This window comes from Leopardus geoffroyi, chromosome D2 (assembly GCF_018350155.1).
Source record: "Leopardus geoffroyi isolate Oge1 chromosome D2, O.geoffroyi_Oge1_pat1.0, whole genome shotgun sequence".
NCBI lineage: Eukaryota > Metazoa > Chordata > Mammalia > Carnivora > Felidae > Leopardus > Leopardus geoffroyi.
This window is the reverse complement of record NC_059334.1, coordinates 31,780,098-31,900,245: the sequence shown is the minus strand read 5'-3', so window position 1 is coordinate 31,900,245 and position 120,148 is coordinate 31,780,098. Positions and strand designations below refer to the sequence as shown.

The following is a 120,148-nucleotide window of genomic DNA, read 5'->3' as shown; positions in this document are numbered from 1 at the left end:
CTGGCCCACTTGGAGGTCATGAACTTCCAGGCGTCGGGCCTGTGGGGAGACTCTTTCACTAGGACGGACGCCTACCTGAAGGTCTTCTTTGGAGGCCAGGAGCTGAGAGTGAGCACCGTGTGGAACGATAACAACCCCAAGTGGATGACGCGGCTGGACTTCGGGGACGTGATCCTGTCCACGGGGGGGCCCCTGAGGGTGCAGGTCTGGGACCAAGACCACGGCTGGGACGATGACCTCCTCGGCACCTGTGACCAGAACCCACAGTCTGGCTTGCACGAGGTGAGGTGTGGCCTGTCCCACGGTCACCTGAGATTCTCCTACCATGCCAAGTGCTTGCCTCACCTGAAGGGGGCCACCTGCCTGGAGTATGCCCCCCACGGTCTCCTGGGGGAGCTTCCCGGAAACCGGAGTGGGCCGGTGTGGTGAGAAGAGCCAGACTTGAGAGGACACGTGGGCCTGGCCTGAAGGGGTTCTCACAGAGGGAGCCAGAACCGATGCTCATATACCCATTAGATGGAAAACTGAGGCTTACTTCCCCCCCTCCCCCCGCTGCCCCCCCAGGGAAGTGGCTGAATTCACAGGCCGGCCCTGAGACTGCTGTCCAAACCGCCTTAGCCTCCTGATCTTCTCGAGCCCTGGAAATGAGCCGGGACCAGGCCACCGCTTAGGCCAGGAGCTGGCTAGGAGACTCTTCCTCCCAGGCTACATGGTATCATTGCACGGCTTCCTTTCGCAGCCCTTGCTGGCGGCCGAGTCCTTCATCGAGTCGGGTCTGACCCTGCCCGCCCCACCTGCTCTCCTTGGTCTGTCGTCTTTACATACCAAGCTTTGCCCTTCCGGCAAATCAAGGGCCGTCTGGACCTGCCTCATGCATGCACAGCCTGACAGAGGACTAAGAAACATGACGTTGACGTTGACCACGACGGTGACGGTTGTGGCAGAGGGGAGGATGGGGCCCGAACGTGGTCCTGGAGACCAACTTCCACATCAGCAATCCTCTAGGACAGGCGGCTCGCCCTGGGGCAGGTTTCCACTTTGGTTGGAAATGGGGGGGGGACCCCAAAGAGTTTGCTTCCCTCACAACTCTTAATTCAAGAAACAGCAGCACAAGCTCAGTGATCAGAGGCAACAGACACTCAGGTCCCGGCCGGGAGGTATCAGGAAATGGCGAGGACCAGGTGGAGCTGAAGAGCAAATGCTTTATCTAGAGGGGGCCGGAGGCTGTGTGCCCTCCAAGCATCCCTGTGCACGAACGTGAGTCCGGGGCTGGCAGGTCCTCCAGTTTCTGAAAGCAACCAGAAACCCCAAGTTCACTTCTTTGATTGTTGGCAATGCATGTCCCTTAAAAATAAACCCAGGGGCGCCTGCGTGGCTCAGTCAGTTGAGCGTCCGACTTCGGCTCAGGTCATGATCTCGCGGTCCGTGAGTTCGAGCCCCGCGTCGGGCTCTGTGCCGACAGCTCGGAGCCTGGAGCCTGCTTCGGGTTCTGTGTCTCCCTCTCTCTCTGCTCCTCCCCCCGCTCATGCTCTGTCTCTCTCTCTCTCTCTGTCTCCTTCAAAAATAAAGAAGCAATAAAAATAAAAATAAACCTACAGGGCCAAACATGGCCCAAGCCAAAGAGAACGTGTGTGCGGGCCATGATTGACCCAGAGCCGTCGGTTTGAAAACTGTAATTTCAACAGAACCCATTTGAAAGGCGGAGGGCTCTCTCTCGCCTGTCGCACAGTTCGAGGGGAGAAGGCGGTGGTTCCAACAAGGTGGTGGCCGAGGCTTCCTGGCCTTGGCGTCCGTTAAGCCCCAGAGTCTCCGGTTGCACCGTCGAATGAAGTGGTCTTTGTTTCGGGCGCCTGGGACACAGGCCTTATAGAACACGGGCCCTCGGGGGTGGGTGGCAAGATCCCTGCCTCCCAGAATTAGCAGGATTTGGCTGTGCGGGGCGGCTGTCAGAGGGGCTCAGATTTGCTGGCACGGCCTCCTGACTCTCTTTGAAACTCCCTACAAATGAAGCCCTTTGAGGTTTGGGTGGACCTGTACTCTCAAAAGCTCAGCAGTGATATCACTCTCACCCTGGATCCCCGAGTAGGGCAGGAGGGGCTGGCTGGCTCTGAAAGCCTGGTGGAAGCCAACATTTTTACACCTTTTTCCGTTCACAGCCACACACACAAACAAGAGCACCAGAAAAATCTTGAAACGTCATGCTGGCTGCTGCACTAATTGAAAATAAACACGGGTGTGGGCCGTACCCCTTGGGGAGAGCCGGGGCAGGGCAGGCCCGGCCCAGGGGACAGCCCCAACCAAAGAGGGGAGACTTGTTTACGTGCCCACATAATTACTGACCTCCAGCAATCCCTCTGTTCCCTGGGCCTGGGTTTCCCCAAAAGGACACTTTTCATTTGACTCCCATCTTAGGATGCTTTGGCAGGGGGCCACGAGCCTTTCTAGAAGGTCAGTGCCACATAAAGGGTACTGAGAGGTTATCTTGCTAACCCTCCTGGTTTTGCACATAGGGAAGCTGAGACCCAGAGGGAGGGACGGAACCATGGTTACGGAAGTTCCTGGCAGAGCCGGGGCTCTGAGTCCCGGGCACGCATAACTTTGGAGAGACTGGTGAAAAGGTGTGGGAGGACCAAGGACGAGGAACGGCCCGATGTTGTTGAGGGGCAGCTCTGGTACCCTCAGCCCTAATTCAAGACCCAGTATGACATTGTTCACTTCTACCCCCACGCAGACAATGGGAGACTGTCACACCTGAGGCCACTTGTTCGTTCCGGAGATTCTGTGCCGTACCAGATAGCTTCCATTTGTCCTTCTGAGGTTCTGTCCCCACGCCGTCACCCTGCTCTGGCCCGGGACGCCATTCTGTCTGCACGTCTGTCAGTGGGCAGGAGATGCGGGCACGGAGAGTGCGTTTGTTCCCCTCCCCCGTGAGGTGGCCATGGGCTAGCCGGGTCACTCCTCCTCCCCAGGAGGCCTCTGCCTGTCCCCCTCTTTCCGGGCTCCAGCAACCGCACCCTCTCTCATCCTTCAGACCCCCACTGGACTAATCCTGAGTTGTCACACTAGGCTTGTGCTTCTCCACAGCTCCTCACACCTTTGTAAACGGGCCCTTTATGAACAGACCTTCCGGAAATTATTATAATTTGAATTTGCCATCGGCTTCTGCTATGGTCTAAATGTTTGTGTCCCCTCAAAGTTCGTATGCTGAAATCATAGTCCCTGAGGTGATTGTATGGGTGGGGGGGGGGGTGGCTTTGGGAGGGAACATGAGTGGAAATAGAGCCCCTACCAAAGAGGCCCCAAGATCCCAGGCCCTTCTACTGTCTGAGGGCACATGAGAACGTACTCTCTACAAACAGAAAACGGGCCCAACCGAATCCGCCAGCACCTTGAGCTGAGACTTCCAGACTCCGGAACTGTGAGACGTAGATTTCTCCTGTTTGTAAGCCACCCGGTCTGTGGGATTTGATCGCCGAGAAGAGAAGCGAGCCACTCCCACTCCCTGCGGCTGAAAATGCCTGATGCTTGCTTCCCCATCGTCCTCTGCAGCTAGGAAAGGACACATGACGGGACTTGTGGGATGCACCCGCCCCCCGTGTGGGGTCCTGGCAGAAGCAGAAGTGAGCCTAGGATTTGCAACCAGTAGGGGAGGGGAGGGCGGCCCACATTCAGCAAGTGGCCAATGAACCTCAGGGTCATCCCAGCTCGGGGTGGAGGGAGGTGGACATCAGGACACCATCTCCCATCGGTCATTGGTTAGAGCTAAATTCCTTTTCTGCTAATTTCACCCAGACCCAGCATCTCTTTTTGGCCAATAAAAACCCTGGTTGATGACACGGCATCCTGTCTTCTCCCCTGGCTACTCCAACCCCCCCATCCCCTTTCCCAGCCTCCCGCCCGCCCCATTCTGCTGGCCCAGCCTTAGAAGCACTGCTCAATTGTCCCCAGCACCTCCCTCCCCCTTCCCAAGGGCATGGAGCACCGAAGGGCTGGGACCGTCCACAGGCCCCATCGTTTCACGGATGGTTATAGACAGGGTTACGGAGCACCATCTGGAAATCGGGTCCCGTCCACCAGCCACGCACAGCGTCTGGCCTCTTCTGGCCTGTCTGATGGGGGAGACAGATGTGGACATGAAGGACGGTAGGGGGAGCAGGCTGGCATCCAGCTGGGGGGGCGGGGCTCGGCTGCAATGCCTTTCTCTCATGCCCCCTCTTAGGCCCCGGTGATCTCTCCTAAGACCGGAGGCTGGTGCTGAGCACGGCCCAGTTTTTGCTTGTTTTTTTTTTTTTTTTTTTTTCAATGATTCCTTTACAGCACTTCATCTCCCTGCAGACACCTGCGTGGTCCCTGAGGTGTGGCCCTGCTGCCCTGGAGGCTGAGTCAGGGTCTGGCGTGTGTGAGCCCACGGGGACCTGCTGGAGAACAGGCAGTGGGGGGGGGGGGGGGAGGGTGGCGGGAGGGCCCTGGGCAAGGTGCAGGGCCCTTGCAGTTCTGAGAGGCTGCACATCCTCTCCCCAGTGTTGATCCCGCCACGTCTGCCACCAAGACCGGGCATTTCCTCACACTGACCTTTGTCCCCTGGTGCTCATCACCACAGCTTCTCCGGGACAGCAACATCTCCCGGACGTGTCTTCCTGCAGCCTCTTCACTGATCGCTGGGCTCCTGTCCGCTCCTCGGGGCCAACCCCCCCCCACCACCCACAGCCGCCCTGGAGCGGGCATCTAGCCCACGTTCCCGTGGCCCATGGCTCTGCCGGAGGGCCTGTGTGGGGCCCACTGCACCTGCCCCCTGGAGAAGCCAGAGGTGCTCGGGGTCCGTGTCCAAGCACCACCCGTCCCAGAACAGCCTTCACCCAACGGCCGATGGGAAGCAGGTGGCGTATAAATGGTCCAGCTCCCTCGCGGCTGGTCGGGGGGACATGTTCTACGCCGACTCCCAGGGTTCCCCAGCAGGGTTAAGCTGCCATGGCCACAGCGGCGACTTGCCTCACCACCTACGCTTTCTCGGCTGGCCTCCTTCCCGGTCTCAATTCCTCCTTCTCCTACTGGGTATTTTCTGGAATCGCCTCTCCATATAAACTACCTGCCTGGGAATCCCTGTCTCAAGGTGTGCCTCTGGAGAAACCAGCTGAGACACACATCTGATTACATCATCGCTTTGCTTAAAACTCTTCTTGGGGGACCTGGGTGGCTCAATCGGTTGAGCGTCCATCCAGCTCTTGGGCTCGGCTCAGGTCATGATCTCACAGGTCTGTGAGTTCAAGCCCCACGTCGGGCTTTGTGCTGATGGTGCAGAGCCTGCTTGGGATTCTGTCTCCCTCTCTCTCTGTCCCTCCCCTGCTCTCGCTGTCTCCCTCTCACTCAAAAATAAATAAATAAACTTAAAAAAAATCTAAAAAGAAAATATCTTTAAAACTCTTCACTCGCTCTTTGTGAGGCCCAGACTCACTAACAAGTCCCACATGCTGACCTCGCTCTCAACTCTGCCCTCGCCCTGTATCACTGAGCTTACTGCTTCCTCTGCTGGCCATGCTCTCTCTAGCCCTTCCCACATGCTGCCTCCTCTTTCTGGAACTCGTCTCTACCTTAGGTCCTTCTCAGCCTTCAGGGCTCAGTTTCAAAGGTAGTTTCTGGTACATCTGGAGGGCTCAGTCGGTTAAGCATACAACTTTGGCTCAGGTCAGGATCTCACGGTTCATGAGTCTGAGCCCGCCATTGAGCTCCACAGTGATGGTGCAGAGCCTGCTGGGATATTCCCTCTCTTTCTCTGTCTCTTTCTGCCTCTTCCATGCTTTCTTTCTCAAAAATAAATTAACTAAAAAAAAAAAAAAAAAAGGTAGTTTCCTCCAGGAAGCCTTCCCTGGCTTCCAGGTCTAGGTCACGGCCCACTGTAAGGGCAACGGCCATTTCTATCTTAGTCACAGTTGTTAAAATTTTTTTTTTTCAACGTTTTATTTTATTTTTGGGACAGAGAGAGACAGAGCATGAACGGGGGAGGGGCAGAGAGAGAGGGAGACACAGAATCGGAAACAGGCTCCAGGCTCTGAGCCATCAGCCCGGAGCCCGACGCGGGGCTCGAACTCCCGGATCGCGAGATCGCGACCTGGCTGAAGTCCGACGCTTAACCGACGGCGCCACCCAGGCGCCCCTATCTTAGTCACAGTTGAATCAACCCGTCCAGCACCTGGCATAAGTTTGATGCCTGGAAAATACTGGATGGATGATCAGCGGCATAAATGAACGAATAAGCAAATGAAACCCGCCAGTCTTCCGGCCTGTGCTTGAACTCTCCCAGAGGCAGGAGGCTCATCACCTCTAGAGGTAGCTGCTCTACACTGTGAGCCCTCGCATCACACATGTATCGCCTCCAGTCCTAGTAGCGGATCAGGGTTTCTGGGTGTCTAAAGCCTCTGTCCGCGGCTCGGTCGGGCAGAAGGACCAACCCCTAGTCTGGTTCCAGTGCCGGCAGTGGCTGCCCTTACCCTTCCCTCTGTGAGGCTGCCACGAAAGGACCACACACCGCCCGGTGGCCCAGCCGCCCCCTCTCTGATAGTGACAACACAAACGAGAGCCTGGAAGTAAGTTGATGGGTAGCCCTTCCCTGTACGCACCCAGGCCTCTCACTTCTCAGCGGCCCCAGGGACACCTGAGCCGGCTCTGGCCGGGCAGTTTTTTCTCCGGGCACAGCTGGTGCCCACTCAGCCGAGGCAGGTTGTGACCCCAGAAGGGCAGGCCCGCCCCTTTAACCTGCTCATGGGATCCCTCTCCACGTCCCCCCTGCCACCATGCTGCCTGATGAGGCCTTTTCCAGCCGAGGTTGCCACAGCCACACACAGGCAGGGGCCAGACTGGGCACCTGCCTGGCTTGGCACCGTCCGGGATTGGGACAGTGGGCCTGGTGAGCTAAGAGTCTCACGGGGTGGGTGGGATTAGCGTCACACACAAAGAGAGATCAACCCCCATTACGGACAGGACCCCCGAGAGCAGCCAAGCCAGGCCACAAAATGAAATGATCTCAGCCACGCATTGACCCCAGGCTAGCCAGAAACCTGTCACATGAACCTTGAATTTGAGCCGAGCCTGAGCGCCAACCTCAATCCCTTCTCTGTAGTACACCGTGATCACACAAACCGCCCCCCTCCAGATCCCGGGGCCCCCGGCTGTAAAACAGGGGCCAGAACACTGGTTTCTGCACCACTTTCCAGATTGGAAGGAGGCGGGGCGGGGGGGCGCTGGCCCCGGCCCTCGGTGGGCATGGCCGGGTGGGCCCAACACCCCGAATGCCCCTGGGCACACCCCTTGAGCACCACCTTCCCCATGCTTGGAAGAAGCCCTGCCTGGCTTGCCTTCCTCTTTCCAGAGACCCAGCCGGCCAGCCCCAGAACGGCTGCTGTTATTTTGCGGGCTGCACTGGAATCTGTTTACTGCGGGGCTCCCACTGCACATCTGGGCTCACAGTTAATCTGCACAACAGCTGGTTCCCGGCTTCCTCTTAAAAGGGCAGTGACGTCAGCTCGCTGGCAGGACACCGGCTTTGCCCCTGGGAAGCCCAAACTCCCCGTGGGACTCAACCATCCCGCAACGACGCTGACCTCCCCCCTCTCCTCCCCGAGATCATCTTTGTCCCCCTTTCGTCCCGTCCACATTCGCAGGAATCAGCACCTCCAGGACTGGGGACCTTTGCCCAAGGTCCTGCCACTCACTGGCAGAGAAGGTGACCCAGCAGGGGCATCGTGGCCATCCACGCCTATGCTTCTCCCACAGCAATGGGGGGGGGGGACTTCGTGTGATTTTGTTTTGTAGAGCCATCTTCCAGGATGGGGTAACTGAGACCTCCCTGCCTTTCCTTGCCTCTTCGCTTCCATTCTTTTTCCCTCACCAACACCACAAATGAAACGCTAATAACTAACGTTCTTGAGCACTTACTGTGGGGTTTTAAGGAGCAGACACATATTAGTGATTTAATCTGTCCAGCAACCCGTGAGGTTCATGCTCTGTCTCTCTCTGTCCCAAAAATAAATAAACGTTAAAAAAAATTTTTTTTAATGTCATAAAATCTATATAGCATCGTATTCATCACTTTTTCTTAATGTTTATTTTTGAGAGAGAGAGCATGAATGGGAAAGAGGCAGAAAGAGAGGGGGCACAGGGAATCCGAAGCAGCCTCCGGTGCTCAGAGCAGAGAGCCCGATGACAGGGCTCGAACCCACGAACCATGAAATCGTGACCTGAGCCAAAGCTGAACGCTCAACCAACTGAGCCACCCAGGCTCCCCATGGTACCTGTCACTTTAGCCATTTGTAAGTGCACCGTTCGGTGGCGTTAACCCGCAACACCCGCGTTAACCTTACACCCACAACGTCGTGTGAGCCTCCCCTCGACTTATGCTTGGACCTTTTTCATCATCTCCAACAGAAACTCTGTACCCATCAAACCATAACTCCCCCTCCTCCAGCCTCCTGTAACGCCTACCCTATCCCGTGTCTCCAATCTGCCTACTTTAGGAACCTCACACGAATGGGATCGTACTATGTCTGTCTTCTGTGTCTGGCTTCTGTCGCTAAGCAGAATGTTCCCAAGACCCGTCCACCTTAGAGCACGTGTCAGGACTTCATTCCTTTTATGGCCGGATAATATTCCATAGTACGTATGCATCACGTTGTTCATCCAGTCTTCTGTCCCTGGGCACTTGGGTCGTTTCCACTATGGCGAATAACGCTGCTACGAACATCGACATCGGGGCGCAAGTATCTGTTTTGAGTCCCTGCTTTCGCTACTTTTGATACATGCCGAGGAGCAGAAATGCCGGGTCACGTGGTTGTTCCACGTTTAACTTTTTGACAACCCACCAGGCTGTTTCCATAGCCTGCCACTAGCCCCCTTGGCTAGCCTCTGCCTTGACCTTGCTGTGTTCAAACCAGAACTCGAACACAGATCCAGCTCGGCTGGCCAGCCCCAGGGAGGCCATCCTTACACTCATGGCAGGGCCATGGCAACCCCAAGCATTCCCAGGTGCCAAGAGCCCAGCCCTGCCCGCCACTCCGCCTTCCCCCTGCAGAGCGCTGGGCCCCGCCCAGCAGGGGCAGGGGCACAAAGCTGAACGGGCGGGCACCTGTTCCCGGGCTGTGGGATTCTCTTGCCTAGCATGCCAAGTCTTTCTGTCTTATCCTAACAGGTTCCAGAGCCCTATCACAGGCGGGGGGCATATCGCAGGTGCTCAATAAACACTGGTGAGTGAATGAATGAATGTTGATGTCTATTTCTGCCCCTAAAGGACTATGAGCCAGGGGCAGGCGAGGGAGCAAGGCTCCTGACAAAGCAGGCAAGGAATGCTGAGGCTGGGCTGTGGGGAGCTGTGAGTTCCTCCATCGTCACCTTCTGGAGCTCCCCCTGGAGACAGGCCCCCCGCCCCACTGCCCCACGGAGGCATGGGGAGCCAATGTATTTGGAGAAAGGGACTTCCCGCCAGAGCCAGCCAAGGTGCCTCTGGCCTCAGGCATAGGTGCGTAAGAGGCACCAGCTCATAATAAACGTCAAGGTGAGGATGGAATTCCGGGGGGGGGGGGTGTTTTTGCCTTTATCTGCCATTTCTTAGGTGCCTGCTATGGGACAGGCCCTCCCAAGAGCCCCACTTCACAGATGAGGAAACCGCGGCTAAGGAAGGTGTCATGACTTGTCCAGTGTTCCTCGTTGCCCAGTGCCGGGAAAGGTGGGATCCGAACCAGGGACTGTGCTGCCAATGGTCCAGAGTACATGTCCTGCTCCTGCCCCCAGCGCCCCCTCCCAGTCCGTCTTCCCTCGGCATCGACCCCTCGGCTACCGCAGACCCGAAGCGGTGCCCACCGCCCTAAATTTCTCCTTTCCTTCCAGCCAGAGCAGAGGGCTCATCGGGGGTTCCCCTCTCCCTCCGGCTCCTCACTCCCTCTGCCCTGGTCCACCTGGCAATGCTAGGTTCTCAGCCTACCCTGGCCGCCCCCTCTGCTCTCCTTGGCATTTGGGAATGATTCCCACAGGCTGCGTATGGCTCTCCGGGGGCTAGAACGAGGGGCATACGTGGTTCCCCTCCCTGGGGCACTCACCGAGCCATACCCTCAGCTCCCTTGGCCGTCCTCGGGAGCAGAAGAGGGTAAGGAAGGCTGGATTGGGAGTTCTAGGGAGGCTGAAGGAAAAGCAGGGAGCGTGCATGGGCCGAGCCTCTCTCTGAGTGGGGCATCGTCCTGGGCATGCTGACCCCACTCTCTTCCTTCCCACAGGCTGTCCCTCCCCCTCCCAGGAGACTCCCTGCCTCGCCAGAGGCAGCTCAAGGGAGGGGGTCTGGGGGACAGGACTCCAGCCCGGCAAGAGCCCCCCCCCCCTTCCCACCCCTGACAGAGCAAGCTGGGCAGAGGAGAAGCAGAAAAGCCTGTGTTTAACTGGAGCCGGCAGTCTAAACATCAACATCTGTTCGTGATTTCAAAAACAAAACAAAACTACGGTCTGCAGAACCAGTTCCCAGGGCAGATGAGATGGCAGGGAATTCCATCACTTTGTTAAGAACCCAAACTGCTTTCAAGTCCTTTGGAAACCATTTAAACTGTACAGATGTGCTTATGAAGCAAACTGTGCAAATTAGCTTATAAACTAGGAGTGAGTCCTGTGACTCTTGTCTGGTACTCAAAGCAGGTGCTGCAGGGGCCCCAGCCAGGTCATACAGTAGCTTATTCTCGACTATCATTGTAGCATATCTGAAAATAATATTAGGGATTTCCTTGCGAAGGCTCAGTGATATAGACATTCCGGTCCTTTCTTCCCTAATTATGTCTCCCTCGACTATTTCTAAAACGTATTTGTTTATTGTCTTTGTCATATCAACAAAACTGGGCAAAAGGGCCCTTCTTCGTACCATGGGGGTTGAACAGCATTCCCGAAGCCCTCCCAGAACAGACGCGTGGGTGGGCTGCTACGTCCTTCCTTGCTAAGTGACCTTGAGCGACCAGCTTCTCCTCCAAGTGCCCGGTTACCCTGACACGCTAGCAGCTAAATCAGCGTTTCAGATCACATGCGTGCTTCCGTGGGACCTAATGCGGGAGCACCTGCAGACACACTGGGTGCAGCAGCATCGCAAAGGGGTCCCGCTCAGGCGCCGATGCCTGTCCTGCCTTCGATTGTGCAGACAGTTGGGGAATCCTGCCAGAGCTCAGAGAGGGCATCAAGGGTCAGGGGAGCATTATCTCCATTTAGAAAACGGGAAACTGAGGTTGGAACGGTTGAAGCCATTTGTCAGGCACGTATCGGCTGCCCAACAGTACCTGTTGGCTCAGGAATCACTCCTGGAGACATAAGGACCCAGGTCCACAGCTCACTGCTCTCAGGAGACCCACTCCTGGTGGGGGAGCCAACTTTCCTTCTCAGCGAACCTTCCCTGGAAAAATCTCTGTATGAAGCCAGGTCCTCCTGCCTGTCCTCAGCCAAGGAGAGAAGGGGCCTGGGGAGGGGGCGGAGAGAACACCAGCCAGTGCACTGACGCTGACCTGCTGGCATCCAAGGCGGGAGGGACGAGGGCCTGTCTGGAATGCAGTAGCCTAGTGCGGGAGGGAGGGAGGGACGCAGGCAACCAGGAGGGAGTGGGGTACATGGCCCCCACATATGCGCTCTCGTGGCCTCCACGGCCCCCCGCCCCCACCAGGGTCTCCCTTCCAAAGGGGTTGGGGACAGCAAGTTGTTCCAGCCGCTCAGGGCCTCTCCCAAAACCCTTGAGGGAAAATTGAGCCCAACGGACAAGCACGTGACCTCCCTTTGTGAAACTCATAAACACACCCGTGTTCATCCCCACCTGGAAAGCCCAGGAAACACCACCCGGGAACCCCACAGGGCACATGCCCCGCCAGCTCCAGCAGATGCCTTTCGGGAGAACTGTCTGCAGCTTCCAGGACACAGGCTCTAAGCAGCTGCCTCTCTGTGCAGAAGGTGCAGAGGGAGCTTTCCAAAGGCACAGCCATACTGCCACTTTCCGTCAAGGACAAAAGAGCACAACAAGGGACCAGGAGGACAGTGTGTTACAGCCCCTTTACCTACTTCAAGGCCTGTCACTACCCCCCTCCCAAGAATCTGTCCTTGATTTGGTTGGGGAGGTGGTTAAAATGTCCTTTTATGATATGAGAGTGTTGTGATAGTGGTTAGTTTCTTCTTAATGGGCTTACTTTGCAGAATTTTACATCCTCCTATTCTTTTGAGAATTCTATATGCCTCTGAGGTAAGAAAAAAAGTTGGGGAACCACTGGAGAGAACACAAAATGGAGCCCCCCCCCCACTTTTTGGGTTTCACCGTTTTTGTGTTTGAGAGCCTGATGTCACCTCTGGATCCTCTCCCAAGAAAACGGTATAAACACACTTTTACACGCAGCTTCAAGCCTCTGAAGCCCTGGAACTCTCCGTGAAGAAAGCAGGAAGGCTCCTTAAGCGAGGGTCTGGATAGGCACCCACAGACTCAGGGAGGTTCTTAGGAAAGGCAGTTTCTTTGGGTCTCCAGGCTCTGGGTTAGTGATTGGCATCAATCTAAATGCTCTGGTGGATCTAGAAAGGAAGGGGAAAGAAAGAGCACCGGGCAGGGAGTCGGTGTGCTGACTCTGCCCTTGACCCCCTGCATCACCTTGGCCGAGGGATTGCCCTTCAAGTCTCAGATCTCCCAACTGCTCAGTGAAGAGGTCAGCTGAGGGGAAGTGCAAGGTCCCTCAGGGACCATATTCCAGAAGCGAAGGAGTTTCTAGTAGGGAGTTCCAATAGCAAGAAAATATGCTTGGGCAGTCCTTGGGCTGTCCTGGAGCTACCGGAGGGGGGACGTCCACGCGGGGCTTGGAAGAAAGCTGTGCTGGTTATTTTCTGTTCCTCTCTCCCCCCCACTCCCCATCTCTGGAGGCTGACCCCATAGACCATGTTGCTGGGACCTTTGCCAGTCAAAGGGACGCACTGACAGGTGAGCAGATGGGAGAAGAGAGAAGCTGGGCCTTTACCCCACCCCCACCGTCCCTGTGCTCAGTGGAGTTACTCTAGCTGTGGTTGCTCCCCCCCACAACTCAGCTCCTGTTGGATGGTCCCCAGGGCCCCCTGAGGATGTCTGTAGCAGGTTCGGGTGTTGCTGCGCTGCCCCTCGCCCCACTCAGGTCCAGGGCCGGTTACCACCTGCCCCCGCGTCGTTCCTGGGTGCCTCCCCACTCCTAGCTGGTCCCCTTAACCCTGCCCACATCCCTGTGTATGGTCCTTGCATTCAATCCTCATCACAATCCAAGCTAAGGCCGCCATTCATTCTGCGCCCGGGCCCTAAATGCCACAGCGTCAGGCACATGGTATATACTATTTGTAATTCAATATTAAAATTGAAGATACGCCCCGATTTCCCTTTATCCAAAGTCCTTAAATATCATAAAAAGTGTATCTCTTGGAAAATTCTATGCCAGCGCTAGGGTAAGAAGAGGTCAGAAATTTCTACGCATCCCTGAAAGACAGAAGGCCGATGGGATGGGATGGGATGGGATGGGATGGGATGGGATGGGGAGATGGCAGCCAGAACCTGGGCAAGATACAAAGTGCCTAAATCTGACTGCACCATAACGTACAGCTTCCCTGTGACAAAGTACCCTCTAGAATGGCTACAAGCCCCAGGGAGCCTGGGTGGCTCTGCGGGTTGAGCCTCCGACTCTTGATTTTGGCTCAGGTCATGATCCCAGGGTGGTGGGATCGAGCCCCACGTCGGGCTGTGTGCTGAGTGTGGAGCCTGCTTAAGATACTCTCTCTCCCCTCTGCCCTCTCCCCCACTCACATTCTCTCTCTCTCTCTCAAATAAAAAGTACTAAACATAAAAGAGGTAGAAAGCTAGATTTTTAAAAATTTCAAAAATAAATAATGGCAAGCCCAGACCGACTGGGTAAAAGAATTTGTTGTATATCTATCTACCCATCTATATCTATCCAGGAATTAAACAGATTATACTAAACATTTATGCGTATTTTTTCATATTAATTTAAGAAAGACAACCTAGTACGAAAATAAACACATAAGAGAATAAACCCAAAGGGCCGATAAACATGTGAAAAGATGTTCCATCTCACTAGTAATTGAAAAAGTCGTTTTAAGATAAAAATAAGACTGTTTTTTTTCCTTATCCAATTGGCAAAAGTTAAAAAAGGTCGGTGACCTCAAATGTCAGAGTGGAAAGGGGGAAGCGGGTGCCGTCATGAGCCGTTGGGTGTTTACTTCAGCCCAGAAGATGGCCTCATTTAGTTCAAAGACAGAATGACAGTTACTTTGAGATAGCGTAGACATGCTGTCACCTAGGCCTCGTGCATGGGTGACGTGAGCAGAGGGTAGGAAAAGGAAAGAATAAGCTAAGGGGGGTACGAGATGACACTTAAAAGGCCCATGTCTTAGAGAAAATCTGTCACCATGACTCACAGGAAATAAGCCTTCTTGTGGGTGTTGAGGGGAACCTCTTGAAAGTACGTGGGGGTTTGAACAGCATAAAGTCCGAGAACCACAAGACCTTAAGGGAGGGCTTTCAAAGAAATCATTCTGTCCCCCTCAACCCCTCCACCACCCAACCGAAGAGAGCTAGGGCACCCTTCCAGAAGGATTCCAATCACTGACAATGTCAAAGGGGATGCCAGTACCAAAGAGGATTCTGGTATTGCTGGCTCCAACACCCACCTGTGAAATAAGCAAGGGCCTGGAATCAGATGCCCTCCGGCCTCCGTATCCCGATCCATAAAATGCGGGTCATACCACCACCTCGTGGTATTGTTGGAGCGCTGAATGGGATGATGACCGTCAACAAAGCCAACTACAATGCCTGACAGAGTAAGTACTCTCCTACGGGACAGAATAAAATGAGCAAAGGTTATTGATCTGAGGACGGACTGGCTGCAGTGTAGACGGAGGCCACAGCAGAATGGAGAGGACGTTCCCTCTAAGGGAACGTGTGCGTCTGATGATATTTGAAAGCTAGAAATAATGCAGCATATATGGGAAATGAAGGGTCACCATCTTTACAAATCAAGAAGAAAGAGACCAACGCCACAAAGGAAGAGTCAGCGAGAGACACGGACCATTCGGAAAAGACAACGGAAGTGTCCAACATCCATGAACGACAGTTCAAGCGTACTATCAATTTAAAAGGAACATAAAATTAAACCAGAATGAGATGCTGTATTTTGAGCTACCAAACTGGCGAGAACTTTTAAAAAACGCAACGGGAAATGCTGACGAGAGCAGGAACAGCAGGCTCGTCACCTGCTCCTTGGGAATGCAGGTAGGACATTTCCAGGGGACACACTGGAGGGGGCGTATCCAAAAACTTTGAAATGGGCAGCCCTCTTATTTAGAAAATAACCAGAAGTTTGCACCGCCCTATGCAGATTGAGGGGTACCACCTTCTTTCTCCTCCACCCCTCTACCCTCAAAGACTGAGCCATGATTTCCCGGCCCCCATCAACAGGACCCGTGGCTCCTCACGTGAGACGGGAGAGCAGTACAGAGACAGACAATGGAGTCGGGCTGGAAATGGAACAGATGAAGTTGGAGACAGGCAGTCATTTTTCCAGAGCCAAGAGAAAGCTGACCGTCACCAGAAAGAGGGGACAAAGCAGTTGCTCTCGCGGGGCGGGGCGGGGGGCGCCAAGACAAAAGTGAGGGTGCGTCATCAGGTCCTCAGAGTGACAGACGCCAAGAAGGGATGAGATGTAGGAGAGATTTATTGGGGAACTCCCTGTGAAGGATGAAGGGGGAGGGGAAGAAGGCAGGGAGGGCCTTCGGACCACAATGCGGGTCTGACAGTTGTGAAAGGAGAGCGGGAAGGAAGGGCCCCACGAGGCCGTGTGGCCTGAGACGCTCTTGGGCCGAGCACTGGGAAGAGCCCTGGGAAGGCTGCCAGTTGGAGAAGCACCACAATGGGCAGAAGGTGCCCAGCTCTAGAGGCCCCTGGAGCTTCCTGACCCAACCCTGCTTGGTCCCGGGCCACCCAAAGGCAGGGAAACTTTCTGGAAGCCGGGTGGTCTGCCCTAATCCAAGTGAGCAAACGTAACGAAACACTGGCCACTAGCTCAGCCAGGGATCCCCCACGGCTGGCCTCATCCAGGACACCCTCACGTCAGCCCTTCCCAAGGCCTCTCCCTGGCCTGTACCCACCACCCCTCCCACCAGGCTGCCCCGCACCCGCTCTGGTCATTTAGACGTCAGCATGGCTTTCCCAGAGAACAGCTGCATGGGACACCGAGGAGTGCCTTTGTCCCCTCGTCCCGGCTCCTCTAGGAGGGAAGGAGACCCAGACGAAGAGCTGGAGGCTGCCGCCGGCCCCTGACTCCCTGGCATTACCTGCCTCCTGGCTCCAGCGTCCCTGACTTTTAAGGAGCCTCCTGTGTCCACATCACTTCTTTGGTGGCATCTCAGCCGGGCTCCTTTGTTCCGGGTCTCGCACCCTACATTAACTTTGATCTCACCCTCCAAATAAGCATTTTAATCCCATTCACAGTTGAGGAAATGGAGACTCAGAGACACAAGGTGGTCCACAATCCAACTGCCAGGGTATGGATGCCCAAACCGCTCCTGCTGCCTGAGCAGAGAAAGGGGTGTGTCTCATGGTATTCGGGGGCCAAAGAGGTGGGGAATACCACAGCCAGGGACAGTGCAGCCAGGAGAAAGGCCCAACCAGCATGGGCCGCTCTAGGGACACGGGTGTCTTCCAGAGCCAGAGGGTGGGAGAGGGAGTGGGGGCTGGGGGAACAAAGATACTGCTCGAATTTTCACAACTAGCAGCTGATCATGCTTTACCTAGGTGAGTAAAAAATGAACCGCCTTGGGGCGCCTGGGTGGCTCAGTCGGTTAAGCGTCGGACTCTCGACCTCAGCTCAGGTCATCACCTCACGGTTTGTGAGATCGAGCCCCACGTCGGGCTCTGTGCTGACAACACAAAGCCTGCTTGGGACTCACTCTCTTCCTGTCTCTCTGCCCCTCCCTCGCTCGTGCTCTTTCCCTCTCTCTCAAAAATACACATTAAAAAAAAAAAAAAAAGGCAAACAGCCTTTTGTGAGGTAAAACCAACATAAAGCTACGACAGTGCTGATTCTGCAGAAGCAGCTGGGGGTCCCCTACTGGACACGGCAGGGAAGACCTGTCGGCAACTTCTGGGCGGGCACTCCATTTTTCCAGTTCATCCTAAACTGGTTCTTGGGATGAGGAGGGAAACCAAAGGCCCTCTGGGGGCCCCTCTTGCACAGAATATGGCCCATTCCTAGTGTCTGCTCAAGGCCGGGAGGGTAAACAGGGTCAGGAGGAGCTCAGATCACTGGTGCCGTGGGGTCCTGGGATGAGGTGGCTTGACTCGAGGCAGAGTATGCCCCCAGGCTGCACGACCTCGGTTGTTTCGTCATTCTAGAAGCTCTGTCAGAAGAGAGCGGTGGAAGTCCGGGCCCCGGGCTGAATTCTGACCTTGTACTCCACCTCACAGCTCCTGTCTACCAGCACCCCGTACCACACCCGTTCTCGCCATACCCAGTGCACATGACTCGTTCACTCTCTTCCCTGAAATGCCACAGGCTCCGGAAGGCGGGCTGTCCCTGTCCACCCACCAGTTCGTACCTGTCGAATCGCCGCCCACGGCCCACTTTCAGGTATCTCCAAATTACACACCCACCCTTATGTACGGAAGCCCGCGTGTGCTCATCGGCCCCCACAGGTACACCCCCAAGCCAGGCAGGGTCCCACCTAAGGCCGTCTGGTCTGGGCACAGGGACAAACCGGTGTGGCAGGCCCCCCGAAAGCCCCGGAAGCCTTTGGGAAAGAACACAGTGCAAGGGTGCGGGAGCCAGGCCCTCAGGGGGCAGTGGGAGGACAGGGTACCCGGGGGGACACTCCCGTGAACACCATCCACTCCTGCGTATCCCCCCACCCAGACCCTTGTACCCCAGGCAAAGAAGCGCCCCTCCCCACCAGGCACGCGCGTGCACACACACACACACACACACACACACACACACTGGTGTGCATGTCTCCACACTCACGTTCAGAAGCCACATGGGGCATCCTTGGACTCTGCTGTGCGGGCAGGTAACCCCAGGAGGCCTTCCCTCCCAGAGTGGGAAGATCACCTACCCCAGCACATGGGGCTCTGGGTTCCATCCTGACCACCCCCCGGCTGACCTCAGAACTAGAACCCAGAGGTCTTTCATTCCCCTAACCCTGGGAGAGCGTGGGGAGAAAGCCTGGGGTCTGCTCTCTGCCTCACTCTCCTCACTGCCTCTTCACACACTAATCCATGCAATTGTGTCTGAGCATTTGGGGGCCTGAAGGGGCCAAGGAAAGCCTGCGGGGGTGAGAGGAGGGAGTAGAGGCTGAGGTCCACCCTCCATCATAACCCTTGAGATTCCATGTTGCTCCATGTCTCTGAACACAACAGTCCTTCACATCTCAGTATGAATTAGCCTATTATGCTGCTGGACAGCCCTGGGCATCCTGAGTGAGACGGTAACGCATGAAGGATGTGAAGGAAGGAGAGGGATGTCAGGAAAAACTTACCTTCTCCAAGAATTGGGAGCACTAAGGGCTGGTGCTTTCAACTCACCTTGCCCACCCACCACAGCTGTATCACGTCTGTAACATCTGCCCCACACTACGGACATCAGCAGGCGGGGCACATTTCACATTTAGCCATTTTTTTAATGCTCAAAAGCTCTGTACAAAAAAAAAGTCACAAATGAGTCCTCACAACACCCCTGTGAGGTAGGTAGGTAGGCAAGTATTATTCTCCCATTTTACAAACGGGGAAACTGAGGCAGAGAGGCGCAGTGACCGGCCAGTGGTCCCAGCACAGCTGAAAGTCAGGGCCAACCGTGAAAACACAAAGGATCCCTCTCGGTTCAGCCTGAGCTCTGACCCCTCCTCTAGACCTTGTCTGCAAAGAAATCAAAACTCTCCAATATATGCAAAAATCAACAAACCCGACAGATCTGAAAAGGGAGGGCACGGACATACAGTAGTTTCGCAGATTTCAGCCAAGACGGCCCAATTCCTTCCAATGCTAGGGAGATGGGAACAGAGACACATCCGCCTGTTTTTCCACAGAAGCGCACGCACCCAACCAGGGAGGGCCGCGTAGTCAGCCTTCGGGCCGCCCAGCCCCTGGGCTTCAGCGGAGAGCGGTCCCCAGAGGAAGAGCCAGACTCAACTCCACAGGGCCGCGCCCTCCCGCCCCTCCCAGCGGCCTTCCCACTGTCGGGACAGGGCTGCTCCCGAGGCCTCCTGCTCACCAGCCCCTTCTGTTCCCTCTGGAGGGAAGCTTGGTGGGGGGGGGCGGTCCTCAGCTCGGATGGCCTGCAACCCAGGTGAGCCCTCACACCCTCCTTAGCCCTCTTCACCATTCCCTCAGGGTCACCCAGCAGTCCTCGGGGCTCCTGCTGCAGCAGATGGGGACTGGAGCCATCTAGGCCGCCAGGGCAGGGAAGAAGCACAGAAGGACCCACTGCTGGCAGCTTGGCTTCCTCAGCCCTTCCCGCCCTGGCGCCCGGGAAACGGAGCAGGCCTCTTCCCGGGGCCGCATCCACCTTCTAGAAGCTCTTTCCTCCCGAATGGACCCCTCCCTTCCAGCTCCTTGGAGACCCTCACAGTCCTGCCATCCCCAGGAGAGGGACAAGGGGAAGGAAGGAGAAGGGGCACGAGAGGCCAGGGAACTGGGTGAGGCTGCCATTAAAGTGACCAGTCCACCAAGAGCCCTGTCCGCTCCCCGGGGAGCCAGGGGCCCCAGGGCAGTGCTCAGGCAGCAAAAGGGGAGAAGCCGAGCAGGAGGGCAGCAAGAGAAAGCAAGAGAAGGAACCGGACTCTGCACCTGAGGCTGTGAGGACCGCTCGGACACGGGAGAGGAAAGCGCATGCGTGCAAGTGGAGCGTGGCTTCGTTTGGTGGCTACTGGGGGACTGAGCTCCTTGGAAGCCATCTTCGGTCTGCAAGGCACACGCCGGGCCCGTGCGCCTGTGGTTTACAAGTATACCTGTGCACTAATTGTCCTATCAAAACCTCTTCTTAAAAAAGGGTCCCAACCCCACTCCAGTCTCTGCGGGAAGCTGGGGAATGGGTTCCTCAGGACGGCTCCCAGTGAGGAGCACCTGCAGCGCCCCTGTGGGAGGGGGCACACAGGGGCGGGGGAGCACCTCCTACAGGAAGTCTCCAGCAGCGGCGGGCTCAAGGCCGTGGCTCCGCTCCTGCCACCGGCAGCGCAGCCCGGAGAAGGGCTGGTCCTGCACGCTCTCCAGCTCGGGGAAGCCCAGCTGATTGAGGATCTCATAGACTCCGGCCTTTGATGCCACCTGGGGAAGACAGCAGAGATGGGGGCGGAGTTCCCAGGGAGACGGGTCACCCCGCCCCCCCTTCCCCCCACTTCCCCCCCCCCCCCCCCCGCCACATCACCACACTTTCCTCCCTGCGCTGGGCTCCAAAACACACAGGTGAGCCTGGGGCCCAGCGCTGCCTTCCCCAAGCTCAGCGACCCGAGCAAGTTTGTGTTTTGACCGCCAATGGCCGCTCTGAGTTTCAGTTCCCTTATGACGGGGACAACAGGCTCCACCTCCCAGGACCATGATGGAAGGCTACAGAGCACAGAGAGCACCCAGCAGATAGTAAGGAAATGGACAGCCGCGCAGGAAGCCAAGTGCCCCTGTGCCTGTGCCGCCCTGATGTTCCCACTGAGATGCTCAGGGGCACAGAAGGCAGCGGGGAGACAGGAGCCAGCGACAGCCCTGTGGCTGTGTGTTCGGGCTGTGAACCAGGCAGGTCCACCGCAGGCCTCAGTGCAGGAGGGTGGGCTGGGGGCTCCCTGTACATTCCCCATGCAGCCCTGGGCCCAGCAGCCCAGGGCCCGGCACTAGACTCAACCCACTCAACAACCAGCCCCCTTCTCTCTCCACCATCCTTGGAGATGGGGAGGATTCAGGCTCCACTCAGACCAACGGTCCCCAGGCAACCCTCCACCCGCCACTCTCCACTCATCCCCACGATGGAGGGACTGAGGTCCCCAGAGGCTGGAGCCCACACTCTGGACTGGACCAATTCTCTCCTTCTTTGATATGCCCCCAACATGAGCCACCTAGGTTCAGCTGGGGAGGGGATCAAGTTCCTGCCCAGCCCCTGGTTCCCCCAACTTCTACTCTCCAAGCACAGCCCAAGCAGAGGTGTCTGAAGTCCCCCACTACCTCCATCCATCCCACCCAGGGGTCCAAAGAGGAAGCCAAGCCCAGTCCTGCTCAGGAGGATGGCCCTGACGTGGACTTGGTGTGATCCACCCCCCATCAGGGCTCCTGACTCAACACGCATCTGCCCAAGGACCACCCTGAAGGCTTGCCTTCAGCCCAACTACCCAGCAGCCAGCAGCCACTGCCATGGTCCCTCTGCCTCTGTTCCCGCAGCTCTGACCTCACCCGCGCTCCTACCTAAGCCCCCGTGCCCTTCTTACACCCACTCTGGCGGGGTCACCAGCTCCCACTCTCCCGCCCGCCTGCCCCAGGGGAGCTAACTCCAGCCTCGAGTCCAGATTAGAACCGTCAGGACAGGCCGGCAAGGTCAGGAGAGACCGGCGTCCGGGCGGAGGGGTAATTACAGGCTGCTCTGCCCAGCGGGGGGGAGGAGGCCTCTCTCCTGACCTAGAGGTGCCAAGGCAGCAGCTCTGCCCCCAAAACCAGCCAAGCCGGAGGAAGAACTAGAAGAATCGGGAGGCCAAGCAGAGAGAGGGACGGCGGAGATGGAACGAGAGGGCAGTGTCTCAGGCCAGACACGGTGGGCTTTGCAGCAAACCGACTGGCCCTAGTGCTGACTGTGAACGCGGTACTTACTCTGTGCTCAGTCTCCTCCTCTGTACAATGGGAGAGTAAGAGTGGCCACGTAAGGCAGCCCCGCTTACCCAGGGCCCAGAAGGTGGCACCGGGTATGTCTCACGGACTCCCCCCCACCACCACCACAACGTCCTGAGGTGGCACGGACAGTAACAAGATGCATCTTACTGCTGAGGACTGCTGGTTAGAGGGCTCAGCTTGTCCGAGGTCACAGCTGGAAGGTGGCAGGGGCCACGCCACCATCTTGCCCCTCGCAGGGCACAGGTGAGGGGTGAACGCAACAATGGGCGTGGAGCACCGGGGAACGTCAGCCTCGGGGACGCACCGAGGGCCCCCACACGCCTGCTCGCCCTCCTCCTCCCCCTCCTCCTCCTCCGGCACTCACTCATCCAGCTTCTCCCGACTGCCCGCCAAGTACGGGTGCCTGAGGGGTGGCCTCAGCCCCACGCCCACCCCCCGCGTCTCACCTCCCGCATCCAGGCGCTGAAGGGCCTCTGCCAGGAGTCGGCCTTCTCCAGGTGGAGGTAGGCGTTGAGGAGCACCAGGTAAACGTAGCGCTCCAGGTACTGTAGGCTCCGAAGCTGCAGCCTCCGGGCCTCCGGCTCCGATTTGGCCGCTTTGGCCTGGAAGACGGCACGGGGTGGGAGTCAGACACACCACACGCTCACACCCCGACTGCCCTCGGCACCAGCACCAGGACAGGAGGAAGGGGTTCAGACAGCAAGGCCAAGGGCACCGCCCCGGTTACAGGAGAGGCCAACAGATGGCAAGGCTAAGCCGTCAGGGCTCCGACTGCGGATGCAGCACGGCCTCACCCACCCCCCACACCTCCACACCCCCGCGGCCCAGGCTCCGTGGCCTCCAGCTGCTCACGGGCAGGTAAGTGTATCGCTGTCTGGGAGGGGGACCCCCCTTTTGGCCTCTGACCCCAACCGGTCCGTCACTGACTTCCTCGCCCATTCCTCAAGTGGCTCAGGATCAGGGGCAGAGGGGAGTCAATATAGCCCTCGGCCCTGGCCCGACCCTCTGCAAGGCTGGGACAGATCCCAGAAAGGCCACCAGGGCTGGGGACCAACAAGAGACCCAGTGGCTGAGGGGAGAAAGAGCTGTGTGTGCACTGGGAGGAGGGACATCAATCTGTTTAACGAGCCACCTTGGGCAGCTTCTAGGAGAACAGCACCAGGTGACATGCTGGGGAGAGAAAGGACAGCCACATGGTTAAAGATAGGCTTCCCAGAGAGCGTGGGATTTGGCTGGGCTGCGTGGGTGGAGAGAGCGAGCAGCCTGTGGGGCGGTGCAGAGGTGAGGCCGGTGCCCGGCAGGTGGGGACTGGAAGGGGCTGGCCTGGCTGGAACGAGGGTGTGAGGGGACAGGAAGGGGAGCTGGACTGGCAGCCAAGTGTGGAAGCCTACCCTCTACTCCAGCCCCGTTCCCACCCTGGCATGCGGATGCCTAGGGCCCCAGCCCAGACCGATCAGATGGGAGCCTGCGGGCCTACACATCAGGGTTCCAAGAAGCTCCCCGGGTGATTCTCTGTGGCCAGGGTATAGCACCATGGCTTTAGCATGGGGGGAGCCACTGAAGGTTTGGGGGTAGGAGTGACCTATTAACAGAAGACTCACAGGAGGCTAATGCTTAGGAGGAAGGGGACTTAAATGGGGTCCTCTTGAGGCTTTCTTGGCATGGGCATCGGTGGGCACCCCAAGACATACAGAGTCAGCTCCCCCGCTAGACAGTGTCCCTGCCACCAGGTCTGAGTTGTTCCTCTGACCTGCCACAGACATGCAGCCCAGCCTGGAGGCTGAGCCCCGGAGAGGTAACACGGCACCTCATCTCACCCCCGCCCCTTCTCACCCCACACCCTCCAGGCCCCCACCCAGGGCCCAGAGCAGCTCTCTGTGCTCCAGGAAGAAGATGTAGTTCAGAGGCTGTTCCCTCGGGTGCCAGAAACATCTGCGGGAGGGGGCACAGCCAGTCCAGGGCCTCAGGGAACCAGGAAGGGCGGCCTCCCAACAGCCGGGCCGTGGCTGAAAGCCTTCTCGCGGGGACACAGCTCAGCCCACTGTGTCTCCTCCGGGCCGCCGCAGGAAGGCCCCAGACATGACATGACCTACAGCCCCAAGAACCAGGAGCTGGAAGGGGACCGTTTGCAGGGCCTGAGCTCCCCTACCCCTCATCTCTGCCTCAGGTAACAGCCTTCCCGGGATGGAGCAAGTAGTTACGGAAACTTGCACAGCCAACCCACCCACACCATCCAGAGGGAGCTCTGGGTCCCCAGGGTTGGGGCAGGAGTGGAGGGTGGGCAGTGGATGGGGCCCCAGAGCAGGGAGGGCCCACGACCACTGCTCTGACTCCCTGGGAGACATGATGGGGCTCTGGTCCCAGTTCTGCCATTTCACCTGTCAGCCCCCATGATTCTGGAGGTGGGATTGCTCCAGCACGTAAGGTGCACCTGTAAACCATGAAGAGCCACGGTGATCTATGGAGCAGGAGACAGCGTTACAACAGGAAGAGGAAAGCGTGCGTAGGCCCTGCCTGCAGTGACGCTCACAGTCTGGGTGTGTCACAGGCAGAGGACAACTGCAGAGCACCCAGAGCAACCGGGTCAGGGGACCAAGGCAGGGCAGGGGGCTGGACCAGGACGGGCATCAAAAAAGGTGCCCGGGTGGCTCAGTCGGTTAGGGTCCAACTTTAGCTCAGGTCATTATCTCAGTTTATGAGTTTGAGCCTCGCGTCAGGCTCACTGCTGACATCTCAAGAGTCTGGAGCCTGCTTCAGATCGTCTGTCCCACTCTCTCTCTCCACCCCCCCCCCCCCACTCACTCTCTGTCCCTCTAAAAATAAATAAATACACTTAAAAAAAAAAAAGTGGTGATATCAGAGGTGGGTTAGGAAAAAGCAGGGCAGGAAGGTGCCCGGAGAGGGGGAGGAAAGGGGTCAGAGAGTGAGGTGTGTCCAAGGGAGACTGACAGGGGAGGGGGCAACAGGGGAGGCTGGGGCCCAGAATAGGGTGTGGAAGCCACTCCAGGCCCTGATCCTATGGACAAAGGGGCCACTGAAGGCTTCTGGCGGATGTGAGGGTGGAAATGGCCCCATGGCTGCTGCAGGAAGATGAATGGAGCAGAGAAAGACAGGTGCCTTGTTTTAAGGACCAACCAACCAGGGGCTCAAAAAAGTGCAGTTTTGCTTAGCAATTAGGACGCGGAGGGGCCCCTGGATGGCTCAGTCGGTTAAGCGTCCGACTTCAGCTCAGGTCTGATCTCACCGTTCATGAGTTCGAGCCCCATGTCGGGCTCTGTGCTGACAGCTCAGAGCCTGGAGCCTGCTTCGGATCCCGTGTCTCCCTCTCTCTCTGCCCCTCCCCCACCCGTGCTCTGTGTCTCTCTTTCAAAAATAAACATTAAAAAAAAAGAAATCAGGAAGTGGACAAAAAATTAAAAGAAGTTTCTACCTAGATACAAAGTATGGCCAATACACCACCATCTGCCGACCCCTAAGTGGTTACTCCATGCTACACCGCACTGGGCACTCATCACCCCATCCCTTCCCAATCTCCATCCCTGGAGCCTACTCGACATTTTCTTAGAAAGGAGAGGAAGTCACCCCCAGATCCACCAGGCAAGAACCATTTTAACCTGCTTTCAGCTAGAGAGCTCTAACGACACATCCTACAGGCATGAGAAGCCCTCAGCTCTGGGTTGGCCCACGGGTTGGCCCGGGGGCAGAGCCACACAAGCCCTATCCTCTCCAAGCCCCCCGCTCCCATGGGGACAGAGGCCTGCTGCTCCCAGAGACACCAGAGGGGACAGAGTCTGAGGAATATTCAGGGTGGAGAGGTTGAGTGTCCTTCTGAGCCCTACTGGTAAGTAGGGTAGAATTATCTCTAAATTCGGACCACAAGTAAAGGTGACACTGACACCCCCCCCCCCCCGAGGTGCCATGGGCTATTCCTGCATGATCGCAGGCTATGATTTGGGACAATGACCCATCTTCCCATCAAGGCCCTGGTTTCCTTAAAATCACCCCATGTTGGCACCGTCTGGGGAGGAGGAGAGGCCAGCCACCTCCTGTCGATAAAAATAGTGGCACCATTTTTAAATGGCCCGGCCGGCCAGGCTGTCATTAGCTGTGGTGGAGCTGGACAAGGCTTCCTCATCCACTGGGCCTGAGCCCTAAAATAGAAGAGGCCTCGGAAAGGTGGCCGGGGTGCTGGGCATTTCAGCTCTCTCCAGCCTGAGGTCGGCCAGCCTCAGCGTGGGCCCAGCGTGGCAGGCAGTGGTTCTCCTGAAGCTCTGCTCTTTGCTGGGCCACACGGAAGAGGCCCACGGAGGCCGGGCTGATGTGCCTCCCCAGGTGTGTCTGGGGCCGACTGCATACCACATGCCAGACTGAGCACATCACACCCAGAGCTCACTGTTAGATCCTAATTTGCCCTCCTAGCAACCCCGTGAAGGAAGAGGGACGTCCCGTTTTGCAGATGAGGCCGGGCCAAGCTAAGTAACTGCCCGACGCCAGAGTTCCCGTCTGGGACCGGAATTGCAAACACCCAGCTCAGCTCTCTGACCACCCTGGGCCCTTTCGCCACAGTCGAGCTCAACCACACCCTGTCTCACTCTTGCCTCTCTGCCTTTACCCCCGGCCTTGCTCCTGCCTGGAAAGCCCCTCTCCTCCACCAGGCCTGGTCCTGCTCCACTCGTCCCTTCAGGCCCTGGCCTGCTCTGAGTGCTCCAGCCCCTTCTCGGCCTCCTCTGCTCCCCAAGGAACGATCGGTCTGGAAGACAAGCCTGGGGGCAGGCACCAGACTCTAAGCCGGCTCCCACCTTCCCTCCTCCCCACCACCCTGAATGTCAGTGTCAGGGCTCAGACTAGGCGTGAAGCAGGCACGGGGTTGGTGGGTGAGCACGCTTCCCATGCCATCTGGAATCGGGATTCCAGGCAGGACACTGGGGACCCCACATGTGCACCTCCACCCCCGGGGATCCAGACTCTGCCGTGCTACCCCTGCTTGTGGGCTCCAGGGGGATATCGATCTGGCTTCTCAAACTCACAGAGCATGTCCCAGGCGAACCTCCTGAGGTCTCCCCAAATCTGCCCGCCCGCGTGTCTGCCCGTCTTAATGCTCATCCTTCCTGCTGCTCAGCCCAAAGCCTGGCATTCCTCCCTACCTTCGCCCTTCCTCGGCCCTACATCCAGCTAGTCAGGGCATCCCATTGACTCCACTTCAAACACTCCCAGATGAAGCTCACCTCTCACCACCTCAAGTCAAGCACCTGTCTGGCCTCCCTGGCCACCCTCCCTCCCACTTCTGAGACCTATTCTCAACACAGCGCCAGAGTGATCCCGCTAGAATCTTAAGTCGGCTCCTCTGCTCAACCCACTGCACAGGCCCCCACTGGCACTCAGTGGAGAAACCAACGTCTGTGTGATCGTCCCTGCGATCCCAGACCAGACCCCATCCAGCCTTCCTCCTGCCCACGTAGCCGCTGACCTCCTCTCTTGCCCGTCCCTGCTCCTCCTCCTTGCCCCTCCAACACACCAGGAAGCCCCCACCTCAGGGCCTTTGCACTTGCCATATCCCTCTGTCTGGATGTCAGCATGGCTCTCCCATTTACCCCCTCCGATCTTTGTGCAAATGCCACCTTTTTCATCAAGCCCTTTCCTAACCCAGACCAGATGTTAAGACTGCAACCCCCTACGCCCACAGACGTATCGCTACCCGACACAACGTGACTTTGACTCATATGCTGTTCCTCACGTGTCTCCCTCAGAGAGCGTGGGTCCCCCGAGGGTAGGAGCATCCCCGTTCTGAGGTATGCCCAGGACTAGCACAGTGGCTGGAACTTGGAAGGTATGCGATAAACGTCTGCCAAGTCAGTGACTAACGGGTCTATCTTCCATTTTTATTAAGCCCCAAATCACAGACTGCCTGGGGTTACCTAGATCAACCCCTCTGCTTTCCGGAAGGGGAGATCAAGGTCAAAGAGGTGAAGTGACATGCCAGGGTCACCTGGAGAGCTGGGCACAGCATAGGCTGCCGGGCAAACGGAGCCCAAAAAGAGAAACGAGGGGAACAAGTGGGGCCAGGCTCAGGGCCTGAGTCAATCCGGGCCAGACAACACCCCTGTTACTGGAGTATCCCTGCGGCCGTTTCCCCGACCCACTCAGTTGGAACGAGCATGGCCCCGTGGCCTCTGCTGTCCAGGTGAAGCAGGGTTCTGGGCTGGGCAGGGAACAGACAGCCCTCAAAGTTGGTTCGTCTCCGCAGGGCAAGGTCCCAGAGCTCCGACCCCATCAGTCTCAAAGTTCAACACACCGCCCACTCCTTGTCGGACATGGGCCCTCAAGCAATCGGTGCCAGCTGCTTCCAGGGGCTTTCTACAAGTCCCTGCAAACTGTCCTCAGGCCTGTCCTGGGGCGTCAAGCACGCGGAAGCTTTCTGTAACTCCCGAGAAGGGAGAGAACGGCCCTCGGCCCATAGACAAGGAACCGGCTTTCCAAAGAACACCTCCTGTTCAGTACTTTCAGAGCAGGAAGGGACTAAACCTGGCACCATGGGCTTCTGTGTGTGCCATTCATTCACCAAAGGTTGTTCACCCCTAGCCAGGCTCTGCACTTCAGTGACAAGCACGGTCCCCGCCCTCAGGAGCCCACTGCCCTGCACATAACCTAGTGGGCTGGCCAGGTGTCCCAGCCCGGCTGCCCACCACCCCCTGCACACCTGCTCCCACCTCACCTAGTACCCCGGCTGGTGCTCACCACCACCCTTCAAGGCAGGTAGGGGAAGCAATAGTGACCCCAGGTGACAGATGGCACAGGAGAGGCCCGGGCAGGCCAAAGCAACGTGGCAAAGGTCGTGCAGGGAGCTGCTGGCAGAGCCCAGGCTAGAACTCAGGGCTTCCGACCCACACCCAGGGCTCCTCAGGTCGCTAGAGAAGACTGCCCTCTCCTGGCAGACCGGCAGTGTGGACAAAGAACAAGAAGGCATAAGGAAGGCAGGGCCGAGTTTTCCTGTTTCATCGTACAAGGACTTACTCAACCTCCCGCCCATCTATCTGCTCACTAGACTGGCGTCTCCAGAGCCCGAGGTGGGCCAGGCAGGGCCTGCGGTCAGAGTTTCAGAGCCCAGACCCTGCACGGCAGAAGAGAGACAAGCAGCAGAAAGAGGCGGCCCCAGTGACAACCACGACCCTAACAACGACAGCCGTGCGCACGGAGGCAGCAGCTCGTGCACGCGGAGTGGGCGCGGCCGAGGTGCGTACCCCTCCCAAACCACTGCGAGTTCCAAGCCTCGGGTGCGCACTTAGAAACAAGCCTGGCACACGGCTCCGGCTCCGTGGATGCCTGCTGCTGCATAAACCAGGAAACGCCCCTGCAGGGTGCAAATTGCTCCAGCTCAGCCACACGGTGAGGAGGAAGGGAAAGCGAGAGAGGTCTAAGCTACTGAGAACGCGTGCCCTACACACGTGCACGCATGTGGCACACACGCACGCGGCACACACACACACACACACACACCCTCTCCCCGTTCTGGCAGCCGCTGGATGACCCACTGGCTCAATTTTGGGCTGAGTGTGAAAGAGCCTTAGGAGGCAACCCTTTCCCGCCATCGTATTTTATGTAACAGCACACGGCATTCCAGGGTGGCTCCGATCGCATGGCCCTGGCCCCGGAGACACATTACCTACTGGAATGAGGTCTCCAGGGAACAGCTTTGGCCAAGCCAGAGTCTTGGAGAGACTGAGAGAGACCCCACCTGGGGCTCAGAGCCAAAACTGTCTCACTCTATATTTTTCGTAAGATAATAACCTTCGACTTTGGGGACACTGAGCTCAGTCTCTGACCTCTTGGCAACTCTGCACCAACCCGGGCCAGGGCATGCAGTAGGGCCTGGGGACATCCTTACAGTAGGGCCTGGGGAAGTCCTTGCCAACCCCTCCTTTTTCCACCACAATAAAACTGCCTCCTGGGTCATGGTCATCCAGAAGGAAAGGAACACAGGCAGAGGAGTTGGGAGATAGGTTCTGGTCCTGCCTCAAGCTGGTCACAGAGTCATTAGGCCTCAGTGCCTTGCTCGGTAAAATGGGCCTCGTAAATCCCACTGTCATCTCCTTACCAGCGGCTCTGAGGACCAAAGGAGACAAAAAAGTAAGTTCTGAGAAAACTCGAAAAGCACTGCTCAAAGTTAAAGCACTACAGTCTTTATAAAAAATCTCAACTTGAGACCAAAGGACATTTTCTTTCTCTTTGTGGGGCTTTTATCTCAGCTTTTCTTCAAACTCTTTCTGAAGGGACAGAAGGGAGACACATTAGACTGTGTTAAATACAGAACACTAAGAATTAACGTCACCAGCCAAGGCTAAGGAAAAGGCCCCCTGGCATTAATGATTCTAGCAGGACTTCCTCCAGGAGCCCTGACCTTGGTTTCTGTCACAAATATTTTCCCTTTCCAGGCCCAGCAGGAAACAACTAATTCACCAGACGGTGTCACCACGGTGGGCTGGTGGCCATCTTGGATTCTCTCAGCCTGGGGCCCAGCCTTCTCACCTCTATCGAAACCTCAAGGAGTGGCTTAGTTCAAACAGTTTTCTCTTTTTTTCCTTTTGAGGTGGTTTTCTAAATGCCCTGAGCATTCTGGCCCCCTCACATGCATAGGATTGATCAGGCCCTGACCCACTGTCACTGACGCTCTAGAGAATGGGGGAGGCATCACTGAGCTACAACCCACAGAGGCCAGGCAGCCCGAGTCGGGCCCAGGCAGAGAGGGCGGCCCAGACTGTTAGTACACCAGGGAAGGCCTGTCTCCATGGAAAATGTGTATGCAGCTTTGGTCCCACCCCCCCACCCCACTCCTATACCTGTGACCCGAGGCTGGGATGGATACGCTCCTACCCTCCGGCCTTCTGAGGCTGGGAATACAAGGGCAAGGATCATGGATGCTAGTTGTTCTTTTCCCCCACAGCAGGGCTTGAGGTGGGAGGGAAGTGTAACTGCCTCCGACTTGGGAAGCCGTGTGGCACCCAGAGTGGATGTGACCTGAGAGTCGGTCTGGGGCCTCTCTCTCCTCCTGCCACCCACCAGCTGTGGGTTCTTGGGCAAGCCCAGTGCCTCCCTTCCTCAGATACAAAATGGAGGCACTGTTACGGTCTGCCCTTCATCAGGCACAGGTACAGAGTAAGGACTGAGCCAGGAGTACCCCCGCTGCTGGGGGTGCCTCCCACACAGGTTCCCAGTGGGGACACATGGGGGCTGGGTCCCCTGGCCTCCAGCACTGGCCTCTAACAACTCCCAGCCTCCCCCCAGGAGCCCCTCCATCTTTCTTCTCCCGGCCCACCCAGGTCACCCAGACCCTCATCACCGACCGCAGGTCTATCCGACTCTGGAGGGACCTTAGGGCTCACCAACCCCAACAGCCTTCCCCTTGGCTTTAGAGAAGCCCCTCCCAAACCTCCTTTGAACAGGAGCAAATCAAGTGAAAACCCAAGCTCAGGGCCTGCCTTCCTGCCTCCCCTGCACCCCGGCCAAGTATCTTTCCGTAAGTACTGCAGTTAATTCGTGGAGAGGGAACGAGACAGCCAGCATATCGCTCTTTTGCAAACCCTCAATGAAGTAAAGAGCGCAGGGGACGAGCAGCTGCAGCTGCCAGGTCACAGAAGAGACCACGGGGCCTTCTGAGCCCACGTGGCGGCACACAGCACCCCTGTGACTCTGCTGGCCGAAACCAAGCCAAATCTGATCGAGCCTCTGGCTCTACCCGGCGAGACAGGGGGCACAGGAGCCGCGACGTGACGTGGCCCAGCTAAACCTGGGGGTGCAACGAGCAGGGTCCAGACTGGGGGGTGCCCGGTGAGCAAGCCCGTTACCTCAGCAGACACACTTCGGGGGAAGACGAGCGGGCAGAGCGGTTCTAGATTCCACGGGCCACATCGGCCACGTGTGAGCTGTGGCACTTGTTTGGATCCTGACCCAAGGCCAACAGACTCTGTGGGACCAGGTGAGAACATCTAAATGCTCACCAGGTAGGGGCGCCTGGGTGGCTCAGTCGGTTGAGCGGCCGACTTCGGCTCAGGTCACGATCTCGCGGTCCGTGAGTTCGGGCCCCGCGTCGGGCTCTGTGCTGCCAGCTCAGAGCCTGGAGCCTGTTTCGGATTCTGTGTCTCCCTCTCTCTGACCCTCCCCCGTTCATGCTCTGTCTCTCTCTGTCTCAAAAATAAATAAACGTTAAAAAAAAAAAAAAAAATTAAATGCTCACCAGGTATTAGATCGTAAGAAACTACTGTCATTTGAAGTATGATAATGACCTTTTTTTAAAAGACCCCTCCCCACTGGGGCGCCTGGGTGGCTCAGTCAGTTGAGCGTCTGACTTCAGCTCAGGTCACGATCTCACAGTGTGTGAGTTCGAGCCCCGCGTCAGGCTCTGTGCTGACAGCTTGGGGCCTGGAGCCTGCTTCGGATTCTGTGTCTCCCTCTCTGTTCCTCCCCTGCTCACACTCTGTCTCTCTCTCTCTCGAAAATAAATAAAGATTAAAAAAAAAAAAAAAAGATCCCTCCCCCCTTAAGGTACCTGCTGAAATACTGGCAGAGGAAGTAACAGGAGGTCTGGGACTTGTTTCAAAATAATCGGGGCGGGGGGGGGGGGGGGCAGGGAGAGGGCTGGGGGGGAACCTTAGGTGAACTAAGACTAGCCCTGATTGGTAATTCCTGAAGCTGGGAGGTGGGCACACAAGGGTTCATGAAATCACTCTCCCAGTTTTGAAATTTTGTTTGAAATTCTCCAAAATAATTAAAAGAAAAATAAGGTCTGACCTTCCGACTCTGTCACCAATCTTACTTACTTCTAAGCATCAGCCTACAGAAATTATCTGCACCGATTAAAGAGCAACACGCACTACAACATTCAATGTGGCATCACCCACCCAGAGCACACCGGGGGGCGATGTGACAGTCCACCTCTACAGGGACGGCAGGTGACACTGGGTGCTTCCACTCTACAGACTCTGTGAACATGAAATATGATGACGATGTAAGACTCTTCAGCAAACAAGATAAAGTGTCCATGAGATGAAACTATGGTCTAACGTTGTCTTTATAATAACAAGCTACAAACAGTCCTCCTGCCTGCTGTGTTTATTTTAAAAAAATTTTTTTTAATGTTTTTATTTATTTTTGAGACAGAGAGAGACAAAGCATGAGCAGGGGAGGGGCAGAGACAGGGAGAGACAGAATCTGAAGAGGGCTCCAGGCTCTGAGCGGTCAGCACAGAGCCTGACGCGGGGCTCGAACTCACAGAGTGTGAGATCATGACCTGAGCTGAAGTTGGACATTCAACCGACTGAGCCACCCAGGCGCCCCAGTGCCTGCTGTGTTTAAATAAGCAGCCAGGTACTTGGGGCGCCTGGGTGGCTGAGCGCCTGGGTGGCTCAGTCAGTTAAGTGTCTGACTTTGGCTCAGGTCATGATCTCACGGTTCGTGGCCCTTGTCTGGCTGTGTGCTGACGGATCAGAGCCTGGAACCCGCTTCGGATTCTGTGTTTCCCTCTCTCTCTACCCCTCCCCCGCTCATTCTCTCTCTCTCTCTCTCTCTCTCTCTCTCTCTCTCTCTCTCAAAAATAAACATTAAAAATAAATTTAAATAAACAGCCAGGTACCAAGGGTGAGATGCACCTGCCCATTTCTAGAGGAGTCAGTCCACGGGAGGGAAAGGGTAGAGGAAGCAGCTGCCTTTCTGGAGCCTCAAGTAGTGAGGCCTGCAGCCCACCAGGGACAACAGGGACCGAGACCCTCAGGTGAAAGGTGACGTGGTCAGGGGAGGGGCTTGGGGCTAGGAGTGAGAATTTTTGTGTCTTATCCCCGCTCTGCTACCAACTCACAGGGGACCCTAGACAACCCACTCTCTAGCTCATCTGCAAACAGAGGAGACGGACGCTCTGTAAGTCCTTTAGCACTAAAATCTGAGGGTCTCTATGGGGACTTGGAAGCTCCAGGAACATCGCAGGATGCTCCGGCCCTGCAGGGGTCCTCAGAGCCCCCCCATTAGCTGAACGCTTCCTGTGCCCAGCCAAGCCCTGCCAGGAAGCAGTACTGATGCAGCCTGGCAGGTGGGGACGCAGGCGGTCAGAGAGGCTGTCGGAACCCAGGCCCCTCCCATTCCCACATCCACATTCCTTCTGCCAGTCAGCCCAGAACAATCTAACCCACTTCCTTAATGAACTCCATTCCAGAGTCCACACGCGCACACACGCATGCACCGAGCGGGCTAGAGGCCCTTTCTAATCTGGAGGCAGCTGGAGCAGCTCACGCCAGCCTGACCTCAGGCAGGACGCGTGCTCTGGGTCCGGCCAGGTCAAGCGCAGGGTGACCCTGAAGGAGGTGTTCTGCCTTTCTGACTAAAGGACATAGAGGCCCGGTTGCCAAAAGCTGTGATTCCCAAATCGGGGTCCATAACCAGTTTCATGAGTCCACAGGAATTTAGAAATGCAAACCTGCTCAAGGAATGTTCTCCACTCTGAGATAAAGTCCATTCTACTTTTCTGGTACTAAAACATCCTTTCTTTTATGAAATGCCAACCACGTTTGATGGTAGTTAGGTTTTTAAACTTTTTGTTTCTTTCTTTCCTTCCTTCCTTTTCTTGAAAACGGATACGTTTAACAAGGTTACACACTGGCAACCTTAGAAAGGTCCTCCCCTTTTTAAAACTGGCCTGTGAAATCCCCACCACTGGGATTAAGGTTGCTTTTAGCTCTTCCTGCAGTCCTGGGACCTCTAAGGTTAGTGTCCTTATAAGAAAAGGTACCAGAAGGCCCATGCCTTTCTCTCTCCCTCCCTACTATCTGTCCACATACAGGCACCAGGGAAAGGCCATAAGGGGACATGATGAGAAGGCGGCCATATGCATGCAGGATGAGAGCGCTCACTAGAAACCAAATTGGTCAGAACCTTCATCCTGGGCTTTCCAGCATTCACATCGTGAGAAAATAAGTTTCTGTTGCTTAGGCCATGTGGCCTGTGGTATTTTGTTGTGGCCGCCCGAGCTGACTAATGCTCTTATGATGGCCTCTCTCCGGTCTAGGTGTCAATCCCCTCTGCAAAAGTGAGACAGTGACATTCCATGAGGCCAGCATCACCCTAATGCCAAACCAAACAAAGACATCAAAGGAAAAAGAAAACTACGAACCAGTATCTCTTACAAACCTGATGCAAAAATCTTCAACAAACCAAATCTAGCAACGTAAAAAGATACACATCATGACCAAGTCGGATTTATCCCAGGAATGCAAGGCTGGTTTAACATCCAAAATCCAATTAAAGTAATATGCCACGTCAATAGAATAAAGAGCAAAAACCATATAATCATCTCAACAGACATGGAAAAGGCATCCGATAATATTAAAACACCTCCTCATCACCTTTTGGGATAAGCACTGGGTGTTGTATGGAAACCAATTTGACAATAAATTTCATATATTAAAAAAAATAAATAAATAAAAATAAAAATAAATCAATAAATAAATAAAACGCCTCCTCATCAAAAAAAAACCTTGATAAACTGAGAATGGAAGGGAACTTTCTCAAGATGACAAGAATATCTACGAAAAGGTCATAGCTAACATCATACTTAATGTGAAAGGCTGCAAGCTTGCCCCCTAAGACCAAGAACAGAACAGGGATGTCTGCTCTAGCTACTTTTATCTAACATTCTACTGGAGGACCTACCAGGGCAATTGAGCAAGAAAATTAAATAAAAGCCATCCAAATTAGAAAGGAAGATGTAGGGGCGCCTGGGTGGCTCAGTCGGTTGAGCGTCCCACTCTTGATGTCAGCTCAGGTCACGATCTCATTGTTCGTGGGTTCGAACCCCAAGTCGGGCTCCAGGCTGACAGCACAGAGCCTACTTGGGATTCTCTTTCTCCCTCGCTCTCTGCCTCTCCCCTATGCTCATGTTCTCTCTCTCTCTCTCTCTCTTAAAATAAACTTTATTTTTTACTATTATTATTTTTTTACATTTATTTATTTTTGAGAGAGAGAGAGCGTGAGCAGGAGAGGGACAGAGAAAGAAGGAGACACAGAACCCGAAGCAGGCTTCAGGCTCTGAGCTGTCAGCATAAAGCCTGATGGGGGGCTTGAGCCCACAAACTGTGAGAACATGACCTGAGCCGAAATCGGACACTCAACCGACTAAGCCACCCAAGTGCCCCAATAAATAAACTTTAAAACAAGAAAGGAAGTAAAACTATCTCTATTTGTAAATGGCATGATCTTATAAATAGAAAATTCTAGGAATTCACTAAAAAGGTATTAAAACTAATGAATTAGGTTGGCAAGGTTGTAAGATAAATCAATATACGAATATCAGGGCGCCTGGGTGGCTCAGTCGGTTAGGCATCTGACTCTTGATTTTGGTTCAGGTAATGATCTCAGGGCTTGTGGGATCGAGCCCCATGTCGGGCTCTGTGCTGACAGCATGGAGCCTACTTGGGATTCTCTCTCCCCCTGTCCATCCCCCACTCGTACTCTCTGTCTCTCAAAATAAATAAACATTTAAAAAATAATACTAAAAAATATATATACAAATATCAACTGTATTTCTATATAATAACGATGAACAAACTAAAAATGAAATTGAGAAATCAATTCTACAATAGAACAAAAGCAATAAACTACTTATGAATAAAACTTAGCATAAGAAGTATAAAACTTACAGTCTGGAAACTATAACACATCACATAAAAAAGTAAAGAACACCTAAATAAATGGAAAGACATCTCATGTTCATGAAGCAAAAGAGTAACTATTGTTAAGATGGCAATACTTCCCAAAGTCACCTACATGTCAACGCAATCCCCATCAAAATCTCAGCTGTAATCCTAAAATTCGAAATGCAAAGGACCAAGAATAGCCACAAAAAAAAAAAAATCTGAAAAAGAAATTCAGAGTTGGAGAACCCATTTCCTAATTTCAAAATTCACTGCAATACTACGGTAATTAAGACAGGATTGTGCTGGCACAGAACAGACAAATGGATCAATGGAATAGGATTGAAAGTTCAGAAATAAGCCTCCACATTTTCAGTCAGTGGATTTCTTTAGGAGTGTCAAAGCCATTCAGTGGGGAAAGGATGGTCTTTACAACACACGTACGAGGACAACTGGATTATCTACATGCAAAAGAATGAAACTAGACCTCTATCTCATGCCATATATAAAAATCAACTCAGGAGCGGGGCGCCTGGGTGGCGCAGTCGGTTAAGCGTCCGACTTCAGCCAGGTCACGATCTCGCGGTCCGTGAGTTCGAGCCCCGCGTCGGGCTCTGGGCTGATGGCTCAGAGCCTGGAGCCTGTTTCCGATTCTGTGTCTCCCTCTCTCTCTGCCCCTCCCCTGTTCATGCTCTGTCTCTCTCTGTCCCAAAAATAAATAAACGTTGGAAAAAAAAAAATTAAAAAAAAAAAAAAAAAAATCAACTCAGGAGGGATCAAAGACTAAATGTAAGAGTTATAACTGTACAACTCTTAGAAGAAACTATTTGCCTCTTAGAAGTAAATCCTCATGATTAGACATGACACCAAAAGCACACAGCAACAACGGAAGAATAGATAACTCAAAATGTAAAATTTCCATGCATCAAAGGACACCATCAAGAAAGTGAAGACAGACTAAAGAATTTTAATCGCAGCCACTGGAGAAAAATTTTGCAAATCATATACCTGATAAGGGACTGGTATCTGTAATAAATAAAGACCTCCTGCAAGTCAACAATAAAGACAAAAAAAAAATGTTTAAATGGGCAAAGGATCTGAGGAGACAGTTCTCTAAGGAAGACAGATAAATGGGGGCGCCTGGGTGGCTCACTCAGTTAAGCATCTGACTTCAGCTCAGGTCATGATCTCACGGCTCGTGGGTTCGAACCCCGCACCCGGCTCCCTGCTGTCAGTGCCAAGCCCGCTTCAGACACTTCGGCTCCCTCTCTCTCTGCCCTCCCCGCCACTCATGCTCTGTCGCTCAATCTCTCTCTAAAATAAACATTAAACAATTAAAAAAAAAATGAAGATAGACAAATGGATAATACGTTCATGAAAAGATGCTCAACATTAGTCATAAAGGAAATGCAAACCAAAACCATCATGAAATACCACTTCACACCAGAAGGCAGGCTACAAATGAAAACGATAATCACCACCACCACCATAATTAGCCAGATGTGGAGAAACGGGAACCTTCACGCATCGCTAGGAGAAATGTTAAATGGTACAGCCGCTTTGGAAAATGGTCTGCCAGGCCCTCAAAAAATTAACCAGGGAATTAGCACATGACCCAGTAGCTCTAGTCCCAGGTATAGATAGCCAAGAGAAGTGCAAGCATCTTCATACAAAACCTTGTACATCGATGTCTAAGCAGCATCGTATTCCTAATAGCCAAAAGGGGGAAACAACCTGAACGTCTATCGACTGGATGAATGGATTCACAAAAGGTGATGTATCCACACGATGGAATATTAGTCATAAAAAGAAATGAAATGGTGATCCATGCGACAACATGGCTGAGACTTGAAAACATGACGCTCCGTGAAAGAAGCGGGTCACAAAGGAACACGTATTGTACGATCCCTTTTTTTTTTTTTTTTTGAGACAGAGAGAGGCAGAGCATGAGCAGGGGAGGGGCAGAGAGAGAGGGAGACACAGAATCAGAAGCAGGCTCCAGGCTCTGAGCTGTCAGCCCAGAGCCCGACGCAGGGCTTGAACTCACAGACTGTGAGATCATGACCTGAGCCGAAGCCGGACGCTCAACCGACTGAGCCACCCAGGCGCTCTGTACGATCCCTCTTTTATGAAACGTCCAGAAGAGGCAAATCCACAGAGGCAGAAAGTAGATTCAGGGTTGCCTAGGGCTGGGGTGGGGGTGGGGGAACTGGGGTATGAAGTTGCTTTTTAGGGTAATGAAAATGTCCTAAATCTGGCTGTGGTGGTGGCTACACAGCTCTGCGAACGTCCTAAAAGCTACTGAACTGCCCATTGTAAATAACTGGTTTGTATGGTATGTGAATTTTAGCTCAATAAAGTTTTTATTAAAAAGACAGCAAGAGGGGTGCCTGGGTGGCTCAGTCGGTTAAGCGTCCGACTTCGGCTCAGGTCACGATCTCGCGGTCCGTGAGTTCGAGCCCCGCGTCGGGCTCTGTGCTGACAGCTCAGAGCCTGGAGCCTGTTTTGGATTCTGTGTCTCCCTCTCTCTCTGCCCCTCCCCTGTTCACGCTCTGTCTCTCTCTGTCCCAAAAATAAATAAACGTTAAAAAAAAATTAAAAAAAAAAAAAGACAGCAAGAGGCTGAGAATGTATTACAGCAGATCCCTCCATATGCCTCACCCCATCCCCCACCCCGACCAGGAGAATCAGTGTCATCTGAGAGTTTGCCAGACATCCAGACCTACAAAATAGGAAACTCAGCATGCATTTTAAACAGGCCCTCCCGGTAATCCTGAAACTCACTAAAGTTGGGGACTTCTGCCTAGACTATGTGCTTCTCAACCTTGACTACGCATTGCAAGCATCTAGGGAACTTAAAAAAAAGGACCCACTCCCTGGCCCCCCAAGCAGACCTACTAAATAAGGCTCTCTAGGGATGCAACGCAGGCATGGGTAAGTTTTAAAGCTCCCATGTGAAACTATGTGCAGCAGGGATGAAAAAGACTAGATGAAGACCTGCTCTTCAGGCCCTTTGAGTTGGGCCCAGGCCCAGCTCACTATGGCCACCTGGTGGCCATACTGGGGAATGACTCTATATCTTCCTTCTGCTCCGACCCACCACTTCTCACTACAACTAACCCCACCACCAGGAAGCCCTGCCTGGGATTCAGGGATCCTCATCCTCCCCCAGCGGAGGTCAGCAGCATCCTGGCCTCTGGAATGGGGGCGGGTGAGCCTGGTTACCAAAAGGTAATGTCAAGTCCTATGACTGGGCCAGGAGGGCTGTATATGACAGAGCCCTGCAACTAATTGAAAGGCATATTTTTTCCTAAATAGGCTGAAATCCTGGATTTTTCATAAAATTTGTACTTTCATGGAGACTTTTTATTTTTTTTGAGAGAGAGAGAGAGCGTGCACACACATGCATGCACAAAGGAGGGGCAAGAGGGGGGTGAGGGAGAAAGGGAGGGAGGGAGAGAGAGGGAGAGAGACAGAGAGAGAGAGATAGAGAAAGAGAGAATCCTTAAGCAGGCTCCATGCGCAGTGGGGAGCCCCACTGGGGGCTTGATCTCATGACTGTGAGATCATGACCGGAGCCAAAATCAAAAGTCAGACACTTAACTGAACTGACCTGCCCAGGCACCCCAATCTTTTAATTTTTTTTTTTTAATTTTCAACGTTTATTCATTTTTGAGAGGCAGAGAGAGACAAAGCATGAGTGAGGGAGGGGCAGAGAGAGAGGGAAACACAGAATCCGAAGCAGACACCAGGCTCTGAGCCGTCAGCACAGAGACCGATGCGGGGCTGGAACTCACAAATCCTAAGATCGTGACCTGAGGCAAAGTCGGACGCTCAACCGACTGAGCCACCCAGGAGCCCCCACCTTTTAATTCTTATAACTTAAAGAGTTATTCAAACAGAATTTTTAACTGAGCAGGTCAATCTGGGGCCAGCCCCGGGCAGCACAGACATACACGGGTCCTGGGTGGGCGGCCGGGCAGCATCAGCTGCTAAAACACTGAACGGCTTCCCTGCAGGTGGTTACGTGGCCACCTGCCAAGACCTTGGAGTGGCCCCATCTACCAACCTGACTCTTGCCCGAGACCCTCGGTGCCCCTCATAACCCAGGAACAGAAGGGTTAACACCCAGTACCACAGGGGTCTAGGACAGGGTGTTTGCTCTGACCGGCCACACCGTGACTGGTCCCAGGGCTGCAGCAGCGGTTACTCTGAATATCGCCGGTGCTGGACATCAAGCACTCCAAAGTCAAGCCAGGATGAGTTGGGGCGGAGGTGTTTCCATTTCACAGATCACTTGCAAAAGGCGAAGAAATAACTAAGAACTGAGGAGGGTCCCCCAGGATCCCTAGCCACCTCACACCCAGTCAAACACAACCCGGGCCGTGCACATGGGGAAGGACACCTGGGTCCGGGCGAGGCTCACCTGGCGGTAGGTGCAGATGATGATTTCCCGCAGGTGGTAGTGCATGGGCGTCATGGTCTCACTGACTGTGTCCAGGGCTGCATCTACCTCCTTCTTCACCTGGTGCCCAGCGGGCAGCAGCTGCACCACCTTCATCACCACCTGGGGCCAGAGGAGCACCGAGAAAACCAAGGAGGGTAGGTGGGGCCCCCAGCCCCAGGCTCGCCCCACACTAAGGGCCACCTCAAGGTCCATTTCCAAGAAACAGTGCTGGGAAAACTGGATATTCACATGCAAGTTTAACTCAAAACGGATCAAAGAGCTAAACAAAGAGCTAAAACCATGAGACTCTTAGAAGAAAATACAGACGATAGCTTCATGATGTTGCATCGGGCAATGATTTGTTAGATATGACATCAGAAGCAAAGGCAACAAAAGCAAGGACACTATCAACAGTGTCAAAGGGCAACCAACAGAAGCAAAGGAAATATTTACAAATCACATATCGGATAAGGGATTGATATCCAGAATACGTTTAAAAATTCCCATAATGCAACAACAAAACAAACCAAATCAAAAATGGGCAAAGCACCTGAACAGGCACTTCTCCATAGAAGACACGCAGGTGGCCCATAAGCACATGGAAAGATGCTCAGCATCCCTCATCATTAGGGAAACACAACTCAAAACCACAGTGAGATGCCACCTCACACCCACCAGGATGGCTGCTATCAGAACAAAAAACAACAGGTGTTGGGGAAACGAAAACCCTGGTGCTTTGCTGGTGGAAGTGTAACATGGTGCCACTGCCATGGAACACAGTACGGAAGTTGTTCAAAAATTAAGCGGGCTGCCATATGATCCAGCAATCCTACTTCTAAAAGTGCAAGCAGATATTTGAATGGATATTTGTGCTCCCGTTTAGAGCAGCATCATTCACAAGAGCCAGAAGGTGAAAATAACCTGTGTCCACCGACAGATAAACTGATAAACAGAATGTGGTCTGTATATACAACAGAATGCTACCCAGCCTTAAAAAAGAGTGAAATTCTAATAGACCCTCAACACGACGGAACCTCAAGAACACCATGCTGTGCTAAGTGAAATAAACCAAACACAAAAGGAGAAATTCTCTATCATCCTACTTATCTGAGGTACCTAGAACAGCCAAATCCATAGAGACAGAAAGTAGAACAGTGGTCACCAGGGGCTGAGGGGAGGGAGGAATGGGGAGTTACTGTTTTGTGGGGACGGTCAGTTTTCAATGAAGAAAGAGTCTTGGAGGCGGATGATGGTAATGGTTGCACAACAATGCGAAGGCACTCGATGGTTGCAGGACAATGCGAACGTGCACGACAATGCGAATGTACGCTTTAAGTCTGGTTAAAATGGTAAATTACATCATACGTAAATTTTACCACAATTAAAAAAACACAAAAATCTAAGAATCAGCACATCAGCGAGGGGAAGGAAAAGAGGAGTTTCCGGAGAGGGAACAGCATATGCAAAGGCCAAGAAGCTGAGGGAGCTTGACAAGTTTGAGGCCAGGGTGACAGGGCAGCAGGGACAGCAAGGCCAAGAGCAATGTGAGGAGGCCAGCCAACCAGGCGGGAGCTGACCACAGCACCAATGCCAGAGAGCCCCATGCCAGCTCTGAGCTCCACGTTCCCTGTCTGTAGGGCAGGGACACAGCCACCTACTTGCAGGGTGTCTGAATTAATGACACGTGGCAAGCGTACAATACAGGGCTGACTAAATTAGAAATGTTAGTGGCTATGCATTCAGTGCCCTGGATTGAAACGGGGGTGGGCAGGACAGGCCCTGACCCCGCATCAAGGTCACCAGCCACAGCTGGGTTCCAAGTGCCTGTCAGGCAGTGTCGGTGTCACCCAGACGAGATGGTGGCCAGGGGCCCCCCCCAGGGCGGAGCAGCCCAGCAGCAGGGCCAGGCTAGACTGACCCTGCTCTTCTCCAATCGCCACTGGCCAGGGCCCGGAGCCAAGCGGACCTGTGCTTTGGTTTGCTCACTGTGAAATGGGAGCAGGGGAGCACGGAGATGATGAGGTGGAAGAAGGTGACGTCATGAAGAGGAGCTCTGAGGATCCCCAGACCTGCTAGTGAGACGTGCCCTCTCCCCTCGCCCAGGCGTCCCCAGGGGTCCCTTGGGGCATGCTCACCTCAAACTCGCCCTTGGTGAACTTGGCATCGGGCACACTCACAAGCTCCTCCTCGCCCACCTCGGGGAAGCCCTGAGGGAGGACAGCTGCTAGTACAGGGAGCACCTCTGTCCAGGCCACGCCCTCCCGCTGCGGGGAGTCCCTTGCCGGGGGCGCTGCCAGCCCCACGTGCCCTCTGCCCAAGACTGATGGGAGAGGCTCCAGGACCGCGCCAGGCCCCGTCTCTGCCCCCCACACCCTCCTGCCGCAGCCAGTGTCCCCGGACCGAGCCCCACCCTGCCCCATCCACACGTGACAGGCCACGCATACTTGGATGTGCCAGAAGGCGAGCACAGCCACCACCATGGCGGTCGTGGTCCGGCCCTGGCCGCTGAGGCAGCTGAACACGAAGCCGGTGCCCGCGTCCTTGGCGAGGGCAGCCCGCAGGGCCTCCAGCAGTCGGTCGAAATCCTGGGTGGGGAGACCAGGGGCTAAGTCGGCAGGTGCTCGAGGCCGCAGGCTCCCAACGTGGCCCACCCCCCCCCCCCAAACGGCAAATCCCAGCAGCTGTCCTGGGATACCCCGTGCCAGGTTCTGGGTCAGGCTCACAACCTGTGCGTTCACCACTCAACTCACCACGTGCACGTAAATGGCCACACCCCGTGTACCGTCACCCCTACCCCAGGCGCCAGGACCAGACATACGAGCACGCACACACACACACACACACACACACTGCCAGGACACAAAACGTGTATGCCACTCCCATGAGCTGTGTTCCCAGGCCCTGGCCCTGTTGCCTCCCTGGGAAGGGCCCAACCCGCCACCCAGCCCGAGGGCAGGGGTCTGACCTCAGCAGAGCACTGCAGCACATGTCCACCAGGGGGCGACAAACTACGGATCACCAGACCCACAGAGGCAGGGAATCCGAGCCCCAGCCACCACCTACTACAGGGTACACATCAGAAGTCCCCACACACCCCCGGCACAGAACACACTCCGCACGGACACATCACCAAACACCCAACACATCGCACAGCGACCCACATGCCGGAAGTGGCGGGCACACCCCCCCCAGATGCATCCCCCGTACCTTAAAGACGCAAACCACACAGACACCTGCAAAGACACAACCCTACGGAGACCACGCCCACACAACCCTGGTCATACACCAGCACTCCGCAGCTCCCTCTTCCACAAACCCTGTACCCACACGACAACACACGGTTCCCCAAAGGCACGTTCTCCACGTATCCCCCGGTAAAGACCAGAAGAACGTCGCAGATTCCACACAAACACACCCACCATACACATACACACACTCCACAGTGACACCCACACCCGCTCCAAACACGCCTCCCAACAAACACACATTCGCCACAAACACCTGCAACACATAATAAGCACACACGCACACACAAGCACATGCAGACGCAAAGCTGTGAATAAACCACCTGGGCCAAATCTGAAGGCTGAACGAGCTCCCAGGCCCCCAGGAGAGCTGTGCCCACAGCCAAGGCCCGGGCCGGAGGGGAGGCGGGAGAGGGCCTCCTCTGCCCCACAGAGGCCCGGCCTGCGCAGCCCCCTCACCTCCTCGCAGGGGGCACAGAAGTCTGGCACGGGGATGCGGTGGTAAGTGAGGCCGGGGTAGGCCCCACGGTGCTGGGCGAAGACCTCCCGTGTGGTGAGGCACGTCTGGAACCTGCGGGTCGGTGGCCCCCCCGTGCCTGGGAGAGGCGTACTCAGGTGGGCCTTCAGCTGGATCTCCAGGTGCTAGGGGAGGGTGGGACAGAGGGTCAGGCCACCGAGGCAGCCTCCAGGTCACCCCAGAAGGCCAAAGCCTGCCATGGCCAGGACCAGTCCCGGCTTTGGGGAACAGCCCTGCCCTGAGCCTCAGGGGTGAGAGCCAGACCCAGAGGCGGGGAGAGATGGCCGAAATGGGAGTCCTAAATCAGCCCCTCCCTGAGTCTGCTGCTCCTGGGGCCTCAGTTTCTCCACCTTACAAGAGGAGCACGGAACCTTCTGAAGACCCTGCCAGGGGAGGGTCCGAGGTAGGGCTGTGCAGAAGGCAGGATGGCCTCACCTCAAGCTGGTCAGGGGCCATGGGGGGCCCAGGCCACCGCAGGCTGTGGGTGTGCCCGTCACACTCCAACACGGCCTCCTCCCTCAGGTTGACCCACACGACATGCTTCAGCTTCCGCTTGGCATCAGTCAGGTAGGCCAGGATACTCCCCAGGGCCTGGGGGGACAGGAGGGCCATCAGTGAAAGGGCTCCACTCTCTCCCCCGAGCCCCCTGGGGCCCCTGGGGTGCCCACCTTGGCGCTGGGCTGGGCTGTGCCATAGATAGGCATGCGGGGCACCCGCCGGAAGTTGGCCACGTCCATCTCTCTGACGGTGCTAAGTGCATCTGGGGAGATGAGGTCGTCCGCCCCCTGTGGGGAGAGCAGCAAGCCTGTGACCGCAGCAGCTGCCTTGAGACTCAGGGCCTGGCCCAAGGCGGGCAGAGGCGGGCTGGGAGCAGCACTTTACGGTTTACAAAGCACTTTTGCACACTTGGAACTTCGTCACCACCCTGGCAAGGAGCCGAGCGATACTGGCCACCCTCCAGATGAGGAAGGTGAGGCTCAAAGATGAGAGGCCGGTGGCAAAGACATCAGAACCAGGTTTCCTGACTCCCTGTCCCGAGCACCTGGGTTTGCGGAGGAGGAGAGGGTACCACGGCAATGGCCAAAGCGGCAGATGCTTCTTGGGGCCTGAGATCAACCCACGTCACCCATAGGAGGACTCTGCCACCCCAGAGGCCATCACCCCTTTGCCTCCTGTGAAGGGGACCAATGTGTAACCAACCCAACCCCTCAGGAATCGAGGGCGCACCGGCCCCGTGGCCAGCCCACACCCATTTCTACGTCCCCAGACAGCCGGCCACACTCACCAGAGAGCCCTTAGTGAGGAGGTCCCCAGGGACGACAGGCCCCGCTGAGCTCAGGGTCACAGGCAGGCGGTACAGCTCAGGATGGGCACAGAGCCAGCGGCTGAAACTGAGGGCAAAGGCCAGCGGGTACTGCAGCCCAAGGCGGAGAGAGATGGGAGTTCAGGGGCACGAGGCCACCCCAAACTCTCCCAGCCTGCCCTGTGGTGGGGGAGCCCCCAAGAGACATCCATCATGGTCCAGGGCAGGGGAGAGAGGCTGGAGAGAGACGACCAGGAGGTCCAAAGCAAGATCCTTCCAGCCTCTGATACCCTGCCTAAGGGTACAGAGACGAACCCAGGGCAGAGAGAGGTGGGCCCGCTCTTCGCCTGACCTGCTCTAGGACCACCACTCTATCTGGTCTCTCCTTGCCTCCCCACACCCACCTTCCTCTGCGACCAGCGCACACGTCCCCATGCTCCTCCCCCGCTCCATCGGGGTCCTTGGCGACCCCATGCCAGTCACCGTGGTGGAGAGGCCTGGAGGGACCCCAGGAGAAGGGGTTGTGGGTCCACTCATTCCCCAGCCCCACCTGCTCATGGAGATAGTAGTTAAACAGGACCAGGTAGAAGTATCGCTCCAGGCTCTGCAGCGCCCTCTGGCGGACACCATGCTGGCTGCTGCTTCCCTGAGAGGAGGTGATGGGGAAGAAGGGCCGGTGGTAAAGAGGGGGCTCCTGGGGCCACCCCGTTCCCACCCCCAGAAGGGCAGACGTTAAGCCTCTGAAATCCCCAGGACACAATCTCCCCTCCCTTTATGACACAGTTCTGCCAGGCTGGAAGTTCTTCCAAGCGGCTAACCCTATCCCACTTGCCGGGATTCATCTGTGGCCCCGGGAAAGCCGCTGGTGACTCCACCAGGACTACCGCCATCGGAGCAGGGAGCCTCCCCCACAGGTTCTGCGCCCAGAAATAGGCTGGGATCCACTCCCATTGGCACCAAGGCCACCCCTATTGCAGGGGCCGTGCACGATTGTGTTGAAGAAACAAGTAGATAAAAACACCCTTCTGTAACCCAGAGGCCCTCCCTTAAGAACCGTGACCTTCCCCACAAGAAAACAGAAAGACCCTCATAACAGTGCTCCAAGGGGGCCGTTATCATCATCCTTACTTTACACAGGTTCTGAGAAATGAAGTGACTTGCTCAGTCACACAGCTGTGGGCAGGGAGAGCTCGGTCCCCAAACAAATGTCCTAAGCCCAGCCCAGCATGCTCTGGGTAGGGAGCTGTCAGACAGAATCCCAGGTCCCTCTCTTCACCCTCCAATCTCAGGGTTCTCCTGCTGGGTCAGTACCACCTTCTGGAGGGCAAGCGAGATTCATAGAGGCCCGAAAGAAAGGTCATGCCCTTGGATTACATTTAATCCCATCTTTGGGAATCTAGGCCAGAGGTCGGCAAACTTCTATTTCTATAAAAGGCCAGTAAATGTTCTAGGGTCTCTCTTCCAGCTGTGCCACAGATGGTCCTGAAATGAACGGGCAAGACCATGTTCCAATAAAACGTATTTAACAGGGGCGCCTGGCTGGCTCAGTCGGTTGGGCGTCCAACTCTTGATTTCGGCTGAGGTCATGCTCCCAGGGTCGTGGGATCGAGCCCCATGTTGGACTCCACACTGAGCGTGCTTGAGAGTCTCTCCTTCCCTCTACCCCTCCCCTGCTTGTGCTCCCTCATGCTCTCTCGAAAAAAATACACAACAAAATAAAACATCTACAAAATCAAGGTGGCGGGTTGCATTTGGCCTATGGGTCGTCATTTGCCAACCTCTGATCTAGACTAAGGGAGAAAAACCTAAATAAAGAACAGCTTCATTTTCTTGAAGTTATCTTGATGCAAAAGAATTTGCACCGATGAGCAACTCAACTGTCTCACAGGAGGGGCCGATTAGTAAACCACGGCAGGTGACATGCCAGGGACATCTGCTCTGCGCCAGGCTCCCTGCTAAGTGCTTCATGGCTTTTCCTTTGGTGGGTCCTCACAACAACCCTACGGGGTGGCTGTGATTAGTGGCCCCGTTTTACGAGTGGGGAAACTGAGGCACAGAGCAGTTAAGCAGGTTGCCCAGGCCCACAACACCTGTAGGTGGCACGGCCGGGACCAGAACCCAGGTGGTCAGGCCACAGCCCGTGCCCTTGCCCACCCCCGGCCAACAATGGTTGAGCCCATTAAATAAATGGGCTTAAGTGACACAGCCAGCAAACATCTCGAGGACAATGAGCAGGGATGCATGAGAGAGTGAAGGGAAAGGCAATGAGCAGGACACAAACCGTCCCCCGGGCCCCCACACAAGATCATCACAAAGCACATTGAAGGAAGCCAGCCCCAAAGCCGCACAGGGATGACGGGTGCCTCTTTTCCTTCTCTAATTTCTCAATTTTCTGTACTATGCTATTGCTTTTAAGAGATATGTTTTTTTAAGTGTTAAGGAACAGTCTCTGCAGGCCTTGGATTCCTTCCATGCGCTGTGCGCAAACACCGTCACGACAACCCCCTCTCCCCAGAGCATAGGGACAGGGCCGCGGAGACACCCAGGGCCCGTCACTCTTCCAGAAGCAGCGCCCTGGACCAAACCCTGGCCTCCCCAAAGACACAGCAAGGGACCGATTTGCAGGGGGAGCCATGAGCAGTCTGGGAAGTCTCTGGGCCCAAGAGGCCCCAGGCACCCCCGCCAGCAGCCGCTTCCTCCATCCTGTTTATTCTGCAGCGACGAGACCTGGCCAGGGAAAGTAAACTTCCACTCTTCCTTGTCCGTCCTTCCTGCAGGCCCAGCTCCTCTATCAACACCTCTCCTCTCCGGGAGAAGAAGCGACCAGGAAAAGTCCGTCGGCAAGAAACCAGTCAATAGTCCTACCAAAATGAGGTTGCAGGACTCAGGCAAAAGCAGACCCTCTCTGTGCCTCACCTGGGCTGGGCCGGCCAGCCGGACACTTTCCAGCTTCCTCTGGTTTTCCAAGATGGCCTCCTTCAGGTTATGCATCTCTGCACAGGCGGTGATGGCTCTGTCCACCTGGCGCCCCGACCCCGGGCAGAGAGGAGGGGAGGGCAGCAGGGAGGGAGCGGGGCGGGGGAGATGGCAGAGACAGCAGGGAAGAAAAAGGGAAAGAATGGTTTGCCTAGAAGGGGGAGGTGTCAGGGGAGGAAGAGAGCCCAGCAGGGGAGCAGTGAAGGCCCCTCCACCGCCCCCGGGGCCACCAGCCCCCTCACTCACCTCGTCCACCATCTTCCTGCCCTGAGGCACCATGTGGAGAAAGCTCTGGATCACCTGGAGCTGCTCCATGGGCAGTGGCTTGGTCTGCAGGGGGACAGCCCTGACAAGGAAGGGGTCAGTAGCACGGTCAGTGCTCCCAAAGGCTTCGACTCCTGTCCTCCTCTTGACACGCTTCCATTCACGTGGCCGCTGAGGGGCACCGGGCTACAGGCTCCAAGTCTCCCTCCCCATTCAGGTTGAAGGAAGCAAGGGGCATTTTCCCTACTGGGGAAACTGAGGCCCAGAAAGGTCAAGCGACTTTTTTCACGTGACTCAGCAAGTCTGCGGCAACCCAGGAAACGAACCCCACACGCCCCATCTCCAGCTCTGGCCCTGGGTCCCTGACGTGTCCCCAGCATTCTGGCAGCCCGCCCCCTCCTCCACTCATCCCTGCAGCCCCTTGGGACACTCACTCCGGCCTCGAGGCAGCTCGGCTGTGGTGAAACAGGATGAGGGTACCCAGGGTCATTCCCAGGTTGGTCCTGCTCACGCCTGTCTGGCAGCTGAAGAGGAGAGCAGGGGGAGGCCCGTGGGCATCTCGGAGCGGCAGCAGGCTGGGGGTCTCCTGGGAAAGACCATGACCGTCAGCAACAGGGGGACCTGGAAACCCCTTCTGCTGGGGCCCAAGTCAGGGGAGGGGGTCGTGACATCAGCCCACCCCTGCCCCACAGTCTTGGGCAAGGGGGGCCCAGACAGGCAGGTGGCTCAGCCTCTTTTACTAAACTTCAAAGCCCGATCTGTTCCCACCTGCCCCCGGGAGCTCGGCCCTGCCTCCTGCCCCGGCCCCGGGGGAACTCCACGAGCTGGTCCTGGAAGTGAGACTGCCCAGGGGGCCAGGCCTGTATCTAACAACCCACCACCCCATGAGATGCAAATTAAATAAGGTGGCCTCCTGAAAGGGCTAGAGAAGAAACACCACCAGTACTCAGGAAACATCAGCTCAGGAGCCTACAGATAAGAATTTTTTAGCTACAGTAACTTGATGTCTAGAGAGGTCAGGTGATTCGTCCAAGCTCACACAGCAAGTTAGCAGCTGAGCCTGCCCAGAGCCCAGTCCCTCAGACCATCAATGCTTGGCTGGCCTTAGAGAATATACACTCCCACACACACCCCACACAGAGATACACACACACACACACACACACACTCGACCTCCTACACAACACAGAAGGGAGCCTTCCTCTGAGGAAAGCCAGAGGCCACGCTCACCCTGAGCATCTCCATGGAGACAGGGCCTAGACACAGACCTGCTCTCCAGGGACCTGTCCCTACTCCGTGCTCCCACCACCCCCTCCTACGCTGACTTACCCGAAGGACGCTCACAAAGGCATCAAACTGGGCTTCCAGAGGGGCCCCTTGCTCTGGCAGGGGCAGGCGATGGTACCTGCCAGATGAGGGGGAGAAACCCATCAGACAGGCTACCCACCCTGGGCATCCCCCCGCCCCGCATTCTTGTGGGAGAGAGAGGTGTAGGGAATTCAGCCCAACCTGCAGACGGTGAAACTGAGGCCACAGCTGGAGAGCACGGCCCAAGAACACCCATGCCCAGCACACCGGCCTCCCGTGTGGCCCCGAGTCATCTGGTGACCCCAGGCGGGACCGGCCCTCAGTACCTGTAGGTGGGCTGCAGAAAGAGAGGCCGCTTGAACACCTCCTCGGTCACGTGCACATCGTCCTCACCCCGGATGGCCACAGCATGGGGCTCCCCCAGCAGATCCTCAATGTTGTGGTACACGTGGTACGTGTTCTCACTCAGCTGGGCAAAGTCATGGATCTAGATGGAGGAGTGGGGGCCAGAGGGCCATGACTGACCTCCAGGCCCCTCCCGGCCTTCCTGGCCGAGCCGTAGAGTGAGCAGACCACATGGAGGCCCCGGATCGGCTGCTCCTCCCCTGGCGGGAACTAGCTGGCCACAGGTGCTCTGTGCTCTTGGAGTCCTGACGGGATGGGGGTGGCCAGTGGCCTGAGGGCGGCCACTACACGAAGCTGACGTGGCCCCCACCAGGGCCAGGGAGGAAGTGCCCTTCCCAGTGGGCCGCAGGAATCAGCTAAGCCATCACACTGAAGGACAGGGGGCACGCAGTCAGCTGGGCGCTAGAGGACACGAGGCCTCACAGGGAGACGGGGGACAACCAGGTTCCCGCCCATCTGGGGCACCGTGACCGCACACTCCACTTCCACACCTCTGCGGTGGGTGTGTCGACAGCCTCAGGAACCTTGACGGGCCTCCGTGTCGTGACGGAGGAGAACAGAGGCCCCTCAGAATCAGACAGAGGCCAGTGGAGAGGAGACACTCACCCGGGCCTCACAGCTCACAGAGGACTGAACCTCAGCGTTGGCACTCCTAGTCTAAATGAGGGTGCTGAGTGTGGAGGAGGTGTGCAGGGCGGGAAAGGGGCCCAGGCAAACAGAGCAGGGAACAGCCAGCCCTTCCTCTGGCTTCCCGTGAGCTGGCCCTGCAGACAGCTGCTCGCCCAAGCAAGGGAGAAAGTGGGGGACAGCAAAGCTGGACTGGGGGTCAGCGTCCCAGCTCAGCTGCCTGCGGCCTTCCGGGGGGGAGGGCCTCCTCCGAGCCACTGACCCTCACCTCCTTCCGGATGGCCAGCTCCAGGCTCTCTGCCTGGATGCCAGGTCCAAGGCCCTGTAGGTTCTCACGAAGATTCTGCTTGTCTCGAGGGGTGTAGGGCACGAAGTCCTCACCAGCACGCAGGAACAGCACGGGCTCCTCCCGCACGCAGAAGATGATGCACTCCTGCCAGGAGCCAAAGGAGGAAGGAAGCCGTCGCCACTACCCGGCACGGGCACCCGACCCGCTGCCTCACCCCTGAGCCTTTGTGCAGGCTGTGCCCCCCTCCTCAAGCACCCGTCACCCCACCCTCTCCCTGCGACATGAATCCCACCCCCCCCCCCCCCCAAGCAAAGCTCAGTCCAAAGGCCACCTGCTCCTGATGCCTCTCCCTCTCCTCGGGGCCAACAGCCCTTTGTCCGAAGCCATAGTGTTAATTCCTGCTTCGTACTAGCATTATCAGTGCGTATGTCTCCCTTCATGGCTACAGGTTCCTTACAAGCGAACGGTATCCTGGTCATTTCCACATCCCCCCAGCTCCTGGCGCAAAGCCCTGGATAAGCCAAGGGCTCGGTACACACCAGGCGAAAAAAAAGGAAGTCTCCCCGTCCCCCGTGCAATCATTCACTGAACACCTCACACACGGAGGGAGGTAAGCGGCCAGACCCTTCCCCGTGGGCCTTGCCATCAAGCTGGGAAGACGCGAGCTGCACGGGGCTCACACCCCACCCCACTCTGGCTCACTCGAGGACTCTCCAGCTATCCCAGGTCAAATCAGACTCGGGCTGCCCACGCTGAGCCTGAAATCACAGTGGACCCTCAGCCTCTGTCCTGCAGACACTCAAAACCCCACCTCGGCATCAGGCAGGAAAGAGGAATCATTAAAAGCTGCCATTTCGAGTCCAGATGTCTAGTTCGGGTCTTGGGGACACCACTCATAAGCTGTGTCATTTATCCTCTCTGGGCCTCGGTTTTCTCCCCTGTGAAATGGGAGCAACCAGCCCACCTTCATAGGGTTGACGTGTGTGTGACTCTTGTTATGACCTGGACCCTACTGTCACCCTGTCACCCTCTCACTTCTCCAAGGTTCTCAAAGTGGGGTGTGTAAGGGGCTTCTGACCTCAGGGCTCCCGTGTCCACACATTACAGGGCAATAAATATTCACCCAGAATTTCCCAACCATGCTGACCACGGTGATCATCATGGCATTCAAGGCCTGGCAGAGCCTGGTCTGGGTCACCAGCCACCATCCTGTGGCCGGGCCCCTCCAGAACCTCTGAAGTTGCAAAGGAGTCCCTTTGCCAGACTTGGGGGGCTAGACCCTGCCTGGGAAGCAGTCATACTTACCCTGTGTCCATCCTCCTGGAGTTTCTGGAGGACCCGCCTGAATCCGGAGAGGGTGGGTTGCCCCATGCCGAACACGGTGAGCCCACCCCGCACCTGCCGGAAGTTGGGGGCCCCACAGCTCTGCACGGTGCCCAGAACATCCATCTTCTCAACAACATCCCGCACCAGGAAGTAGCGACCCTGGCAGGGGGAGAGACACGAGGGGTCACTCAGATGGCTCAGGGACATCTTCTACAGCCCTGTCCCAGGCCCCAGAGGATGAAGAGCAGAGATATGGGGCAGGGGACATGGTCTTCAAGTTGTCTGCAGACTTCCGGAAAAGACAAACAAAATATGTGACCATCTGTGATCCCAGGAAGGGTCTCATCTAGCATGGGAAAGGGAAAGACAGCTCCTCCTGATGGAGAATCAGGGAAGGCTTCATGTAGGAGGCAGCATCGAAGCCAGGCCTTGAGGAAAGCAAGCAGGGAGAGGCACTCTTGCGGCAGGAAACGGAGTCCGACTCTAGGGTGGGGCCCGAAGCTCTCCAGGAGGACGGCCTATGTCTCCCTCAGCCAGTGGAAGGGCATGGAGAAGGGGCCCAAGCAGGGAGTCACAGCTGGGGCCCCAGGAATCAGCGAGAGGAAGACTAAACTAGCTCCTTCCTAAGGTCCTGAAGTTCTGAGGCTGCCCAGGTCTCTCCCCTCCCCAGCTGGAGTGAATGGATGCAATGACTGCTGAGTAGAAAGTGGGGAGGGCAAGAGAAGCCAGGACGGTTCGTTCCTGGGCACAAATGAACTCTGGCATCACCTGTCCAGGCCCCTGCCTTCAGTACGACCCACAGGACATTGCCTGACAGATCAGAAACGGAACCAGTTCTTCCAAATGCCAGAAAATCCCAGCTACTCTTTCAACAAATATAGCTTAATCGGCATGATTACTCATTCACTATTTATTGAGCACCTACATTGCTAGAACCAAGTACCGTTCTGGGGCTGGGGGCTACAGGAGTAAACCAGAAAAATGAAAAGTCGTCTGTCCTTGGGGACCTCGCTTTCTAGGGGATATTTGAGGGGGAAAAATAGCTAAGTAATAGAAGTTCTGGAGCTTCGAGAACGGGACGGAGATCCCCAGGCCGAGGGGAGCAGTCTGAGGCCCGGTACCTATTCTTCCGGCTGCTCCGAGGGAGGGGTGCGGGCAGGCGAGGGCCAGGCAGGGACCTGGCAGAAGAGAAGAGCAGTGACCCCAGACACCAGAGGGTGACAGGAAGTGGGTGAGGACTCCGGAGGGTGGGGTAAGGACATGAAGCGGAGAAGGGGCCGGGGTCGATGGGAGGTGGGGGGGGGGGGGGGGGGGAGGAGGAGTGAGGGAACCTGTGAGGAAGGAGGACAGGATGGGGGTGGGGAAGGCCGCCGGGGGAGGGAAGGGCAGGGCTGACCTCACCTGCACCAGGTAGTGCTCAGGGGTGGCCTCTGAGAGCCGGCCCAGCGTGTAATGGGCCTTGAGTAGCTCGTCGTGGATCTGGAACTCCTCCCTGCAATTGTACCTGCCAGGGCAGAATGGAGCCCAAGTCAGAAAACCTTGACGATCAGGGTACCCTCCACCCTCACCAGACCCCTCAACAAGGCCACCCCTGTAGCCCAGGCAGCTACAAGTTTGTGGCAGAGGCGGCCTGGTGTCCCCTGTACAGAAGCCTGGAACTGTGATTGGCCATCCGGCTGAGGACTACATTTCCCAGCGTCCCTTGCAGCTAGGCTGGTCATGTGATTTAGTTTTGGCCAATGGGATATGAGGAGAAGTGCTGGGGGCAACTTCTGGGTTACTCCCTTAAAGGGAAGGTGGGTCCCTCTACGTTCTCTCCTCCCAGCTAGGGTCCAGAAGAGATGGTGAGAAGCAGATACTGATGGTGGCGGGGCACCAAGAGAGGAGAAGCCTAGCTGATCACAAAGTGGCCATTCCAGCCTGGCGCACCTCCCGGACTCTGGTGCAGAGAGAAAGGCCTTGTTTAAGGTCTCCAATTCGAGGGTTACTTGGCGCCCCCACCGTCTCTGAGAACAAGCCCGCAGCGCGGTGAGGTGGCTCAGGACTCTGGCTTTGGGGTTCCGTGACCCGGGCACGAACCCAACTCCACCGCTCGGCCATTTCTTGGCTTTGGAGTTCCTCACTCTCTCTCTGTGGCTCCATTTCCGGTAATTCTCAGCTCCTAGGGCTGCTGTCAGAATTCAATGCACTGCTGTGTGGGAAGTGCTCAGCCAAGGGCCTTGGGCACAGTAAGCGCCTATTGATACAATAATTCTTACTAGTAGCCCCGCTACCTCCGCACAGGGCCATTTCAAACAAAACCCAGGGGTACAAAACCAGATTTCTGCAGATGCTAAGCCAGGGCGGGTCTGTGCCCTCAAGACACAACACGCTTCCGTGCTGATTATGACAGTGAGACGGCCTCCCGGCACTCGGGCCCCGGCGTCTGCTCTCTACGAAGGAACTGCACCTAGGAAAGGCAGGGCGGAGGAATGATTGGGGCAGGGGAGCACTCGACGAGAAGTCAAGAGACCGGGGATCCCGCTCCCAGCTCTGCCTCGTCTCACCGCGTGCTGGGCAAATCCTCTACCCGCAGAAGCTCGGTTTGGGGTATTTAGATCCAGTTTTCACATCTGATCGAAAACGTGTTAGATCAGGAGCCGGCAAATCTTCTGTATCGAGAACTGGGTAGTAAATAATTTTGGCTTGTGAGCCACACAGTGTCTGTTGCAACAACTCAGCTCTGCTCCTGAAGTGTTAAGCATCCACGGATAGTATATAAATGAATAGGAACGGCAGTGTTCCAATAAAACTTTATTCACAAAAACGGATGCTAGGTGCGATTTGGCCCACAGGACACAGTTCACCCGCCCCTGTGCTGGATGATCTCTAAGGTCCCTTGCACCCAAACACACTACAACCCAAGGGATGCTGTGCTCACGCTGGCTCCAGGAGGCATGCATAGTCCCACTGTGGCAGGTTTGTACAGCAGGCCCGTGACCTTCCTGAGCTATACCACTTGGTTAAATATTTTGTACGTCAAAACCCACATAATGTGATAGGAAAAATGAGACCCAGAGAGGGAACATGCTTTGCCCAAGGGCACAGAGCAAGGCCCAGGATGTGCGTCTCCTATACCGCCCCTCAAGGGCCAAACCTAGATGTGTCACCTCTGATAGAATACACGTCGAGTCTCTTGTATGTAACATCTCTTCTTTTCCCCTGATCGTGAGCACAGCAATGGATTATGACAATCTTCTTGTCAGGCCCCAAAGCCAGCAGGCTGGATTTATCATTCCCACCCCTCGGGTTTCCTTACACAGAAAGTCCCATCTGCTGGGTCTCTGCCCAGCTTCTGTGTGTGGAACACAATTCACCCTCAGCTCATCATGTCCTACTTCCCGCATCCTGGAGGGGCCCAGAGGCAGAGTCCATGTAAGATAAGGCTTCCTGATTCACCAATCGGGACAGACCCAATGCCTCTTCTGCCCCCGGGCCTCTGGCTCACAGCACCCCCTCCCTCAGTGACCCCACAGGGCAGGCAGGGTTGCAGAGCCCCCTTCTTGGCCCTCTTCCTCTGGATGCATGCAGTGTATCCAGAGGTCTCAAAATGTGGTGCCGGAACAAACCCTCAGCCTCTTCCGGGACTGTGCCTGAAGGACCTACTTAAGAGAGTTGACCAACAGCTCCCAGCCTTTCAAGCCATAGCCCTTTAACCACCTGGTATTAACCTCAGTTTTGAACCGTAATTACGAGCTGCGGAAAAATAAAAGTCTAAATTCTATGCGTCTAAGTACATAAACTCCCTTTGAAAATGTTCAGCCACAAATTATTTTCAAAAGGGTGTCCCCACCCCACCCCCACAGCCATTCCTCCCTCGCCATGCTTCTAAGCCCTGTGGACAGGAGAAGTAACACGAGCTAAGAGACCCGCCCAGCCACTCGCTTGCCGTGGGACTCCAGACCGACTGCGCAACCTCTCTGGGTCTCAGTGTCTTCATCTGTGAGGGCAGTTTGTAGACTAGGTGTTACATGCCACCACCCCTCCAGGCATGTCTTCTGGGGACACGGCCACTCTCCCCCACCGCCACTCACGTGATCACGACGGGGGCCACTTTGTTGGGGATGATGGACTTGGCTTTGCTGTTGTGCAAGCCTGTGGTCTGGAAGGAGTGGACACTGGGTGAGTGCTGACCGTCCATCGGGCCACCGCCCTGGAGGCCCTCGAGGGGGGCACCCGCCGAAACCGTCTGCTGGGCTGTGCTGGCCGTTGTACCCATAGTCTGCTGGCAGCCTCAGGCCCCAACACCTGTGGGATGAGAGGGCACGTGGTGGAGGAAGGGGTGGGGAAATCCACAGCAGGAGGGGACCTGGCCCACCTGTACCTCCCCTGCGTAGATGCCAAGTCTGAGACCCAGCGAGGGCCAGCTCTCCCTGTAGCTGGAGACGGAGGGCAGGTGTGCTGCCTTCCACGCGTTTGCCGAGTGCCTACTATGTGCCTGGCCCTCTGCTGCTGCTTTGGGAGGGTGACGGACATAAAAAGATAAACACACGGCCCCTGACCCCTTACAGTTACACTCCTCTGGCAAAAACATGACTGTTAGGAAGGGGATAACCCTCCACACCAGGTCAGGACCTAGGGCTCTGAGTGACTGGGCCAGGCCCTCCAGACACGGGGAAGTGGGAAGACTGGTGGGCGAGTGGGGGGGGGGGGGAGGGGGGGCAGCAGGTACAGAGGGAAGTCAGGCTTGGATTTGAAGGGTGTGGATGGGAACAGGGTTCAGGAGGACACTCTAGGCATGAATATCACAGAATGAGGCTGGGGACATCCGGACAACATGAGCTTTCAGCAGATCAAGGGTTTAGTGAGAGCACCAGGCCCTTGAACTTGACATCACGGTCATCAATACCACCATCAACGGCCAAGGCTTCGGCCCTGCATGAGGCAGGCTGGACACCTGCTAGATGCAGTGATTCCCCTGGTGGGGCTCTCTCCCAGAGAAATACTGAAGGATGTATGCAAAAACCAGGCTTCGAAGATGGGTCGCTCCCAGAAGTGTTGGTTACGATGGCAAAAGACACAGGAAACAACCTCCAGCCAACAACAGGGGCTTTGTTGGGTAAAGTACGGGACATCTCTAAGGCGGAAGGCTAAATGGCCACTAAAAACATCATCATGATGGCTTTGGAAAGACATCGAGGAAACAGGACTGCAAGGCAAGGACTGGCTGCCATCCCATTTTAATTCATGAAAGCGTATCAGCAGAAGAATCTGGGAGATACCCATCAAGATGTTATTTGGAGTTATCACCAAGTGATGCAATTATGGCTAATTCGTGTCTTCTTTTGTTTTTTTTCTCCTCCGAACACTGGGTAATAAAGTTAAGGCCCATTTAACACAAGTGAGAGAATGGCTGGGGAAGCGGCTGGGGACCAGTGAGGGGCTGCTAGAGGGCGTGAGAGGGCCTGGCCCCGGTCGGAGAGCCACAGTGCTGCTGAACAGGCAAGGGGCCGGGAATTCGACGTGGCCCGAAGGGAAGGCGTGGGAGACAGGCTCGCAGAGCTCCGAGGGTCCAGCAGCCCTTGGCTCTGATGGACCTGATGGTCTAGGATCAGGACAGGAGGGTGCAACCCCCCCTGCCCGCCGTCTCAAAACCGGGAGTAGCACCTCAGGAAGGGGATGGCGGAGTCAGGGGTCAGAGGGTCAGTCTGGAGGCTGAACTCACTGTGCCTTCTCTCCCCCCGGCCCTGGGGGAGTACTCAGGCTGCCCCTCCCCAGAGCCACCTAGACAGAATGACTAGACTCATCCACCCCTCCTCCATCCCTCCCAAACCACCACCTGTCCCTGTCCCTGTCCCTCTCCTGTCGGGAAAGAGTTGCTTCTCTCCCTCCGGCCCAGCCTTGTCATCCTTGAAAACTCCCAGCAGCCATGTGACAGCCTTGTTAACACGCACACCTTGTGTTTATGAGAGTCCCATCATACAGGGTCCAATTTTTCCCTCCCTCCCTGTCTCTGTCTCCTTCCCTGCCCCCCCTCTCTCGCCCTCCCCCCTGTCAAAAATGGAGGGGATGAGCCTCTGTTCCTAAACAGAAACACAGGCTGCTCAGATTGCACGAGTGGGCCCCAGAGCCAGAAACTTCTCTCCACTTCACCTGCTGTGGCAGGCCCCCAACACAGCTCACCCAAGTTCCCCAGACCCCGCCGGGCAGTCTGGGCCAAGGAGGCACAGATAGGAACAGCCTCCTCCAACAACAACATGGGCAGCTGTCCCAAACGAGGGCACGGGCGAGGGGACACGGGAAGGGCCTACAGGAGGCCGCAGCTGATCACGGCTGCCCGGCCACGGCCAGGCCCGGCTCCCTTCGTGCTGAGCTGTGGCCCCACCCCTCCTACCCTGCGCCACTCCCACGGCTCCAGCCCCAGCCACCCCTGTTTTTCACGGGCTCCATGGACGATGCCAGGCCCCAGCTGGGGCCCTAGAAGGACCTATGTGCACAGCTGTAGGGTCCGAGGTGGAGGAAGGACAATATCCTTTGAAAGTTGACCTGCTTCCAAACAGTCTAGAGGAGGGTGAAGCCCCGGGATCCCCAGGCTTCCCGCTCTACACTCTTCCCCTGAAACCTCCCCACCCTGCCTGGAGTGCGGCTTGCTAGCTAGCACAGGGGCCTCATCCTACTGGCCACGTGCGGAGGGGCCCCGGGCAACTTCCCCACGTCCCCATCTGTAAAATGACAGTGAGGGATGGGATGGCCCCAAAGGCTCTTCCAGACAGGCAGTCCCGGTGGTCCCACGCCTACTGTGGCGGTGAGCACAGGGGGAGGGTGAGTTGCTGGGGTCCCGGGTGCTCAAACCTCTGCTTGGGGGGAGAATGGGGAAGGCGGGGTGTGTGAAGGAAACTGAAAGAAGTGGTCCATGAGCCTGGATGGTTTCTTAAGAATTCCACTAGCCCAGCACTTCCTTCGGTCGACGTGAAGGCCGTCCCCACCGTGCTGCAGAGCCCGGGACACGGGAGCCAAAGAGCTCACAGGCAGGCTGCATCACACGGCCACCCAGGTGCCCCCAAATTTTATTTTTTAAAGACACATCATGGGGCGCCTGGGTGGCGCAGTCGGTTAAGCGTCCGACTTCAGCCAGGTCACGATCTCGCGGTCCGGGAGTTCGAGCCCCGCGTCAGGCTCTGGGCTGACGGCTCAGAGCCTGGAGCCTGTTTCCGATTCTGTGTCTCCCTCTCTCTCTGCCCCTCCCCCGTTCATGCTCTGTCTCTCTCTGTCCCAAAAATAAATAAACGTTGAAAAAAAAATTAAAAAAAAAAAAAAAAAAAGACACATCAGTGGGGCACCTGAGTGGCTCAGTCGGTTAAGCGTCCGACTCTTGGTTTCAGCTCAGGTCATGATCCCAGGGTCGTGGGATCGAGCCCTGTGTCAGGTTCCACGCTCAGAGATTCTCTCTCTCCCTCTGCCTTTGCCCCTCTGGTGCTTTCTCACTCTCTCTCTAAAAAAGTAAATAAATAAAATTTAACCTTAATGTACCTAGTAGGTGATCTAGTTAATACAATAATAACGAACAACCTGTATTATTACGTCACCGATTTGTTTTTTTGTATTTTGATAGCTCTCTGAATGCAACTTACTTCCCTCTGTCATCCCATAGATTTTGTGCACTTGAAAACAGTCTGAAAAGGGGGTCCGTGAGTTTTTGCCAGATTGCTAGGGATTCTTGGAGAAAGAAGGAATGAAAGAAAGAAAGAAAGAAAGAAAGAAAGAAAGAAAGAAAGAAAGAAAGAAAGAGGGAGGGAGGAAGGGAGGGAAGGAGGGAGGGAGGGAGGGAGGAAGGAAGGAAGGAAGGAAGGAAGGAAGGAAGGAAGGAAGGGGGAGGGAGGAAGAAAGGGAAAGAAAGGAAGAAAACTGTAATTTGAGGGAAGAGTATTTCCCACCAAACCCAGGAACTCTTTTACCTTCTCCTTTACTCCTGTTTGTTAACATGTCGAAGCATCTACGAAGCACCAACCACCCAACAACCCTGTAAGGTCCAGCCTCACTGTCCATTTTCAAAGGAGGACGGCTGACCCTTGGTGAGCGGTGGCGTTGGGAAGGGCTCCTCATTGCTTTGCCTCCCTGCCTCTTCACAGCTCACCCTGAGAGCAGGAGCTTGCCCACACTGCCCCCTCCCTCCCCCCTGGATCTGTACGACCCCCACTCATCCACTCCATGCTCTGCCAGAGCACCCCAGATACAGCCTACCCAGAGAGGTGGAGGGATGCATGGTTTCCCACGGAGGGAGTGAGGACTCTGGGACCCACTGCCCCCACAGAAGCCCTCAGCCGCCAGCTAAAGAAGCCACAGAAACATCTGGGCTACAGCTATCACGGCGTTTGAGAAAGTCCCCCACACAGACATGCACCCTCTGGCCTCCACACCCAGTCATTCTCGAGAAAAAAGAAACAATGTCCGGAACCCTTGGCAGAGAGGTGACCTTGTTTCCCCAGGAAGAATTCAACTTTAGGAGCTGGAATATGAGCTCTGGCTCGTCAACTACCCGCCTGATGCTACAGCATAAGTGCCCAGCCTGCGGAGTGATGAGCTTCTCGTCAATGGTGGTATTCAAGCCAAGGGGGTGCTGCAGATGACCACTCTGGATCCTGGAGTAGGAAGGACAGGCGAGAGGTTCAAGAGCGGATTCCCAAGGCCACAGCCTGAAACACCCCGTGAGTCCAAGTCTGTTTCTTTTCACCCAGTTTTTGGTAGAACTGGATCGCCACTATTCTGGTCTCAGTTTCCCCATCTCTAATCCAAAGCTCACAAGCCCCCCCTTTTTTGCCCCATCCTGGTGCAGCAGCCGTGACCTTCAGGCTTGGCAAACCCCGCGGGTTTTTCCAAAGCACAGTTTGGCTCCTGGGACCGAAGCGGAAAGCGGCATGTGAGCTACGGACCCCAGCCACCACCTGGCCCCGTCCTTTCTCCTGCCCTCCCTGCCCACCGGGATGGACCTCAGACCCCCTTGCAAAATCTCAAGTCCCGCTTTAGGAAAAGATGTGCCTACAGGAGCCAACACAAGTGACTGTCACCACGGGCCCCTAAAAGCAGATTCAGAGCCGGCTCCACCCCTGGAGGTCAACAAGTCCAACCCTCTCTGTCTACTCACGAGGAAATGGAGACCCAGAGCGGGAAAGTGATGTCCTCCAACTCACGAGGACAGAATTAAAACCCAGAGCTCCTGCCTCCCCACTCCAGGGCTCCCTGACTGGGCCACACTGACTCTAGACTGAGGCAAAGGGGAAGACCGCTGTGAGCATAGGGAGATAACGTTGAGTAGACAGTGTACAAACGTGTAATTATGCTAGTCAAATCAGGGTGTGTGGTCAGGAGTGTGTGATGCCTGCGCCTGCCTTGGGGGGGGGGGCAGCTCTAAACAGACCCCTGAGCTAGCCTCTAGTGACCCTGACTGTAGAGAGGAGGCCCCAAGAGGGCCAAGGGGTCGATCTCCTGGAGCAAAGCACTTGACATAGAATATCTCATTTAACCCTGAGTTCCCTCCCAAAAAAGAGGGGCTAACTCTTACAACTTGGTACCAAATTCACAAGAAATCCAATTAAAAATGGGCAAAAGATGGGGCACCTGATTAGCTCGGTCGGTGGAGCATGTGTCTCTTGATCTCCAGGTTGTACGTTCAAACCCCACATTGGCTGTAGAGACTACTTAAAAATAAAACATTTTTTTTTTTAAGTAGGCTCCATGCCCAATGTGGGGCTTGAACTCACAACCCTGAGATCAAGAGTCACATGCTCTACTAAGCCAGTTGGGCACCCAGAAAAATAAAATCTTAAAAAAAAAAAATTGGCAGGGCGCCTGGGTGGCTCAGTCGGTTAAGCGTCCGACTTCGGCTCAGGTCATGATCTCGCGGTCCGTGAGTTCAAGCCCCACGTCGGGCTCTGTTGCTGACAGCTCAGAGCATCGAGTCTGCTTTGGATTCTGTGTCTCCCTCTCTCTCTTTCTCTCTCTCTCTCAAGAATAAATAAAAACATTAAAGAATTTTTTTAAAAAAATTGGCAACAGATTTGAAGGTACATACGGATGCCAAATAAGGCTAGAAATATACACCCAGCATCGTTCATCATCGGGGAAATACATTAGAATGACAAACATGAAGGGGCACCTGGGTGGCTCAGTCGGTTAAGCGGCCAACTTCGGCTCGGGTCATAATCTCGCGGTCCGTGAGTTCGAGCCCCGCGTCGGGCTCTGTGCTGACAGCTCAGAGCCTGGAGCCCGTTTCGGATTCTGTGTCTCCCTCTCTCTGACCCTCCCCTGTTCATGCTCTGTCTCTCTCTGTCTCAAAAATAAATAAAAACGTTAAAAAAATTTTTTTAATTAAGTCCATCTATTTCTTTTCACATTCTTTTTTTTTTTTTTTTTCCAGTAGGCTCCATGTCCAGCGCTGAGCCCAACGTGGAGCTTGAACTCACGACCTAAGATCATGACCTGAGCTGAAATCAAGAGTCGGCCACTTCACCGACTGAGCCACCCAAGGCGCCCCTGCTTCTTTTCACATTCTTAACGTAACTCTTGAGAATGACGCCGGTGGCCCATGTTACGTTTCTACTGGACCGTGCTGCTGGGTCTCAGTGCTCTGCGGGCCGGAGGGCACCCCTCAGCCAGCTCGGGGTCGTCAGAGTCGAGCCCCGCACCTGCTGCAGGTAAAAATAATTCTACTACAGGCACAAGGACGCCTGGGAAGTCAGTGTCAGCGTTCCCACTTACAGAGAGAAGAGTGGAGGCTCACGGAAGCTGTAAGTGACTCTCCAATGGCCTGGCACCCCGCTGGGGACACAGTGGCTCTGACTCTGTGAAGCACGGGCCCAAAACTGGCTGGTTCCCATCTCCACCACTCCTTAGCGCCTCTGGGGGCGTGGCTTCACTTCTCTGCGTGTCAGTTTCCCCTGTTATTAACTAGGGACAGGAGGACACTTCCTGTGCCTCCCGGGTTGGGTTGTAGGAGGATGAAATTGGCAAGTATGCAGAAAGCAACACCCAGCCAGCCAGACATGCAGCGGGGGGTCCCCTGGGGGCCCCATCCTCAAGGCACTTCTCTCTCCCCCTTCTCCACCTCCCGTCCCTGCCACCGCTGGACCTGAACCTCCCTGACGGGGCCTCACCCAGACACAGCCTATAAAAGGAAGGGTCTGGAGGAATACGTGGGCTCAGCAGTCCTCCAGCGGGGCTGGGGTGTCCTCCCTGGTAACGCACAGTTAGCACAGTCATAACTCCCCATTTCCCTCTGTCTGGTGGGCCACTTATGGAGGCGTCCTCCGGCTGTAATCAAGAATCAGGACAGCCCTGCTCTGTGGCCTCGGGCAAGTCCTCTGCCCACTCTGGAACTCTCCCCATAGAAGAATGGTTTGGCCCTCCTCCAGCTTCCTCCAACCTCTGCCGTCACCAGGTCCAGGCCGCCAGCTCCTCAGCGGGCCAAGCAGAGCAGCCCCCAGCCGGTGTCCCCTTCCCTGTGCCCCCACAATCCATTCTCCATGCGGCAGCCAGAAGGATCAGGGCACCTGGGGGGCTCAGTTGGTTCAGCGCCCAACTCTTGATTTCGGCTCAGGTCATGATCTCATGGTTTGTGAGAGCGAACCCTGCATCAGGCTCTGTGCTGACAGCATGAAGCCTGCTTGGGATTCTCTCTCCGCCCCTCCCTGGCTCATGCGCACTGGCGTGCTCTCTCTCTCTCTCTCAAAAATAAATAAACATAAAAAAAAAAAAAAAACAACCTAAATCAGGTCATGTTATCTCCTCCAGGCACACTGCAACATCCGGACCCATCCCCTGGTGAGGAGGCCCCACCCTCTGACCTCACTCACCCTGTGTCCCCACCTCTGTGCTCCAACCACTGGCCACACCCCCTCCTTCTTCCACCGCCCCAGGCCCACTCCTCCTCATGAAGGCTGCACACCTACCACCCCTCTGTTTGGAACATTCTTCAGCTTGTTCACATGGCTGCCCCTTCCTGAGGTCTTGGCTCAGATGTCCCTCCTCAGGGAGGCCTCTCCGAGCCCCTGGTGATGTTGTCTGCCCACCCCAGCCCGCACAACCTCTGTCCATCCACGAGCCCCTTTTATTTCCTAACTGCCTCATTGACGGGGTTATGGGTGTCACCTCAGCCTCCCTCGACGAGCAGGGTCAGTGCCTGACTCATCCACATCGTGGCCCCAGCACCAGGACGGCGCCTGGGGCCCGACAGATGCTTAGGAAGTATTTATGAGATGAACATATGGCCAGCCTAAGGCACCTGCAGCTTCCAGGCCTCACAGGGCAGTGGGCACCCGGCACCAAGAAGCAGGTCACAGTCCTCCACAAGAGGGTGTAGAGAGAAGCCGCTCCCACTCAATCCTCCTCTCACCTGGACGGCCCTCCTCACCCCCCCCCACCCTCCCACATTCCACACAACCCTAGATGTTAAAGCCCAGCTCCTCCAGGAAGCCCCCCCTGACTACACACCCACCTCCGCCTCTCAACACCCAGAGCCCACTATGAGCATCACGAGACAGAACACTCCATTCCCCTCCACTGCATGCTGTTCCCGGCAGGGGCCATCCGGTGTCCTTCCTGGCTCCGTCAGCTGCCTGGCCCAAGGGAGGAGCTGCACACAGGATCACAGAACATGTCAGCTCTATTTTATTCCCCGCCCTGCCTGGCCCGGCGTTGATGGGGACAAGGGTGGCACTCAGCAACAAGAGGGCACAGATGACAGGAAGGGTGTTTACTTAGACATCATGGTGCATATTCCTCACTGGGGGCACTCAGGGAGGTATTCATTTTCCTCTTGTTTATCCCTCAGTTCTCAATTTCCTACAATGAGCATGATTACTTTGGGAACTTTTTTTTTTTTAAGTATAGTTATTTGTAATAGTTTCAAAGTTGGACAAAGGTCACAGCTCCTCACCTAGGGCGTCCCCTTTCCCCCCACCATGCTCCTCGGCTGTGTCTTTGTCCCCCACCCCACCCCACTGCCCTCTGCCTATTACCATCTATGTTCCCGTGAAAATTATTCCACCTCGTACAGCCTGGTGGGATTTTTCGTGTCTCTGTGGTTTTTCTATCTTCGCTAATGTCAACAACCTCAAAAGAAGCAACACAGGGTTTATGACCCCTGCTTTATTTTTCTAAGTCTATTTATTTATTTTGAGAGAGAGAGAGAGAGAGAGCAGGGGAGGGACAAAGAGAGAGGGAGAGAGAGAATCCCGAGCAGGCTCCACGCTGTCAGCACAGAGCCCGACGCGGGGCTTGAGCTCATGAACCGTTGAGATCGTGACCTGAGCTCAAATCAAAAGTCGGACGCTTAACTGGCTGAGCCACCCAGGTGTCCCCACTTTACAGAAAAGGCAGCTAAGCAGGGCCACCAACAGGAATTTCCCGAGGCTCCACTGCTTAGTAGAGGCAGAGTCGCCTGGCTTCTGCTGCAAGGCCCAGCCCCTCAATTCACGTCTCCGAGGGCCGCCCAAACCCATCCCTCCACAGCCTCCTTCCCTCAGCCTCCCCTTGAAAACTAGGAGAGCAAGGGGCGCCTGGGTGGCGCAGTCGGTTAAGCGTCCGACTTCAGCCAGGTCACGATCTCGCGGTCCGTGAGTTCGAGCCCCGCATCAGGCTCTGGGCTGATGGCTCAGAGCCTGGAGCCTGTTTCCGATTCTGTGTCTCCCTCTCTCTCTGCCCCTCCCCCGTTCATGCTCTGTCTCTCTCTGTCCCAAAAATAAATAAACGTTGAAAAAAAAAAAAAAAGAAAAAGAAAACTAGGAGAGCAAAACATAAAATAAAGCCACCAGTGGTCCGGGATCACAGGAGACCTTTATCTGCTAAACTGTATGCTTTTGAACTGCTTTTATTTTTTTCTAAACGGAAAACAAGATCTAAAAGTTAAAAGCAGAGAGTGGAGGAATGTTCAGCGGGTGGACTGCCCCCGTGGGGTGGGCCCTGAGTTCTGGGCTTCCGCCTGCAAACAGCAGGGAGCCTCTGAGGGCCCAAGTTCTGGAAGGGAGAGGTCACCTCTGTCACACCCGGAGACGGCACGCTGGGGTGGGCTTGGAGCCGGGAGTGGACAGCGTGGGCAGAGGGACTGGGCAGCCAGCTGAGAAGCTGTGGCAAGTGGGGGCCAGCAAGGGCCACAGGTCCCACTGCAGATGGGGTGCCAAAGCTGGGAGAGGCCGCAGGTGGGGCGGGGGAAGCCCTGCCCTCTGTGAGGGGGAGAAGCTGTCGGCTCCTGACAGGTGGAAGGCAGAGGAGGGGCTCCTGCCTGCCCTGCAGCCAGCAAAGACCTTCACACTTGTCACCACATGCTCCAGCATGGCCCCTGAGGCTTCTGAAATGTGGGACCCTCAGGAAGGAAAAGGGTCCTTTCCGGCACCCCTACTTGCCTGCCTCCAGGCCTGGGGAGCCCCCCCACTTCTGAAGCTCCCCATGCGGGTCAGCTCTGCCTGACAGAAAGCTCTGTCTCTGTGGGGGCTCGGACTGGGGAGGGGAGGAAAGGCTATAAGGAACATTCTGGGGGCCAGAATGGGGAAAATCTGAATATGGATAGTATGTTGAATGAAGAAGTCAATCATACTGTGGATACTGTGTTCCTAGGAGACCCAGGCAGAAGCGTCTAGAGGGGAAGCACCTTGATGTCTGTCACTCTTGGATGGTAGAGAGAGAGAGAGAGAGAGAACGAGAATGCACATGAGCAAATGTAGCAAATGTCAGCAATGTGCCAGCACAGGGTGTCATGGCAGGAAGGCAGTCCTGGGGCCCTCCTGTCCTCGAGGGGGTGGAAGAGGGCTCCCTGGGGCAATGTCCTGTCCCCCTGTGTCACAGCACCTGAAGCCCTTCTGTATTTTCCCCAGGTCTGTGAGTCCCCTGGCCTCCGAGCCACCTCCAGTGAGGGAGTCTGTCCTCTGGCTCAGGCCCCAGCAGCCCAGACACAGGCCACACTTCCTGGGCAGATCCTGACCCCCTCAGGAGAGCCTGGCCCACCTCCCTTGCTCTGACCACTGCCACCAGGCTGCCTCCTAACCTCTAGAGGGCTTCTCTGCCCCCTCTTGCTGGCCCTGGGGCATGTGGCTTTCTGGTCCCAAGACAGGACGGACTCCCCCCTGGGAAAATCTCCCTGGGAGAGACCATCAGTCCCTGAAGTGCCAGACCAGCTTCTCAGCCTGTGAACGTCCTCAAGTTTGACCAAAATGCTCACAATGCCTCCACTCCCTCCCTCCCCACCGTGTGTATGAAACAAACCAGACGAGGGGCAGGGGGACACTCCCTGCCTCCCCTGCAGCTACCCGTGACTAGTCCTAGCTAATGGAACATAAGGGGCAGTGTCCCATGGCAAGTTCCAGAACCTTGCCTCTGAGCCCCCTTCCCCCCCTTCCTCCATCCCGCTGTCTGGAACACAGATGTGATGACTGATGTTTCGCAGCCATCTTGGAACCACGAGCACATGAAGCCCCCGCCTCGGAATGGCGGAGGTCAAGGTCCCCCAAGGAATCCATGGAGTGGAACCACCACCCCAGGCGTGGGCCGCAAAGCTCTGGGTTTGGACAGGACTTAGAAATAAACTTCCATCTTGTGTAAACTACGGTCATTTGGCTTTTCCTATTACTCGCAGCCAAATCTAATCCTAACTAATGCACTCCATTATTTTTAGGTTTGACCCTCAATGACCACGTGCCACATGGCAACAAGACAGAACTTACTTCTTTCCCCTTTTGCAGGAGAACGTCAAGTTTCCCTGCTGGGAAGAGTCAGGCAGAGCGACGCCGGGAGCCTGTGAGCCCAACCCATGCTGGGGTATGGGGGTTCAAGGGATATAGAAGATACCAGCTCTGGCCACCGAGGCCCGCGGGGCAGCTGAGGAGACAATTAGGGCACCGCCGATGGCTACACGGTGTGGTGCAGCAACCTTCCCCGAGTCAGCTGCAGAGATTTAGAAAGTTCTAAGCAACTAACTGTTTGTTCCACGCTCTACACAGACGCTTGGCCTCCACTGCTCCAAAAAGGCAGAAAGACAATGCAAGTGTCTCCCACGTGGAGTCTCTCTGTGTCCCTCTCGGGGCCTTACTGAGGAGCAGATCTCCCGGAAAATAAGAAGGTATTATCTGGATGGGAGGGCCCCTGCCTGTTGGATTTTTCATGGGGGGCAAGAGGAGGGGAATGTAAAAATTCCCAGGGAAGGCCCAGTCAGCTCTGGGAGGGCAATCATTCTGTTCCTGAGAGTCTGAAGCTCCGTCCACGTCCAGGTTCCATGCACCTGGGACTGTTGGCGGGGAGGACCCTGGGGAGAACAGGGTTAAGAGTGCCCAGACGTGCTCTCCTGCTCAGCTCCAAGAAGTTGGGCATTTGAGCATATCAGGGTCAGCAGAAACCTAGAGTCTCCTGAGACCCCACACAGGGCCTTGCTGACGCTCTCCTCGCTGCTTCCAGGGACTGGGCCCCAAAGGGCCAGTGGGAACTGAGGCTGGAACCCCACTTCTGACCTCCAGGAATGCCACAGGGGCCTGAAGCATCTCTTCAAGGAGCCGTGAAGATCCGGGACCCAGTTCTGGGGTCTGTCCCCATCCTTCTACCTCTGCAGCTTCCGGTCTATACTCCCTTGCTTGGCATTCAAGACCCCTCTTCCCACCCTCACCGCCCCTATTACCCTGCACATCCCCAGAGTTCCAGGCAACCCCCGGTCCCAGATGGCCTACGGTACAGAGCAGAAAAGGCACTGGTAGGTGTTCCTCTCCAGCTTGGGCTTTCCGACAGGTCTCAAGTTCAGTACAACCCAGTACGGAACTCAAGTTCAGTTTTAGCAGCTGAACCCTTTGTATAAAACCGATCCTTTGTGAAAGTCCGACGTGCAATATAGCCCAGTGTGCAGTACAGCCAGGAGCTGAGCCCCTGGGCTGGCTGCCAGCTCAGGAAGAGAGATGGACACCCTCCTGCCTCCAGACCCAGCATGGGGCCTCTCCTAGTCAGCGACCGCTCCAGAGCGGCTGGCCGGAGACGCTCAAAGCCCTTTCCTGCTCGGACCTCCCAGGGCACATCCAGCCCTTCCCTGCCCCCTTACATCTGTCCTCCCTGGTCCCACAACCAGAGACATCACCCCCCCACCCTCACCCCCTCACTCCCTCCGTCAACGTCCAGTGGGAATGCCCCCTCTTTCTCCAAGCCTGCCAGCGTGCAGCCTGCACCCCAGCAACCTTAGCCTCGAGCTCCCTGGCCTGGGGTTTGGTAAGGACACGCTTCACCTCCCCACTCTGGACCAGTGCTCCTCCAGGGCCGCCACAGGGCTAAACCCACAATAGTTGTGGGTCCCAAATATCATTCCCCTAAATAAATTCCACATTCACAGTCCCATTTTAGCTTCAGAATAATCCTACGAGAAAAGCAGAAGCACAGGCAATTGTGCCATTTAGCAGACGGGAAAACTGAGGCTCAGAGAGTTTACTGCATGACATAAGAACAGAACCAGGCCTCTGGTTCCACAGCCCGGGCTCTTTCTCATGCACCACCCAGCCACCCTCTCCCATTTCTCCCGACGCTACCCTCGCTTTCCCACTAGATGAAGGAAACTTAAACCACGGACCTGGTAGAAGGCAGAGAACATGCTGGACCCAGAAAAGAGAACCTCTTCCAGGGCCACAGCCTGTCATACACCCCAGGCCGCCAGATGCCCTGGATGGGTAACAATGGAGCTAAAAATAGGGCAGGAGGCTGAGTGGCCAGCTGTAGGAAACATCTGCCTTTGCTGCAGAACAAACATGAAGGAAGTCACCCTGCTACAGGGGTCCCCTAGGGTGGGGCAGGGGAGGGCTGGGGGCGGGGGGAGGGGAGGATAAAACTTTCAGGTCTGTACCCAGGGCAGGGGCTCCCACCAGCGCCTACCTGCCCTGGGCCTTGTCCCTCCCAACACACACACACACACACACACACACGCACACACACACACACACTCACGATACACAGTTTAAATCCACCTTGTTCATGAACATGCATCTCAGAGTCAGATGTACCTTTGAGATCCCAGCCTGTTCCTCTCATTTTATAGAAGAGAAAACCGAGGTCCAGAGTAGACCAGACAACTGCCCACAGTCACAGGGACAGTCGACAGCAGGGCCGGGTCCAGGCGTCTCCTTACGCCTCCCTTCTGCACCTCCCTGCCCATCTGCTTCACGGAGCATGTCCACCCAGGGCCAGGAAAGACCCTGCCGAGGAAGAGCTCTCCGGCTCCCCAGAAGGGAACACGCCAAGCAGAGGAGACAGGTCAGCATGAAAGACTTCAGTTTAGACGCAAGGAGGAACCACGTAGCAATTCATGACTCCCCCCAAGCACACCCAGCCTCCCCTTCGGCCTACGGCTCCCCAACTCCCACCCTTGTTCTCTAAACTCGAGCCAAAGTGAAATTCTTTCAATCCCTGGAGCAGACATCTCAACGGGCCTTTGCAAATAATTAGCAATAATGACAAAAATAAGAATAACGCAGAGGTGCCTCTTACAGCCCAGGGGGATGGGGTGGGGTGTTCTAGAGTCTATGCAGGGCAGAAACCGTGGCCTTTGAAAATTCTTAAAATGACCCATCCAGGACAAGGCTGCCCCATCTCTCAATTGGTCCCACCCAGTCAGCTTTCCTCCAGTGACGGCACAGATGTCAGTTTCCTTGCGGAGCCGCAAATGAAGTTTGCCGGTCACACACCGGCCTCGCGTTCATGCACTCCACATCTTCCTGCCCCACTTGCTCTCTCTGCCTCGCGGACTCCCATCCCTGAACCAGGAGGCCTCCTTCACCTTCCCCAGACCACATCCCAGCATGGCTGTTGCCACCCTGAAGCCCCCCAGGCCAGGGCGGGGGCTGGCCTCTGATGGCATCTCAGGGCTTGGCACAACGTAGCCACCCGAATGAACAAAACCGGACAGATTTTTCAGGAACAATACCCAACCAAAAGATTGGTTCTGTGGCTGTCCACGCTGTGCCCATAAATGAGACGGTACGGGTGGGTTTAGCCCCGGGCCCAGAACGCAACAGGCACTCTGTAAATGCAGCCACGTTTCGACTGCTGCAAGAAAGTGGGGGCTGGGAGGAGGTTCGTGAGGAAGGGCCATGAAGGCCAGAGGCTGCGGAGGCCCCTTCAGGCCAGGAAGCGGGGAGGACGACTCTGAGGGCCCCCTGGCTGAGAAACAGGCCCCACCCTTGCAGGAGAATCGCCTGGCTGAGACCCCCGGGGTCTCTCCCGTTGACTCACACTCCCCCCGCCTCCCAGAGGGACAAGAAAAGCGGGGTCCCTAAGAAGTCCCCTGGGCTCTTCACTCACTCCAGAGGACCAAACACACTAGCAGCTTGACCAGGATCTGAAATCACAAACGACGAACTTCTAACCCCAAATGGCTTAACATCTCCACCACCACCCCCCGAGGTGCGGCCTCAGGTCTGTTAGCGGGGAGAGGATGACGGCGGCAGCGGGCACGATGTCCCGGAGCCCCAGACGGGCCCAAGCACTGCGCTGAGGCCGTTCACCTACCATCTGATCCACAGCTCCGACGGCACGCCCTGCAGGACCCGGGGCCCTAACACCTTCCAGGAGTCCACAAGGTCAACGCTGTTCTCAGGACAGCTCCGAGATATCACTGCTGTCTCACTGTAGTGATGGAGGCAAAGCCACGGCAGCAGGTAAAACTCAGCAAGAGGCAGCGCACTGGCCCTGAACTAGGCTGCCCGAGTCACTCACAGTGACAGAACATGCCAGTGTCACCTAAGGAGGTCCTGGATGAAGCAGAAGAGCTCATTTCACTGAAGTTCAGCCTTGCGTACGCGTCTTTTCGCTATTCTGTGTGATGACGGTGCGTACCTGGGCTGTGTGGGGGTACGACAGGTGTCTGGGGGGACGGCACTTGTGAGCCCACCAGAGCTGTCTGCCAAACTAGCCTCTTTGTGCACAGAAAACCAGCTGACAGACAGACAGACGCCAGAATTGGGTTATTCAGAATTGGGTATCCGGCGGACATTTTCTCAAAAATGAACCAGGTAAGCCTGTCCTTTCGAGGAAGGCAACCGATGGCATTTGTTGCCAATGATCAAGTTTGAGCTTAAAGGGAAACATCAGAGTTTCGGAAAACTTGCATCAGCCACCGTGAGTCTGACAGCCTCTCAAAACACAAAGAGTTTGCGATCATATGGGGGACGATGTTAACGTATGTAATTTCTGAAAATTGCCGGAACGTCTAAATTTGGAAGATAGGTATAACCCAGGGAACCAATATTTTCCCAATGACCCCTATGTGATGTTACAAAATCACACCTGTGTCAAAGATCCACTCAGAGGGGCGCCTGGGTGGCTCAGTCAGTTGAGTGTCCGACTTCGGCTCAGGTCATGATCTCACGGTTCGTGAGTTCGAGCCCCGCGTCGGGCTCTGTGCTGACAGCTCAGAGCCTGGAGCCTGCTTCGGATTCTGTGTCTCCCCCTCCCTCTGCCCCTCTCCCGCTCATACTCTGTCTCTCTCTATCAAAAATAAACAGGGGCGCCTGGGTGGCGCAGTCGGTTAAGCGTCCGACTTCAGCCAGGTCACGATCTCGCGATCCGTGAGTTCGAGCCCCGCGTCAGGCTCTGGGCTGATGGCTCAGGGCCTGGAGCCTGTTTCTGGTTCTGTGTCTCCCTCTCTCTCTCTGCCCCTCCCCCGTTCATGCTCTGTCTCTCTCTGTCCCAAAAATAAATAAAATGTCGAAAAAAAAAATTAAAAAAAAAAATAAACATTAAAAATTTTTAATAAAAAATAAAAAATTAAAAAGATCCACTCAGAGTGCAAGATAGTCCCATGGCTTTTAATGCAACGAAATACGAAAAATTCCTTAATATGTTTGCAGATCCTGCATTTCAACCGACCTGTGAGAAGCTATCACATGCTGAATTGTTACGTAGTGTCAAAAGAAAATACCCAGAGGCTAATAAAATGCTCCTTCCTTTTCCAACCACCTATCTGTGTGGAGCTGGATTTTTTTCACATACTTCAATCGAAGCAACGTATCACAACAGTTGAACGCGGGAGCAGATGTGAGAATCCAAGTGTCTGCTGTTAAACCGCACATTAAAGTGATTTGCAGGAGCACCTGGTTGAGCCTGCAACTCTTGATCTCAGGGTCATGAGTTTGAGCCCCACGATGGGTCTACAGATCACTTATAAAAATCTTTTAAAAATGGTCAGCTTTTAACCAACACAGGAAAACCACAAAGCTGAAAGGCAAAAGGCAAACCGGATAAAGATATTTTTGACATATTTCTATTATTTATCATATTCAATGTAGCTTTTTTCAAACAGGAAAACAAGTACATCTCGAGGGCATAACAGAAAAAAAAAAACCCAAAACCCAGAAAACCCCAACAACCCAACAGAAGAGAGATACAAATGGACGATAAATGTGAGGGAAAAAATGTTCAACCTAACTTGTAATTTGAACTCTGGAAACCATGAAATGCCACATAGTGCCTATCATGGTATCACGGGCACAACAGCAGGAAAACACCCAATGCCAGCATGGGGGCCTGGGGTCCGCTCTCTCCCAAGCCCCTGGCAGGATGCAAGCTAGCACTGCCCCCTAGTGGCCAATCTGGCAACAATTCTAAAATACCTTCAGAACATCCAGCAAATCTCCTATCAACTGATTCAAAGGAAACAATCAGAGATATGGCCACAGAACGGTCCGACATAGCTTCGCTTACATTAGTCAAAGACAAAACATCGTTCACATCAACAGTGGTCAAAGTCCCATGTATCGTGGACGTCATCATGCAGTCATTAAAATGGAAAGAGTGTCTGAGGAAGGTCACTTAAAAGAAAGTGGAGTGAAAAAAAGCCAACATAAACACATACTATATGATTCCGTTCACCTAAAACTCAGACAAGGTGTCCCATCCGCGGCAGGAAGGAGGGGATGGTGATGAGATGCAGGGGTCCGGGTGCTGGAAAAATTCCGTTCCTTGACCTGGGGGAGGCTCTCCTCATTTTGTAGAATCATCAAGCTGTATACTTGGGATGTGTGTACTTTTCTGTGCATGGTCAAATCCAAATTGAACGTCTCAAATGCAAGAAGTAACAGTTTACTCACTCACATAGGGAAGTATCTATTGTACGTTTAGTTAGGGGAAAAAAGATACAGTGTAAAGGGTACACACACATACACACACATGAAAAACGTCTGCAAGGATAAATCTCCAAACATGAATGGTGAACCAGAGCTATCGCTGGACACTGGAGTCATGGATGGGTCCCCTAATCTCCCTGCCTATGTTTATTTTCTCTGATTTTTCTAGAACGAACATATACTATTGATAGAAAAAAGAAGAGCCCCGGGCCCCACAGAAAAAGGTCACAGGAGTGAGGGTTCTCCTGAGTTGCTACTGCTGGTTAGCTCAACACCTTCCCATGGAAATCATTTGGATGTCGGAGTCAGAAAGACCTGCGAGGACCCTAGCACTGTCCCCCACCAGAAGCCTGGGCCGTCTCCTGAGCCTGTTTCCCTGTGGCGGAGAAAGGGTTAAATGAGGTCACGGATGTCCTGGCCTGACCCAGTGAGTGCTCTGAGCTCCTCTGACACACAGCCCCTCCCCCCAGGTTCCAGAGAGGAAGAATTGGAGGCCCAGGAGCCTGAGGGACAGCCCTGGGGGATGCCCACAGAGCCCCCCAAGGAAATGCCCCCCAGAGTACAGTGCAGGCTGGACATTGGACTTGACCTCAGGTAGCCTCCTTTGAAACCCACACCCATCACTCCCATGAAACCTCTACGTGGAAGGCTATGGCAGGAAAGGTGGACGGCTGATCCAGACAGGAAGTGACCTCGCCGGATGAATGACAGGCCAACATTCCATCGGGAGCCCCACCTGCTGGTGACCTTCGGGGTCATGGGAGCCAGGAGTGGGTGGGCACATGGAGGCCAAGGAGGAAACAGGATTTATGCAGAAGGCCAGGCACATGGCAGACCCCCAGGCAGGGAAGTGACTTCATTTCACCCTCTGTTGCCCTTGCTTCCGTCCCTGACATGGCAAGGAGTTAACCCTAAGAGGGCCATTCCTCACTGGGCTCTAGCCAAGTCCACACAGGCCGGAATGAGAAAATCCTGGCTTTCTCCTCTCCCCCACTCCTTTTATCCCCAGTCCACAGATACGGAAACTGAGGCTCAGAGAGATTGACAACAGGACAGGCACTCTAGGACCTCTCCCACTACACTGAGCTGCACAGAGGAGGGAGATGTTAATTCAGGGTCAGGAACTCACGGGAGCCTTCCTGGAAGAGGAGACCACTGAGCTGGACCTTAAAGGATGAGCAACATTTGACAGACAAGAAAGGCATTCTGCACGGAGGAAACAGCATGGAGGAAGAAATGCCTGGCACTGTGCAGTCTCCTAGAAGTATCAAGGTACTTGTGAGGCCAGAATACAGGATGGGGTGGGGTTGGGGTGAGCCTCAATTGACCCGGGGACTGTACCAGAGAGTCAGGATGTTGCTCTATGGGGTGAGACGTGCTGCCCAGACCGGGGCAACAGTAGAGCTGCATGATGATGCCCTGCGTCAACCTAAGAGGGCTGCCTGGAAGAGGCAACACACGGGGAGCCACCTCAGCAAGGGCTAGATATGACTCCGGGACCACTGGGGCCCAAAGCTCCGCAGGCTTCACCCCACTGCCCCGCATCCCCAACTACACCGGGTTTCTCTGTACAGGAGAAGGGAAAGAAATTCGCGATACCCATGGTACCGTGTGCCTCGCTGTGTACGTGACGCCAGACCATAGCACGGCGGGGCGCGGAGGACACGGACCGTGTTTCGGCCTCAGCTCCGCCACAGCCAGTGATGTGATCTCGACAGAAACGCTCAACCTCTCTGTGCTCCAACATCCGTCAGATGAAGACAAGAACCAGGCCTGCTCTGAGGGCCGTGAGGATTAACAGAGAGAGTGCTCGTGGTACACGCCCGCCTGCACACACACAGCCAGCCAGCGCCCAACAAATACCCACCGCTGTGCTATCCCTCCAGACTCTCCCGCGGGCCACGTATCACCGCCATTCCGCCCCACGGCCGGGCCGGTGGCCTGGCCTAGATCACACGGCAAAGGAACAGCGGAGCCAGGATTCAAACTCGGGCCCGCCTGGCCCTAAAGCTCAGGCTCATCCCAGCCCACCAGGCAAAACAAAACTTGAAACCCTAAGACCTGAAACCCGCCTGCTTGGCTCTCCAGGCCTCTGGGCGGCTCCTGGTCGGGGGAAGAACTCGGCCACTTTAAGCCTCTGGCGACCGAGGGCAGGGCAGGGAGAAAACACCAGGGCACAGCAGGGGAAGAAAAATATTTTTAAGTTTCTCCCTCTTCCTGTTTATCTATCCTCTGGTCCAGAAGCTCCTGGTGGCTGGCTGTTCGTACAGGGAAAGTCCTGCCAACAGCGACATCCTGCCGTCAGCCACCCTGGACCCGGCGGCCCCTGCCAGCCTTGTGCCGGGGGGCACTGAGGACCACATCCCCGCAGACCCCTGCCTCGCCCAGGGTGGCTGCTTCACAGAGGCGCTTTTAACAGAAGCTGGGGCCCAGGCACGAGGACCCGGCCAGGGAGGAGGGGCCGCTGCCACTGCTTCCTGAGCACCAGCTGGCACCGATCAGCTCCACACTCAGCTGTGGAGAGGTGACAAGAAGCATTCAAGGAAATGACTCTGAGCCTGACCTGGGCACTGCCCTGGGGGCGGGAATGCAGAGCATGGGCTGTGCCGGCAGGCCAACCCGGCCTCCAATCCTGGCTGGCCTAAGACCTGCTGTGTGACCTTGGCCAACTTACTCAACTTCTCTGAGCCTAATCCCCTTATCTGTAAACCGAGGATAATACTGTGGTGGGGATTACATGAGATAACATGGCGGAAGGACCAGCCCCTAGTAAGTGTGAATAAATATTATTTTTTTTTAATTTATTCATTTATCCTGAGAGACAGGGAGCAGGGAGGGACAGAGAGAGGGGGAGAAACAGAATCTCAAGCAGGCTCAACGCTGTCGGCACAGACCCGGATGTGGGGCTTGATCCCATGAACCGTGAGAGCAGGACCTGAGCCGAAACCAAGAGTCGGACGCTGGATCAACTGAGCCACCCAGGTGCCCCGAATAAATATTATTTGTTCCCACTCCCACCATCAAGCTGACACCTTCCCTCAACCCTGAGGATCTAAGGTGCCTTTAAAATAAGCTCAAAAGAGGGGTGCCTGGGTGGCTCAGTCGGTTAAGCATCTGACTTCAGCTCAGATCATGATCTCGCTGTCCGTGAGTTCGACCCCCGCGTCGGGCTCTGGGCTGATGGCTCAGAGCCTGGAGCCTGTTTCCGATTCTGTGTCTTCCTCTCTCTCTGACCCTCTCCCGTTCATGCTCTGTCTCTCTCTCTCTGTCTCAAAAATAAATAAACGTTAAAACAATTAAAAAAAAAAAATAAGCTCAAAAGAACAATTATAGCCTCAAAAAAAAACAATGAAATTCTGACACGTGCTACAACATGGATGAACCTTGAAAATACTATGCTAAATGTTCCAATAAGCCAGAAAAAAAGGGCAAATACTGCATGAAGTAGAAGGATGGCTGCCAGGGGTCAGGGGAGGGGAGGTGGCGGAGAGTCAGTGTTTCCCAGGCACCAAGTCCGGTTTCAGAAAAGGAAACAGTTCTGGACACGGTGGAGATGGCTGCACGACAGCGTGAACGTACGTAACACGACCGACCTGTACAATCAAAAATGGTTAAAAGTGGGGGCGCCTGGGAGGCTCAGGAGGCTGAGCGTCTGACTCTTGATTTCGGCTCAGGTCATGATCCCAGGGTCGTGGGATCAAGCCCTGCATCAGGCTCTCCGCTGAGCATGAACCTGCTTGAAATTCTCTCTGTCTCCCTGCCTCTCTCCTGTGCACACGCTCTCTCAAAAAGAAAAAAAAAAAAAAGGTTAAAAGGGCACACTTTATGGTATATATATATATATTTTTTTTTTATCTTAATTTTAAAAAGGGCTCATTCAAAAAACTGCTTTTGTGGATGCCCATGTTAATTGTCGTGCCTGCCCTTGGATAGTTCAGGGTCGAGAGGTGGGACAGGCACGGAAAGAGCTAAAGGCACCACCTCCCAGGGAACTCATGCCATCAGAGACCTAGGTGGTGGGTGCTGAGGAAAGAGGCACACGCATTCCTCCTGGGCCCGAGTCAGGGGTGCACCGATCAGCCCAAACCACTCCGCCAGGCTCCTCCCAGTACGAGATGGGGTCTGCACGAGGCAGGAGCACGGTGAGTGTGAGATGCAGGGCCACACTCACACCTCGTGTGTGCATGTGTGCACATGCACTCACACGTGCACACACTCCCAGGCCAAAAATGCCAGGGTAGCCCAAACATGCCAATCCCAGCCTGTTTCCGGCCAGCTGGCCTGCCTCAGGCACCAGCATCCAATAAACAACGATAGCTCCGCATCGGTCCCAGCACCCACCACCAAGGAAGGCAAACTGTGGCCCGCCCATCATCTCTAGGGCCAGGGATGGGGGGGAGGTGCATGAGCAAGAACTCTGTGGGCTTGCCCAGTGTAAGGAGACCTGGAAATACGACCCTCCAGAGGCCCACCCCCCACACGGGCGCCTGCCGGACAACCCTACCCACAGGGCTGGGTTGAGAAGCAGGTGCACCCTGGGGGCGGGAGGTGGGTAAGAACAGGGGTGAGAGGGCCTGGGTCACTGTGTCACCTTGGGCAAGTCCCTTCCCCCTTCCAGATCTTCTGAAGTCTCCTTCGCTTCCTTCTTGGTAACATGAGCCTTCTATCCCAGCACCCAGCAAGCACCCCTGGGAATACATACATCCTAGAGAAGTAAATGTGTGTGTGTGTGTGTGTGTGTGTCCACCAAGAGACAGGCAGGGGTGTTCGGCAGCCTTTTTCACAGTCACAAAAAGCCGGACACAAGCCTGAAGTCCATCTCTCGGGGAAAAATCGGCACGTGGTGGTACGCCTATACAGGGGGAATACTACACAGCAATGAAAAGGGACAACCTGCCGAGGCCTGCAGCATCGCAGATGAAGCTCACAGAGTTCACGTAGACAGAAGCCAGAAGAATCCAGATAACAACAGTTCATATTCGAAGGTTCCATTTACACAAAGTGCAAGAGCGAGCAAGACTAACCCTCGGGAGGGCACTCCAAAGCACGGACACTTGAGAGTGTGGGGACAGGCCGCTGACCAGGAAGAGGCCCCGGGGAACCTTACAGGGTGCTGAAAATGTTCCACATCTTGGTCTGGATGGGGGGTCACCCAGGTGATACACCTGTAACAATCCATCAAATTATGCTCTGACTTCCTGTCTGTAAAGTAGATCTTGATTTACAGAATGAAAAACAAACAGCTAATAACTCACACTCTGCCTTCCTCTGAAGAGTGTACTGAGGCTATACAGAGAGTCTGTGTGTGGAAAGGGTTGGGTGGTGCGGAAGAATGTGGCCTGGGAGGCAGAAGGGCCGGGGTTCAAATCCTGATGCTCCCTCTGATTGGGTACATTTTTTTTTTTCCTTCTCTGATTTCTTTTCCTGTTGTTGGCCAGGCTTTTTTATTCCATAAGTATGTGTACTTGCTGTCCAAGACAGATGGATTTACAAAGAAAAAGTTTACGCCCTTCCATACTCCTCTAAGCCCACCTCGTAAACTACAAGGTTTCTTCCCCCTTAAGTAGACAACACAAACGCCCCTCCAGTTCATACACAGAACCCCAACCCTGTCTGTCTAATGCTGGCACGCCATTTCATTGTAGCACCACTCCTTCAGCTAATGGCCACTAAGTATCCCCCGTGTCAACCATCCAGCACGGTCCTGCCCCTTCATAGAACAGGCATCCATTCCAACAAGAGAGAGAAAAGAGAGGGAGACAGAGATGGAGGGAGACAACAAAGACATACAATCACGACATACCGTGTACATTGTGATGCGGGACTGGGAAGCTCAGACAGGCAACGAGCGAGGTGGGGAAGAGATGCATTTTAGGTGCCGTAGTCACAGAAGGTCTGTGCTGATACCTGAGGACGGGGAAGGTTGGGGCCACGTGAGAAAGCATGCCAGGCAAAGGGCACAGCAGGGGCAAATGCCCCGAGGGAGGGAAGAACCCAGAACTGAAAGGAGACCATGTGGTCTCCAGCTCACTGGCCACAAAATCCCGGTGCGCAGACTCACATCCTGATCGTTTGCGTCTTTAGAACAGGCTACCCGAATTCACGCTGCTTAGGTAAAAATGTGCGTGTAAAAGCTGTAGTCGATTCTACCGTCTTCCAAAAGGCGGCAGCCTTTTGCCCAGCAACCAGCACTGCTTAAAAGGGCCAGCGTTGGGGCGCCTGGGTGGCTGGGTCGGTTAAGCGTCCGACTTCGGCTCAGGTCACGATCTCGCGGTCCGTGAGTTCGAGCCCCGCGTCGGGCTCTGGGCTGACAGCTCGGAGCCTGGAGCCTGCTTCGGATTCTGTGTCTCCCTCTCTCTCTCTCTCTCTCTGCCCCTCCCCTGCTCATGCTCTGTCTCTCTCTGTCTCAAAAATAAATAAACATTAAAAAAAATTTTAAAAAAAAGGGGGCCAGTGTCCTCACATCTTCACTGGTTTCAGAAGTGGTCGATCTTTGTCCCTTCTGCCCATATGAAATGGCTCCGCCTCCTTGTCTGTACAGTGGGGGTCAATGACAGTTCCTTCCTCCCAAGACACTGTGAGATTCAAATCGAAATAAAGTCATCTAATCTGCGAAGCTCAGCGCCTAGCACTGAGTGAGCCTCCATAAATGGGGGCTGATGTTGCCATCATTTCTGCACAAATGCCAGGAGATACACCTGTCAGTTCCGTAATTACCATACTAACAAGGTGAACTTCCTAAGAGCAGCTTTAAAGGCCCAAACCCACACGGTTTAGCATGGCTTTCCCTGGAAACAGGGATACAGGGAGAAGGAGGTAGAAACCACGGCTCGGCAAAAGAGCACTGAACTGGATGGGAGTCAAGAGACTAGGTTCAGGTCAACCTGAGACTCAGTTCCCCCATCTATACAATGGGCTAATTCGTGCCCTCTTCAGGCAGACATCCTCCAAATGTTTCTGGGGCATCTCCTAGGAGGGAGAATTTGTTCTAGGAGCTGACAATACAGAACAAAAATCCTGCCTTACACATGCTAGCTGGAGGCACAGAAACATGGTATATAAATTAGTAAAATATATAGTGTATGGAGAGGTGACAGTGATAAGAAAGAAAAGGGTTATGGGGGTGAGGCATGAGATTTTGGACGGGGTATCTAAGGGAAGCTTCGCATTTGAGTAAAGATCCGAAGGAAGTAGGATGGGAAGCTATGCGGCTCTCTGGAGGAAAAGCATCCCAGGTGGAGGTGACAGCCTGTGCAAAGGCCCTGAGGTGGGGGTGTTCCCAGTGGGTTGGAGGAGCCATGAGGCAGTTTGGGTGGTGTAGAGGGGGTGAGGGGGTGGGTATTAGATGGGGATGTCCTGGAGGCCACACTAAGGACGCTGGCTCTCCCTGGGAGCAAATGGGGAGCCACCAGAGCCCCTGGGCAGAGAAATGCCTTGCTCTGACTTTCACATCCTAACAAGGTCACCCTGGCTGCTGCGTTGGAAGAATCTGTCGGGGAATGAGGGGGGAACAAAGGTGGAAGAAAACGACCTGTGTGGAGTCTGCCAGGGCCCCTGGAGGTTCGGCCAGCGGCGTGGGGAAGGTGAGGGAAAAGGTTCACCCTGGATCCGCTGTGACAGGGAGGCCAACTGGGCCTGCGGAGGCGTGGGAGAAACCGAGGAATGGATGACTCAGGTGTTTGGCCTAAAGAACGAGATGAGACAGACTGGGGGAGGCAAGCGTGCAGTGAGGACCCAGCGGACAAGAGAGCCACGGTCTCGCGCCCCCCGCAGCAGCCCCAGAAGAAAGCAGCAGGCCCTGGAGACCTGCCAAGAAAGACGAGCTGGTCCTGAGGCCCGTGGGGAAAGCGATACGAGAGACAGAGAGGGAAAAAGTGGATCCAGAGGGGAAGTCAGCACGGCACGTCTCCAGGCTTCCCCTGCCCACAGAGCCTGGGCCACGGCCAAGGCCGGCTGCTCACAGGCCCACTTCACAGATGGGGAAACCGAGGGAACAGAGTTCTGCTGTGAATACCTGTCGATGAGAAGCCAGAAAGACACGGAATGAGCTAAGGTGGAGGGCAGGCGGCCAGCTGGCCCACTGGGTTCCTACCGCTCTCACCTACCACCCCAAACAGGGACCATGGAGCTGGGACCCGACGTCCCCACCACGCAGGAAGTCTGCAGGACCCCACGAGGCCACGCAGGACCGTGGGCTTTCCAGCGCTGACAACGTGACTCAATCCAGACTCCACGGATGTCTGCTCTGGGATCTGTGAGCTCGGTCTCTTTTTTTATTGGGATTTATTTCACACGCCATAAGAGTCACCCTTTTAAAGTACAAATTCGGTGGCATTCGGTACCTTCACAATGTTGTGCAACCATCACCACTATCTAATTGCCGAATATCAAACCCAAAAAGTTAAACATAGAATTAATTACCGTATGACCCAGAAATGCCATACCCAAGAGAACTAAAAACAGGCATCCAAACAAATACCTGTACACCCATGTTCACAGCAGCACCATTCACAGCAGGCAAAAGGTGGAAACACCCCAAATGTCCATGAACTGATACACGGATTAAAAAATGTGGAAATGAGGTATATCCATACAATGGTTTTATTATTCAGCAAAAAGGGGCGCCTGGGTGGCTCGATCGGAGAAGCGTCCGACATCGGCTCAGGTCAGGATCTAGCAGTTTGTGAGTTTGAGCCCCGCATGGAGCTCTGTGCTGATGGCTCAGAGCCTGAAGCCTGCTTCCAATTCTGTGTCTCCCTCTCTGCCCCTCCCCAACTTGTGCACATGCTCGCTCGCTGTCTCTCTCTCTCTCTCTCAAAAATAAACACAAAGAAAAAAATGTTTGCAAGATGGTTAATTTTGTGTAATGTGAATTTCACCTCAATTTTTTTAAAAAAAGTAATGAGCATGCCCTGGGTCATCTGAGCGACCTCGTAAGCAAGCACTGCCATGCCATTTGGGGCTGAAGTCTGCTGAAGTTTGTTTACAACCGAGTTCCTTTTCTGTGAAGGCCAAATGACATCATTGCACATGGTACAAACAAAGGTGGTGGTTCAAACAGAGGAGGGGGTGGGGTGGAGAACTGAGCCACCCCATACATAGCCCATGGCAGCCTGGATGTGCCCAGAGGCCCAGCCTCTTAGGAGTGGGGACCATGTTCATGTTAACACCATCTGTGTGAACTGAGCAAAATCCACCTGTTAGTGCCAAACACCTGATCCCCACAAGAAGTGGGTTTAAGAGCTACTCTATGCAGATTCCAGGAACACCACTATTCTACCCTTCCCTTCAAACAAGCTCCACAGATGCAGAGCTTCCATGACCTCCCAAGACCAACAGATACAAAACGATACACTACTGAAACAGACATTTGGGGATTACTCACTGGCAGTCTGGGCTCTAAAGTGAGTGATCAGAATTACGCAGCCAACCTCATTAATGCCACTTTGTACAGCAAGTTCAGGCGACAGAAGCAAGGGAAAACAGAAGAGTCCCGGCTCTCTACTGTCAACACAACACTGGCAATGCAGGTGCATCTTACGTCCTTCCAATAAATTAACACTGTTCCTTCGCAATGGGTTGGCTTTCTGGTTTTATTGGTGTTTCATGTTTGTTTCACGGTCATACAGAAACTAAGTAAGCCTGAGTCATTCCTATCTAGTTTTATATCTGGACACATTTTAGTTATGTTCTAATAAGAACATTTAAATTTTTTTTTTCAACGTTTATTTATTTTTGGGACAGAGAGAGACAGAGCATGAACGGGGGAGGGGCAGAGAGAGAGGGAGACACAGAATCGGAAACAGGCTCCAGGCTCTGAGCCATCAGCCCAGAGCCTGATGCGGGGCTCGAACTCACGGACCATGAGATTGTGACCTGGCTGAAGTCGGACGCTTAACCGACTGCACCACCCAGGCGCCCCTCTAATAATAACATTTAAATCAACAAGTGAGGCTTTTCTTTTCCTTTAACAGGGAGTCCACAAAAACACACACACTGTATGATTCCATATGAAATGTCCAGAGTAAGCAACTCTAGACACAGAAAGTAGACTAGTGGGCTGGGGATAGGCAGTGACGACTAATAGGTACAGAGTATCTTTTTAGGGTTGATGAAATGTTATAATTAGACAGTGGTGACAGAGGCAGGACTCTGTGAATACACTAAAAGCTACTGAATCATATGTTTTATTTATTTTTTAAACGTTTGTCTATTTTTGAGAGAGAGAGATCATGGGCACCCATGTGGGGGAGGGGCAGAGAGAGACGGAGACACAGAATCCGAAGCAGGCACCAGGCTCTGAGCTGTCAGCACAGAGCCTGACGTGGGGCTCGAACCCATGAACCCTGAGATCATGACCTGAGCTGAAGTTGGACACTCAACCCACTGAGCCACCCAGGTATGTTAGTTGCATCGTATGTTTTAAATTGGTGAAATTGTATGGCATCTGAATTATATCCCAAAAAGCTATTTTAAAAAGGGGGAAAGGTCCACATGTTACCCAGGTTTGAGCAGCATGAAGCTGAAGAAATCACAGGGGAAATCAGCAAACCCACCTGTTGTTAGTTTCAAGGCTCACTCCCCTCTCCCTCCCCCTAGACCATCCCCAAGGGCTCAGAGAAGGAGGCTGAGATGAAATCCTAAATCACAAGACAAGCCCATATCGGAACACAACTCAAGATTCCTATGTCACGGGACTCACTTCATACAACAGTACTGAGACACTATGTTGAATTATTAAACTAGGAAAAACTTGAAAACAATGAAAACAACCGATGTTTGTAAGTATGCACAGAGTGTGGCCCATTTATACGAGGATGGCAACGGTGAAGGAAAGAAGCATGACAATACAGATGCAGAGCCTCCATGACCCAATTGGCTGGGGTCAGGTAGAGCCAGGAGCATGCAAATCTGAGCACAGGAGGCCCCTCTTCCTCAGGAGGCCACAGACTCTCCACCTTCCAACCACCTTCCACCCCCACACCCAAGGCAGGGTTCCTGTTGCCTCAAAAAGGTGCATCTTCACTGCGACAAGAAGGGAGGCCTCCAGGGTCCATCTTTGATCGCCCAACAAATCATTCTCTCCTTGGGCCTAATCCTTCCAGCGACGTGTCAGGAGGTAGGAAGAGGAAGCCCCCGCGGCTGGGAGGCGGTGGTGACGGAAGCAGGAACGCACGTCCACCCAGATGCCCAGCTACCAACTCACCCACCCCCAGGACAGTCTGATCTCTTGTGTTCCAACGCCTCCCTCCTCCAGAAACCCGCTCTGAATGGACCACCTTCAGGAAGCCCTCACTCTGTCTCCCCAAAGCCCGGCTGAGCCCCAGCTCGGAGCCAGGGGCAGAGGGACACCCAACTTGCATGGCCCAGGCTCCCGTCTCTGGGCCCTGGGCTCCCAGGGGGTGTGCGAGGAGCTCCCACGGCAGTGCTGGGACCCTCCCAAGACCAACAGCTGAGTGAAAAAGCAGGCCCCAGGGCCACAGCCCCAGGGCGAGTTACATCCCCAAATCAAAACTACACAAATTCACCCAGAGGCACAGAAGAAACACCCGGGATATTCAGCAAACCGCTGACGGCATTACCTCTTCCTGGTGAAGAGAGGAAGTGGGGCACGGGGGCCTTCCGGGCGGCGAAGTGATGCCAGACTTGACCGAGCCGATGGCCGTACGTCTCTGGCAGTTACCAACACTCATGCAGCTGTGCGTTTATAGAGTGCACGAATCTCATGGCACACATACCGCATCACACTCGTAAAACAAAGGAGAGCAGCTGCTCAGTGGGTCCGGGTTTCCCTTTGTGGTGATGGGTACGTTCTGGAACTTGACAGAGGCAGTGGTTGAACAACATTGTGAATGTACGGGCCACTGAACTGGACACTTGAAAATGATTAATTTTGGGGCGCCTGGGTGGCTCAGTCGGTTGAGTGTCTGACTTCGGCTCGGGTCATGATCTCGCGGTCCGTGAGTTCGAGCCCCGCGTCGGGCTCTGTGCTGACAGCTCAGAGCCTGGAGCCTGCTTCGGATTCTGTGTCTCCCTCTCTCTCTGACCCTCCCCCATTCATGCTCTGTCTCTCTCTGTCTCTAAAATGAATAAACGTTAAAAAAATTTTTTTTTTTTTTAAAAAGAAAATGATTAATTTTAGGGGTGCCTGGGTGGCTCAGTCGGTTAAGCGTCTGACTTCAGCTCAGGTCACGATCTCGCAGTCCGTGAGCTCCACCCCCGCATCGGGCTCTGTGCTGACAGCTCAGGGCCTGGAGTCTGCTTTGGATTCTGTGTCTCCCTCTCTCTCTGACCTTCCCCCATTCATGCTCTGTCTCTCTCTGTCTCTAAAATGAATAAACGTTAAAAAAAAAAAATTAAAAAAAAAAAAAGAAAATGATTAACTTTAGGGGTGCCTGGGTGGCTCAGTCGGTTGAGTGTCCGACTTTGGCTTGGGTCATGATCTCACGGTCCCTGAGTTCGAGTCCCGCATGGGGCTCTGTGCTGACAGCTCGGAGCCTGGAGCCTGCTTCGGATTCTGTGTCTCCCTCTCTCTCTCTGCCCCTTCCCTGTGCTCGTTCGATCGCTCTCTATCTCTCAAAAATAAATAAACATTCAAAAATTAGAAAAAAAATGGCTAATTTTATGTCTAGTGAATGTCACCTCAATTTAAAAAAAAAAAAAACTTTTTTAAAGGTAGGGAGGGAAAAATTACTACACCCATTTTGCAGATGAGAAACTGGGCTCAAACGCAGGGGTGAAATGCCAGTCTAGGGTTTATCCACCTATGCCTCAGGCCTGGTTCGGGGCCCAGTAGAGGAGAGATCTGCTCAGCACCTCCCTCAAGGGGCCCGATCTCCAGGGAGGGCCCTTCTCTCTGGGGCATCTGAAAACCAGAACTTCCCAACAGGCCCTGGAGTGAGCCAACAGAGCAGAACCTGGGAACTCCTGAGACCCCCAAAGTCCGTGAGCTGGGCTGCCAATGGGGCAGGGAGTGAGCACCCACTGAGAAGATGATCATACTAAGGCTGAAAAGCTGCTGGGCCAGGATGTGGATGGGACGGGGTCCCATCAGTTCCAGGCTGGATGAGGTCACCCTGGCTGGGCTCTGCGGCTCTGATGGAGGGCCGCGCCAGAGAATTAAGAGGTCAGCACCAGCTTCAGGGACCCCAGGAGGAAGGAGTGTAACTCCAGGGTGGCAGTCAAAGAGGACATGTCCAACGGCCACCTGGGAGCAGCAGAAGAGGGTTAACTTATTCATGGGGTCTACAGTTCCCGGAAAAGGAAAAGGAAAAGGAAAGAGGAGGGGAAACTCCCCTCTGTGCTTTCTAAACATCCAACAATCTTCAAAACATCCAAGCGTCCCTGTCTTACGCTCTGGGGAAGTGCTGGACAGAAGCCACGCAGCCTGCAGGCAGGCAGGCCCTGGGGCTTGGCAGGCTGCAGAGGCTGGCAAGGCCAAGGTCATCTGAGGGCACCCACCTCTCTCCTGCATGGGGCCAACACCATCCCTTGGCAGTGGGGCCGTTCCTCATGGGCGAGGGCGGGAGGCACCGCAATGGACCCACGGCCCGCCCAACACCACACCCTCCCTCCTGGAATTTCCAAAAGCCCTAGTTCCCTGGGAGTCCTTGGGGTCAGCATGAGACACCCAGTTCCCAGATGCTCCCTACTGCCTGCCTTGGGCATGTAGGTAGCCCCAGATGCCCTGTGTCTTTCTCATCAGAGAACCCCAGCCAAGAAGGGGCACCCCTCAGAGCTAACACCAGTTCACACGTCGGTTATAGGAAATATATAAAACACCTCCCGAGGTCCCAGAATTCCACTATTAGACAGACATTCGCTCCGCAGGAAAAGCTAAGGAGTTTTCAAAGGCTCTCAGTTCATTCCCAAGAAGGGAGACCTATTAACCTATGGGTATCTTAACTAAGAGCAAAAATAAGCATGTGCCTGAAGCAGGAACCGTCTGGAGCCCCAGCTCAAAACTGAGCGCCCCCAGGGAGGGCTGGCAGGCATTTATAAGAGGCAGCAGGGTCTCTGGAGACTGAGGGGAGAGCAGACGTGATTCGTAAAAGGAAAGTGAGAGGCCTCGGGCTTGTGTCCTAACAGGGAAACCAGGGCTGCCTCGGAGCCCAGAGTGGGAGGGACAGAAGGTCCCAGCATGCAAGGACTCTCTTGACGGGCCAGGATGCGAAGTGCGGGTCCCCTCCCCATGTGCACGGATCTGTCCACATTCCTAAACACACCAAGCGGTCACACCTCTGCACGGGCTGCTCTTTCTGCTTGAAGCCTTCCCTCACCCTTGCAAACTCTTGGCCATCCTTCAAAGCCCACCTGAAGCACTGCCCCACCCCCTAGCAGGCCACTCCCTCCGGCTGCCTCCAGCTCCCACCACAGATGGCACAGACCTGGGAAGGTGCCAGTCCGGTATGATACAACGTATGAATGTGCCTCTCTCACCCAGAAGGGACAGGGTCTCACTCACCTTTGGTGCCCTGCACCTCGCACTGAACCCAGGGCCAGGAACCCCAATCTAGAGGCACCCTGTTGCCTTCCGACCATCAGGCACTGCTCAAACACCCTGGCCTCACACATCTCTCCTTCTGCTGAGAAAGCAGTAATCAGGGTAATGACAGCGGCACCTGATGTTTACTGAGCACTTACTATGAGCCACATGCCACCCCAAGGGCTCTCCACGAAAGATCTTCCTCTCATCTTTGCGACATCCCTATCAGGGAGTTACTATCATTAACTCTGCCACACAAGGAATCAAGCACAGAGAAGGTAAGTGAGCTGCCCAGGGGCACACAGCTAGTGAGAACAGGACCCGAAATTCCAAACCGGTGTTCTCCATCACTACAGATCCACTGGCGGGCAGGAAGATGCTCCGGGAGCCGTTGCTAGGACAGGCTCTGAGTGGAAGAGGAACTCAGAGACTCTAATGGCCAGTGCTTCCCAGGCCTTCTCTTTCCCCAGGTCCCAGCCAAAGACCCAGGGACAGTAGCAGAACCTCTTCCCAGTCTGAGCCTGCTGCTCCCGGCCTCATCCGGGTGCCGAGCGCCAGTTGTAAGAAACATCCAAGGCCCTGCAGCTCGGCCCGTACTGGGGACGCACACGGCTGCCTGCTGGGAGGCAGAGCCGTGATTTGGGGCTATTCTTAGCAAACCACTGGCTCCCCTCCCAGAGGCCTGGCAGGCGGCAGACCCAAGCTTCCATACGCCCTGCCTGCTATTTCCTGACCCTGCATGTGGAGATCCCACAGGGCTAAGGAGTGGCTGGTGGGCAAGGGGTGAGGACAAAGCCCTCCAGCTTTCAGATGAGAGGTGTCTGCCTGCGCAGCCTTCCCAGGCACATGGCCTGCTGAAGCAGCTCTTGGGGGGAGGTGGGGGGGGGGGGGTCCTTGCCGCAGGGGAGGGCTCGCGATCAAAGCTCCACTGACAGGCACTCGCTCTGTGCCATACCCTGGGCTACACGCCTTCTACTGATTTTCTCCCATTTAACCTTTAAAACGCTCTCAAGGGCTAGGGGTTACTGGCCCCATTTTAAAGATGAGGAGTTTCATGCTAAAGGCAAGTTAATTCAGACATTAAGTAACTCGCGCAGGGTCATGCAGTAAGTTACGTGTCACTTAACGTAAGTTAAGTGTCAAGCTACGTCTAGACTGAGCAGGCTCCCAATCTCCAGGTTGGGCAGAGCGGAAGCGACCACAGCCAGAGGTGGGGGCCCCCCTCCCTGTCTGTCCAGGCCCAGGGTTTAGAGGAGGGGCAGTCCACACCTGAGGGCAATGGTCTCACCAAGGACCCCACTGCGTGTCTACTCTTTCTCTCCCCTAAGAATGATCCTTCCCTGGCTGGCTCAGTCGGTAGTCTGAGACTTTTCTTTTAAGTCTATTTATGTGTTTTGAGAGCGAGGGAGCGCCCTAGCGGGAAAGGGGCAGAGAGAGAGAGAGAGAGACAGGGAAAGAATTCTAAGCAGGTCTCGTGAACTGTGAAATCATGACCTGAGCTGAAATCAAGAGTCAGACACTTAGCCAAATAAGCCACCCAGGTACCACGAACCTGAGACTCTTGATCTCTGGGTCATGAGTTCCAACCCATGTTGGGTGTAGAGGTTACTAAAAAAAGAAAATAAATTAATTAAAAAAAAAAAAAAAAAAAAAAAAGAATGGTCCCTTCCCTGCCAGAGACCCTCAGGCTTGGGCTCAGAAGGAGAGTCCCCAGTCAGGTTCCTCCTCTACCCAGGCCACACAGCCTCACTTGAGGAAACTTCTGGAAACCACAGGAAGATGAAACTCAAAGGTTCGAAGAGGCCCTGCTGGTGCTTACAGCACGTACCCAGCCCTGTAACTTAGGGAGAGGGGAGGTCAAAGGACTCTTGGAGTAAAACAGAATACCAAGCTCTTTGGGGGCTCCAAACCCCAGTGGGGGTCTAGAGACAAAACCACATCACAGATCACCTGCACCCCCCACCACCCTAAACAAGACAACTTCCCGCTGCCGCACGGAGTCACGGGGATAACTGAGCAGTGCCCACCTCGACTGCATCTTGAGACCCACCTGGGTCCATGTCCTGGCCTTGCCATCAGGTGACTCAGCAGGTATATGTGTCCATATCCCCCGGGAGCCCACAGCCAGCTCCACGTCGGCCCAGGTACTCGAGTCACTTCCACGTGACTCCATGTCTCGTGTCCATGCATGTGAGCTCACATCCACGCCCGCCATCCACGTGCCTGCCCATTATACATCTGCCTTTTGTACGGGGAGGTTCGAGTCCCCGTGAAGGTGTAATCCGCCCATACGGTGTCGGGGGCCCGTGTGTGGTCCACGTTCACGTGTCCACATTGCTGCCCCTGCACCCGTCTATACCCCTGGGTTGCTTGCCCACTTCCGTTGCCTTCCCAGGTCTTCACGCATGTCCGCATCCAGTTGCTCTCTGTCTCTGCCCACGCAGCTGTAAACCCAAGCACGCGCACATCTCTGCCCACGCCAGTAACCCCCACCTGTGCCCGGGTGACTCTGTGTGTGCCAACTGTTTGCAGGCGGGTGGGTGTATTCGCACAAGTGCTCACAATGCCAGCCACGGCTGTGGGGGGGAGCTCAGCAACGCCCTCTCCCAGAACGGTGCCCAAGGCCATGGGCACAAGCACAATGCCACCTCCACCAATTGTTCCAGAGAGCAGAAAGCTACCAGAGATGACGGGGGAGGGGGGCAGAGCTCCAGACACAGCAGAACCTCAGAGTGAGGTCAGGGCTACCCCGGTACCACCCACATCAAGCCAGTCCTGCCCTACCCACCCACCTCCATCACCCCAACTTCAATACTTGATGGCCAGCAAGGGGACTCACAGGAAACTCGGGCTCAGGGCCTCTAGCCTTCCAACAACATCCCCAGCCCCCAGCAATAGAGGCTCTTCAGAAATGAAGTGAGGACTTCCCCCTGCTGGCCTCGGAACCTCCTACAAGGTTGGACCTAGACCTCAAACCTCACAAGCCCCAAAGAACCTGGGGGAGTCCCGTGCTCAGCCTGACCCCAAAAACCAAATGGGTTTCTTCAGAAAGCTACCAGCAGGGAAAGACCGTCCGAGAGTGGGGCTGGGGGCGGATACAAGCAAGAAAATCTCCTGAACCCCCTCCCCCCCCCCCCCCCCCACTGCTCCCTGTCCACAGAGGTGGTGAGAGGTCCTCACTATGAGCAGAGTAACAAGGAGGGACGGGAATGGTGCTGGAACATTTCAAACTGATTTGAACACATGCGTATGACTGCATGAGAACTGGATTCCAGCTCCTCCCCCAAGGATCGCAGCCTGTGTCACTCATTTAGCCATTAATCATGGGTAGCCTCTTGGCTCTCAACTATTATTATTAGTCCGGGACTGGTATTGAAAGCCTATAACAGCAAACTTTTCTGTATGTTTGTCTTGTATTCCCCATACGGCTGAGCCACCTGAGGACAGCACCCTCCCATCCTCCCATCCTCCCCAGCAGAGCCCGAGAGGTGCTCAGACACTGGGTCTAGCTGCTCGGCACCGAAGCCAAAGAGTTGGTCCCTAGACCTTTGGTTGCGAGAGGAAAGAATCCCAGAAGCTTCTTGAAGCCAGGAAGCTTGTTTGCATCTCTGACTCACCAAGAGATAAGAACACATTCCAGCCATCCTGGCTACTTTGGAGTCAGGTGCAGCAGGTCTCCCACACCCCACTTTGCTTTCCTACAAGTCACGGACTCTTCAGGAAAAATCTCTGAAGATGAAAAGGGGATCTCCTGGGAGACCCAGGCCTAGAGAGGGAGAGGGCCAAAGGGGCTCAGAAGCAAAGCCCCCTGTGACCTCTTAACTCTAACCAGTTCCATGGGCCCCAAGCCCCTTAAAGATGAGCCCAGGGGCCCCATGAGTAGATCATGAGGCGGCTTCCCTCCTCCCGACTGCACAGTGAGCCTGGCTCAGACGCCCTGTCCCAGGCCTAGCCCCAAAGAGTGGAGGCGCTGCCAGCCCACGTTTAGCCTGGTGCGAGGGAAACCGTGGGGGAGGAGATAGCCCAGCGCCCGACAAACGACTCCGTAACCTCCCACTCTTTACAGAGGTCCTGCTTCTCTCCCAGGCATTAATTCCGTGCGGGTTTGGATGGGAGCCCAGAACCTCTCCCCTCCGGGGAGACCAGGAGGCATGCGCCCCGGGGGATGGGGAGTGGGTGGTCTGAGCAGCCCCCGGGCCGGGGTTGCCCAGGGGACTCCAGATCTGCCCTCCCCTCGCCAGCCCCGGGTGCGGACGCGTCGGTACCTGCCAACACGCGGCTCCGGGGGACATCCGCGCTCCTGCGGCTGGCGCGCTGCGCCCGGACTGCGGGCGCCGAGTCAGGCAGCGGCGGGGCGCGCCCGGCGCGGGCTCCGGCTCGCTCCTCCCAACTTCCCCAGCCCATCCGTGGGCAGAGGCGGCTCCGGAGGCGGGCAGGCCGGGCGCAAGAGGCGAGGCCAGGAGAACTGCAGCCCGCGCTAGGCTGCGGTGGGAGATGCGCGCCCCAGAGCCAGCGCGCAGCTCGGTTCCCCGCGCGCCCCGCGCGCCCCGCGCCCCCCACGCCGAGGGGCGGACCCGGCCAGGCCGCCAATCAACGCGCCTGCCGCCCCCCCACCACCAGCCAGCCTGAGCCCCCGCCCCAGCCGCCGAGGAGGCGGGGGGCTCGGATTTAAAGACACACTCACCCAAGCCGCGTCCGGATTGGCATCCGCAGCTCCCGGGCGGAGAGGGAACGGCTGGCCCCACCTTCTCCGGCCCCGCTTCCTCCCTCTGCCCGCCCACCCTCTGCTAGGAGGAAAAGTTTGGGGCGGGGGAGAATGCCTGTGAAGCCAGTTCCTCTTCCCTTGTCATTAGTTCGGCTCCTTCTGGAAGATCCCCAAAGCCTCCATCCAGCCTCCCTGGCTGAAAGAAGCAAAAGCTTTCGGCGCCACACCCCCTCCCAAACTCCAGCTCCCCGGGAGATCTGCAGGCCGGGGTTTCCCTCGCCCCTCTCTGCTTTTTAAAGCCAGGCTGTGCCTCGGTGAGACCCAGATGAGTATCAGGGAGCCTGAATAAATGCCCCCACAGTGCTGTGCAACCTGAGCTAGACGATTGACCTCTCTGGGCCTCAGCCGCCGCAGTGTCAACGGGCGTAAAGAGCAGACTGTCCTCTCAGTCGTGGGTTTTTTCCCAAGCCCTGGACGCCCCCTCAGTTCCCGGAGGCTTAAAGGGAAGAGTGGGGCAGACACTTTGGAAGGGGAGGGGTCCCTCTGCCCCTATTCCAGGACTGTCGGCAGTGACACGCACAAGCCCCGCCCCTTAGGTGCCCCCGCTCCCATCCCGACGCCCCAGCAGCCCACGTGGGCCGGTGGCTCGCACGCCCCCGCTGGTCCCCACGTGCGTTCAGTCTCCCGCCGCTGCTTCCTCTCCGGGAGACTAGCTTTGTTGTGGTTAGTGAGTCACTTCCTCCCTCTCTCCACACGGGAAATCCTTCTTCCTCACCTGTCACTACCTGCCTCGCCCCCACTCAGGGCTGGAGCCGGAGTCGGTGGAGCCAGGTCTCCCCCGGAGGAAGGCAGCGCTGTCTTCACCTCTTTCCGAAATCAGGCCAGAGGGCGCTGGGCTGAACAGAGAGCACCCCAGTTCGCCCTGGGAATAAATGAAGACGAAAGAAATGGTTGTCGTTTGTGGTTCTATTACCAGGTCTCCAGCACCTTTCAAATGCTTCATTCACCTGGATGATTTTTATGAGCTAAGTACTGTTATGACCCCTATTTTAGTGGATGAGGAAACTGAGGCCCAGGGAAGATTTGCCCTGGCTCCAGGCCTGCCTTTTCCCCGACAGAGATGTGTGAGAAGGGCGGAGAAAGTCCAGGCGTGGCCAGAGATGCACATCTGATGGCCGTCACAGTCCAGCAAAGCTAGGCTCAAACTGGCTCACAGTCTACTGGCCGTGTGGTCTGGGAAACATGACATAAACTCTCTGATCCCCAACTTCCTCATCCATAAGCTGGCCTGCTCTCCTTCAAGGAGGTGCTGAGAAGCCAGGGTGCTGGGACGCCTAACTCACCCACCCCCTGCCAGATTCTCCACTGATGCCCCTGCTGCCATCCTGAGGATGCTGCCTTCCTGGATAACGCCCCCTTGAGGCCAGGACTAAGTAAGGGTCCAGCACTAGCATGGGCGCACAGAAACATGCACACATACACACGGGCGCACAAATAGACACACGTGCATACACACTGCTCTTCCTCCGTGGCTGTCCAACAGGTGCTGGGGGCTGTAGTGGTCTAGACTGAGCTCTTGGAAGACAAAATTCTGGCTCTGACCCGTCCTTTGGTCCCCAGTGCAGTGCCGGACTCATTCATTTGTATTCACCATGCACACAGTAGGTGTTCTAGTTGAATCAAGCAGAAAAGCCCAGGGCAGAGGTGTCCCCAGGACACCTCTAGAAGGGCAATCAAAGCCTTTCTAGCCGCAATAGACAGCCTCGAGCCTCAGCTGGTAGACCCCAGAAGTAAAGGGTCAGGGGCTCGAAGGTGTTTCAGGGACAGGCCACAGACTGTATCCAGACCACAGCGCCCAGACTCTCCAGCTCACTCCCAGCTCCTGGGGCTCTGCCAAGTCGCTGATGATCATGGGGCTGGCGGTGGGGGGGGGGGGGGGGTGGGAACCACAAGAAAGCCTTCAGGACCAGATTTGCCCCATCCTAAGCCTGGGAGGGAGAAAGGGCTTAATACTGAGGGAGGAGGAAAGGACACAGAGCAGCCCTAGGTATGCCCAAGAGAAGGCGTTCTGTTCTCTCCCCAGCCCCAGGCAGAAGGGAAAAATCCTTTGTGCCAATTATTTTGGCCCAAACTTCTCCAGAAGCTTCCTAAGAGGTCTGGAAGCTCAGAGCAAAAGCCCAAAAGTCCCAGAGAAAGGATTGATGGTCCCAGAACAGGACCTCAGAAACTAGAGGGCTCTGGACCTATGCCCACTCTGCCGGCACCCCCACCAGCCCTGCCACCACCCCACGTCACACACACACACACACACACACACACACACACACACAAGCACCCAAGACATCACTTCATCGACTAAAGAATGGCAGGGCCCAGTAGGTGGCCCTGTACAAATGTATGCACTCGTGCATGCATACGTACACGCTTGTGTTGCTCACGTGTGAGCTCACGTTTGCAGAGATGTGAAGAAGCATTTGCACAAGTGTCCAACACAAGTGAGCATGGGTCCACATGCCAATATGTGTAGCACACACACAAACCAACCTACCACAGCCCAAAGCTACAAAGAACAGCCAAGAACCCCACTACTCACACTTCCAGAACCTCCCGTGGCCTCCCCCTCTGCCCAAGCGAGCGAGGTGCCGCTGCTCTTGGAAGAGAACTCCCACGTTCAGTCCCTGCGCAGAAACATAAGCTGTGGACGCCCCGGGTCCCCCATGGGAACACTCAGGCCAAGAGTTATTTCCTGACAGGCACAGATGACTCGCCGGAAGGTAGGGGAGCTGAGTTCAAACCAGCAGAGATGAGACTTGACGAAAGACAAGAAACAGACCCTCCTGCTCTCCTCTGCTCCTCACTCCCTGCCAAGCCCACTGCAGGCCACGGGACGCCGGCCCCGGGGAATAGACAGAGTCAGGGCAGGGAGCCGACCTCGCCTTGCTCCCCGTGGCACTGTTACGGTCGTGATCTGGGATTCACATGGGCCCACCAGCATCGCTGGGCGTCTTGGAGCCTGCGGTCCTTCCCCCTGAGCCAGGCGGTCTCTGAGCCTCCAGCATCACGCATCTGCTGCTGAGACCCAGCACAGACCCCTTCCCGCTGCCTGGCTGCCTGGGGTCCTGCTGTGGCTGCCTGGCCTTCCAGGCCCACTGCCCCCTCTCCAGGACCCAGCACCCACCCCTCATCCGTTCAAGCCCCTTCTGAGCACGACCCAGGGCTTACGGACATGGGCTTGGGGCAGAGCACGCTTGCCCTGGGTCTAGCCTCAGCAGCTTTACCACCTAAAAGTTCCCACGTTTTGGGAGTCGCATTTTCCTCATTTGTAAAATGATAGGAGTGGCTCTTGCTTCCCAGAAACGTCTGGAGGATTGAAGGGGTGTCTGGCATTCAGCCAGAGCTCGCTGATGTCAACTATTGGCATTGTTACCATTATTGTCACCTGTACTCGTGCTCTGACCCAGCCCTGAACCTGCCAGAGCAGAGGGCTTCTTCAAGACTGAGTTCTGCCTCCTCCAGGCAGCGTTCCCTGCTGACAGGATCTCTGTCTGCTCAGGACTCTTTGCCCCTCACCTCTGTGCAGGGCCCTGGACCTGAGCACCCCTACCTGGCACAGAATATATGTTCAATAATTGGCATCGTAGTTATCAGCAAGGTCATTCATTTTATTGCTTGTACCCTCTTTTGGGTCTAGGTTCAACAATGACATCTCTCCTGACTGAAATTCATACGCTGGGTTCTGACTTTTTTGACTGATACTCAAAGAAAGAAATATGTTTTGCGCTGGGACCACCAGCTCTACAGAGACTTGAAAATGTGTGCGTTTCACCAAAAAAATGCATAGCCTCCTGTGTGTGGTGCATTCTGACACTTTCTCATGCATTCTGTCCTGTTTCTGTTCTTGCTGACTGCAGTACACAAAACTGATTTTACCTGTGACCTACAGTTTGAAAATTCTGCCCCTGAGGGCAGGGGGACCTCCCCTCCCTCCCCCGGTGCCACTCAGTGCCTAACTGAAGACTGCCCAGGACATATGAGAGGAGCGTGGTTCTGTTTCCAGAACATTCCTCAAGGACGACAGAGAGAGTTCTCCATCAGAAGAAAAGAGAAAAGGGAGAAGAAATCCTGGCTCATTCATTCAACAAATATTCCATTCATTCATTCATTCATTCAGTCAGTCAGTCAGTCAACAAACATTTACAGAGCCCCTTCTGTATGCCAAGCCCCGTTCTAGGCCACGAGCAGGGAATGAGACAGATGAGATCTTGCCTTCGTGGGGCTGACATTTTAGTAAGGTGGGGGTGAAGGGCGCAATAAACAAGTAAACAAAACCAGAAGCAAGATCATTTCAGAGGGATTCATGCTATGGAGAAAATAATGCAAGAGAACGGCATCGAAGTACGGGTAGGGCTCCTTTAGAAATGATGGGGCCTCTGAAAGCCTCTAGTACCTTATCTGTAAAAGGGTGACGATGACACTGACCTGAGCAGGTGGTTACTGGACGTAAGCAGGGTGAGGAAGTCAAAGTATACACCTTGTCACAGAGTGGCCTTTCTCACCATCGTTGTGAGATGGAAAACTACGGCCTGATTTGAAGGCCGGCTGCGAGAAGTCCCCCAAAGCATCGCACTGGGGTTCAGAGGAGGTTGAGGGGTCAACGCCAGCTACGGCACAAGCCCAGGACTCACGCGCGTGTTGACTCCTCCCTCTGCACAGCCTGCCTGCCTTGTCCCTCTCCATTCTGCCCCCACCTCCCTACTCACCACAGCCCGGTTGGAGCTGTACTTTGTCTAAAAGCTAGGGCACTGACGAGTTAACTTCTTTCTAGGGGGGTGGCCCAGACCACATAGGGCCAGATACCCCATGCTCCCACGCCCAGCAGCCTTCACCACCCGACCCTGTGCTTCACAGGGCTCCCAGCTGATGAGACCACGCCGGCCCAAGAACATAGGGGCTGGATCCCAGCAAGACAGCGAGGGGCTGCAGATCTGAAACCCAGCCCCAGGCAGATGCTGAAGAGCCCAGATCTGTCCAACGGGGGCAGAGAAAGCTGGGTGGGGGGAGGTCCCTGTGCTCTGGTCCCTGCAGAGGTGTCAGGGTGAAGGTGAGGACCCTGTCTCAAGGAGAGCTGTCCCGGTCTCAGAGCTCAGGCATCCAAGCTCCATGTAACAATGTTCTCTAAGTACCTACGATATGCCTGACCCTGGGTTCAGGGCACAGAGATAAGCAAGATCCTACCCCACCCTAGGTGCTCAGAGACCGAGGGAGAGGCAGACAGGTACTTTGATCGTTTCAGAGTGAGGTGTTTCCTGCAACGGGGAGGTGGGACCAGGATGCTGGGGGAGCGGGGATGGGGGAACTCAGCATGACCTCCCAGCTCAGCTCAGGATGAAAGCGGGGGCCCCCGCAAGGGCCCTGCCAACTCTGGCAGCGTGAGGTAATTTGCCCCGGCCTCAGCATCAGACAAACCCAAATTTGAATTCAATTTCTGCCACTTGTTAGCTGTGCGACCTCAGGCAAGTCTCTGAGCACCTCTGAGCCTCTGTTTCTACATGTATAAAATGGGGACAGTCACATCTCCCTTGACGGGGTTTTTAGAGCTCTCAAAACTTAGCTGAGAGGAAGCCCAATACATAACAGTCCTTGTGGCTACTGTTATCATCAGAAGTTTCCCTCTGAGACCTCGTCTGTCTGCCTTCACTTCCTCCCTCCTCCGCCTTCCCTAATCGGCACCTGCATAGTGCCTCCCTAGAACACACAGAGAATCGCCTGCCCCCACTGCTATCAGAAAGGAGCTCCAAGTGGCCTTCTGCTGGGTCTCACTGAAGAATCCCAGGCCCTGCACACTGGGAATAATGAGGCAGGAGGTAGGGGGAGGCTGAGAGGGGGTCTGCCAAACCCTGCAGCAGGGAGATCATGCATTCCTGAATAAACAGGCTGTCACCCCTTCCCTCCCTCCCTCTCTCTCCTTTAAATAACCCAGATCTGTTGCCCAGTTGTCTCCAAGCAACACCACTCAGGCTCCCAAGGATGCCTCAGTCTGACAGAACCATTTATGAAGATGCTGCAGGGGAGGTGGGGGCAGGGCGGGGGTTGAGAGGTGGGGGCAGGGCGGGGGTTGAGAGGCCCGACACGGCATCTTCCCGAAGCCTTCATGTGGCAAGCGCCTGGGCAGACCCCTCACCAGACCAGTGGGCAGCACTTGCTTACCAGACATGTTCCAGGAGGGGCTGAAGCCCCCAGACTTACAGGGAAGGTCCTTGGGACACACAGGGACAGCTTGGGACACCCAGGAGCCAGCCAAATAAATGCCTTGGAAAGATCACTAGCCGAGACTCAGCCTCCGGGGTTCCAGTCTCAGTGTCAACACTCACCAGCTGTGTCATCCCAGCCCCATCACTCACCCTCTCCGAGCCCCAAAGAACCGTCGGGCTAGAAGACAACTTCCGTGGCGGGGCAGGAGAGGGGCACTGTCACACTGTCGGACAATATGTACAAACTCTGCCACAGCAACTCCATTTCCGGGAAATTCACCTACATTTGTACACACGCGCCAACTGACAACTGTGCAAGGGTATTCACACTTGGCAGTGGTGAAAGATTGGGAGCAACCAAAAAGCCTGTGGACAGAGAGAGGATCGGCTAGATAAACTACAGAGCATCCGGAAGCGGAAAATACCACGCAGCTGTTTTAAAACACAAGGCAGAGGTATGTGGGCCGATGGGAAAGGATCTCGAGAGCTGGGAGCCAAGTCCAGACGTGGACGTGGACCCGGACGGTCAGGGCAGTGTTGTCTGTGACGGTGCAGGGCCTGTCTCGAGAGGAATGGATAAGCCACGGGGATTCCAACCACGGAATCCTGCACAACAGTTCCACCCAACAATCCAGGGGGACACGCAGAAATGCGGAGCGAGCGTGGAAAATGCAGCGTTCCTGGGCAAACTCATCAGCAGAGCTCAACGGGCCGCAAAATACCCTCGATGGAAAGTAACAACGCTTATACACAGAAAAATACCGTAGCCTCTCTAAGCGAGGATATGTACATTACACGAAAACATCTATCCAACACTCTACCACGGGTGCCTATGAGGAAAAGGATGACACAAAGGGAAAATAAAACAAAGAGAACCACACAAGAGAAAAGCTTTGCCTACGTCGATCATGATGAGGTGCTGAGGGTTCAGGAAAATTATTTACTCAACTCTGCGGCTGAGTTAAGAAGGAAGGAGGGGAGGCAAGAGGGAGGGAGCCAGGAGAAGAAACTGTAGGACAGAATGTCTAATATTCTAGCACTTAGGAGCTGCAAAAAGGGTATGAATATGTGTGTGTGTGTGTGTGTGTGTGCTATTTTAAAATAATTTTTTAAATGACCTCATAGATTTGTGTACACATGCTCAGTCTCTGACAGGCTATGGTAGATTCCAGGGAGAGAGCTTAGCCCTCGCAGGGGAACTGGGGCCTCAGAATGGGAAGCCCACTCACCTTCCACTCATTAGCCTTTGGTACAGCGGACGTTTTCAGCCCATGCACCTATGACATGTTCTTTTTTTTTTTTTTTTAATGTTTATTTATTTTTGAGAGAGAGAGACTGTGTGAGCCGGGGAGGTCAGAGAGACAGGGAGACACAGAATCTGAAGCAGGCTCCAGGCTCCGAGCTGTCAGCGCAGAGCCTGACGCGGGGTCCAAACCCACGAACCATGAGATCGTGACCTGAGCTGAAGTCAGACACTTCACCGACTGAGCCACCTAGGCGCCCCGTCTATGACATAGTCTAATAGTTAAGTCATTTTTAATTTTTATTTTGAACATTTTCTATTCGAACAAAGATGGAGACTAGTATACTTGATTTTATGTACCCGTCATTCAGATAGACAACTATCAAGATTTTGCTTCCTCTACTGTTGTCTCTTTTTTTCTTTTGGTGTTCTTGTTGGCGCATCTTAAAGCAACCCCTCCATATCACACGGTTTCCTCCCTACCCGCGTCAGAATACAATGGATGTAATAAATGCGGTTTAAAGAAACAAAGGCTGAGAGGTGAAGCAGTGCACCCTGCCGGATGCGGAAGGACTCCCTGTATGAAATCCCCAAAGGCAGTGGTCCCTGCCTCTGCTTGACTGCTCCCAGAGACCAGGAACTCACTACCTGCCCCAGTCTCCTTCTGCGTCCATAATGGCCTAGAACTTGGCCTCTCAGAAGGGACAGACACCACCCCACTGTCCCCTTGCTGTCTTGGAGGCACCCGGCAGTGGGCATGGGCAGCTCAAAGCCACAGGGAAACAGGCCAGCTCCTTAGAGGCTGTTCCTCTCCAAAACAAACTCAGAAGCATAAAAGCACACCGTGCATATTCACAGAAACTGGAGGCCACTGTAGCTCAGCTGGCTTGGAAGGCCCGGACAGGCACCCCTCCACCATCACCACCACCGCCCCCCGGGGCCCAGGCCATGTGACACAGGCATTCACTGCCCTGGCAGTCAGGGGTAAATCTTGGGCCAGGACTGGACAGTTGTTCCCCAGCCTGCCTGTGTGCGCGTTGGAATCGCCAGCAAGAAAGATTCAACCTCAGACCCCTAGGCTCCCCTCCAGTCCTCCTAAGCCAGGATTTCCAGGGCTGGCAACTGGGAAAGCCCCCTGGCTGGTTTTAAGGCCGCAGGGAGTCTGGTGTTTGGGAACCGCTGGGCCAATAAACTCCGAGGCGCTCTTCCAGCTCCAATAGTCCCTTCCAACTCTTAGCCGCCTGCCCTTGCACGAAGATTTTGGCCTTCCCCCACCCATTAGCACGGGTGCAACATTCCCACCTGCAGCTGACAGGGCAGCAGGTGATGGCAACTCCCCTTACGAGTGTGCCGGCCGAGGCTCAGAGGAGCACATACAGCCCCCCAAATCCACGGTGCTTTCTGGAACTAGAGGCAGCAGATTCAGAGACGGCATCTTGCCCCCTCCTCCGCACAGTCTTCCCTCCCACCGGGAAGGATAGACACTAAGCGTTCACCCTGTGCCACTGTTCGTGTGCATTAACTCGCTTCGCCTCGGCAGCACGTATATTAACTCACTGCAAGCTTGCCTCCGTCCCAGGAGGCAGGAGTAGCCTCCTTTAGCAGATGAGGAAACTGAGGCTCGGGGAGGTGAACTACGCTGGCCAGGGCACACTGCTGGGAAAGGGGCAGAGTGGACTTCTCACCGGGCAGCCTGGCTTCAAAGCTCTCCTTTCCCCACCACACTTGGCGGCCCCCGCGACCCAGCAACCGAGTGAGACATCTGATGTCCCCCGTGGCCTGCTACCAGAAGAGAATGTGCCATTTTATACCGTGCGTCAGAAATGACCCACCGGAAAGCAGACAGCAAGGCCAGGTCAGCCATGCAAGAGCTCACCGGGGGGAAAGCATGAGAAAGACTGAGGCAGGAGTAAGAGGGAGCGTGTTCAGAGTGCAGGGCAGGCCTGCCATCTATGAAAGGAGGCGCAGGAAGGAGGGCGGGGAGGAAGAGCCCAAGACCCGGCACAGGCCCCGAGCGCGTCGCGCACCGTGCATCGCGGCCAGGCCGAGGGACGGCCGGAGCAAAGACTGCCCAGGAAAGCGGTCCTGCATCTGGCAAACGTGGCCCACGCTGGTGCCTCAGCTGGGCTCAGCCACCGGCCGGGAGCGGCCCAGGGAGACAGTGGCCTCCGTGTGAATGTGGCTGTGGATCCTGAAGGTGTGGCGGCCGGGGGCAGTCAGCTTACTGCGTCCTGCAGCGAGTTCTCTGGAAGGGAGCTCCGCGGCACACCTCAAGGCTGGCACCCGTGGCCTGACCCACCGGTCACGGCCTGCCTGTCCCCTCCGCCCCTAGGCAGGGACCTCCCCGAGGGCAGGGGCGCGAGCTCTGTTCATCTCTGCGTCCCAGCCCGAGGCATGGCGTAGACTTGGAGCTTCATAATCGGCGTATAAGCCTGCGATCAGCAGAGCGGTGCTTCCACTGTGATCCTGGCAGAGGAAACAAGGAAGAAAATCAAGTCTGGATGTACTTACTATAGTAAGTAAGGCCTATAAGTAAGTAAGTACTATATAAGTAAGGCCAAGCTTGGAGCCAAGGCCTGTAAAATGCCTTTGGGGTTACAAAGGGCTTTCTCGAATTTCTCATGTTGGTTGCGCTCAACCCACCTGAGGGGTAGGTGCCACTCCCTCCTCCCGAAGCATTGAGGCTCAGGTGGTGATGTCTCTCATCCGAGGTGGCTCTCCTGACCCCAGACTCTGCCGTGCTCCCGGGCAGGGGCTCCTCCTGGGACAAAGACAGGGAAATCCACGCTTGAGACCTAAAGAAAGGAAGCTTCCTTAAAAACCTTGCCGGGTGCCCCTCACCCTGGCAAGCCCCTCTAACCAAGCAGAAAACCAAGGGGCGGGCTCGATGGGGGCCATGACCAGACAGGTTGGGTGTTCAGGCTCCTGACCAGGCTTGCGGAGACCCGAGCCCCTAACCTAGCTCCTGGCTTACCACGTCCACACTGGGCAAGTCCAGGGACCTCTCTGGCCTCATCTGTAAAGTGGAGTAAATCATTCTTGTCTTATACGTAAACACAAAGCCCTCTGTTCACACCGGGTCTGTGGTGGGTAGGTGGACAGACTGTGCATTTGGTGGCAGGGGACAAACTCCAGGTAACTCTGAACGCTGTCAGAATGAGCCCTCTGGTTCCCCTTCCATGGAACATCAGGGCTGGAGGACCGCTGGTGAGGATGCAACCAAACGCCTCACCTCACCTCGGAATGCTCCCCAGGACATCCGGGCCCTTCATTGGGCGCATTCTACACGCTCAGCACTGTGTTAGGCTTTGTACCCACAACCCCGTTACTCACTTTTGAAAAAGATATCCCATTACTATCCTTATTTTCGGAAGAAACAGAGGCACGGAGTCACTGAAGAACTCACGCAATGGCCCCCAGCCCCCTCTGACTCCAGAGTTCTGTGCCCAGCCGGCAAACTGCTCCCTGGCTGCAATCCTCCCAGGGACAGGGGGCTTGCTCCCTAGGGAGCCTTCCCTGCAGAACTGTGACAGGTACAGGACGTCCTTCTTCTTTCTCCTAACGTGAAGCTGACACTCACTTCCCAGTCACTCCCCTCGGTCCTCGCTGGTCCTGTTCCCCCCCAACCTTGGGACCACCAGATTCACAAATGGGATCACATCTCATTAAGTACCTCTTTCTTTCAAATATTTGAGAAATACCCATCTCATGCCCCCCAGCCCCAGATGTCTTCGGCTTAGCACCCCTGGGGCCTTCAAAAGCCGGTGGGAACCTCCAGAACCAGGAGAGATCTTAAGTGTTATTGTACCTCCAGAGGCCCCGGGAGGCTCCTTTCTAAGCGGGGGGGGGCAAGAAGAGAATGAAGTTGTTCTTTCTCTCGCCACTCAGCAGGCTTCCTACCCCCCAGGAAGCTGGTCTCCTGGCTCTGACTTCACACCTGGCTGACATTTGACATTTAGAGACCTGTAGACAAGTCTCCTTCTGGGCCCACCAGCCACCTCCGGGCCTGTGGGGGTGCACTGCTGACCTGCCATTGGCAGGAGACAATGCAACTGTTAAAATGTCCTCCGTTCTGTAGGGGCAGAGAGGGAGCAGCCAGGATGAGGCAGGAAGGAAATAAAGAGCCCAGCGCAGGGGGTCAGGAAAGCCCCAGCAGGGTCTTGGAGGTGGGCATGCTGAGTGTCCCACTCGGGGGCCCTGGTTCCCCCACAAACCTCTCGTCCCATGCTCTGTCATTTCCTCTCGGCTTCCCCCAAGTTACTCGGGGACGACCACCCCCCCACCGCCCCTCTGAAAACCACTATCCCGAAAGCCTCTGCAAGTTAGTGTTTAATGGGTAGAGAATTCCACCTGAGGATAATGAGAAAGTTCTGGAGATGGATGGCGGTGACGGTTGTGCGATGCGAATAACCTTACTGCCTCTATACTGTATACTTAAAAGTGGTTAGTTAAAATGATCAATTTTACATTATGTATATTTTACCACGACTTAAAAAAAAGCCAACCCAGGAGCCTGGGTGGCTCAGACGGCTAAGCGTCTGACTTCGGCTCAGGTCATGATCTCGCAGTTCGTGGGTTCGAGCCCCGCATCAGGCTCTCTGTACTGACAGCTCGGAGCCTGGAGCCTGGAGCCTAGAGCCTGCTTAGGATTCTGTGTCTCCCTCCCTCTCTCTCTGCCCCTGCCCCACTCATGTTCTGTCTCTTTCTCTCTCTTTCTCTCTCTCAAAAAACAAAATAATAAAATAAAATAAATAAAAATTAAAAAAAAACCCCACAGAATGAAGAAAATAATCACAAATCACACACATCCCACTCCCACACACAAAAAGCCTCCCCAGGCTCTGAGCAGGAAGACCAGTGTGTGGGAGGCAAAGACCCCACACAGTCCCATGGGGGTGACCCTAAAATCCCAAAGCCACTTCTCCCCTTCCTCCTCCCTGGTAGCAGTCCCGGAGCACGGGGCACCTGTCAGGCCAATGAAGGCTAGGAGACCCAACCTCTACCAAGAAGGTCCTGGGAACAACTCAAACATCCATCAAGAGGAGAGTGGATAAACACATCGTGGTGTCATCTCGGAATGGAAAGCTCCCCAGCAACTAAAATGAATGAACTAGCCATACATGCAATACCCTGGATGAATCCCGGACGCCCCATGAGGGAGAGAAGCCAGGTAGAGATAAGAACATAGCAGATTTCCTCCACTGAACTGAAGTCCTAGGACAGGCAAAACTAGCCTGTGATGGTCAAGGTCAGGGCGTAGTCACCTTTGGGTGAGGGGTGACACTGACCGGGACGGGACCTGAGGGAGCTTTCTGGGGGCACTGGGCATGTTCTATGTGTTGATCTAGGTCGCAGTTACAGGGACGTACACATCCGTGAACACCCGTCACCTTGGGACTGTAAGATCTGTTGTACTGTGTTCTTTTGTTCACCCCCTTGAGTTCCAGCCTAACTTGTTTTAGTTCCTCAAACGGGCCAACGCAGGTCCCCCTCAGGGTCTTTGCGCTTGCTGGTCCCTCTTTCTAGAATGCTCTTCCTCCAGAACTTCCTTCCTTCTGTTTAGGCCTTGGGTCAAACATGGCCTCCTTGAGGTCTCCACCTGGAGGCCCTCCCTCATTCCCTCCCTGCTGCCGTGCACCCTGGGATAGTCCCCAGCACGGCACCCATCACCATCGGATGCTTCCCTTTCTCGGTTTGCTTGTTTGTATATGTTTCCCCCACCCTACTAGGATGTCGGCTCCCTGAGAGCAGAAACATGCCCATCTGGATTCATATCTTAACTCCACCCACAGCAATGGCTGGCAGACAGCAGTCGTCACTTAATAAATATTTGTGGCACGAACAGGCCATCTCTGGAGCAGGTCAGATTACGTCCTGCAACTTTACTGTCTTCAAGGTGCTGAGAGGGAATTCATTTTTTGTTTTTTCAGTCATCCTACAAACCTGTAAGACAGGCCTCTGTGTGCCGGGCACAACCTGAATTCTCGAGGAGCTCACCATGGAGCACAAGAGAAAGGAGGCCCGTGCCAGACATCTCTAATAGAGTGTGAGGGATGGGCAAAAGGGGCCTCGCCCAGGGCCGGGGAAACACCCAGAGTGAGCGGCTGGCTCCGCCTCCCAGTTCCCAGGGCAGGGAAACGTGATGGGCTCTGGGTGCGGCCATGGCTGCCCAAGCCAGCTGAATGAATGTCTGGGCGGCAGGAGGGCCTGTGCTCTGGCAGGAAGCCAGCCCCTTCTAAAAAGCCAGAGAGCTCAACCAAGGCCAGCCAGTGTGCCCCTGCAGGCCCACCACCCGCTGCCATGGCAACCTGTCCTGTCAAGCCAGTGGCACTGAGAGCAGGGGGCACAGTGCCAGGAAGGTGACAGGACATCTGCTGGGCTCCCCTGTCCTGGCAAGGGAGGCACCTTGGCCTGTCTGAACTGTGGCCGGAAGAGCTGAGTGCTGTTCCTGCATTTTTTCCTGTGTGTGTGTGTGTGTGTGTGTGTGTGTGTGTGTGTGGGTGTGGGTGTGGGTGTATGCTGTGCCCAAGCATCGGGCTCTGTGCTGACAGCTCGGAGCCTGGAGCCTGCTTCACATTCTGTGTCTCCCTCTCTCTCTGCCCCTCCCCTGCTCACACTCTGTGTCTGTCTCTCAAAAATAAATAAATGTAAAAAAAAAAATTAAAAAAAAAAATAATAAAAGCGGTCATTCACCGAGCATTGATTCCACGCCGGGTACCATTCTAAATACTTTCTATGCATTTCCTCGTTCTGGTCTCACAATGACCCTCTGTGGCAAGTGCAAGTCTCACTTTTGCAGAAAAGGAGGCACAGATTGGTTAATGAGCTTGCCCCAAATCTCACAGCTAGTAAGCAACAGAGCCAGGATTAGAACCCAAGGCAATTGGGCTCCAAAGCCTTAAAGTTAACCATCGGGAGGAGAGCCTCTCCACAAGACCAAGTCACCTCCTTTTCCCACTTGTCATTAGTTTACCGAGCTCTGCATGGTCACCAAGGCAAAAAAAAATGGGTTAGATCTGGTCTCTGGCTTAAGTCGCCACCAGCCCCCTGCAGGAGATGTGGGTAAAAATAACCACGATTGCAGAGCCACAAATGTCCAAGAAGGACAGAGGGCAGGCTGGCTCCCACACCTGCCTTTTACATCTCCCCCTACCCCGAGGGAACATCCTGGAATGCGAGGGCTGATGATGTTCTGTCCTGGGAGGCCACCTGCTGGACAGACGGCAGAGGTACAGCCTCAGCAGCCAGCCTCTCCTCCCCTCCCTCACAATGGGTGTTTCCTGGGCGCCCACTGTGAACTCAACTTCGTGCTAAGTGTACAGATGCAGAACAACACAGACAGTAAACCCACCAGCCCTGGTGGACTTACAGTCTGGGGGAGGAGGCAGACATAAACCAATAGCCCCCCGAGTCAAGATGTAGCCTCAGCGGCTCTGAAGGAAAAATACAGGGGGATCTGAGGTAGTGTCGGGGGGAGTCATCTTTGGACAGGGTGGTGGGGAGAGGCCTCTCTACGGAGGTCATTTCTTTAAGTTTATTTATTTTGAGAGAGAGAGAGAGAGCACATATGCCAGGGAGGGGCAGAGAGAAAGAGAGAGAGAGGATCCCAAGCAGGCTCTGCACTGACAGCAGAGTCCTACTGACGCGGGGCTCGAACTCACGAACCGTGAGATCATGACCTAGAACCAATTTGGCTACACCGTGCCCCACGGCCCAGGCTTGGCAGGTTCCGCGGTGGGTGGGGGTGATGGGGGGAGGCACTCTTGGGGGTGAGGGAGTGACCGGGAGGCAGGGATTGTAGGGAGGCAGCACCCATCAACGAGTTGGCTGTGGGGAGAAGATGAAGCATCTGGAAGGGGGTGGGGGGCAGCTGTGAAGATGGGGTGTCAGGGGGCTGATGGGATTAGGGGCCGGCGTTGGCAGGGCTGCGGGACCCAGCGGCTTTCCAGAACCTCTTTCTTCTGCTCCACCCCGTTTCACCCTGGTTTCCGCAGCCACCCCTGTCATGCCCGCCCCTCCCTCTGATGAGGAAAACACAAGGGCTCTGCCCAAGCTGGCTCCTTCCACAGCGGGCAAAGGGGGCGGGGGGGGGGGAGGCGGTGGCAGGATGTTTGGAGTCACGGGAAGCCCAGAATCATGGCGAGGTCATGTAAGCCCCTTGACCGGGTCTGGGTGCCCTTCCCTCCTTGTCAGGCTCCCCATCTCCATTAGTCCCTGACCCCCACCCACCCTGGGCAGCGTGACGGTGGCCAGCGGACCCAGGAGGTACCCAAGAGAGATCACTTGTTGCAGGGGCCTGAGCCTCATACTGTTGGGGGAGGGAGGCTTTAAGAGAAAGAATACAAAAGTACAAATACAAAAGAGGGTAGGGGAAGCCTCAGAAGGGTCTGAAACTTACACTTCACTGGCCTCAGGGTAACTCCATAACCTCAAGCAAGGGGCCTGACCTCTCAGGGCCCATCCTGTAGAGCTGTGAGCACCAGCGGAGACAACCCCGCGTTGTCGCTGGGTCAGCCTCCGGTGCGCTGGGGCACGGTGCGGTGCGTCACCTGCTATTGTCGCCTGGGCTCCCCTGTGGCTGGAGGGCAGTGGGGAGGGCCCCTGCTCTCCCTGAGCCCAGAGGTGGCAGCAGCTTCTGGGGTAGGAAGCACTGAAGAGGACAAAAGGGGGGTGGGGGGTGTGACCCACCCTGACTGTCCTGCCCCCACTCCAGAGCCAGCCTGGCACCAAGTGGGGGCTCTGCACATGGCCCTGAACTAGGACTTCATCCTGCGGGTCCCGTTTCACAGAGCAGGTACATGCCACGCCTCCAGGCCAGCAGCAGGAGAATTAGGCTACTGGACAGAGGCCCAGGGTGGGGATGGGGCGGTGGGAGGGGCACACATCCAGCTGCCCCCACAGCCCTGACCCCCCTGCTGCCCAAACAGGGGCTCACCTCGGATTGCCCCCGTTTGGTGGGGCTCCTGGGACCTGCAGGGCCGGGGAGATGCCCCAGGGGGGCACCGAGTTCTGGGCGGAACCCACAGGGCAGCCACGGCTTCCAGCGGGCTCAGGTTGGGACTTGGGAAGGGAGCGTTCCCCGCCAGAACGGCCCCGGGGGGACACTCACCGCTGCCTCTGGCCTCCTGTCCCCTGGCACGCTGCAGCAGCTGGGCCTGCTGGCAGAGTCATTGGGGTGGTCCTTGGCATGCTCCCCTCTGCCCCGCCCCGGGAGCGGGTCCCGCAGGGTGCCCGCACTCGATCACTCCCTGGCCTTCGCCGTGACCTCTGGGCGTGTCAGCTGTACCCACACAGTGCCAGACGTGAGAGGCCGACCGCCCCCTCACATCCCTTTAAGACCCTCTCCACAAACACAGAAGTGAACCAGAGGCAGGCACTCAGGCTAACGGGCACAGGTTTGACTCCTCCAAAGCGGGGGCTCCTTTCCTTTGCCTGGGCCACCTCCCTATGACAACAACCAACCAACCTTCGTGGGGAAAGCAAGCTCTCTGACAAGAAAAGTGCCCTTTGAGGGGCGCCTGGGTGGCTCAGTCGGTTAAGCATCCGACTTCGGCTCAGGTCATGATCTTGCGGTCCGTGAGTTCAAGCCCCGCGTCGGGCTCTGTGCTGACAGCTCAGAGCCTGGAGCCTGTTTCAGATTCTGTGTCTCCCTCTTTCTCTGACCCTCCCCCGTTCATTCTCTGTCTCTCTCTGTCTCAAAAATAAATAAACATTAAAAAAAAATTAAAAAAAAAAGAAAAGAAAAGTGCCCTTTGTGGCCTCATTTATTAGCACCCGTTGTACACAGGGCACTGGGCGCAGGGTCAAAGGAGACTTCTGTCCCCTGGCAGCTCATAGCCTAAGAGGAGGTGCGTAACAGGGGGCATGATGTAAGGGCCCTGGAACCAGGCCAAATGCAGAAACAGGCTCCATGAGGCCATGTGCCCTGGCCAAGGTCACATGTTGGTCTGGGTTGAGCTGAGAGATCTTAGGTGTCCCAACTCCCTTCACCTCCCCGCAAACTACCACAAGTGTAATTGGTACTAATTTAAACCAAAACCTTCTCCCCGTGCAGGCCCCCTGAGGATCGTGAGTTTCTTGGAGGGATGCCGCCCAGGGCAGGGCCCTGTAGGTCTCTGTTACCAGTCCCTTCAGCCCTGCTAGGGCAGCTCAGGACCTGAGGCAGGTACAGGCAGAAACAGGGTCCTGGGATCTTAAATCTTCCCAGCAGGGAAAGAACATGGTTCTGAGGGTGCAGTCCACAGGGAGGACGGACAAGGGGAGCCAAGGGATGGGGTGGGGATGTGAGGGGTCTTATAGATTTATAACATCTCAAATCGTGGGGACGATTACCCAGTCCCTGTCCCCCAAAGATGCGAATGTGGTAAGTGGGCAGCCAGGCACAGTGCCACCTCCTGTGTCTGTCGCCCTTGCACCGGAGTGAAGGAAAGACCGGAAGGAAAGACACCGGAGGGAAGCTAAGACCTGGGGTCTTAGCTCTTTGTCCTCTTCCAAATGATAGGATAGAGAATGAGGGCTAGCGTCAAAATGGACCTGGACCCCAATACCAGCTCAGCTGCTTAGTACCGACTTGAACTTGGGCAAGTGTTTAAGCCATCCAAGCCTCAGTTTTTCCATCAGTAAAATGGGAATAATTACACTTACAGAATATAATGTGAGGCATGTGTCCAAAACACTCAGCACTATGCCTGGCACAAAATTGGTAAACAATTGGTTTCCAGCATGTTTTTCCGTCTGTGGAATGGACACACATTTGGTATAGCCCCCACCTCACCCCTAATTCCCAGGTGTCTAGAGTGTTAGTAGCCACAGAATGAAAGATGCTGAGGGTGGGTGGTGGGTGAGAATGTTTTCGAGTTCCTTCCATTGAATTATCTGCTCTGTGAAGACTCTTCCTGCCCCATTGGGTCTCTGGTTAATCATATTAGCTCTCCTGGGCTCTCCTGGGAAAGCCAGGTATGTGCATCTCCCCTCAACTTGCGTTTGAAGTCTGGGGCCCTTTGATGTGAGTGGGGGAGGCACCAGCCTGGGATTTGGCCAGCCTTGTGGTCAGCAGCTAACGGGGCACAGGGCTTGGTGGAGTTTGGAAATACAAGTCCCCCCACCCTGCCTGAGTTACCCCAAGTGCAGGCTTTGACGTCAGACTTCCCGGGACCGGGATCCCAGCACTGCTTTTAACGACAATGCACCCAGCCCCTCTGAGCCTCAGACCCTTCAATTGTAGAGAAAGCCGACAGCAGCGCCACGCTTGTGGGTTTGTGGAAAGACAGAAGAGAGAGAAAGAAAAAAAAAAGACAAATAAATGGTGCTGTTTTGCATCTCACTTATTAAGACTCGCCAAGTGAGTCTATAGAGCTGGCGGACTTTGATGTTCCAAAATTCTTAGTGACCTTTTAAGCTTTAGCGGAAGTATAGTCTGTTACATACACTTCTATTCCAGAACCATAAATGCTACAACTTTACAAAGAACATTGCAGCTTAATTTTCTTTTATGTGTAGTTAGTCTTACGGATTTTGAATAATAATGTTCATATTTCAAAGGTTTATTATGTTTGCATCCATCGTCACAACCGTATTTTCCTTTTTTAAAATATTTTCTTCAGTAATCTCTACACCCAACGTGGAGTTCGAACTTACAACCCGGAGATGGAGAGTCACATGCTCCGGTGACTGAACCAGCCAGCTGCCCCCATTGTTACAACTGTAGTAAGGTATGATTGATACACAACAGCTGCAAATATTTGAAGTGTGCATTTCGGTAAGCTTTGACATACTACACAACCATCCCTACAATCAAGACACTGAATGTATTTATCACGCCCACAAGTTCCCTTGTGCCCCTTTGTAATTTCTCCGTCTCTCCTCTCCTCCTAGACAACCCCCGAGCCACATTCTGTACCGCTTCTCTGCAATCACTAGTTTGCATTTTCTAAAATGGGACAGAAATGGGGCGCCTGGGTGGCTCCGTTAAGCGGTTAAGTCGGTTAAGCGGCCGACTTCGGCTTGGGTCATGATCTCGTGGTCCGTGAGTTCGAGCCCCACGTTGGGCTCTGTGCTGACAGCTCAGAGCCTGGAGCCTGTTTCAGATTCTGTGTCTCCCTCTCTCTGACCCTCCCCCGTTCATGCTCTGTCTTTCTCTGTCTCAAAAATAAATGTTAAAAAAAATTTTTTTTTAAATGGGACAGAAATGGAATCAAACAGTATACACTATCTTTTGTCTGGCTTCTTTAAGTCAGCATCATTATTTTGAGAGCCGTCCTCATTGCCTGTTTCAACGGTTAATTGTCAAGTATTTGAATTTCAAATAATGAAAATTTTCATTTTGTGTTTTTTGGAAGATAGCAAATGTTGACTGAAACGACAAAATTAAATTTAAAATGTCTTATTAAAAATTCACGAAACCAAATAAGTACAAGAGGAATTTAAATAATTACACTTATCAAAGGATGGTTTTTGTAAGTTTCTATCATTTATACTTTGATGTGGTTAACATTTCAAAGAGCACTAAAAGTGCACCCTGACTCTTGGGGCTCCCTTTATCTTTCCTAAGTGCTCCAGGGGATTACTGCGATCAGTTTAGGGAGACCCCAAGTCGTAGCACACATAGATCTCTCAGCATAGCCCATGCCTGGCACCCGGGGGGCACTCCCTAAGCACTCCTTATTCCCACGTATGTGCTCCCTTGAGTGCTTGCCCTTAGTTCTGATTCTTTTCCTTGCCCTACACACACACACACACACACACACACTCGCACAGGCTCTCCAGCCCCAGACTAGGTTGTGTCATCCAACTCCAGCCCAATTTCAGCACCAGTGAGTCTCAGTGGGAGGACATAGGGAGGTGGGAGGCAGGAGGCAGGGGTGGCTGGCTGGGCTGTGGGAATCTCTGAGAAGCTTCCCAGTGGGAGGAGAGGGATCCTCCTGGTGGTCTCTTTGTTTGTTTCCCAGGGCGGGCTGAGCCTTCACCTCCTGACCCTGTGGGAAGCACAAGTTGAGTCTGGGCTCTACCCAGGAGGGGTTGGGAAGGAGAGCCGGGGCTGGAGGGAGCATGAGACTCCGAGTCAGACGGGCCTGGCCCCTACCAGCTGTACTATGTCAGGCTGGTCCCCCTCTAGGAGGGTGATGCCAGCCTTGCTCAGATCACGAAGCTCGTGAAAGGATCCAGAGCAAGAATGGAAGTGAGAGGGTGGCATACAGGACTCCCTAACATGAATCATGGCCCTAAGGAGCCAGGAGCACTAAGGAGGCATTCTGTTGCTGATGTAAAACATCAGCATGCTAAGAGAGGGATACTGAGCATTTATTGAACATCTACTATGATCCCCCACCACCTCCACGTGCTGAGGACAGTGAAATGGACGAACTTGGAACCAGAGGAAGCTGGTGACCTGTGGGGCTTACCTATGGCCACTGGATCAAGCAACGTCTCCCCATCCTTGCCATCTTACCTGTCTGCCCCCCAGTCCAGGGACCGGCTTCAATGTATTCACTCAATAAATATGTACTGAGCACTTCCATGTGTCAGAACTGTGCCAAGCCCGGGGGTTCAGTGGTGAACTGAACAGACAGTGGATCTGGCTTAACGCCCAGAGCGGGAGGGAACAGACAAAAATGAACAGCACCGAACAAATCAATTTCTGAGCACGGAAGAAAGGAACATGGTGATATGACAGAGTGCAGGAGGTCAGCTGAGATGGGGTAAGCAGGGAGAGGCCTCTCTGTGCAAGGGGGCTAGGAAATGACCGTGTCGGGTGCGGTCGTGTCCAGTATCACTTCCAGGATCGGAATAACTTAGGGTCCAGCACAGCTTTACCACTCGCTAGGCGTTCGGTCCTGAGCAAGCTCCATGTCAGTTTCTTCACCTGTGAAATGGGAGTAAATATCCAGTCTGCTTCACAGGGATAGGAAGGGTAAATTAGATAATGCAAACACATTATGGTAAGCACTTACTAAATAATAGGTTATTTCTAGCTTATCCAGCCTGGGCCGGGTACCCACAGTCTGTGGCTTAGTCCCTGGGGAGAAAACTCCCGAGTCCGTGTTTCCTAACTGATTCCAGAGTGTCTTTTTCTCATGCAACCTACAGCAGGGGTCTCAAACTCATATGTCCTGGGGGCCGGGCAAATGGGTGTAGTAGGTTAAGGAGAGCTGGGGACTGTGGCGTGTAGAGAACGGACCCTGCCTAAAGAAAGCAGTTACTATTCAGCTTTAGGGAACACTTGCCACGTTGAAATGAGGGTCAAGACCTTTCCATTTCTCAGATGATGAAATAAAACTATTTTATTCAGGGGCACCCGGCTAGCTTGGCCGGTAGAGCATGGGACTCTTGATCTCAGGGGTGTGAGTTTGAGGCCCACGTTGGGTGTACAGATTCCTTTAAAAAGAGGCAAAACTATTTTATTCAAAATCTAAAGCATTTTTTTGTGTTGGCGATTTAAATAAAAACGTTGCAAAACATTGTTGGGAGTAGACAAAAGAGTGCTATGAGCCAAGGCTGGCCACAGGCATGGTTTGTAACGTCCACTTAGCGCCAAACCCTTTGCTAAGGATGAAGAATGCAAAGTGAGCCAGGCAGCAGGCTCCCTGGTGGAAAACTCCTAAGGGCTCGAGGACCTCAACTTTCAACAGAGAATGGCTAGGATCAGAGCCTGCAGGGGGAGAGAGACCACGTAAGAAGGCCCTTGTGAAAGAGGAAACCGTTAAGCTGGACACTGGGATAAACAGGAGTGTCTTGTGTGAATGAAGAAGGGGCAAAATTACTCTGGACTGAGGAAGAATGGCTTTGTACTTTGGGGGAAGGGTCGGTATTTCCATGGGGCTGGAGTGCATTTGGGGAACAAGGGCATTGTGGGGGTGGGGAGGGCGGGGTCTCTATCTCCAGACCACAGAGAGCCACAGTGGAAGCCAAGAGCCTGTGTTTAGAGCCACCATTTCCACTATTGGATTCATTCATCTATGCCGCAAATCACAGCAAGCAAAGTTCAGCCATGAACCAGCGGCTAGCGCCTCGGGAGAAGTGAGTCAGGAGCCATCCCTGCTTCTCGGGAATTCACAGTCCAGTGGCAGCCACTGAAGAGAATTTGGGCAACTGATCTATCAGTGCCATACTTAGAAGTGTCCTCTGCTCAATTGCTGGGGAGTTGGTGAGAGGTCTACAGAGGAAGGGACTTTCGAAAAAAAGTTTTTTAATTGTTTACTATTTATTTTGGAGAGAGAGACAAAGCGTGAGAGACAAAGAGAGAGAGGACACAGAATCCAAAGCAGGCTCCAGGCTCTGAGCTGTCAGCACAGAGCCCGACGCGGGGCTTGAACCCAAGAACTGTGAGATCATGACCTAAGGCAAGGTCAGATGCTTAACCGACTGAGCCATCCAGACACCCCGAGGAAGGGAGTTTTAAGAGGTGTGTTGGTAATTAAGCAGTTCACCAGGGGCATACGATGGAAACACACATGCAGAAAAAGGGGCACATGAAATGCAGAGGTATGCTGGGAAAGTAAGATAGCCAATGTCACACTGGCACATAGGAAATGCTCATTAAATATGTGCAGAACTGAAATGCCTTCTTGCCTAGCCCCCCGAGAAAATCTAGCTTTTGCAGTTAACCTGCTGTAGACTCACTGGAAGAAAAGCAGGTTTGTTCAACGAATGAATCCACAAACTGCCAGATGCTACCGGCACTATGCGCTTTACTCACGTTTACTACTTACGACATTCCTGTCAAGGAGATACTACCTATCCTGTATCTCCATTTCATAGCCGAGGAAGCAGAAGCTTCAAGATGGTCAGTGACTGGTCTAATACACTCAGATCGTGACAGAGAGGGATCCCGACTCTGCCTCCTGGCAGCCTGACCTCACGGCCCCAGCCCTTAACCATGCCACATATGTTACTCATGTAGAGGAAGGGTGTGGAACAGCCTGATGGAAAGCATTCAAGAACCGCAAGGGACTTTGCTCTCCCTCCTCCAGGCAGCTGGAACGACCCTGAGAGGTTATCTCCCAGGTCAGGTAATCCTTCGGCCAGTCCGTCTGGGGCAGGGGAAGCGAGAAGGTGTCATTCCCCGCCTGGGAAGAGGGCAGTTCTGGTCCTTCCTGCAGGAAACAGATCCTGGACGGACAAATACCCTTTAAAAATGAGAAGGAGGACCGTTAGCCTTTGTTCTGAAGAGGTGACAGTTTCGGTTTCTTCTGGGGTGCCGGGGCTGCAGAAAGATCCGTGACGGATGGGCTTTGACAGAGTGGCTCTTGCTGGTCAGAGAGCGATTCCAGGCCCCTACGTGGCTCTGGGCCAATACACATCAGGAAGGAGCTCTGTCTGCCGCTCCTGGACCCCGGGAAAGGTAAGACTGAGAGTTTTTTAAGTCCTGGTACAAGGCACACGTTCGCCCTCTCATCTACGGGGAAGCAGTAAGGCTCAAAGCACCGGTTTAGGTGATAAGCAGAGACCTGCCCTTCACGTACTGGCTGTTCCCACCTGTAAATTTGTGGCCTTGAGCCAATTACCGTGTTTCTTCTGAGCCTCTGTTTTCTCATCTCTGAAGTAGGGGTGATGATAAAATCAGCTCAGCGATTAGCAGAGTGCCAACTGCTTTGAGCACTCAATAAATGTTAGCTGTTGCCGTAATCATTCACTTTAGCTAAAAGGTTTATCGAGGACCTCCCATGTGTCACGTAGTGCAAGGGACACAGGATGAATAAAGCGTTCTCCTTAATTTCAAGGAGCTCCTGGTCCACTATGAGAAGTAGATGTATCTTCCTTGTTGTTCCTTTCCCAACCTTGGTGGGTAAAGACTGCTGAATGTCCCTGTTGAAACAGGGGCCACCTGGATTCTAGGTCACGTGGGGACTGGGGAGCTCTGGATTTGGGGGAGGCTGATTCCTGTACCTCTGTCTAGCTATAGGCACTCCCCTGTGTTGCCATTCTTGGTTCCCATGTCCTTGTCAGGGGTTTCCCTTGCACTAACCACAATCTGTCATTGTTTTTCTATCTGTATATTCACAACCCGCAGGAGGGTTGCCTTCTGCCTCTGGGGAAGGGTCTGATGCGAGGGCTGGGACCAACAATCCAGAACCGGCAAGCTCCCACGCTGGGAAATTTGAATGACAGCCATGGAGCATAATAATATCCGCACACATAAGGATTTACAAATACACCAGGGTTTGGAGTCCGCAAGGCACTTTCACAGTGGTTTCATTTAATCCGTATGGAAGGAGGATCTCCAGTAATGTTTTATAGATGAGGAACCTGAACGCAGGGAGCAGGGGTCCAAACTGTGACGAGAACTCCAGGCCACCCAGGTTCTCAAGGTTGTCTGGTAAGGATCATGGGGTGCTTGTTAAATATGTAGATGGCCAAGCCCTCTCCCCAAATTCTAATTCTAGAGGTCAGGAGTCAATAGTTTAACAAACACCCGGGTGACACTTGTCTTCGGGCAAGTCCGGACACAGTGCCATTCCCTGATTTACTCATTTAGCGAAGATTTTTGGGATCCCAACTGTAATGTGTACAATGGTGAAAACACAACAAACAAGGCGGTCCTTAGCTTTACGGAACTAAAAGCTGCTGATAGAGCAGACTGTCCAGGTCCCGTGGTTTGCCGCTCCCCTTCACTGTCCCCGCCCCCCTCCCCTCCCCCACTCTCTTCCCCGTGACAGTGAGGTTCCTTCCTGCTGGGTGGACCAGCTCCACCCCAGCTACCTGCCTCCCCGCCACCCCCCAAGTTTGGAGCTCCCAGCTGAACCTGCTGGGCCTCCTCCCGCTGTCTGTACCTGCTCCGGGCCAAGCCTGTGGTTCTTTGGAGCTGGAGCGTCCTGTGAAAGGCCTGGATGTGGGCCCAACACAGAGCATTTCAGTAAATGTCGCCCAGGCTTAGAAAGGACGTGGGGGGGTGGGGGGTTGGGGCGCCGGGTGGCGCAGTCGGTTAAGCGTCCGACTTCAGCCAGGTCACGATCTTGCGGTCCGTGAGTTCGAGCCCCGCGTCAGGCTCTGGGCTGATGGCTCAGAGCCTGGAGCCTGTGTCCGATTCTGTGTCTCCCTCTCTCTCTGCCCCTCCCCCGTTCATACTCTGTCTCTCTCTGTCCCAAAAATAAATAAACGTTGAAAAAAAAAATTAAA

The 120,148-nt window shown here is 54.9% G+C and overlaps 2 protein-coding genes and 1 long non-coding RNA gene across 6 annotated transcripts in view; 1 reads left to right on the top strand and 2 right to left on the bottom strand.

The window, feature by feature from the left end:
• The window catches only part of PRF1 (perforin 1), a 5,074-nt gene extending 3,639 nt beyond the window's left edge, over positions 1-1,435 (top strand). For both annotated transcript variants that reach the window (XM_045439506.1, XM_045439507.1), the window contains exon 3: positions 1-1,435. This exon is cut by the window's left edge and continues 700 nt beyond it. In XM_045439506.1, the coding sequence (XP_045295462.1) occupies positions 1-429 (429 nt within the window). In that variant the 3' untranslated portion in view covers positions 430-1,435.
• A 10,714-nt stretch (positions 1,436-12,149) lies between these two features.
• LOC123577366 lies at positions 12,150-16,894 on the bottom strand. The gene is made up of 2 exons (XR_006701821.1): positions 14,683-16,894; positions 12,150-12,555 (listed from the first exon to the last, which is right to left on the bottom strand). It is a non-coding gene; the product is annotated as an uncharacterized LOC123577366 (long non-coding RNA).
• Positions 16,895-18,722: 1,828 nt separating this feature from the next.
• PALD1 (phosphatase domain containing paladin 1) lies at positions 18,723-94,953 on the bottom strand. Of its 3 annotated transcripts, none has more exons than XM_045439505.1 (20): positions 94,931-94,953; positions 57,315-57,528; positions 54,643-54,745; positions 53,221-53,400; positions 51,895-52,059; positions 50,921-51,081; positions 50,616-50,691; positions 49,721-49,872; positions 49,269-49,368; positions 48,963-49,067; positions 46,597-46,692; positions 46,029-46,157; positions 45,412-45,528; positions 45,179-45,334; positions 44,686-44,868; positions 43,426-43,566; positions 43,117-43,188; positions 40,961-41,101; positions 22,312-22,467; positions 18,723-20,326 (listed from the first exon to the last, which is right to left on the bottom strand). In XM_045439505.1, exons 2-20 carry the CDS (start codon positions 57,497-57,499, stop codon positions 20,174-20,176), a joined length of 2,571 nt encoding a protein of 856 aa, XP_045295461.1. In that variant the 5' UTR covers positions 57,500-57,528; positions 94,931-94,953; the 3' UTR covers positions 18,723-20,173. The 3 variants fall into 3 exon arrangements, with proteins under 3 accessions (XP_045295461.1, XP_045295460.1, XP_045295459.1); XM_045439504.1 differs by lacking the exon at positions 94,931-94,953 and adding an exon at positions 94,520-94,620; XM_045439503.1 differs by lacking the exon at positions 94,931-94,953 and adding an exon at positions 94,101-94,386.
• Between the last annotated feature and the right edge of the window lie 25,195 nt (positions 94,954-120,148).

Bases quoted from the DNA above. Each gene is read 5' to 3' on its own strand.
- PALD1 (XM_045439505.1), bottom strand. From the start codon at position 57,499: ATGGGTACAACGGCCAGCACAGCCCAGCAGACGGTTTCGGCGGGTGCC. The intron at 43,567-44,685 runs GTGAGGGGGCTG...CTCCCCACCCAG, and splicing joins TCTGTGCCCCCTGCGAGGAG to GATTTCGACCGACTGCTGGA. The intron at 22,468-40,960 runs GTGAGCCTCGCC...GCCGTCTTCCAG, and splicing joins TCATCTGCACCTACCGCCAG to GCCAAAGCGGCCAAATCGGA.